Raw genomic sequence first — 144,179 nt, 5'->3', positions numbered from 1 at the left:
TTATGAATATAGTAAAGTTATTGTTGCACAGTATAAACAAACAATCTAGACGTATGATTAAAACAAACTAAATTGCTTTAAAATTCTTTCTCAAAAACGATAATCTCAAAAATTCTGAAAACATTTTAAGAGTGGTAGATACAAGAGTACTACATATCATAAATAACGCCACTTTGTCTCTAGATTTTGTAATCAAGTTTTGAAAATATGCATGGAATATGTTACAAATGTGCAAAAAATGTTCAAAGTCATCTTCTGTACTAAAAACAAAGCAAAAGCATCTCACCAACATTCAGTCAAAATATTGAGATTTTGCGAGGATAGATCTGTTATTCTGCTAGGTCTACCATTGGTAGAATGATGAAATATAAATTTTTACAGGTATGACCTATTACAACAATGAGACAGACGTTTCACAATTGTAAGTGATGACACAGGACAGGATTGTTCTTACTGGCTGCAGGTGTGTTAACTAACGTTAACGTTGTTTTATAATTCTCTGAAATATTAAAAACTTTTATTGCAGTTTAGAAACATACAAAACTTTTGTACATGCTTGTACTGGAACTAAAAAAAATAATTTCAAGAAATATAAAAAGCAATTATTTTAAAAAGAAATAGGAACTAGCAGATGGTAAACAACCTCGAAATACTCCATATAAGATGTATGACGTGCTAGTTTGTTTTTAAATTGTATGTCAGTGAAAGTGTTTAGAACTCATATAAATACTTTCCAGAAATGGCAGACAGGATTCAGAAAAGTCAGAACTTAGAACAATAGGAAAAGGACGAAACGAAACAAGACGTCAACTCACAATCTTCGAGAAATGAGAATTTTCGCTGACAAACTTTTCATGTAAGTTAACCTTTTATTATAATTGAATTTGTCTTGTGTAAGAGAATGCATTTTTAATACTTCTCAAGAAGGTCTCTGTACAGACCTATCTGTAATCAGTACACTAAAATATTTGTTATTTTATAAAGTACATTTCCAATAGTCAATTTAATATGTTTGAAATAGCACACTAAGAGAGTGCACTTAATTCATATTCATTTAGAATATGTCTGCCGTAATTGTAAGCTTTTCTTTCGTCAGGGATGATTTATTGCTCCAACAAATGTATATCAACTTGAAATTAATTCTTTTACAAATAACCTTGTTTCATGATACGATATTTCCACTATACCAGCACTGATGTCAAATCTAGAGGTTAATATTAATATTCAATATATGGTCATTTAGAGAATCTCTCAAATAATATATGAATCATTACATAACTCTCTAACAATATTTAGCAAATCGAAACATAACTCCTATCTATATTTAGAGAGACAACACACTAACACTTCAGAAGACCAAAGAAAACCTTAGTAACCTCAGGCTCTTTCTTTCTAGGATATGTAGTATACTTTCATATACGACTTCAAAAATATTTTCAGAATTTTCTAGATTGATATATCCCCCCCCCCAAAAAAAAGCGTTTTAATTGCTGTACAAAGGTAGGTTTTGAACAAAGGTGTAGAGTTACTTGTTTACGTTATGTAGAAATGAATATATTTAATGCAGAAAGATTTGAGCTGAAAGATTTTATGATATTTATCATTTTTTTGACTTCAGCGTCTACAGCTTTTACCTATCATATCTCGGAAAAAATAATTAAAACTAAGTGATTTTCTCAGGTTCTCTAATAGTTTTACTTATTCAAATTTCAAGAAAGTGAGAGACGATTATTTCTCTCTATTTTTTTATTCTTACTTATATTTCCAGTCTGGTGATGGATTCAGCCTTAAGTACTACATAGTACAAGAGAGCAAATTAGTATGTTTTAGCATATACTTCAAAGAACTGAACACTCGTCGAAAATCCCATGGGGGCAAGTGGCCTCTTTAATCTTCGCTGCGGGTGGCCATGGTTGTAATCGCGACTTCGACCCATGCATTGATCGCGTTATAAAAGTTCGTTTCTCGCCGGATTTAATCCTGGGAATTAAAGTTACACCAGTCCAATAGTTGTGTAAAGTTCTGATAAACAAAACTATTTTGGAGAGTTCATTATATTCATTAATCATGAAACCATTTATTTATTTATTATAAAATCAAACAGAAGCTAAGATATTGTATACTATAATATATAGGTTAAAACATTATTTAAACAAACGGTTTTATTGGAGAGATAAATATGTTGAATATAAAAGCTTCCTTGTTAAGAATAGAGAAAGCTATGTACGTATCGCGAATTGTTTGTGTATGAATTCAAGATAGAATGAACCTAACGAATTGAAGATATTCGTTCACTTGAAATTAATGAGAATTCATAAAGCATTGAAAGTGAAACCTCTTTGAAATCAATAACGACAGAAATAATTGTTTCTTTATGATTTTCATTCTTCTAATTACGATGGTATGCAAACCATTTGCGCAGAGGAGAGTTAACCACATTGAAACGAAACTTACTGAAACCTGTAATGGAACAATACGTTCCAAAGCAGTATTCATCGCTGCAGGAGAAAGCTTGTGGTTACACACTACAAACCATTAACTGTTAAATGGTAGCAGAAAGAGTTTCGTTCTAAAAATAGTGTTTTATTATGGTCACTCTCTCATTTTGACCATCTTTCTACAGGATAAAAACATGCAATTGTTATAATATTTTTTTATTTATAAACTAAATTTTATCTTGTTTTCTGAACGAGCTTGTCAAAACAGTACGAACTTTGTTTTAAATCATGTATATTTTCTAACAGAGGAAAATCATATTTACGAAGAATTTAAATGTCGACTAAAATCACTGAATTCGTGTTATTATTCAGTTCAAAATCTCTTGTCGTCGCGAATTCTGTCAAGGAATTTGAAGCTTAAAACATAAAAAGATAATCATGTCTGTTGTCCTGTATGGTTACGAAACATGGTCGCTTACTCTGAGAAAAGAACATAGACTGAAATTATTGAGAACAAGATCCTGAGATGAATATTCGGACCCAAGAGGAACGGGAATGGGGAATGACGGAAACATCATAAATACGAACTGCATAATTTATACGTTTTACCAAATTTTGTTAGGGTCGTCAAGTCTAGGAGGCTTAGGTGGATAGATCATGTAGCTAGGATGGAAGAAAATAGAAACACTTCCAAAGTCTTGACTGGAAGATCAATCGGAAAACTACCATTAGGAAGACCTGGGTGCAGATGGGAGGACAATATTAAGATGGATCTCGCAGAGATAGGGATACAAAGTAGAAACTGGGTCCAATTGGCTAAGGATAGAAATCAGTTGAGAGCTTTCGTGAACGCGGCACTGAACTTCCGGGTTCCATAAGCCATAAAGTTACTTAGTTAGTTATATTTTCATATTTTTTATTTCTTTTTTTAAACAAATCAGTATCAGAATCGTATATATATCGCACGCAATGGTAAAAATTTCAACCGATCTTGACCAAAATTGAAATGGTGATAGAATTACAATATCTTAATACACATGTAAAATAGTTTTGTACCCAATTATTTGTTTTCTTAGTTATTGGTAACCAAATGTGGAGTTCGATTTAGTAAATTATTATTATATGCTTTACGGTATTTACTATACTAACCGAATCTAGACCAGGCTCGATACGTTAGTAGACCCGCCGCTTAGTATGCATGAGTAATATTGTGGTATACAGATAATAGATCTTAGAGTGTTTGACTACGTAAATAGGTATTTACACTGTGAAATGAATAAATTATACTAAATCACGATTGACAAAATCTATCAAACTGGTATGATCAAACTTGTAAGGATATAAAAGTTGATGAGCGTTGTACATATTTAAGCACAATCTAAAATATTATGTTGTATATATCTGTAATGTCCAAATTGTTATCGAAGCTGAGTTTGGACTCAGTGGAATCAAGAATTTTAAGTAAAAGCTTGAGAAGAAAATATCGGATTGAAGTCTGGTTAAGGAGAATTCATAAATGCACAATTATAAGTGATGAGGGGCGGCGCAAGGATGATCAAAAAGAGACTCAAAATTTTCTGGAGTATTTTATTATAAGTTGAGTGTGGAAACTAAACAATAAAATACAATATTTCAAAGGACAAAAATCTTAGTATATTATTCAAGTTACAAAGACATTGTTAAAATTTGAAGAAGGTGTTGTACACATGTTTGATTGATTAATTTTGTCTCAGTACCAAATATACTCTCGAATGAAGAATTATCCCTATCATGGAAATACCCTTTGAATATATGAGTTATAGTTTACAATATATGTTAAAATATTTAAGATGTCTCGGAGTTTTACTGCTTTAGAATATATAATTATTATCCAACTAACAGAGAACTTGCAAACCGCTTGCTGTAAGCTTGCATTGAAAGTCGGAAAGCTTGCATCCGGATTGATTAGAAAGCGTGCAAGCATGTCGCAAGCTGGATTCCAGTAACCAAGTAGCATGGGGCAACCTTGCATTCAGTGTTTCCAGTCAAAGCTTTACGCCAGCGTTTTACGCTGGTAACAAGTCAACAACCAATGAATAGCGAGGGAATCTATGGCGCTGCACGAGGGATCTAAATTATCACTTACATGTACAACAAAGTTCAGATTGTACGAAAGCACGCGTTAAAAGGGAAAGCGTAGATAACCAAAAGCAAAGCACGCACCAACTGGCCGAATGCTTTGTTGCTACTTGGCGAAGAATGTCTTCTACTTTATGAACAATCCACCACTTGAATTTATTTCTTCTCATTCTCTTTTTTTTTAAAAAAAATGAAGAATCTATCATTGGTATGTTTACATTTCTGAATTAATGCAACACTAAACTTTCTATTATACCTTCTTTATACCTTTTTCATTACATGTTATTTTACTTTTTCCTTTCTTACTATTGAAGTTCCACTAGTTGAAGTATCATAGACACGTTTCTTTAACTGTTCCCTTCTACTCCTTTTACCTAATAAGTTTGAGACGCACTGAACTATGAAATTCTTTAGAATCAGTGCCAACACCAAAGAGGGGAGCAGGGTGAGCACTTGCTCCCGGTGACGGTGGCTGGCCTCCAACCGTTATTGTAATGTAAATCAAGTATTTCGAAACTACTCTTTTCGGTATACAAACATTTGCTGTCCCAATTTTTTCTTCTCTCCGCTAGTACTTCACCCCTCCTCCATAAGAAAATAGAGTTGGTGTTGTCACTATTAAGAATTTTAGTAAGTTGCAGTATCAATGCCTTTCAAATTTAAAATAATGTTCGCAACATGTTAAAAAAAATACTTAAAATTTTCTACAGGATAAAAAGTAGTTATTGTGACCTGATTATCAGCCTATACAACGTAGATCATTATTCTTAACTACGTACGTCTTGTAGAATTTCTCCTAAAACATCCGCTAAACGTTGCACACTGTAAAGGAAAATACCTTACACGATTAACTATAATGATATATTAATATCTAGACCGTATCAGATATGATTTGTAAGTATCTGTATTATTTGTCAACACAGACTCCTGCTATTGTTTTGTAACATCTGAACAAGATTCATAAATTCGACATCAAAATCCCTTGTCCCTTAACCATTAGAAAACTATCTGAATTATTTCGCTATCCATAATACGAATAACACTGCTTAAGGCTCATAAATCGAATTATACGGTATTAATGTAATTTACATTTTATTACAATTAGCGCAGAACAGTAATTCCTAGTCTTTTGAACGCTACTACCACTTTTGCTAGCTTTTTTTGTTCTTCACAAATAACAACAAAATAACAAAATTATTTTTAGAAAAGTCTTAACGCCGACCAATCGACAATCTCTTCGAGAACCCTGATGGAAAGCGATCCACTAGTTGAGAATAATGGATCTAGAGAAACGTTCTTATTCTTCTTGTATGAAGAACAGAACTCTACGATGTCCACATTTTTTAAGGCCACTACTTTTTGCATATTGATTTATTACACAGAGTTTACTCGGCTGGTCCGAGTAGGAATTATAGTTCTATCTTTAAAGTGATGGCTCAGTGATAGAGTGTTTACTTCCGGTGCGAAAGAATTTCTCGTTCCATCTCAGACTATAAAAATATGTGGTGAATAACATTGTATCCGTGAGTTTTGCCCTGTTTTCTTGTACACTATCATTCCAAGAATAACTTAGTAATAATTAGATGTCATTTATCATGCGTGTCCATTAGCCTAGAGTTCGTAACCGTGAATGATAAATATGTCGATTCATTTGAACTCTTTTCCCAAAAAAGGATTGTGTACTGGAAAAAAGTGCATCTCTCCTTCTATTTAATTTTAACAGTTTTTTTATTAACTTTAACGATGCACTATGATTTCTTTGGTTAAAATATTGCATTTTATTGTTGTTATTATTATTTATTGCTTTCCTCATTCAACGTTTGATAAAATATCCCAGGAGCTCACGAGCTTGGTGGAGGGATCACTCTTGCACCGCCTCTGCATCACATTTAATTATGCAATTATGGCACCAACGACTTTCCTTCAACTTGAGTTGAGTTGGACATTTCGTTCACCAGAAATGTCTGTTTATACATATTTTCCGAAAAACTGTGGGCTGGTAATAGAGCCGAAAGGAGAAATTTCTACATTCATGTTGGTCTGTAATTCCTGTCTTATCTTCGTGTCAACAATCACCTTCTAAACGCTGTCAGCATTGCTTTGAAACCCTTGTATATATTTGTAGATCATCCATTTAGAATGTTTACTTAAGTTGTAATATTTTGGTTTAATTTTGGTATAAATGAATGTAAAAATTATCAACAGGTATTCCATATGTGTATCTCGTAAAACAAATATATGCTTTTATTTCTACGAAGTCATTTACTTTGAATCTACTGTATGTACATATTTAAATAATACAAAGTTCATTGCCATATTGGAAATGTTTAATAAGGTATTGGAAATTAGATTTCTACCTAGCGTGTAGCCTACCGACGGACGGAGTTAGTGTTAAAACTAAGATAGTGAACTTGAAGAGCACATCATCCAATACTGAGGTTTTTACTTAATATTATTAAATCCAATGTTAGATTATCTGAAGAGAATTATCTGTTCTGTGGTTATTTAGTATTTCTGTTAGAGATAATATAAATAAGCAAGCAAGAAAACTAAATACAGGTAATTGGAATCTAAACAAATTTTGACACCTTACCTGGTATTTGGGTACCTTAAAATTTTGACTAATTATCTGCTGAAATAAATACTCATGTATTTTAGATCACTATATAGTTCTGTATCTTGCAATATGTCGTATGGTAAAAATCTGGATATTTTTAGTTTACGCCAGCATTGGACCTGGCGGCACATACCTTGCAAAGTATCGTATGCATTCGGCTAATAATAGCAAAATTATAAAACAGAATGCAGAAAAATGTATGTCATCCTATTTCAAAACTGAAAGTTTTACCGCTCTCCTGAAAAATTGTGATTTTCAACATACGACCTATTGCGAGACACAGATCGATATAAATCTTGGACTTAATGCAGTGATATAAATTTAAAGGAGAAAGAAGTTATGCATGTTATGTAATTATTAATTTTTATTCATATGTTAACGTTATAAAGTACTATATTCTGAAACATATTTACAAAAGCTTCGTATCCTCAATTGTCGCTTGTCGAATAGATTGTGGTATAGCGTCCATTTCAGTATAGATGATATATCATATACACAAATCTACAGTTTAACGTAGTATCTAAACAACACACTCTCCCGCCAGGAAAGGAACCGAGGTCTCCCGCAACAAAAGTGCGTACTCTAACTATAGAGGCACAAGGGAACTAACAAGTAGACCTCACCACTTCGCCGTTGCGTTAGCAAAAGGAAACAACTACTGTCCTAGAATAGGGTTGAATATAAGATATTGACAAAAATTTTAGCTGCTAATGAGCACTAGAAATATGGGAAAACGAAATAGAAACATGAATGTGGGAAAACCATCTATAATATACTTTGATAGTTGCAAGACCGATATTTTTTTGAAATAGATGGAGGAACAATAGTTATCACTTCAATTATGTAAATCGAGTTAGGAGGGATGTTTTTATGGCATTCCAGATCATGGCCGCCATATTGAAATCCGCCATATTGGATCGACGTCATTTTTTTCAAACGAAAGCAGGGCCATGTGAGGTATCAAACAACAATGATTTTTTCCACCCAATCTCATTCCATATCTAGAACGGTTTACAACTTACAGCTCTTTCAATGTTGAAAAGTTCGTTGTTTGTAGCAGGTAACAGATAACTACAGTGGCAATGAACATAGCTCCAGAGACAACATTCTTACAGAACAAAATGACGGCAATGCAAGAAATGAAAGTCCTCAGCATTCATAAAGTGGTTCTGACCTCGCCACTTCGTGTGTGAGTTTGTAAATTCAAACTGAAACTATAAGCAGTTGGAACAGCACGATCAAGATAATAGCAATATTGGTTGCCAATGACATTTCTGGTCGTAGCAGCTACGGTATAAGGTAGAAGCTTACGTGCATCGTGTACCATTCTACAGCGATAAACTCTTTGTAAAGAGACAAGTGCAGAAAATATATTATTCTCACTGTGAGTTCTACCCGTGAAGTTGGAAGTGTTTGAGAAATAGTTATTTCGTTTATTGTATTAAGCCTGTAATTCTGTGAGGTGCGTGCGTGTGTGTGTTAGGGAGACTGTGTGCAGGCAACAATTCTAGACTAAAAAACGACACACTATGGTGTTAAATAAGGCAAACATTGCTATGTACCTCCTGCAGCAGTGACATTACGGTTCAAGCACGATGCAACAAATATATCAGAAAAGGAAAAAGTAATCGCAGATAACATAATTAGATTCCTAGCGGATGAAGAATTGGAATTCGAAATGGAATACACTGTGGATATTCTAGAGGAGGCACATCATGAGAAAACAATCAAGAAGCTAGTGTGGAAGCGGAATTATATGTGAATTGCTATTGGTCGAATACAGGGAGCAGGAATTCACTTATGCACGCTTTCAAAATTTCCGGCATTAACTTTTGTGATATTTGTGACGCTTCATTTTTATTAGGTGCTTATGGTACTCTGCAAAATTCTGTTTTGACCATTTTATGAATGCCGAGAGCTTGCATTTCATGAATTGCCGTAATTTTGTCAAGTAAGAATGCTATCTCTGGAGCTATATTCATTGTCACTATAGTTATCTGTTATCTGCTACAAACAACGATTTTTTCAACATTGAAAGAACTTTAAGTTGTAAACCGTTCTAGATATGGACAAACTAATTTGTGTATGAGATTGGGTGGAAAAAATCATTGTTGTTTGATACCTCACATGGCCCTGCTTCCATTTGAAAAAATTGACGTCAATCAAATATGGCGGATTTCAATATGGCGGCCATGATCTGGAATGCCATAAAAACATCCCTCCTAACTCGATTTACATAATTGAAGTCATAACTATTGTTCCTCCATCTATTTCGAAAAAATATCGGTCTTGCAACTCTGAAATTATATTGTAGATGGCTTTCCCACATTCATGTTTCTATTTCGTTTTCCCATATTTCTAGTGCTCATTAGCAGCTGAAATTTTTGTCAATATCTTATATTCAACCCTACTCTAGGACAGTAGTTGTTTCCTTTAGCTAACGCAACGGCGAAGTGGTGAGGTCTACTTGTAAGTATTGTTCTTTGGAATAGTAAGGATTAACAATAAGCAATAATTGTGTACACGAGCTTCACAAAATATTGTGTTTTCTGCTAAAGAATTGTTAAACATATCAACTCTTTTATTTTCCTTCACATTAGACGGTTTTAAGGGGACACATACCCACTACGTCGAGACAACAAATCCTTTAGACAATCTTTTCGAGGAAAGAAACTTTATATATATATATATATATATATATATATATATATATATATATATATATATATCACAAAGATGCTTCTGTGTTCAGTTAACTCAATGAGTACCCAGAGGAACAGCTGTAGGCACAAAACAAGTAAATTTTCTAACGGACGAAACCAAAGGACATGATGATAATATAAGGACACGTTGTGCAAGCAAAGAATGGACTAAGGGTGATACGTTACGAAAAGTATCGCAGTTGGTTAATACAAATGTTTGTTTGTAGGATATTTAGTATGTATAATGAGATCAATTGAACGTATGAAATAGAATAAGTTACCACGGGCTTGCGTCACATGTTACCTATGCTGTACCTTATTTTAAAACTTAAGAATTTGAAAATAAAATGTTTGTTTCACATTCATATTATTTTCTAAGCTATTGTAGGTTTATGTGAAAAATTAATTTAGAACAAGATAAGGACGTGAAAAGGGCACACGCAACTGTTGACATAGTCAAATTAAAAGAAAATGACAAAATAGATAAAAGGGATAGATTTTAAATATCATTCATTTTTGCATTCAGCTAAGTGCATCTTAAATAAAAGTAAAATTTGCTGAAACAAAACATTTATTAGGCCCATTACTAATCTGCACCTGGGAGGTTTGGCAACATATTACTGTTCTAATCAGATTAGATGTTTGATAAAGGTAATGTTATATTGATGAAACTATAACACAGATCAATAAGTGTTTGTTTTGATCTTATTTGTTTTTATTGAAGAGGTAAAAATTTCAAAATAAACAAAATATTGTAACTAAAAATGGCAAAGTAAATATTTTAAAACAAAACAAGATTCAATTTTGGTTATGATGAGACAAGAAATATGAACATAAAACTATATTTTATATTACTATTAATCACTTTATCACTTTATTTTATATGTTAAGGTAAAGTTTTGTAGTTTAATAATATTATCATTTTAATCACTATATAACAATGCGTGAAACACAATACAACTTTTTGTTGCACATTTGGTAAATGATGATGAATATATAGTAATATTGCCCTCGTATATTGTAGTTATTGAATTTGCACATTTTTACGTCATTTAACAAATAAAATAAAATGAAATGAAAAATAAAAGTAAATTAGAGGAAGCAAAGAATATGTAGTATATAATATGAGAATACGAAATGTATTATTAAGCTCGGGATTTTTTTTTTTGTAATAATTCCAGGACTAAAGGAAAAATATGTATATATCGATGCATAAACGAGCTTCACGAAAAATAACAACTCATCTTTTTCTCTCCCTCCGGCTTTTCTCTTTCTCTCTACAACTCTCTCCCTCTCTCTGCTTTGTCCTTGTTCCCGGAATCCCTGCCTTAATTCCCACAGGGGACGGGGATTTAGGCTAATTCATACGATGTTTTAAACCCCCCACCGTATATATACCTGAAACTTTATCCTCTCCTAGTTTAACGAAAAAATACTCACGTGAAAATAAAAATTCAAATATTAACGTCCCATTGCTCCAAAGTCACTTTTAATTTACCTAATTGCTATCACAGGGTTTCAAATAATGTCCCTGTCAACGCAAATATATAACATCATTTATTTTTATTCTATTCCATGGTACCTGTAAAGTTGTTGCGCGTGTCGTAGAATTCACTTCGTTTATGTGTTTTGCACGTTCGATGTTTGTATTTCTCTTATGGCATTGATTGGTGATTGCATAGATTGATATTTCTGTACTGTATATAGGTTAATATAGGGTTTGCGAATGCTGTACACTATATATAACCCATGGAAATAAATTGGATTCTATATTAATGCTTCCACATATTGTTCGGAATTATATTGAAGATTCTTCGTCCTTCTCTATCAAATTATTAATCATGTCTCCAAGACAAATATTTTGAAACCTTAAACGTAATTTTTAGCTCAAAAAGTTTTTGCAAACTGTCGGTAACAGCAGAGATGGTCATCTGCTGTTATAAAATTCAGAAGTTTGTACGTTTATATAGTTATTCTGTGAAGCTTGGGTGTCAGCTGAGAATTGAACCCTTGATTGTAGATTCTCAGTCTATCTAAATCTTAGATTGATTCTTTACAGAATATTGTGAAGGATAGAGATAAACATGAATTGAAAATAATAGGAAACTGATAATTGAGAGATAAAGATATTTCAACTTTATTCTCTGTACTCGTAACGTGCACAAAAGCTTTGCTTGAGATACGGAGCAAGGAATCTGAAACTTTCAGAAAAGGTTAATAAATAAAGGAACTTACTTTGTGTACCTAGTAGTAGTTGTAGTAAACCCCGAAGATTCCGTTTCTTCTTGACTTATGTAACATATAGACGAATGGCAAATCTAGAGCTGAAGTGTGTTGACTGAACGTAGATGATAATTTTATATAAAACTACGAAATGCAATCCGCATGTCTTTCATATGTCCTTGTGTGCAAGTTCCATGTGTATGTCTGACAGAATAAAAACAAGCTTTAACCCAATTTCAGCAATAAATTGTATTAGATTTTGAAAAAAAAAATAACCTTGAATTGTTTACAGAAATTTTACAAAAATTTAATATTTTTAATACTTTCGTTTTTTTTAATGATGTACTACATTCTCCTACTTTAATTTGTTTTCCTGTTTAAACAAAACAAACAAAATGCATTAGCTGCACTAATCAGCAGTCAACTATTCATATAATAGTTCATTACAATAAATATAAATAAATTCAGCAACTATAAATGAATTATACTATATAAGAAATAATAATTTTGCACTTTTAAAATATTTACAGCGCTCATGAAATAAACATTTCACTATTCCACTGTACTATTATAACTGAGCATTGACGCTCAAAGCATTGTTACACTTAAATTTTTGTTGTTTGTTATTAGAATACTCTGGCATCATAACACACTTAAATTCAAGATATTCACTTTTTCTTTATATATGTTGATATTTCCTTGGTAAAGTGAAAAAGCAAAATACCTCCACAATTGTTTTACTTTTCTAGGTATCCCAGGTTTCAAATAAAGATCATTTTTTCCAATATTTGTTGTAATATTCTAAACAAAGTGAATGTATTTTCTCAATTAACGAAAAGTTCACATGATGTGTTGTCTAATCGTGCCTTTCCGAGGTAGATACTGGTATAAAGGATTTGATATGGAAGATGTTTCTCATATTCTCAAACCACAATCTTATTAAATCATAATATTCTGGTAATCAGAAAAATAATGGTGTCTTGAAAATTCGATGGCATAAATAGTTCAATACGTGGTGAAGTTGTTAAAACGAACGATCGAGATCATAATCTCTGAGGTCGGTAAGCTTATTAGTGGCATTCACGATAATGCCCAAGATTTTATACAAGAATAAGAATGTCATTTGGACTAGGTTGACTTGCCGAAATACACTATGCCTCCATTGCGTAATAACAATATTGCAAACCCTCTAATGACTAGAACGTGGAGCAAAGATGGCAAAACTTTCTCTCGATGACAACTACTGATCACTGTTTGTTACAGTAATGGTATTCACTCATTCCAATGCAAGACATGGCAGGAAGTTGTCATTAACCTTGGGGACACAGACATTCCCCTGGGAATTTCATACCTTGGTTTGTGGCTAGTCCGATGGCTTGAAGATACCGTATTCCAACGAAAGTTCCTTTAAGAAAATATCTAATTCAGACACTCCAAAAGTTCAAACGTGGCTAGAGGTTTTACAACCCATTCTCAAATATTGCTGTTGACTTGAGCGGTTCCGTCTCCAAATTCGAGGTATCAGTAAGTGAATGTTCCGATTTGAGTATAATAACCTCAAACACACCACCACTTTCACGCCAATTGACAGAGGGAGAGTATTTCTAATTCGGATTTTTCTGTCAAAGCTCCATTTCAAGAAACTGTCAGTGTAACTACAATTACATTATATCATCTGACAGAAGTTCATGAATAAAGAGATAAAGATCATTTTAAGTGACTGGATTTCATAATAAGAATATATTCAATTCGAAAATTCTTCTGTTTATATTGAGGCCCTAATTTATTTTCATTTGCAAAAACTGACTACTGGGAACTCACTGGGAACTCACTGGGAACTCAATCATTGACTGCGATATAAATGCTAAGGATAGCAAGCTACAGGCGACCTCCTCAGTCAACCTTGATGTTTTACATTCGCGTGCGTCAACTTCACATGGTTACCTTTTCTTACACGGACTTGATTAAAACGTTTATGGGGTAATTAACTGTAATATCATTCTCCATCCACATTGTGAGGATGGAGTGGAAGGAATTAGTACTAAGTCACTTGGACAAAAGAACAAATAAAATAGGTATTATAAGGGAAAAATGTGAATGGTTTTCAATATTTCCTGAGAAATTGTTAAGCAAGTTATATATGACAACAGATTCCTGTGTTAAACTTCATTTTCGATAACAGTAAAACACCATTACAAAATTGCAATAATGACTACTGTGTTTTTGTGGTATCATACTGTCAAGTAATATATCGAAACCTGCCTGGTATCAAAAATGCATTCATGACTTCAGACATCCTTGAACTGAATAATTTCGCAGTATCTCGCTGAAGAGATTGATTTGTATCGAACAACGTTATATATATATATATATCGGCCATCACACTATCCAGGGAAGGGAAGAAGGAAGAAAGCGATTTGGACTTGTGTGTTAGATACTGTCTGGTTATTTGTCTGAGGAAAACTCAGCGAAAATCTCAATCGGTATAACTTGCGAAGAAAGTCTGTGAAAATTTTTCGAGCAAGAGTCCCCGTCGGGAATCAAAATCGAGACCACAGGCAACCAAGGTTAACGCGCTAGCAGCTATACTATACATGTCACGGTTATAAGCGGAACTGACGATGATTTTCGTCATGAAAATGCAGTCGAATCTCAAACGAAGGAACACCATCTGGTCATTTGTCCCTAGATTGTAGTTTAACAATAGGATCTTTCCAGAATGTCCCAGCACTAATATGTTTATAAAAGACAGTTAATTTGACTAGGGTATGAAAATGAAATGAAATCTTTGAGTTTTATGTCCCACGCTATGCCGGTTAGGCTAAAGGAGACGGTGATTATGAGAAATGAATGAAATAGTGAAATGAAGAAAGTGGTAGGAAACGGGAGAACCCCGAGGAAACCCACGCACACGGTGTTTGTCCACCACAAAGTTCGCTTGGCGGGGGCTGGGATCGAAACCTGACTAGGATATAATGTGCCTCAATGTGACTAGGATATACTAGAAAGGAACACCTAACTCAAGTTTGGCGTTTGTGTGAAAAATAATTCAAACCATATCAAATTAAGATCAATGACCTGAATATATTGAGTGTAATCCATACACTTAACACTTCATTAGACAATTACCTAGGTACACTTATGTCCAAAATTATTGTCGCATCTCTATAAATATGTTGTAGGAGGAATATAATTTGATAACGAATTCACCGGTATTTCTTATAATGTTAGTATGTGTGTAATCGGCAAAGACATGTATGTGGAAAATTTCATGTCAAAAGAGCAGTAAATATGAACAATAAAACGAAAATAAAACTTTTTGTCCAAGTAACAACATTTTGTTTGACTCATTCTAATTTTCGTATTTATAATTCTTTTCCTATGAAATTTACCACAAATATACATTTCCCAATTATACACATAATATCAGTATTAAAAGTACCCTGCAAAATCATTATCAAATTATATTCATACAAGAAGACAGTTATAGATATGGGACAATCATTTTGGACATGAGTGTACATTAATAAAAGAAGTCTTGACTGAATAAGTGAATAACTGATCGACGTCCAGTCCAAACTGCTGAACCAAGAAATTTGAAATTTGTATAACTAACTGAATTCTTGATCCAAGGTACTACTAAGAAAGAAGGTTTAGAAATTTAAAGTAGAAGAGGAAAAGAAGGTTGCAATTATTATAAGAAGGTAGTCATATATGGGAATTCCTTAAGACTCCAGATACGACATTTGTAATTGTGCATTTCAATTAAAATGGATAAAAATTTGTTTCAGTGTATCTAGATATTTCACTGAGAATGTAAGGAGAAAGGAAGTGATGTGTTCACTAAGATGCCCACACAAGTTGTTCGAATTTTGTACAAGACTTAAAAATCAAAGGAATTCTAAATATATCAACTTTCAAAATAAAGAACGCAAAATATTGCCCCAGGAGGATGCACTGGCATTTGATATTAGAGAATAACCATGTCTTGTTATATTTATTGTACCATCGTATGTTTTCATTGAAGCAAGAAGAAAGCAAGAGAAAACAAAATACGTATACCAAACTACTGATATTGAGTAACATGAAAAAGAGAGCGAATAAAATTAGTTTCTGCTATCTTCCGGAACAAAAGTAAGAATTTGCATTCTCCTACTTTCTATAGGCTTTGATTTGATTCCGTTTGCAGCACAAAACACGGCGGCGTGACCAATCAAAATCTGGTGTGCGTAATGACGGAAAAAAGAAGTTTTTGAAGAAAATAGTTTAGGGTTATGTATAATGTATTAAGCGCAAGAGTTGTCTCGTAATGCTGAGAAAATTATCTTGGAAGAATGACCCTAGAGGTATTTTAACCGTGAATTTTTCTAAATTAATGCGTTAATTCCTTACCAACAGTACATCTATCCGAGATACCAAATCAAGAATATGATCTATTACTAGGCTTAACATACGGGTAAGGCAAAACGGACAAAATTAACACCTTTCATATGACCTAATATATTTTAATGGAGTTGTTTGCAACATGCGAAGTGGTGGCCTTTGGATGAAGCCTAAAATAACATGGAACAATAGAACATCAGAAATAACACTGACGAGAAATGACAGCGAACTCTAATGTGCAGCCGGCCGGTCGCACTCAAGCAAACAGACCGTAACGCATCTGAAAGAGGGTGTCATCTTCGAGTTCTTTTCAGCTAAAAGTGCTAGTGTCAGATAAAAATGTATTTCTAACTTGATCTCAGGGACAAATATATCCTAGATCTTGTCGTATTCTGCGTTTCGTTCCGTCCTCGTTTTGTCTCTCTTTTCTACGATCATCGGATGTAACACGAATAAGTAGAAACAAGGTTATATGGAATTGATTTTTTTCAAAGAACTTTATTTTAAAAAGTACTTAGATGAGTATCACATCCAGGAACGTACATGGTTTTCAATAAAGACCATAATGCAGTTTGCAACAATCTGATAGCTCCAATTCTTCCTGAGGTAATGAAAACATAGATATGATGTATTTGTATTAACTTTACAATACGATTTTTTGCTTTCTGTCACTTCTATAGCATCATAACAATAAGTTTTTGGTAGGTTTCGGAATTACATTATTTTAAGCGTTGTTGGAAATCTTAACAGTGTCTACAAGCTTTGAGATATCAAATTGCTGTAAACGGCATGATTATTACGTATTTTGAAAATCATCAATATGATTGATATAGCAAAGGAAATAGTTGTTAAAAACTGACACTTTTACAGTTTCAAACTACGCTCGAAATTTGGAAGCCTTAAAAAACCATTGTGTCCATTCGTCGATTGACAGATATCAAATCAAACACGATAGGATACAGCAAGATGTGACGTCTTGAAATCAAATCAACGTTCCAAGAATAGGTATATTTTCTCTACTGATCCTCTACTTACAGAGGAAGTGGCAGAAATAACCAATTTCCAGTTTCAACGTGGATATAGGATTTGAAAAATGTTTTTGTTTTTATAAGTATTTAGGAACCCAAAAGTAATTTCTTGTCGGCTCTTATTCTTCAAATGATACTAGAGAAGTAAAAACTTGAATAATTTTCAGTTTTGATATTGACTTCTGTATAGATATGATTGTAATTGATAATTGAAACTGTTTAGAGTAGGAGTTAAATGTCCGATGAAAATGTTACATCTCCGACTTTATAGAGTTACCAACCGTCTGGTATTTTACCGAGAAGTTCGGTTTTGGGTCTTCTCCGACTTGAAACTGGACAACTGATACAGTAAGACCGGTCCAGTCCGGTAATATACTGTTAAATGTCCGGGAATTTTTCCTCTAACTAGTCCTCTTCTCTGTTCTATTCAGATTACTTTGGACTGACGAAAGGTATTGTTTTTCGATGAACATGGTTAAAGCAGAGCTTATAATTCTCTTTGATATCGACCTGTCGTGTGCGGAATTTGCTAAAGAGTTGATGGTAGGAAAATTTATTGAACTTATCGGAACTGCTAATGGTCAACAAAAGTAGCTACATTTTCAAGACCGCAGATAGCATTGCTTAATCCTTAGCTACATCTTTCAATTAAATAATGTATGCAGATCAAGTAAAAGTTTATAGGCATTATGAGACGTTATCAGCCCAGCGAAGCTCGTTAAGACTTATTTTTCAAGTCTATTTTGTACATGCCATAATTATATTGTGAATGATATTTGCTTTTCTGCTTTAAATACAATGTGTTAATCATGGTAGACTACAAAAATTACATGTGCCTACTCAACCAAAACTGGCATAGAGAAGTTTAATAAATGCTTAAAAAGTAACTAAAATTATTAACTTCGAACTCCAAATCGCTCAATTTTATGTGAAGTAGCCATTTTCAGATTGTTTACATTTTTGATGGGTGATGATGTCACAATCTTAAAGAGTATACGAATGCTCCAGAAGAGTGTCGAGTATTTTTTTTCAAAAGTTGGTAACAATAAGACCTTATCACTTTATTCCACTCAAGATCAAGTAAAAGTTTATAGGCATTATGAGACGTTATCAGCCCAGCGAAGCTCGTTAAGACTTATTTTTCAAGTCTATTTTGTACATGCCATAATTATATTGTGAATTATATTTGCTTTTCTGCTTTAAATACAATGTGTTAATCATGGTAGACTACAAAAATTACATGTGCCTACTCAACCAAAACTGGCATAGAGAAGTTTAATAAATGCTTGAAAAGTAACTAAAATTATTAACTTCGAACTCCAAATCGCTCAATTTTATGTGAAGTAGCCATTTTCAGATTGTTTACATTTTTATGAGTGATAATGTCACAATCTTAAAGAGTATACGCGTGCTCTAGAAGAATGTCTGGTATTATTTTTTTTTAAAAGTTGGTAACAATAAGACTTTATCATTCTATTCCACTCTGGGGTCCGCAGTGGCTCAGGGGTAGAGCGTTCACCTCTGAAGCTTGGGGTCCCGGGTTCGATCCCAGCCCCGGCCAAGTGAACTTTCTGATGGACAAACTCTGTATGTGTGGGTTTTCTCGGGATTCTCCCGTTTCCTCCCACTTCCTTCATTCCATCATTTCCTTCATCACTCATCATTACCGTCTCGTTTAGCCTAACCTGCATAACAATGGGAAGTAAAACTCCAAGATTTCATTTCATTTTTTCTGCCCATTCTGAAAGTACGAGTATATTTTTTCTTTCTGATTCCATTATTCAAGTTGCATAGGTCTGAAGGCTTCTTTAATTTCACAATTTGAAACTAAATTCATTTGCTTTTCTTTTGGAACCAATATAACACTGAAACATTATGTTCAGTTTCCCTTATCGTTATTCCTAAGCGCTCCATTGAAGAAAAAAAAATATCAATACAATTTATTTAGTAATGTAATAACTTTGGTAATACTTTGGTATTATATTATTATAACTGATTTCATGTATTTAACACTCAGAAAAAATATTAACAGATTACATTACTTCTAAATTCCATATACGCATTCGAACACAAAAAGCAATATTTTTCTTGTATAAATTATTGCTTTAATGCTTTCGTGACTATAAAACAAGGAACTAATGCTTTAATTAAAGACATTTTTTCTCCAGGAAAAATTTAATTAATTCGATCATACAAATGAACAATTTGTGCTATTTGAGAATATTCAAATATCTACCATGTTTCAAAATGTACGTGTATCGCTCGCCTCATTTTGGAATTCCATAGTCTCTCTCCTCTTCTGTAATGTATCATGGGAAAGAAATGAGGAAATATCAATTTTAAAAAAGATAGAATGGAATTGGTATTTTAAAAATATTTCTTTTTTATATTTTCATTGACATCAGTAAAAAAAAAAAGAAAAGAAAAGAAAAGAACTGCGTAAGTTAAACATGTGCATACTACTGTTTAAAATTAAATATGGATTTTTTCTAACTGTTGATCTAGTGCAGTGATTTCCAACTGTGTTTACCTGGCACCCCTGTGTGAGCCCTGTACACTCACCAATTCAAATCAATTTCCAACACTACTGCATATTATTGTTCTCGTAGTGCAATTATATTTTCTCTACCAGCTTTGTTCTTAATGTAACTACAGTTCACAATCTACAGCAGTGATGCCAACCATAGGAAGAATCCCATTTCTATTGACTTTTTAACATTAATTTTTCGGAAAGAAGTAACGCGAGTTATCGTCATTATTGCCAACATATACAGGATTTTTCATATATAGAAAATCAACTCCAACAAAATTCTCTAGGGGAAAAATAGACGTAATGATTGGTGAATAGGCACGAAATCAGTGTTAATTGTCCAATTTTAACCAGTGATGTTTTAAAGTGAGAAATGTACATGTTACTGTCGAAGGGATCTGTGGAGGGAATGGTAACAAAATTATTCAGAAATTAACAGCCAAGGAACGAAAATTGTACTCTCGTATTTTAAGATAGAAGAAAAATAAATGATGAACCAATGAAAGACAGTAAAATATCAAATGAGAGATAATAAGTGGATGGAGAACAAAGTTTGTCTAGCATCATTAGACTCAGTGAAAGTTGATGGTACAAAAGTGTGATGAAGACATTCCTATTCTGACCAAAAAATATACTTGTTTTCTACTAAGGAAATGCTTATTCACAAATTTTATGTGTTGCTTCGATATTTTCATTTTCATATTATTATTATTATTATTATTATTATTATTATTATTATTATTATTATTATTATTATTATTATTATTATTATTATTATCAATCTTCCAATCTTGTAATTAGTATAACGTTGGAAATCCAATACTACAATGGGACTTTTTGACCCTTGACATGGATTTTATAACTTTTCAGGTTGGTATCTCTGCTCTATAGTTACTTTGCGTTTGTAAGATATTAAATCGCAAGTAGGCCTATGCATAGTGATGTATGCAACACTCTAACGTTATTTTTTCATCGGTTTGTAATGACTGCACTCTAAAATCTTTCTCAAATACAACTTTATTATATTTAAGTTATGTATAAGATAATAACATAGATATATATAAAACTACATGGTGGAGTTAGTTCAGGCTTTGCATAAAGTAGATAGAAGTGCAAAAACAATGCCTAAATTACCAAATTGTGAGCACTCAAAATGAAGTTTCAATATTATAATGAAATTCTAAATACACAATCGTGTAGTACATAACCTGGATTATTAAAAGAGTTATATGCTATTGTTAAGATGCTTAATATATTGACGTATCATGACCAAAAGTTGGGTTTCATTGAAGCTTTGCTCTCTCTTATTTCACAAAGTTTCTTACTATTACTCCATCGTATTATATCAATAGTTTTCGTTCTCTTTAACTTAGTGGTTTCCACCCTCATTTACACTATATAATAATAACAATAATTCAATAATTGATATTTATTTCCATCAAGATTTATGTATACCTGAATTATTTTGAATCAGCTTTGTTCGTAATATTAAAAAAATTACTGTTCATATTCATTGTCTTGTATTTGCACTGTACTTAACATTTTTTTTTTTTTTTTAACAATATTCCTAAATTTGAAGAAAGAGTTCAATCAATCCTTGCGACATGATTCAAATAAGTTTTGTCGTGTTATCAACCGGATGAAAATGTTCTACTCCAGATGCGTTTGAAACATCGGAAGTCACTTTTTTCACGTGGCTATTGGGCCGAGAAATCTTATTTGAATTCGTAATATATTTTTATAAGGAGTTTTATTAATTTCTGTCCGTTGCTTGCGTTTTTCTTGCTTGTCCTTTAGGCTAGCCTATATTGGTAATTACTGGCCTATAGGATGTATACCACTCATGGAACAGTTCGCAAAATTTCTAATCCGTTACTTATGAAATGAAACACCCATAGGCAGTCATATCCATGACCAAGCAAACCCTATGGCCGAGACACACTCATGAACCGGAGTGAGCTAAGCACACCCTTGACCCGGAATGAACCGAAGTAGATTGTTCTGACCCAGAGACAACGATACATCGTCAACCGTCAAACACATTGGGATCATGTGCGAGGGTGCTATTGCAGTTCTAACAAACACGTTTCTCTCTTTTTGCTCTGCTTTTTCACTAAATCAATGTTGTTTTTATTTCTCGTTTCTTGTTTGTGTCAGTTTGGTACCTACTACTGCACTGAAAGATAACTACAGCTTTTATGAAAGTATAAAAGCATGAGAGTCGTAGAAATGATAAGCTTCGTATCTTTTTCTTTCCTGTGAGGGTAATTAAAGTTTAATCGAGCAAACCTCTAAATCGTGCCAGTTAGAATATAAAAGACGCTGCTGAGCGCAAACAGTGCCTCGTTAAATTTTCTTGTGTAGCATATGTTAAAAAATGTATTATTTTCTAGTGTAGAAAAACGAAAAAACAAGAAATTAGATTTGAAATATTTAGAACATGGTATCTTGATTTAGAAATATCACACAGGAAATTAGACAAATTAGTTTCGAGCTCGATAAGAGAACATCAGTAATTAACTATAACATTATGCAGCAATGCTGGAAAGTTCATGTATTGGGTACTTTCAGGTTGACAGGCCTGTTTGGGTCACCCAATCTGTACGCGTCTATCCAGATCAAACCGGTTCTGAGAAGCGAGATCCATTCCCGAATAACCCAGACAAAAGCCATGACCTAAGTGACCCATTCTATCACCCATTCCATCACTGGTATAATGCTTGAGATTGTAAATCAATGTTCTTCAGATTTGTTAAACAAGAACTGTGAGTTCCCTGCTTGAATAGTGGACATACAATTATTCTCAACCCCAGTCCGAGAGACACTAAATCAATCCACGACAAATCATAACTTATTGCGAATAATTGTATGTCCTTCTCGACTGCCTTTATTCTTTTGATGGCACCTATTATCTTCAAAAGACCTGGAACGGTTTCAGAAGACAGATAACAGATTTTGAATGCTAGTGGAAAACTAATTACAAACTGTTCAAATTCTATGTAATATATAGCCTACTCACATGTAAGAAATTAAAATAACGATGCTTGTGTGTCATTACTGATTTTGTTTAGTATCTTTTACTAGTAGATGTTCCGCTGAAGCTTTCGGCTCGCTGCACACTATACGTTAAATCTTGATACATTGTAAGCTCTCTTTGTGTACTTCTAGCATCATTTTTTTCTAGTTTGCCCACGAACCACCACAAAACCTATACTTATTTATGCAATTAGTCAAAAACTTCGGCGACATCTATTATAATAGTACACAGACTGAAAGGGTTTCCCTTTATTTGTAATATTTTTGTTATTTTGCTTACGTTTTCGCCAGTTTCTAAGCAAAGATTTAGACGCGTTTTCTGTTGTTCGAATGTAAAGAGATGACGAAAATGAAATGAAATGAAAACTTTGAGTTTACCTCTCACGGTTAGACCGTGTAGGCTAAACGAGATAGTGACGATGAGAAATGAATGAAATGGTGGAATAAAGAAGATGGACGAGAACCAGAGACCACCGAGGAAACCCACACACATAGTATTTAGCAACCACAAAGTTCAATTGATTAAAGCTGAAATCGAACCAAGGACATCACGCACCAGAAAGCTCTACCACTGAGCCACCGCGGCCCCCTAAAAAGACAAAGATTAAGAGGAAGTCATGGTTCATTACTAAGTTTTGCTGCCAGTGTTCGCTATTATTCTTTTGTAGTGAATATTTCAGACCAAAATTATATGTATATGTCTTCAATCTATGAAAATAGCTTTTGTCTCAGGAGTTTACCTCATTAGAATCTTTCTATAGAATTCCGTGAATTAGTATCATACAAAGTATAAATTCTACGGCGAGAGCGGGAAAATGTTGCTGGAATGGGGAGATGAGGCGGGGAGGAAAAGAAAGCTATGGAATACGACTGTGGTGTCTTGAGCGGAAGATAGGGATGTAAGAATGGGTGTTGGCGTGGCAGAGGGTTGAGTTGAAGTAGAAAGAATTTAAAGCGAGGGTGGTGGTGGTGGCATTCGATTTCCCGACATCGTCGCTATCAGAATTTCCATCTCGTAGTAAGAACCACATTAAAATTCCATTACGTTGTCCCTGTTGGAATCGACGGGCGGAGGCTTCGTCAATAATTCCTCGAACAACCCAATCTTCACAACCCAAGGAATCGAGATGGCAAATTCTTAACTTCGTGTACCGTGTTTTCTCCTTTGGGTTTCCCCTCTCTCGATAGCTTGTTTGTTCTTGTTTAGTCCTTGTTTGCGTTTTCGTTGTTCCTGTTACAAAAGGGAAGGAATTTCTTAGCCAAAAATGTACAAATAACTCAAGTGTCAAAATCGTAAATTAGTTGGAGACATCTTCCATTTAAACTTGAGGGAGCATTTCTACCACTGTTAAAAAAAAAAAAAAAAAAAAAAAAACTAGACGTAATCATATTTTGTTAGTTATATCGCGATACTTGGGTAACATTTTTAAAAATAGTGTTTGCAATGCGTAAAATATATATATATATATATATATATATATATATATATATATATATATATATATATATATATATATAACAAAATAACTAAGGTAATAATATTATGACTCCCAATTATTGTGAGTTCTGCATCAATTTTCTAATCTACATAACAATGATTTCCAATAAAGGAAGACATCACGCAATAAGTGAAATCTAAATAGAAACAATGTTTCAGTTTCAAATTCTTGTATGTTCTACACCATTATTCTAACACACACACGAACCGTACCTATAAAGGTACGCAATCAAACTCATTCAAATTGTATAAATCTAGATTTTTAAAAATTTCTGCGTCTAATCTCTATCATAAAATCATCAAGGGTTTGGATGGTATGAATGCAATCAGAATCTCTTTAATGGAAAATACGTGGAGAGACACTAGGAAAATCGTGTTGTTTATTGTGCACTTATCCTCAGTTGGATTTACTGTTCTGTCAAATTCACATATTTGCTGATAGTGTTGTTAATTTTAAAATAATAATAATAGGTCTAATAAAAAAACAGAATTTTCGTGGAAAAACATATATTGACTGCATATAACATATTTGCCGGAACATGTTGCACTGAGTGCTAGTCGACTCGGAAGAAACCTTAAAAATGTGTATACAAAAGAAGACTTCACAAAATTTTAATTCTACTAACCTCAAGGATTGCAGTGGGACACTTAAATTTTCTTCAGATTCTCTTTTATGAAACTTCGTCTGTTATCTATCAGCAGCACGTTGTAGCATGAAAATGTACGTTCTACGTAACACGACGTCACTCGAGCAAACCTAGAATATGCTTCATCTGCAGGTGTTCAGGATTGTTATTCCTGAACAATTTCCAAAGTTGATCTTCCTCACCGCTCAAGACACTAGTGATTGTGGTTAGAGTGTCATATCATTGCTGGATTATTGTTGAAGGTGGCGCTGAATTTGTCTCTAACCAACTCTGCTCCTTGTTTCCCCGCTATTAGGAATATGTGTTAAAATTTCTTTTAGTGTTCAGCGTCTTGATGGGCGTCTTCAAGAAGATTTTTGCATGTTAGACACAAACCGATCAACGTTTGGATACCCTGATCGAAATTCTTAACATAGTCTATGAAATCCATGTGCTAGGGAAATTATGTATACTATTTCTGGATATAGTGTAGAACGACTAAGCTTTCATGGCTTTCAACATATACCTATCTGCCTGCATCTCTTATAAGTAAGTGGGGCTTATCACTCGGAAAATCTTCTGGGAATAGCATCTGCATTTAGTTTTAAACACAACTAGCGATTATTGAATGGTTTAATTTCTTCAACTATTTAACATGCACAAATAATATTTATCTCGCCTGTTCCGTTTCTAGAATACCCAGCACAAAATTAGCTAGGTAACGCCCACAAGAGTCTGACGTTTCGTTCACTGTTAGCCACCAGTTTTGTTTTCCTTTTGTCCTGAATAGTACACAGTGTTTCACTGTATATATTTTCCACGCAGTCCTTCCTACGTGTGAATTCGTGAAGAATTTCCCTGACACAGTACTTTGGAAGAAACTAGTTAAGATCTGGTTTCTCCAACTTCCACAGGGGAATACCAGACGCAATAAATGCTTTGCACAGGGCATTGGAGAATGAAGACAAACGATTTCCCTAAACTCGTACTGCATGTTGAAGCAATGCCTGAACTGCATTCGTTTTCTTTCTTTGTAAAATTAACTCGTGCTTCGCTGTGTCTAGGAGCTGAATACTTCATAGCAAAACAAAATGTTGCTGCTATCTGTGGATAAAATATTAGTATCAAATTTCCTAACATAACCTCTTAACGTACACAAATATGATTCCTTTACACAAGGCATCGCAATCAACTTGATCTATTGTGCATCTTAGTTGACCACTGATTCCGAATTTTCTCTGGCTAATATAATTACGGTTGCCTCATCAGATCGTATTTACTTGATACAAAAGGGATGACACTGCATTATCCAACCTTCCTTCCAAGTATTGTTACTTCTTATCGACAAACACAATAATTCTCCAAGTTCTTTCACCGGCGCCGCGTTGACATCTTAGTATCATTTTTGCTAAAATCAATGTCTACCGACTATCTACGAGTTTGAGCCAACTAATTTTACTTTGACTAACAAAACAGATTGATGTAAGTTTTCTTTCATTGTTGTAAAATGATAAAAAAAAACGGCAGATAAAATTGGTTTCATTCCTCACAGGCTATTACCGGTATCGTGTGTGCCTATACAAAAGAAAGATAAAGTTTGTCATGTCAGTGTACACAATTACATAGAGAGCATTAACATTTTCAATTTTGAGTCTTGCAAAATACGTGTATAATAGAGATAAGGAAAGACTACTTTTTAAAATCATTGTATGAGGCAAACTACAAAACTAAAGATAAATATGCCATCTTGATTCAAAAAGAGTTTCTTAAAAGATCGTAAAATATGTAAAAATGTGTACTATCAAATTGGTTTATTACAGCTCACTTTTATCAGTTAAAGCAAAATATCACTCTATACTTTTAACCCATGGGAAAGAAAAAATATAACAAAGTCCCAGGCGTTAATAATAATAATAAACAAAAAGAGAAAAGAGGATATTTTAAGTTTAAAATATAAAGTAATTTCCAGTTACAGTGAATGAACAATGGTTATTAGACAGAATGCCTAATAACATTTTAACCTAAAAATATTCTAGTTGTGACTGTTAGTTTGAATTTGTTTGACATTTAACAGTTTGTGAAATCCTTTTTTAATAATCTGTTGAAAATCACAGTGGTTTAGTTGAAATATACCTGTTGCAGCTTAGAGCAAAATTCTGGCATAACCATGTGGTTGATTTATGTCGATTGACAGACAAACACTTAAATAATGGCGCGAAATGGCAAGGATGAACAAAATGGGTTCGCATGCAGGACCATGGATGCATACATTTATAACACATATAGATATGAAAATTACATTGGCGTTGAATGTGAGTAATTGTGTGCAAACATCACAATAGTTACTTTTATAATGGCTGATGAACTGCATGATAGATCATGTTCAGCAAATACTCGCACACGCATGGAGGACGCACATTCATTTCCTAACACGCAGTTTTTGTGTTGTATGTGTGTTTTATTACAACAATGAAGCAAGCTTAATATGCATGTGTATCACTCTGTGGATGGGTAGTTTTAGCATTGCCAAATGTAATAAGTTAGGAAAAAGCAATGTCATCTACGTTTTTAATTTTCATCATTTTCTCCATGTCAAATATAGCAATGACAAGTGTCATTTCTGGCAATTATTAGATACCAATGTTTGCTATCTTGAAATTGACAAAGTTTATAATTTCAGTGTTATCCAACAATATTATAGAGCGAAATAATTTACATCGACTATACTGTTTACTTTTTTTCACAAATACAATGTTCTGATAACACATATTTGTAAGACCGTCAAGCTCTCTTTGTATGCATTCAGATATACAGGATTTTCCATTAAGTTTTAACATTATATCAGACATCTCCAGTTTGATGGTTATTTCCACATGTTTTCTGAGGTTTCGAGTCCAATTTCAACAGCGATAAATGAACAAGACGTGGATATACAGTTTAAAGTGCACCCCGTTAAAACGTGAACTAAGTGCGCTTGCTAGAAGCTATACTATCAGGAAGAGATTAACGCTCAAGAAATGGACGTCTTCTTAACTATAATTTTGAAAGTGTGACGTAAAGCATCTTCTCCGATAGCATTGTCGTGCTGTAAGAAATAGCAACGTTTAGTAAGAAGATTTGCTTTAAATTTGATGCACAATATTCGAATATATTGGACCCCGGATTTGTGACACAATTATTAAAGATTTAAAAATCATTGAACTCATTAACTTCTAATTATAAAATTACATAATAGAGTATCCTTTTATGTGAAATACTGTCTGTTTATGTCATTATTTACCTGTGACCATTCAGATTTGTATAACGCAAATTTAATATTATCCCCTAATTTAAGAAAATTGAGCTTCTTATAGTCTTTCCTATGAGGTTTGGTCAAAAACGTAAGTAATTTACAGGAATTTTAGTAAACACAAATATAGCGATTTCAACAGAAAGATACAGTATTCCTATATTTTTTAAAAAATTGATTCATATGGTTACCACTTGGCAATTTTCAATATTTGTTTCTTTCTCTCCAACCTAGTGTGATTATCCCAACTTTCGCCTATGTGCTGATATTCAGAAATCGCAGTAGTTTTGTATACCTTCTAGAAACCAATGTCAAAAATTATAGTCAAACAGAGCGAAAAGTTGAGTTTCAAAGGCACTGCTGCCTCGTAGAGCCTTACATGGTTATACAGCATTTTCTGTAACTTATTCGCAGTTCTTTGGTGGGCTGATGCGTCTGCTCTACATACCACCACCACATTATATTGATGGTGTCTGCACGGTATGGTGCCTGAGTTACAAAATAAAAGGAATATTATATATGCACTCTCGAGTATATTGCGAAGTACATGTTTATGGCATTTTGAGGGAAATTTCAGAAAACACTTTATCTACTATCCTTTGTAAGTAGCAATTTACAAATATACAGAATGTCCGGAATAGGACTGAACATTTTTAAAAGTGTATGGTTTTAATGTGGTAAAACTACAGAAAAAGAAAAAAAAATCATTTTGATTGAAAACACACAAAAAATCTTTTTCAGCAGATTTTCATACTTGTACGACTACTGGTGAAGATGGTTGCCTAAACGAAAACTGATATCTACCCTCATAAAGGCAAAACAAACTTGGTGGTTTGCAGAGATAAAAGTGTTGTTCAAATGCAATGAAACTTACGCCATGTTTCCAAGAATCCTCAATCACACATCAGTATGAGAAAATTAAAGGAACCAGGTTTAACGATAGTAAGATTGGTGAAGCCTCACGGTAGTGGTAAATCGAGTGTGTCGGACGAACAGGTGAAGAAAATAAGAGGGTGTTCCACAGTAAGTAGAGAAAATAAATTCCAAAGTCAACTGTGCACGATGTGGTATATACACCATTAGTTTGAACCCTTATATGATGCAGTTGTAAGCCCAGCGACAAGCCAGAAGGACTTTTATATTTCCCACTGAATTTCTGCACAAGGCCAATAATAAGCATAATTATCAGCCGAAAGCTGTTTCCTCAGATGAAGAAAGTTTTCACATGTCTAACTGTGTTGACAGACACAATGTTACGATAAGGGAACATGCAAATCCTTACCTGTATGCGGAACATTCCCAAGACAGTCCCAAATTGAGTGTTCAATACACTTTAACATAATGAAGTTACAGATTCCATCTTTTTATGGAACAAACCATAACACAAAAATTATTCTATAAATGTGCTTGAAAATTTTGAATACTAAGAATGAGAGAGCATGTTGATACAGAGTTTGCTGAACGTTGAATAGACCGTGGTTGGTCAAGCCCCTTGCCAACCCGCTCAACTGATTCATACTCTCTGAAATTCTTCCTGTGGAAATACTGGGAAGGCATTCTGTATCCAGACGAAAAGGTTCATACTCGGAATATGTTGAATAGCATTCGGAATATTTGCTTCTGTCGCATCTCAGATGTTACAGAATGCATGAAAAGGGGTTGAAATCAGGCTGGATATTGGCCGAGAAACAAATGGAGCTCATGTGGACTCGTCTGTGTTACAAAGTTGTAGAGAAAATCTTTTTTTTTTCTTTCTTTCTTTTACTTTTTCTTTAAAATCACGTTTGCTTTCCTCTATCTCTTCCTATATTAAGTCTACGCACGCCAGTATCAAAGCATACACCCTGTATACATTATCAGCTTGAGTTTCTTAAAATAATAAATATGAGGGTCATCCAGAAAATAGAGACCGTTTTGCTATACAGAATGAAAAACACAATGTTTGTTGAAAAAAAAAAAACAATTGTGTTACATACCTGAAGCTTCTCTCACTTCCCTACAAGATTACCACCTTCATTTAAACATTTGTCGTATATGTTCCAGAGCTTCAGAATTCCCATGATGTATGTTATGAGTGTATAAAGTTTGGGAAATCGTTCCAGGCGTTCCAGATTTATATCAGCGACCCCAAGCCCATTTATCGCATTTAAGCAAAATAGAAAAAACAACGTTAATTTTGAACTTAGATGACCAAGCCTCGTACATGAAAGAAAAGTCTCGAAGCCTCTTCTCATCGGTTTGGAATGTTTTTGTATATGTGATAGTGTACTTGTCTCCAACCCTACGGTCATATATGGTTAAACGGCAGAGGAATTGATCACGTGAGTGCTACATTTCTGGTAGCTGTCTCTTTATATTTGATTTTCGGGACTCTCACTTGTCGCCTACGCACTGTTGTAGTTAAGAGTTGATTGGACAATGATTCGGGTCCCAATGTTACGAGTAGAAATGGGGATTTTCCCGGCTGACCATATACAAGCTATAGTTAACTAGAAGAATCCTCAGTGCTGTGCACGATCTCTTGGGTGCGAAACCCATTGCATCGTTTGGAAAAACACCCACAAAGTTACGTAGGGTGCATCGTTCTAAATTGGGCATACGTTATTTCTCTATATGCGCTCCCCTGTACTGATTGAGCTTCGCAAGTTAATTTGCTATTTTGTATATGTGAGAACCAGCTTTTCAGTTGAGCATCAGTGATTTGTGATACTTATAAATGTTTTAGTGTTATTTTGTATCGTTATATTTTGAGCAACTGTGTGCACACGAAATCCCTTCAAACCAGATTTGAATTGCTGAATGGGAGAGTAGCAACACTTCAGTACGGAGACATTTGAATTATCATTTACTGAATCTGAAAACATATTTTTGGGACTTCGAAGCTGCGGCACAGGAAACTTTCGGTGGACCCCCTGCGTGTAATTAGGACTCGACATCAGTACCACGACTCCTTCGAATAGATTGAGCGGTCGAAGATCACAGTGAATATGATAATGCGCTTTAATAATGCCAACGAGCCACCAAAGGTCAGGAAAGAGTAATCGTAAACGTTATAATTAAGGATCTGTTTGTTTGTATGTTTAATGTCAATTTGTATGTATCATAATCCGCATTAAGTGACATTACACGTAATATAACTCATAAATTGAATGTTTCTGTAGTTGCTCATAGGATTGGTTTTGAACTTGTTGTTTACGTTTGATTTAAGCTCACGTATATATTTGAATATCAGTCGTTTTACATTATTACGGTACTTATCTTTTATTCCCCCGCTTCCCAGCTCCGGGTGCGATAAAATATAAGTACTGGATAAACCGAGTTTTGTTGTGGTATAGCTGAGAAGACAAAAAAAAAAAAAAAAAAAAAAAAAAAAAAAAAGCAAGAAAAGTGATTATTTGTTTGTATTCGGAGGAAATTCTAAGTATACGAAAACATAGATTACAGTTTCGTTAGAACATACACGGATACAGTCATCAATTTATATATTATTAGGCACTATAGATATAAAATACCCTTTGTTCTTTCTTAAAACAAATGTTATGAAAACCCTACGATATATTTCTATTTACTTTTAATGAAGAATTTATATACAGAGTCAATGCTTCTAGCATGACGGGATATGCTGAGATACTAAATGTTTTATCGCATAAATTAGGTATATGACAAGCTTAGAATGTGCACTTTTTTGAGTAAACATGATACAATCTCAGTTTGAATTAAGTGATAACTATATCAAAAACATATTCCAATCGGTTCAGCCATTTTTCCATGATTTGATGAAAAACAAGATTAGGTTCATTTTTATATAACACTAGGATATAAATTTGAACTTTGCGTTATTTGCGTTATTAAAATCTTTCCTTATTACTTTCCTTCGTGGGGAGCTGCCTTCAAATTTGCTTTCAGTTTCTTTCTATCGGGCTCAGTTTCTGAGTAACACGCACTTCAGTCTTCAACGTAAAGGACCTATTGCATTGTATATAGCGTATTATATTGTAAAACTTCGTCTCATATAGGTGTAGGTAGAGCGTTAACAAAAAGAGTGTCCGGAACCGACTGCCACTACCGGCTTTTATTATAATATTTCCACTATAAAAAGTATTTTTACATAATACTGCATAGATAATCTCTCCAACTTTTGCAAGGTTAGTTACAGGTAACTCTTGACGGTAAGGTCGTAGACAGGATCTCTACAGAGCCCCATAGCATTCTAAGCAGAGTGGAGTTAGGGACCCAATGCTCCGTGGCAAACAGAGGAATAGTTAGTAGCTAACAAAGCCCCGTAGCAGGCTAAGCAGCTGTGGTTAGGATTCCTAGACAGAGCCCCGTAGTAGGCTATGCCAGGAGATAGGATAGTCGTAGTCCCGTAGCAGACTAGAGACCTTGGGCTAGGTTACTTAAAATGTTCCGTGGCAAACAGTAGGAGGGACATCAGAAGACTGGTAGAGCATTGCCGTCGTCTAGCAATTTATAGAGGTCCTTGGGCGGCGGTGTCGCTACTGCTTCGTCGTTATGGTCTGCTCCATGGGAGGGGCCAGAAGCCCGTCGTCTACAGGTGATAGTAGATCCATTTCGTGTGTGACATCCTCTTGTTAAACCATGTGGTGGTGTTTGTAAACACTGGCGCGAAGAGTTGTTTACACACAACATCACGTGGGACATTACAATATATTATATAGCCTCACCTTAAATATATCATTTGTTGAACTTCTGTTTTATTTTCTGTTAGGAAGGTGCCTTTTTATGTTAATGCAATAACTAATTTACCTTGTTTGCCTGTGTGTGTCCACCTGTCCGGGAGACAAAAGAAAACTTAACAACTACTTAATGGATTACCATCAAGGTTGACCAAAATGAACACATTCAAAATTAGGAATTGTATTCATTTTTGGAGGAAATATTGAAACCAGAAACATTAGAACTTAACAATTTGCGATTTTAACGTTGATCACTATAGAATTAAAAAAAAAAAAAAAAACAGAAAGAGATACTGAGAAGATCTTTCCTGCAATCGCTTATCCTGCAAAACTTAAGAATACAATTTATATCCATTCTTAAGTACCTACTAAAACTGTGAGTGGTAGAAAATCATTACAACTTTTAGATTCAATATTAATCTGTGTAGTGTATAAATAATGACAGGTAATGAGCAGCAGCTTTCAGATTGATGTCAGCTAAGAAAAATGACTTATTAAAACAAAAATTAGTAGAAATCAACCATTTCTAGTTTTAACATTGATAGCTATAAAGTAGCAACGTTCACATATAGCAACAAGCAGCTTTCTGCAATCAATTTACCGTCCCAAAAATATATTCCATTCCTACTCTAATCTCTCTACTAAAGCCGAAATTAATAGAAATCTACTATAACTTTCGGTTAAATTATAAATTGAGAAAATATCATGCCATTAAAAGTAAACTCTTTCACTTGGTACGCACATGACACTGTTATCTCTGTTTGTGCAAATCATTCAAAGAACTTTTTAAAGTGTTTCCATACGTTATATAAAACATCTATAATATATGAAGTGGATTCAGAATTATAGTTGGCCACGAAACGAGACAGAATTTTCGTGACTAAATACAAGATGTGACAGAATTTTAATGACTAAATACAAGACGTGACAGAATTTTAAGGACTAGATACAAAACGTGACAGAATTTTCGTGACTAGATATAAAAAGTGACAAAATTTTCGTGACTAGATACAAAGCGCGACGGAAGTTTTCGTGACTAGATACAAGACGAGACAGAGTTATAGTGACTAGATACAAAACGTGACAGAAGGTTTCGTGACTAGATACAAAACGTGACACACTTTTTGTGACTAGATACAAGGCAGGACAGATTTTTTGACTAGATACAGGACGCGAAGAGCTTCAACTGAAGCAGATTTACATTCCGAGACGAGACTTTACTTTCATGACAACTTTACGAGACGAGCAGCCTGAACTTTTGTTTCATTGTCAATTTTATACAGTAATGATGGCCAAATGAATCATATCGTCCGCTATCAGCAGAGAGGTAATAACACTTCTCCATACATGCGTCAATCTATAAACGTCACCTATCTGCAGGATCGTATTCTGTTGACCTAAAAATACGAGGGTAAACAAAACGTTATCCGCAATTTTGACATAACTCTTCTTTACATTGTTCATACTAAGCCATGTTCTCGTTTATTTTATTGTTTTGTTGTGGTCATGTTGTGAAAGTTTGATCCTAATTCCTCCATTCGTCTTCCGTTTGTTGTACATAGATCATGACCGCACCATTAGAAGTTTGTACCAAAGAAGAACAACGAGCAGTGGTCCGGTTTTTGTTGTCGGAAGATTTCTAAGGAAACATGACTAATTTCCAGATGATGTGCCACTCAGTGGCGGCGGTTGGACGTTAAAAGTGAGGGGGCAAGACATGATCTGAATATTTGTATATCAATCTTAGTTTCCCTGGTTATTTCTAACATTTTGTTTGACGATAGGTTGTATAACTAATAGGATACTATGTTTTCAGTTAAAATACCGTATATCGTATATAATAGTTTATTAAGTAAATTGAGAAGAACAACGCAAGTAGATACTAGCCCTTTGTACTCTTAAACAACGAAAGTGTAAGAAGAGATTTGATTCCTTGCTCATGAACATCTTAAAATTCTGTCTGGAAAATTGTGTGATCAGATTATTTAATAAATTTGCAAAACAAATAAATAGAAAGGATAATATTAATCATAGTAATGAATAATGATGCTTGTTTTTCAAAAGTTATATTGAAACTGAGGATTAATGAAAAACTTAATATTTAATTCCACACATGCTATTAAATGTATGTTATAACTCTTAGAAAATGAAAGGCAGTAAATATTACAAGCATATGCTACGACATTTAAAGAAATATTTGCTTTTGCAACTTCTTGAAATATGTTCGTTGCCATTAGGTGCAGATTTCACTTTCTTGGAACACATCAAAACACAACAATACTTACAATCCACACTTCAGTTATACAAAATAAACTTAAAACCTAGAATTATGTTCAATTTACTAAATTTTATTGTATATACACTCGTACATCCTTAAACACAACACTTCACTCGTATATTACACTACAAAACAATGGAAAAGGTAGAAGTTGTTTCTTATCACGCTCTTTTTAATCGATATTCCTTACTTTAGAAAGAAGAAAAGACATTTTAGGAACTGTCAATTTTTGTGCAATTAAAGAATAACTTGTGAAATAGGCCCTACTTTTTTGCATAATGTTCTTTCGATTAGCTTCAAAGCGGCTCACTAACATATCGAGCCCTTGTAAGAAAAAATGAAAGTATGCTGAAATTGTGCTCCAATAGGTTAGTTTTTGGGGTTATTTTCTGTGGCGATTAAAACGCAATTACTGTAGCTTTATTTACTCCACGGGAAGACAACCAATACGTATTCACGCAACAGCAAATATTATATGGCAGCATTTTTTCCTATTAATCAGTAACACATACAAAATCGTTACATTTCCAAATGAAACTATATACATTAATTGGTTACTTCAAAAAAGTGCGGGGGCAACTGCCCCCCTTTGCCCCCCCTAATCGCCGCCCATGGTGCCACTTGATCAATAATCAATTGTCTGTTTAACAAAATCATGTCACGTGCACACTCAATGTGTCATCATTTGTGGCCTCAAATGGTTGTCCGGTTTGTAGACACGCCGTTGCGGCAAGACAACGTTCGCATATTATGCTGAAAGTCTTTGATGGATTGCGGCCCCTGATATACCTTCCGACCATAAAAACTGGATCACTACTCATTGCTAATCTTACGAGCATACTTCTAGTGGAGCGGCTATGATCTACCTGCAACAAAAGGAAGACAAATGGTGGAATTAGGATCAAATTTTCAGAGCATGACCACAACAGCATAACAATAAAAACAACGAGGTCAGGTGTCAGTTTGAACAATGTAAGAAGAGTTATGACGAAATTATGTATAATTTTTGACTTACCCTGGAAAGAATGTTTAAAGTACTACGTATATATTCACGGTATGTTGAAAAATATTAATATTTCATTTATTATTTTCTGCACAAAATTAGACACAAACTAATCTAGCAATTAACTGTTTATTTTCTATTTTAAAAAATATAAATACTTCCACTGAAATAGAATAAAAATAATGTGGCTTATTTATTTGTTAATATTGGTTTGTATAGAACATCAAACAAAAAACAAACATTTGCCATTTGCATTTGCGAACATATACAAACAAGAAAATATTATCTCTTCATCATATTCATGTACATGAATAAATCAACATTTGTTGACATAGAGTAATGAAAAGTTAATATTTAAACCATGTCCTTATTTTCATATTTTACATATAAGATTAGTTTAGTGATCCAAATGTTACTGACTTCAGCAAAATACAATGGTAAACAGCTTCCATGCAATTAACAGAGCATGAGTGTTCTGAGAAGGGATGCATATGGCGATCTTCTAGGTAAGCATAAAAATATGTTGTTTTATTTGCACTCTCTTATCAAAGTGCTGGTGGTTTTTTATGTGCAATATTTCTTTTCTTTAAGTTTTCTTTCTTTCTTTGTTCTTATTTGTTATTTTCCTTTTCTTATGTTCTTTCCTCTTTTTTGTAGAATGTGTTCATTCTTCTTGAACTTTATTAGCATAAAACTCGTTCTTCGCACGGGAAGAATACGTTTCACTTTGGATATAAAGGTCTGAATTTAGATTTAAACTGCACTTTTCGTCTCACCGACTTCGAGGACTATGGATTCGACACTAATATCGGCCATTTTTGATCATATATATATATATATATATATATATATATATATATATATCCCATCCTCTTAGAGGGCGCGGTGGCTCAGTAGTAGAGCGTTCACCTCCGGTGCTTGGAGTCTCTAGTTCGATCCCACCTCGCGCCGTGTGGACTTCGTGGTGGACAAACACCGTGCTCGTGGGTTTTCTCGGGGTTCTCCCGTTTCCTCCCACTTTCTTCATTCCACCATTTCATTCATTTCTCATAATCAGCGTCTCCTTTAGTCTAACCGGCATAACCGTGGGACGTAAAACTTAAAGATTTCATTTCATTTTCCCATTCCCTCCTCTAAGTTGCACTGTCAAAGAGAAATGATAAAAACCATCCCAGGTCCAAGCCTCGTCAATCTGGCAAGTTTGATTGAGATCGGTAGAGTGGTTCAAGAGTTATTAAGTCACAAACTTAGTCACTTTTATTTAAATGTATTTCCATGTATCTCCCTCCTCCTCCTCCGCTAAATTGTACTGTCAAAGTAAAATGATGAGAACCATCCCAGGCCTGAGCTTCATCAATTTGATCGAGATTGTTCTCGTAGTTCAAAAGTTATTAAGTTTTATTAAGTTTTTAGTTTTTTCCGTACGTTGTGCCGTCAAGATGAATTGACAAAAACTATCCCAGGCTCAAACCTCATCTATATTGAAAATGTAATCGACGTCTAATTCAAGAGATACGAAGTCACGAACATTGTGACTTTCATTTCATATATACAGATACAATGTGTAAACTCTATGATCTGTGGTTAGTTTGAGATCCAAGTTAATATGGTAGTGTGAACTTTCCATAACTTTGTATCTTGTACAGGGATTTTCGAATCAAACGGAATGACATTTTTGATTTTACGTCCCACAATTATCCTTCTTAGTCTAAAAAAGACAGTTGATGGAATGAAATAAATGTTCAAATAAGAACATGGGAGAAAAAAAGAGGAGAATTCAGAGAAGAGCGTAGAAAACAATGTTATTTACCACACTCATAGTGCATTGGGTCCCGGGTTCAAACCCTGCTTCCGCCAATTGAACTTTGTGGTGGACAAACACCGTGTGCGTAGGTTTTCTCGGGGTTCTCCCGTTTCCTCCCACTTTCTTCATTCCACCATTTCATTCATTTCTCATAATCACCGTCTCCTTTAGCCTAACCGGCATAACCGTGTGACGTAAAACTCAAAGATTTCATTTTTTTCATTTGATGTGAGTACAAAATCACAGATCTATAGAACCAAAGATGTAGCCTCTACTACTAAGGCTATCGTGCCTCTATTACAATTTATGTACAAGGCCTAATAGTGTCTTGAGTTCTACGTTTAGTGGTAGAACTTTCAAAGAATGTGTAGTACAGCAGAATTTAATGTGAAAAGATACTACGTCTAATTCTAATGTAAGTCCCTGGTTCAAGTGTTATCACACAGTTGAGAAATATTTATATCAAGTCATCATTTTCACTAACCAGCAACAGCAATTTTTCCACTACTAGGAGATCATTTGAGAAAAATTTAGTCTCTCTCTCTCTCTCTCTCTCTCTCTATATATATATATATATATATATATATATATATATATATATATATATATATATATATATATATATATATATATCTATATCTATATCTATATCTATCTATCTATCTATCTATCTATCTATCTATCTATCTATCTATATTCCCCCCTACCCTCCCGGTAGTACTAATAAATGATTGTATCTCCCAGTGGATATCGTGCGGCGGACAGGATCTACCTGATTTTGATAAGAGAAGTTTTCAAACTTCATGGGACGCTCCTCTTATAGACTCCAGATTATCTTCTATTCTTCAGTCCTCCACCAATCCTGAAGATAAGGCACGTCTTCTTGCTACTTCTTCCCCTGAAGCAGGTGCCTGGTTACAAGCTATCCCATCTTCATCCCTAGGGCTGCATCTTCCCGACGAAAGTTTTCGAGTCGCTTGTGCGTTACGTTTGGGAGCAGATGTCTGTGAACAACACCAGTGCCCTGCTTGCGGAAGTTTAGTGGATAAGAAAGGTATACATGGCCTATCATGTGTTCACAGTGCTGGCAGATACTCTCGACACTCCACTGTTAACGATCTCATTATGAGAGCCCTCATCTCCTCTGGAACGCCTTCCGTGAGAGAGCCAATAGGATGTAGTCGCTCTGATGGCAAGAGACCTGACGGAATGTCTTTGGTGCCTTGGAAACGAGGGAAGGCTTTAATATGGGATTTCACTTGTACTGATACCCTAGCCCCTTCTAATCTTCCTTCATCTTCCACAAAAGCTGGGGCGGTTGCAACTCGCAGAGAATATGAAAAGAGACGAAAATATAACAACCTCTTGGACAAATACCACTTCGTCACCATAGCCATTGAAACTTGTGGGTCCTGGGGTCAGGAAGGTCTAAACTTCATTAAGGAAGTTGGACACCGCATAACTATTAACACAGAAGACACCCGAGCCTCATCCTATCTTATTCAAAGAATAAGTATGGCTGTGCAAAGAGGGAACGTAGCCGCGATACTAGGAACTCTCCCTCCGGGAAAAGCTTTGGATGAAATTTTCCTTTTGTAATCAATCTCCTCTCACCAAACTCTTTGTGGCATTCACTTCGAAAGTTTTCGATTTTGGACAGAATATTTTATGTTACAGAAATAGCTACATTCCTCATCAAATAATAAGTATATTTGATTGTTAAATTTTAAATGTAAAATAACTAGGCAAAAATCGCTTTATTTGTGATTAACAATTTATAATATATGGAGCATGTGCAATTAAAATTGAAAGTTAATGAGATAAAAAAATTATGTATCTTGAAATAATCATTTAATTTGGAGTGATATTGTAAATCAAGCAATTTATGTAACATTAAATAAATATATATATATATATATATATATATATATGTGTGTGTGTGTGTGTGTGTGTGTGTGTGTAGTGTTCAATACCTACGATGAATTCTGATTTCTTCTCTCTCTTTATCCTTCTATCACATCTTCAAGGAGGATATTTTCAAATATTCTGGTGTCATACTGAAATACTGGTTCACTGGTGATAAGCCGTACATTTCAAATTTTGTTATCTATGGAACGGAGAATGTATAAGTTTAAACTATGTACCTGGATCAGTTCGTTGAAGGCAGTTATTTGAACAATTTACTGTGCAACGAGTTTGCATCCAGAATATCAGTGGTTCAGTCAAGACATCTGCACTGAAAGACTGTGGCTCCAAGGAGATCCCAAGTTCAGCTTACTGTCCAGATTTTTCACTGAAATTCCGCGAAAATGAACCGTGCCGAGTACTATGGTGCAGTATGCAAGCTCAAAGCACAGTGACTTGACTCAACTGCCTCCTCTGAATTGACACAGCTAGACAGTTAAAATTGATTTTTATTTCTTTCATACGTAACACTATGGATGCCATGAACAGCTCATTAGCAATGACGCAATACTTCGGAGTTTCAAGTTGGAAACTTACGGAAATATTCTCGTATATATATATATATATATATATATATATATATCCCCAATTTATTTCTTCTCTAATGATTTTTCCTTTCTTTCTTTAGGATCTTTAGCATTGTATTGTACTTCTCTCAATTTTTTTTTTCATTTTATTTAGCTAATATCTGCACTTTCTTTCATACATGAGCTTCAAACGTTTTCGATCCCCTTTCACTGTTATACAGTGCTTTATTCGAGTTATTTCCAACAGTTCGAGCTCCTTCGTGGCTAAGCGGTTAGCGTTCGTGCCTTAGGCGTAGAAGTCCCGGGCTCGATTCCTGACGGGAGCTCATGTGGTTCGGATTCACGTTAATCATTAGGTCCGCGTCTCATATAGCCTCGCTGCTGAATGGTACGTTAAACTCAAAACCAACTTAACTCATTTCCAACTGTTGGATGTATGACGTAGGAGAGCATATTTCAAGTGTTGACAGTATACCCCTAATAAGGTTTACAAGTAGTATACCTGCGACTATGTTATCAATGTTCTTCCTTACTCACCATCACTATTATCTTCCATCTCCGTGTGTGTGTGTGTGTGTGTGTGTGAAACAGAAGGGAAGTAAAGGGGGTTAACAAGGAAAAAGGTGAGAATGACAATTATCATAAAATGTTCATATCTGTGATCTCTTAAAGTTAGAGACGTGAAATTAGGCGTCTGTACTTCATTTAAAATAATTAGATACGTGTTTCACCATGATTTATTTTGGATATTTGTCCTAAAAGAGAAAAAAAGTTGTGAAGTTACAGTTGTTATAATTAGATAGCCATATCTTCAGATTTGTTGAGGTTGGAGATATGACATTTTGGTATTTAGATCTTTTATTTTTAAAAAAATGGACTTGTTTTAGCTTGTTTTAGTTATATTTTCACTAGAAGGAAACAAATGCGGGTAAAAGAAAGAGTGTGTCTTGGAATTGTTAAAGTAACATTCCTGTACATATCTCGAAATCGCTTCGCCATATCTCGAAATCGCTTCAAGTTAGAGGCATGAAAATTGATATTTAGGCTTTAAATTTGTAATAATAAAATATATGTTTCAGCATTTTTTGCTGTTTCCCTTAGAAATGAAAAAAGACGGGAAGAAAAAAATAGATGTTCTAGTTATCAAAATAACATTGTTATATTTCCAAATCCCTTAAGGGTAGAGAGACGCAAATCAAAGACATGCTTCAGTGATTTTTAATGTTTCCAGAAGAGGAAAGGAAAGGCGGGAAGAGAAAAGAGTAATAGCTGGTATCGTCATTACAGGATGGTCATATTTAGAAGTCCCGTAAGATTAAAACCATATTAGGGATATACGAGGTTGTAGGCCGTGTAAATGAAGGGGTCCGGGAGGGGGACGAAGTCTTCAGCTATCGGAAGACTGCTATGTATATTATAAGCGTATAATATAACTACTATACATAGCTAGATTACACACTCATATATATAAATATATAAAATATATAACATCTTTACAATAAAAGGTGGTAATGTAGGTCACTGGGATTAAGCCTGCACCTGAAGATATATATATATATATATATATATATATATATATATATATATATATATATATATATATATATATATATATATATATATATATATTGAGGTTCAGAAATAGAAAAAATAAAATAAAATAAAGCTTTGCTTGAATAATTGTGTTAGAATTTTCACGCAGTGTCAGAATAGCTCAAAGAAATCAAACGTATACATTTATAAACATTTTAGTGTGCATCCAACTAATTGTCTAGAGAGGTTATATAATCATAATTTCGATAAATAATTCTCTAATATTCTTTATACTACTACCATATATACTATAAGAGTTCTATTTTAGTCGCTACTTATTAAACACTACCACATTTTCCTGATAAAATATATCGCAAGCCCTTTTGTTTCAAACTTAATGAAGCGTTACTTCGTGATGATAACGCTGGTAATACATTCTAGGAACAATGCAAACACTCTATGTAACAACTAAAAGGCTTGTTGATTTTAAATTACTACTTTGTTTGCCGGTATATGTAAAACAGTACTCCACGCCTTTGTCAATTGATTGAGCAACATGGGGAGAAAAACACAAAGAACGCTGTTGTACATTTATACTCCATTTAAACAACTAATCAATGCATGAAATACGCAAGGAAAACATGAGATACGTACAAATAAAGTGTTATTTATTTCAAAGTGATGTGTTTATAATTAAACGAAATTAAATGAAATTTCATGTATTTACACATACTTCTATAAAAAGATCTCAATTTCAACGTAATATCAAAATTATTCTTGCATGTCTATAAATATGTTGTTGTAGGAATATAATTTGCTAACGAATTCACCCGGTATTTCTTACAATGTTAGTATGTGTATAATCGGCAAAGACATGTATGTGGCAAATTTCATGTCAAAAGAACAGTAAATAAGAACAATAAAACGAAAATAAAACTTTCTTGTCCATTTAGTAACATTTTGTTTTACTCATTCTAATTTTCGCATTTATAATTTTTTTCCTATAAAATTTGCCGCAAATGTACATTTCCCGATTATACACATACTACCAGTATTAAAAATACCATGCAAAATCATTATCAAAATATATTCTTACAAGAAGACAGTTATGCGACAATCATTTTGGACATGAGTGTATATAAGCATATGTGTTCTCTTCATGAACATTTAATGTCAATTAATGCAATGTATTCACTATTAACATTACTTCTAAAACCATTATATCTAACATCTTATACATTTTTCAAAATACTAATAAAAAATTCAGGCATCCTTGTGAGTTTGAATGTTCTTAGAATATAGTGGTGCCTCAGAATTTTAAAAATATTTCTCAGTATTAAATGATGCAAATAGTAAATAAAACTAAGGATAACATCTACAACGGAAAAGATTTAGCTAGCATACGGAAAATGTAGGTTACATCCGTAAATCTTGTAGTTTTAGGATTTAACGTACAACTCTATGTGACCTACTGCAGCAAACGTATAACTGAAAATGTATGTTTTATACATACTTTTCGTATAAGTGTTTCTAATAAACGTACTTTCCGCACGAAAGGAAGCACTATATATAAGCGAACAGGATCTCACATATATATACTATAGACGTATATAGCATACAGCTGACGTATGTAATATATGTATATATACGTATGTAATATACGGAAGACTGTTAGACGTCAGACATCCTGCAGCGGGCATAATATAACATCTAAGCGCGATAACGGCAGTAACTTACATACTCAGCATATGGATAACGTATGCTCTGTGCAGAGTTCCGTAGTAAACATAAGGATTTCGTATATTTGCACAACTGCCGTGTCGTGACAAAACGCTGTAACTTTAGCGGAGCAGTTTTGCAAAAAAGAACCGTAAAGTTTTCATCAGAAAATGTGATCTGTACCGTGTAGAACCAGTGTATCTTGACTTTGAAACACGTGGTTACATGTAATGTTACGTAAATGCATGTTGTGTGATTAAATTTGGTGAAAATTGATTGGTTGACCATTATTGTCTAGTTACACTGGTTCTACACGATACAGATCACATTTTCGGATGAAAACTTTACGGCTCATTTTCGCAAAACTTCTCCGCCAAAGTTAAAGCGTTTTGTCACGACACGGCAGACAATATATCAGTTCTCAGATATCGAATATCTTACAGAGTAAGATTTATAGAACGTAAGAAAAGTCAAATTTCTTTAATACTTCCAGAAATCTTTAATACTTCCAGAACTAAGAGATCTCAGTAAAAAAAATATAATAAAGGAATAAAAAAAATAGAATAAAAACAAGCGCAAGGCAATTTTGTAGCACGTGAATAAAAGAAAATTATTGTTTACAATTTCTTTTGTGATGTTTGGTTTTACTTTAGAACACTAAATGATAAACACCTACGTATAGAGTATTTGTGACTGACAATTCGGTTGGTAACTTTACAATGCAGGGCATACAAGGTAAATAATGACTTTAAAAATATATAAATGAAACGGCAATAAAGTAAATAAACGTCGGATGAAAAGAATGAACGTTTCTATAACATTCTTAAACAAAATAACAAAATATAAAAAAAAATCTGTACAAAATAATCGTGACGTTACATGAAATTCGTAGGTGCGTAACATACAGAACATAGAACATGAAGAACATAGATATATACGAGGGTCATTTAAATCGAAGTGGCAATATAGTTGTGAAATGGAATGTAGTGAATCACTGACCTCAAGAAACTTACAGTCCTTCGATGTAGTCTCCGCCAGCCTGTTGAAACCTTCGCCAGATGTCTGGTAACCGTTGAATACCTGTCGAAGCCACACTTTATGAGAGGATGTTGACAGTGCGCTCTAAGACATGAATAATGCTTGGAAAGTCTCTGAAACGTTTGTCCCTGAGAGGGTCTTTCACTTTTGGGAAAAGACCAAAATCGCATGGGCTCATATCCAGGGAGTCTGGCGGGTGCTCCAGTACCTCCTAATTCCATCGTCGTAACAGAGTCTCTACTGAATTGGCTGTATGGCATCTGACATTGACGTGTAGGAGAATTGTTCCAGACTCCAGGTGGTGTGGACGTTTACTCCGCAATGCTGGTTGCAAGTGGTCATGGAGCATTGACCTTAACGCCCGTTAGAACTTGATTTGACAGGATAAGCCTTCTTGGTCGTATGACATTATTATCATCACCTTGACGTTTGCTGGCTCTTATCTAAGCTTCTTCGGTCGTAGAGATTCTGGATGGCGCCATTCACTCGACTGACCTTTTAATCCATGCTCGTATGATCTTCCCCGCGTTTCGTCATTCCCAATAATGCGGTGCAAAAGGTCATCATCTTCCTCAGTGTAAGGTTGAAAGTGTAGGCCCACACATTCCCACCTATACCACTTTTGAACCTCCGTCAGAGCATGAGGTACCAAATTGGCTGCAATTTTCCTCATGCAAAGATCTTGTGTTAGCATGCAGAACACTGATCCGGAAGAAATATTCAGTTCCTGCGCTAATTCACTACGAGTCTAGCGGCGATCACCGTCAAGCAGTGTCCGTAGTGTTGCAGGATGAATTTCGTCCGTAGCCGTTCGCATATGCGTGCATTTAGTCTGTTAACTGTCGTCCCGCCTGAAATGCTGCAGCCCATCTCGCCACTGTCCGATACGGTAGAGCAGCTTCACGACAGGCCTCTCCTAATCCTCTGTGAATCGTCCTAGCATTTCGCTCTCGTGCCACCTGGAATTTCATAAACACACGCGTGAACATTGCATTAGGTCTGTATTTCACACAACTATCACTTTAACAATGTCTGCTCGCCACACACACCGTAATATGCAACTACACAAGCGTTGAACTGACTCGTACACATCCACGAAACACACTACGCTCGTCATTTGTATCCTGCCCACAAGAGACTCCAATCGTAACAGGATTGCCAGTTCGAGTTAAGTGACCCGTACATTGACTCATCAGAATCATAATGCAATATGCATTTGTATGAATGATATTTTCAATGGAATTGACACGTTATTTTTGTACTGTTTAGAGTTTACAAACATATAGAATGAAAGACGACTTTATCTCATTAAACTGATTAGAAAAACTAACATCCCGCCACGTCTGACAACATGCTCTTCAATACTTTTCTTTTAGGTTGCAGAGTATTCATAATGCCACAAAATCCTTTATTTTCAATCAAAAATGTACAGTTCATTCTTGCTTGCTTTTGAGAATTTAGTAAAACATCTAAAATCAAGAAAATGTAATGTAAATATAAATTATTAGAAACTTTTATCATCCCATCATGTCAGGGAATTGAGTACAACATCTAAAACAAAGAACGTTTAATGTAAATATAAATTATTAGAAAATTTTCATCCCATCCTGTAAGGGAATTGAGAAAAACATCTAAAATCAAGAGAATTTAATGTAAATATAAATTATTAGAAAATTTTCATCCCAACCTGTCATGGAATTGAGTAAAACATCTAAAATCAAGTAAATCTAATGTAAATATAAATTATTAGAAAATTTATCATCCCATCATGTCAGGGAATTGGGTAAAACATCTAAAATCAAGAAAATTTAATGTAAATATAAATTATTAGAAAATTTATCATCCCATCATGTCAGGGAATTGGGTAAAACATCTAAAATCAAGAAAATTTAATGTAAATATAAATTATTAGAAAATTTATCATCCCATAATGTCAGGGAATTGGGTAAAACATCTAAAATCAAGAAAATTTAATGTAAATATAAATTATTAGAAAATTTATCATCCCATCATGTCAGGGAATTGGGTAAAACATCTAAAATCAAGAAAATTTAATGTAAATATAAATTATTAGAAAATTTATCATCCCATCATGTCAGGGAATTGGGTAAAACATCTAAAATCAAGAAAATTTAATGTAAATATAAATTATTAGAAAATTTATCATCCCATCATGTCAGGGAATTGGGTAAAACATCTAAAATCAAGAAAATTTAATGTAAATATAAATTATTAGAAAATTTATCATCCCATCATGTCAGGGAATTGGGTAAAACATCTAAAATCAAGAAAATCTAATGTAAATATAAATTATTAGAAAATTTATCATCCCATCATGTCAGGGAATTGGGTGAAACATCTAAAAGCAAGAAAATTTAATGTAAATATAAATTATTAGAAAATTTATCATCCCATCATGTCAGGGAATTGGGTAAAACATCTAAAATCAAGAAAATTTAATGTAAATATAAATTATTAGAAAATTTATCATCCCATCATGTCAGAGAAACACGGTGGCTCAATGGTAGAGTGATTAGCTCTGATTCGATCCCTGGCCAAGCAAATTTGTGGTAGACAACATCATGTCCGTGAGTTTTCTCGGAGTATTCTCCTTTCCTCCTTGACTCTTACTCCACCAGTTCTTCGATCATCATTCACTTGCCTTAATCTTCGGTCTCCGTTAGCCTAAGTACAAATGGCTTATTAATGTGTCTATCTGTCACAGCTCTGACCCTACTATTTTCAGGGTTGTTGCAATTGTACAATCCGCAGCAAAAAACCTGCAACATGAAAATAAAAGTTTATTTTGAAACTACGCCTAACAGGGCAGGGAATTAACATGATGTCTAAGTGGCACGAATCGCGCCAGGAGAAACCTCGGCATCCTCCCCTGCACATTTATTTTGGAACAAAAGACTTCGTTGTTTCGCAATAAACTTACATGCTCATATTGCAGGTTTTTTCCTGCGGACTGTATAAAGGTGAGCGTCCACTAAGAAGTTCACACTTAGATTTCGTTTTTTGCTTCTTCTAAAAAGAAAACAATTTTAAGACAACCATCCTTAATGAACTAAGTTACGAATATTCATGTTGCATTTAAGACGATTCGTTGTGCTCAGTAATCATTTCTTGTATTTGATTGATCAATTTTTTGAGTTCCATATCCTTCACCAAGTTGAATTGTGCACCAATGAATTGTATTCAATGTCAGCCATATTTCATGTGTTTATTAATTTTCTCTATCTTTCCTCAGTCTCAAGTGTTGTATAACATTTGAATTCTCTTTCTATTTTATTATCATCTTCGTAATTATTTTACTATCGTCTATTTCTCTTGTTACGCTTCTACTGTCATCTTCATTCCTTAAATATTTACCTTTTTACCTTCTTTTACTGCTATGCTTCATCATCTAATTACATTTCGCGTTTCACTTTTACACTTTACTGCCTAATTTTCTTTCTCGTTGCACTCTTACTATTCTACATCATCACCTAATTATATATAACGTTATACTTACACTGCTATACTTTATTACCAAAATATTCCTCTCATTAAACTTTCACAGGTTTACTTCATCGCCTAAATATTTCTCTCCTTACACCTCAACTGCTATACTTCATTACCTAAACATTTCTTTCATTACACTTCCATTGCTATACTTTATCACCTAATCATACCTATGTTCCATTTCCCTTTCACTATATACTTCATCAGCTAATTATATCTCTCTTTTCATTTGTACTACTATAGTTCAATACATCAATATTTCTCTCGATATACTTTTACTCCCGTAAATATTTCTCCTCATACAATTTTACTGCCATACTTTATCGACTAATTCTTTCTCTTATAACAAATTTTACTACCATGATTTATCATCTAAATATTTCTCTCTTCGTGTTTTCATTTCCATACTTTATAACTTAAATATTTCCGTTAGACAGTCAGTAACTTATTTAACACTACTAATTCGTGATTTCTGATTGGTTAAAAATGTAAATAATAACCAACATTTTGGTGAAGACAGCAGTTAGCATTTCCCAGCTTAAGTGACTCGTTCAGAGTACTGAGAAAAGAATTAATTTTCTATACTTAGATAATCCATACTTTATCACTTAACTATTTCCGTTAGACAGTCAGTAACTTATTTAACACTCTAATAATTCGTGATTTCTGATTGGTTAAAAATGTGAATAATAACCAACTTTGTTGATCAAGACAGCAGTTTGCATTTCCCAGCTTAAGTGACTCTTTCAAAGTAGTGAGAGAAGAATTAGTTTTCTATACTTCGATTGCAAACCAAGATCAGAGTCATACAAACCATTTGATAAAAGACAAAATTGTAGTTTAGTTTCCTGTTCTTATACCTATGACGTTGAATGAAATTGATATTTAATTAAAATCAATATTCACGGAAAAATGATTAAATGAGGATCTGAGCGAGCTTCGACTAATTGTTTATATGATTAATCGAAGTCATTTTTTAGAAAAGAGGCTGTATAAGACAGGACTTACTATCCAAGGTGAATCACTACTTGAGCTCATATTTATTTACGATGTTCTACCTGACACCTTAAGGAACATTCATATATAAATATTTCATCTTTGTTGGTTACGTACGCAGAGGAGAAAAAGTATTTGACTTATGTAAAAATGTAGGTAATCCTGACTTATGTATAAATCCTGTAATTTTTGGAGTAAAGTACAACTGTATATAAAATCCTACAGTAAACGTATAACTAAAAAAGAATGCTTTATAATACGGTCCGTATAAGTGTTCCATCTGTACATACTTTCCGTATGACTTTATATAGGCACTAAGGATCTCAGATACAGATGGATATATCACATATTGCTGGTATATGTAATATACAGAAGATTGTTCAATGGCAGCAATCCTGCAGCTGCATGATGCAACATCTAAGCAAGACAAATGCAGTACATATTTAACATACAGATATCCGTACTAAACACATAGATTCCGTATATTTGTACAAAATACTGTTGTCTGTTTTACTCAATGTAAGAGATCAAAATTAATAATTATTTATTCTTCACAAAACTAATATGCATTCTTGATTTTTTACTATAGTATTTTATCAATAAATCGTAACTCTTTTCTTCCTTTATGTTTCAAATAACACAAGTTGAACATTTTCAACTCTAAGAAGTACCACTGGAAGAGTTAAACCAGCGATGACTTACATAGAAAGCATATTTGTTACTCATTATGTTACAGAGAGACACATGAGGAAAAGCGCCATAAGATACACGAACACAACGCCATCTATCACGCACTTGGGGTCGAAATAGGGATATCTAGCATCAGATGTGAATACCTTACCACTGAGTCACCTTACCTCTAAGTAAGATTCTAGAGTGAAGCACGATAACTTAAAAAAAAATCTTTTCAAACTTATGATGGTTCAAACCTGAATTGTGATAGTGATAATAATTTAAATAAAGATTTTTTTTATTGGATAGATGTTGTGACCGAAATATCCATTTGGAAACGATGCAGTCTTTAAATTTCCCGTGCGCAGTCGTCCGCAACAGCTTTAGTCGCACGAAACGAAAAATCGTGACGTACGTTTCGTTGCTCTTCCAGCTCGTTTGGCTCATGGTTTACGACCATGATGTTCCGCAGAAAAACAAACTGGGGTCAGGTGAGGTGAGAGACCAGGACCAGAAAATGGGGATGTTAAAAAGAGGAACAGAGTCACGACCCTATGTCACGTTCACAGTGAGATGGAAACTAATTACCAAATGCTCCACTGCGAAGAATTGTTCTCTCCAACGGCTTTGGAACACTTAGCTTTACCATTTCCACCCTCGCACCACTCCTCTCCTGTTTCCATCCCGGAAACGTGTTGGAGACATTCAATTCTATCTCTAACCCCCACCTCCCACTTAGCCAATTCTTTTTTTGGTTTGGTTGTTCTGTACGTTTCACACACACAAAATAAGCCGTAACTTACAGAGTGTCAAATAGAAAAAAAAAAAAAAGAATTAATAAAACATTTCATTCTACTGCATGTTATTATTACAAAAAAATTCTCTTTCTGTAATTTATTCCTATTATTTTCTGCATGAATTCACAAACTAGTTCGCTGGTGTGAAATTATTTCACAAAAGATTGTGAAAACAGATGGGGAGAAAAGTACGTTAAGCTGATATTGATCTATGTAAGAATTTCATGTAAAATCACTTCAAACCACGGACAAATAGAGTGGCTCGAAAAAGTATTCGTACAGTCCCAGGTTTCGTATAATTTCAGTGGTAATATTCATTTCAAGGATCTAAAGTAGATGATAATATTACATGTAATAGTATATACATCTGTGAATATATTAACGAAGTGATTATCAAATAAAAGCTATTTTTTTCTCTGTAACAAAAAATATAAACAAAATAATTCTAAAATTGTACTTGGGAAATGTATTCTTACAGCTGACATATTCAAGAAAATAACAAAAATAATAACATCACTTTTCAATTGATTAATAGTTTGTAGGGTTCCTCTTAGAAACTATAATTGCTTGAAGTCTTATAGAAATAGGAACAACTTAGTTCGCCCTATTTTTAGGTAAAATATTGTCACATTCTACCAATAGAGCATTTTTGAAAATCGCTTTGTTATAAATAAGCCTGAATCTTATTTTTGGGTCAAAAACTTCCTATAAATACTCTTAGGGATTGATGTCTGATCACTACGTATAGTGTGAACTTATTTGGGTACATTAATAATACCCACATCCTAGTATTATGTGTGGTATGTTTTGGATCCTTAACGTGCAAAAATACGAAATCATTATTGGGATCCATTTTTGAAGTTCTTTGCGGAAGATTGTTATGTAAAATAACGATATAGCTCCTTTGGTTCATCGTTTCTCTACAAAACACAAATTCTCGACACCAAGAGCACTCATTGATCAACAAACAAGCATTGATTCTCCAGCATGTTTCACTATGTGAGTACGATTTTGGGGATTGATCTCTGTTCTCTTCATTCTTCGCATAGTTGTTCGCCCATTTGACCCAAGGAAAAGTTGCACTTAACTTTCGTCGACGAAAATAACTTTGTTTCAAATGTCAAAGGGCTTATTTCCGTCCTTGAGAGCGAATTCCGGGCGCTTCTTGTGATTACTCTTAATCCTCCAAGTTTTGTTTCTTGAGATGCGGCAATTATACCATGCTGTTTTCAACACGTTCTTCACTGTAGCCATGGTACATTTACTCGTTGTCTCTGCAGCTCATTTATAAGATGAGGAACACATTTCTTTGGATTAATTTTGATAGTATGCACTATTATGTTCTTGCATCTATTTGATAGTCCTTCTTGGTGACTACTCCTACGTTCGTTTTTAATTGAATTCGTAAAGCTGTATCTATCTAATATCAAGTGCACCACTGAGGGAAATTGTTCCATAATTTTCAATATTGTAAACATCGATTTAGTCTAATTCTGAACCCTGATAATAATTTTTCTTTCATCCCCCGTTGTTTCTTTCCCTTTGATTCCCATCTTACCTTTTTCTAAATATGTGTGGTGCGCGGAGACCGAGAAAGAGGTTAATACTTCTGTCAGCAACCTTCTCAAGCACCAATGCGAAAGTAAACACACTAACAGTCTTTGGCAGGTATGTTTACTGCGAACAAAACCACGGTGTACGAATAGATTTGGACGTGAATAGGACGTGAAACCAGCAAACTACTGAATAAGTGGCACAAATCGTGAACTAACGGTGCAAGATAGCGTAGAAGTAAATGCATAGGGTTTCTATGACATATGTTATCTCAACTTAATTAACTCGTTAAAACAATCGTAAACAGGTGTTTATTCTTAAAAAATAGTACCTGTAAGAATACTTTTTTGAGTCACTGTATTTCACGGGTGACCCCTCGTAGCGTAGTCGCTAGCGCTCTCCTCTTTGGTGCGAGTGGTTACAGGTTCGATTCCCAATAGAGGCACTGGGTCGAAAAAGCGAAAAAAATCTTTTTCAGGCAAGCCATTCTGAATGAGATTTTCCTGGATTTTCCTCATTCACACCAGGCAAATGCTGGGATGATACCTCACATATAGGGCTCAGGCTGCTTCCTAACTTCCCCAATAGTTTCTTCCTTCCCTTTCCCCGATAGTGTGCTCATTGAGCGACATCATCCCTCGAACGTGACGAGCTAATATGACCATCGATCCGGACAGACCAGAAATATAAAATCCTAAATATTTCATGGCATCTTAAAATTAGAAGCCAGTGTGACTCAAGGAATAAAGTTTATGTCAAGGGCGCCGATCCTAGGGGGCCAAAGGGGCCCGGCCCTCCCCCAAAGCTGATGTGGGTCGCCTTATTTTATTTAAGAATATGCAATATTTGGCATAATTTGAATGCAATTTGTCTTAAAATCCTCATATATGCCTTCTGCATCTGAATGGACTTCCTCGAATTTACAGAGAAAACGGCGCCCTTGGTTTATGTTAAAATTAAATCTTTCCGTTTAACGTCCCACGATTATACCCCTTAAGATAAGGGAGACGATTGGTTAAAGCAAGTTAATGATGATGGAATAATTGGTGGAATGAGAATATCAGAGGAAACGAGAGTACCTCGACGAAACTAACGGACACGATTTTCTTCACCGAAACTTCACTTAGCCAGGATCGAACTAGAAACCGCACGCACGAACTACTGAGCCACCATACTCCCTAAGATTTGTGTTAAAATTTACAGTCAATCAGTAAATAATAATAATAATAATAATAATAATAATAATAATAATAATAATAATAAGGGACTATTTAATCTTATATTTTGAGTTCTTTAGTTTTATAAATTTTTTGTTTAGTGTAATTGAATCAGTAGTTTTAAAATGTCATGATTCAAAAAATAGCAAGTTCGCATTGAGTATATTTTTTGTTGGTACCAATTGCTCTAAACAAGTTGTTCATTTCATACAATGACAGGAAAGCTTTACTGTTTCAAAGATCGATCATTTCATGTCTAACAGGATTTTCAAAAATTAAAGTGTTTTTTTTTTTTTCGATTTTCTCTACTTTTCCGACTCATGACCTTTTCAGAACTACTGATTCGATTAGTATTAGTATTATTCAATTTAACAAGTTACAACAGCACATGTAAACATGCCTTAAGTTTCTTATAATTTATATCAACAGTACATGAATAGTATATCTAAGTCATAAATCTTAGTGTAGTATTTTAAATTGAAGAATCCTCCTTCTTCATGAGCTCTCGTGGATATATATATAGTGTATACGTTTTAGCGCGGAATACTCGAGTTTGATTATTCATTGAAGCTCTTGTGGTTCGGATCACATGATAAGCTGTAGGTACACGACTCATATTGTCTCTGTGCTGAAATTGAACTAAACTTTAACCAATCAAACGTCTTTCTTCCTTATTATCTCGTATTTACATTTTCCTTTAATTTTGTCCCAGAAAGTTGAAATAACATCGTAGATGCAAAGGTGGGTTGAGGATGTTATAAGACTGCCTGCAAAAAGAAATAAAGTTCCTTCCAAGAAATCCAACCTACCCACTGGATTTGAAACTTCATACTGTTGTAATTTCTTGCGCTAGGATATATTTCAAAAGGGTTTGCAAATCTTCAGTTCCGTGTATGCAATAAAATTGGTATATTTGCTAAACATCTCGAAAGGGAAGAGCAAGCAAGAAATGACCTTCACGTCATTAATACTTCTTCAATACTTTTGTAACTCAAGATATTCCGAGAAAGTCAATTCTCGTGTAGGAGACGAAATTATAAGAAAACTAACTTCAGATATTAAAATATCCTGACTAACATTGTTACATATAAATGTTTATTTCAATGCATTGAAATTCAATGCTGCATAAACAAAGAGCTTTTTTCTTCTTTGGAAAGATTATTATTAAACAAATTAATTACCAACTTACTTATAAGAAACAAGATTAATTCACAGATTAACGTTAGTTGACCTGCCGAAAAGATCACAATTTTAATAAGAGATAGACATTTTTTTGCATATTTATAAACTAAAAATCGGATCCTAAAATATGACCTCAGTAAGCTAGACCAGCCTAGTATCAGCTCAAGCATAGATTCCAGGTGAGTCACTAATATACATTTAATCACATTTAAAACGACTGGGAAATTAGGCGTGTAGACTTCAAATCTGAAGTTAATTTATTTCTTCACAAAATACAGTCCAATTGCTCCCATATGTTGCTTACGCTACTACTGATGAAGAGACAATAGTGTGGAAAACTTGCAAGTAAATTGAAAGTGCTAATTCCGAATGAGAAGACTCGTATCTCTTCAATTAATTGAATTGTTCACAAATATTCCTTAAAGTCAGAAAACATTATTCAAACATTCAATATATAGCTTCTGACCTCTTGCTTTATTTACGTTTTTAACTTCCTGGAAATAACACAATACGACATTCCCAAGAGTCAACACAGTAGTCAGACTGAAGTACAACTTTATATAAGATCAACGAAGTCGAGCAGTAACAAGTTTGGTCATGAAGAAAGATGAGTGATAACTCTTACTCACCAGACATTGTTACTATTGGGGTGTCCACCCAGCATCATGACGATAGCTACATGAAAGAAAAAGTAGGGAGCGAACTACAGTATAGCGAATCCATTAAGAGTAAGCAAAGGTACGATTATCATATATCACACCAAAGGCACGAGTGTCGCAAGTCCGCTGGTGGACTCTGCCCTTCTAAGAGCTGTTGCACTACGAGTTTCCTTTCACATAGTCCTAAAATGTCATTTATTTTCTTCTCAGTTTTATATCAAACTGGCTTAATACAACTGTACTAGCTTGTCAGAGAATTTATTCTCATGAATCCTGATATAATAGCTGTCATGACATCAATGAACATAAATGTTCTATATAATGTAAAATAGAGTAAGCAATACTAGCAGCACGTTACGACAGCAACGATCAAAGTTTGAGGGTCACACAATATTAAAAGTTATATTTTGCCGATAGGATCAGTTAGCACTTTTTCTATCACAATCACACCAGAAATTAGAAAAGGTATGAGCTAATGAATAATGAAGAAAAGATCGCGTTATTTAACATATTGGTGTTAAAATTAAAAACTCAACTTGCAGCCAATTTAAATATCTGGCAGATTAGGTGAACTCTTACTTTAGATACTGTATGTTCAGCGTTGTGCTACCTATAAGAGCTTACTTTGAGTTGGTTCCTTCCTGTTTTGCCTAATTCCTGTTCTGCCTAATGAAACTCAAGCACTTTGAAACACAATGATTAATCTTATCTTTAGGCAGAACAGGAATTACTGTTCTGCCTAATTCCTGTTCTGTCTAGTTCTCGCAAAAGGGATATTTAAATTTGAGGGAAATTTATTAGTGCCTATTTTCTCTTGAGTTTCAAATGCCGTTCCAGGACCCTTTAATTTAAATTTTCTAAAATGGGAATATACATACTGTAATTCATTAGGAGAAAACAAGTCATCCAGTCATGTTCAAAAACTTTACTTCCCATAAGCTCTATCTTTAACATAAACCTCCCGTGGAAGAACACCCTCAAAACTGTTCATTGTAACATACGTTTTGCAGTAATAAGTTGTATAGTATGATGCAGTACCTATAGTGTGCTATGAGTGTAAGATAAAAATCTAGACTTTGCGTTATTTTAAATGCTACTATATTATCGTATACCAACTCATATTCAGTAAGATTTTTCTCATGGCTTATGTCTCTCATTTTATTCATTTTGCGACCATTAAGTAGAAAACTATAGCATAACAAAGCTTTTTCTTATATATGACTATCAACAAAAAGGTAAATTCTATTTGAAATGCAACTAAATTGGCATGTATTTTATTATGGAAAGCCACTTAAAAAGTAATGCGCCTACTATTTATACAAGAGCTCCGATTAAATAATATATTATAGATAATTGAATTTTCGTAGTTTTTGGCAGCTAGTACAACTGCAACTGAAGCCTATAATGCCTCCTTATTTGAAATAAGCAACTTAGGTTTCAATATGGAAAAATGATTGGCCAACTACGATCGATTTAGTTTCGGCCAATCAGAAGCAAGTATTGTTGCTGTTTAGATCTACTTCGGCGAGTAAACTGAATGCGAACGAATTCTTGCATGTAATAGGCCAGATATTTTTCCACACTTTAAATTAGAACTGTTCTATAAATTACGTAGTACTCTCTAATGGCTTTCCGCTATGACATGTACACTCATGTCCAAAATTATTGTCGCATGTCTATAAATATGTTGTTGTAGGAATATAATTTGATAACGAATTCGTCCGGTATTTCTTATAATGTTAGTATGTGTATAATCAGCAAAGACATGTATGTGGCAAATTTCATGTCAAAAGAGCAAGAAATAACAACAATAAAACGAAATGAAAATTTTCTTGTCCATTTAGCAACGTTTTGTTTTACTCATTCTAATTTTCGTATTTATAATTCTTTTCCTATGAAATTTACCACAAATATACATTTCCCGATTATACACATAGTAACAGTATTAAAAGTGTCCTGGAAAATCACTATCAAATTATATTCTTACAAGAAGAGAATTGTAGATATGCGACAATCATTTTGGACATGAGTGTACACCATATTTACTCTGAATTTCAAACCTAATTTACTGTCTTTGGTGTTAGTAATGTAAGGGAAATATTTATAGCCCATTATAAGTACTGCATCATAGTGTACGACTCCTTAGAATTGCTTTTACTTGGAAGCTAACGTTACAACTAATAGTTTAGCTAGTGGTTTTCCTCGAAATAAATGCATTTCTTCAAGTTCAATATTTTAATACTCCTTGAAAAATAATCTTCCACAAAAATACCATTTTTATTACAAGAAAGTATATTCAACTTGTGTAATTCAGGATTAATCGAATGGAATCGAATCGAAACTAACAGTTTCACACGGCCGCAAATAACGTGTCTATCTAAAGAACGTTTGGACACAACTATCAACAGCCGCATCTGAAGCCTTGAACATTTTTTGGGGGGCGCAAATCACGCTCAACCGTACACTAAGAAAGGCGCATCAGGAGTAAACGAAAAAAATGGCAAACTGAAAAAATTAGCAAAGAAAAAAAAGAGGCTGATTGCCAAAATAGACATTGAATAAATTTCTAATACTGGAATAGAATCTGAAGAAAGTATGTCATCCATCACGTAATCATGTCAATCATACTCAATAATTTTGAGTGGGATACAGCTGTTTCAGTGTATGGCGTTTCGATGTAGGACATTTCGATATAAGGACGTTTAGGTGTGGAGCTGGTTTGGTGTAAAGTTTCGGTGTATTCCAGTATAAAATCGCAAAATTCAAAATACTATATTTTTTTTAAATATCAAGGTTTATTTTATATTTTCTATGTGAACTAATTCTCCCTTTTTCTCATTACGAGTATATAATTAATGCTCTCTAGTATCTTTTATACTGGAACATGCCTTACAACCAAACGTCCTCACACCAAAACGTTCTAGATTCCATTTGGAGTATATTGTAATAAAATAAATATGCATAAGAAAAGAAAAAAGAAGAAATCCAACATACATTGCTAGACTACTAATGTAACAAACAACACATTACGTATGCAAAGACCAACACATATTTATTCAGAGATGTAGCCAGCAAGTTGTTCTATAGGGGGACATGACTCAGTATGTTACTAACGAAGAAAGAAGAAAAATGAAATGACATTTTTTAGTTTTACATCCCACGATTATGCCGGCTAGGCTAAATGAGACGGTGATGATGATATATGAAAGAAATGGTAGAATGAAGAAAGTGGGAGGAAAGGGGAGAACCCTGATAAAACCCATGCACAGGATGTTTGTCCACCACAAAGTTCACTTGGCGGGAGCTGGAATCGAACACGAAGAAAGAAGAATGTTATATTTCAACTCTGAGTAACTTAATTAGTTATTGGAAAACTGTTAAGAAAACAAACTTACATCAAAGAAAACAAAAGATACAAATATGTCTACAAATTTCATTTCAATATCGTGAACAGACATTCCACCAATCACAGATAAGGATTTGTTTACATTTTCAAATTCTGTACAATCACAAACAAGCTTGAGTTTACATCTTTCAAATTGAGATTCTTTTACTGTTGAGAAGTATGTTTTTTTTCTCGATGATAAAATATTACATATTATAACACTTAAATTCCACATAACTGAAGAGTTTTTGTATATAGCACCTTACTGTGCTTATATTAATAATTGTTATTTAGACTACGGACAGAGATCCGTAAATTAACCATACAATAAAAGAATGGTTGTCCGTAATTGCTTATAAGTTATAATATGCAACCTAATCTGTTAGGTTCTATTGTTCCAATTTATATATATATTACTATTATTCTTAATATTTCAACTTCAGTACGGGGAAATGTTGATTGAATTACTTTAATATCAAAAGTCACTTTTTAAAATATAAATTTTCTTATTATTAGTTTTAAGAATTTTCCTTCATGAGAAAGTATCAATCCAGGTTTTCGTAAGGGTAGTTATAAGAGAACCTTTAACGATGTTACTGCTCAGTTAGTTGCAGTTAGGTTACGCGACATCCTTGCAACCAGAAGGATAAGATCTCCACGGTAAAGTTGTAGACAGCCAACAGATATCGCGTAGATATACTCGTAGTAAAATAATGGTGGCCTATGATTGCTAATTTAATTTCAGGGAAGCTGAAGCGATATAAGAAAATCAAGAGGTCTTGAAAGCAACTGGACTTGTAGGGAAAATAATTAGAATTAAATTTCCTGTAAATATAAATATACCTTTTTTCGTTAATTAGGCAGAACAGGAATTAGACAGAACAGGAATTCATGTTATGCCTAAAGATAAGCTTATATCAAAAATGCGTTACAAAGTGCTGGAGGGTCATTAGGCAGAACAGGATTAGGCATAACAGGAAGACACCTTTGAGTTGGTACACATGAATTCTTTACCTTTTCACTGATATATCACGCATAGTCCTTTGAGAACTCTTCTTAGTTAATTAAACTTTATACCTTCACTAAGATTAATACTTGCAAAACGGGAGCATACAATTTTTCTTACTAGGTACATACTATAAACAAAAATAAATACAAAAGGTCATTACTTAATTAAATACATGTCAAGATAATACGTTCCTATTTCCAATGATAAGCGTCTTTTTCTTCATAATCACGTACTAAACAAATAAAAGAATAGAAAAAAATGTTTGTCCAACAAATTCGTTCTTATAAGAAAACCCCACGCATGTTTCGGTGAGTGTCTTATTTCCACCAGAATGATTCCTCGAGAATACTTTCACGGACTCTTGATTTCAGTAAGGTAAAGAGCTGATGTTTCTTAACATTTTTTTACTTCAAATACTCCGCTTAAATCTTCAAGAGTCTCTTATTCTCGTCAACAGTTCTTGAGGCAAATTTAATCATAATAATTGTTACTTATAGTTTTCACAACAATTTCATAATTAGCTCTTGATTCTTCATCCTGAATATTAACAAAAGATTTCTTCTTTAGTTCAAAAGTCGATTTCTCTTTATACTTGAATATTCGTTCTTTCTTGAACAATAACTAATAAAAGGAACTGGCTACGGTCCTTAACTGTTTTGACTTTAAGTACATCCTGGCAAAACATATTGAAGAAAAATATTTAACCTAATATATTTGGAAAACATATCTTGCAATGCGAATAGTTTATGTACAGTGTTCCTTAAAAAAGTCTTTGGAATTGTACGTTGCAAATTTACTACTACAGAATGAAAGTATTCAATAATATTGGCATTTAAGGGAAACGAAACACATATCTTGAGAAGAAACTCGATAAATTTGATAGCTGTTAGGCTCGAAAGAATAGTATGAAGCCATTCTCATGTCTCTCTGTCCATAAGCCTTGCGCATGATTTTGGAGGAAATGGAGCCAAAGAATTTCTTTGTAATCTTAAAAGTTGATTATATACAAGGATAATTCCACTTCCTGAGGCGAAACTCATTTTGATATATATTTTCATTTAACTCTCCATTATGTCACAAATAGTATGACACTAAACAATGTGGTTAACGATATAAACACTAACTCTAAATATCAATACATAATAATAATTAATTCTTGAATGTCAATAAAATATGAACTAAAATATTGTCCAAATATAAGACATATATTGGTCGATATATGAGATAAAACTGAAGAAACTGGCATTCTTTAGTTTTTGAGATAATTGTAAACTGCAATCTTTTGTGACGCTGAAAAATATGCGTTCTGGGTAATACTGATTGATAGCTTTTATGTTTTTTGCAGATATTATTACGTATGCACTGGACATTGTATGTAGTGAAGTGCTCTGTTAACTAGTAGAATGTAACTATGATTTTGCTACCAATATAAAATGTAGTTTGTTTCCACCATAAAATATTTATTCATATACTTTATATATGCAAGATCTTTGTGAATGAATGGCAGAGTACATACTTAAAAATAGTCTTTTATACTGACATTACTAGATAACTTACTGGGCTCTGTCAATAATGTAACTAACTGTCAAGATATTCAAATAGAATGCAATGAATGCTCTGTACAGTACAAATGCGTGTCAGTGTGTTTAATAACTACATGTGCCTTGTTTTTAGTTTCTGTGACAAAACGAGAAAAGTCTTTACGAGACATAATATAAAACAGAGGTTTTCCAATAGAAACATATACCTTTTGCGAACAGATACATTACTGTTTACCTTCTGGAAACAAGACGGTCACGACTCTTGTCTTAACGCAACCTTAGATGTGATGTGGTATTTCTCATCAGAGGATTGAAGTTCGCCCACTCAATTCGTGGATAAACCAAGTAATATTATTATTACTGAACTATGAGAAAGTCTACCACAGTGTCTCAGTGACAGAGCGTTCACCTCTGGTGCACTGAGAAAAATGTAGGTGGCGTACCTAAAAGAGTAGGTTTCATGCGTAATTCCTGTAGTTTTTGGACTTAACGCACAGCAGACTTATAACTGAAAACATATGTTTTGTAATACTTTCTGAGCAAGTGTTCCATATGTACGTACTTTCCGTACGAAACAGTAAAGGCGGTCAAAATTTTACATACAAATGGACGTATGTAATATATAGCTGACGAAAGAAACATACATGTATGCAATATAAGGGATACTGTTAAATATCAGATATCCTGCAACGGCATGATGTAACATCTAAGAGTAGTGCCTATGTAGCATACGTATAACGTATGCTCAATACTGTTTTTTATAGTAAGCAAGAGGATTCCGTGTATTTGTGCAATATTTCGCTGTCCGGAGAACGGATTTTTAACAGTGTGCGTGCGAATCGTGGTGCAATCCCAGCCCTCGCAAGTGGAATTTCTGGCGGGCAAGCACAGTGTACGTTCTTTTTCGGGGTTCCCTGTTTCCTCCTGCTTTATTCATTCCAGCATTGCATTCATCTCCCATCATCACTGTCTCCTTTAGTCTAGCCAGTATAACCATGGGACGTAAAACTAAAAATCTCTCATTTCATTTTACATGAGAAGGCCATAATCAACTCATTTTTCTTTGGAAGAGGAGGTGTTGAAGGAAACAGACTTTCCTTCCATTGTCCATGGGAAAACACCATCTACGATTTTATGACTGCCTCCATTTATCAACGGAACTTAATGCAAAATCAAAATGTTTACTTCAAATACAATCTTCTCCATATACTGGAAACTGGAAACAAGAAAGTTGGAGCAAAGAAATAAATGGCTATTTGGGTAAGGAATGTCACATACATGACGAAGTATTAAATAATTATGAATTCATTTTACTAGCCGTGAGTCATATCTTCCAGAGAAGTACTACTTACTATTCTTATTTTTTTTAGTTGATTATGATGTCAGACTCCCTCATGAAGGATAAGACTGAACAAATATTAATTAATTGTACAAGTAATTTTTTTTAAAAAAATAACGGAAATTCGTTACTATCTTTATGTTGCAGTAAGCTTCAAGTTCCACATCTCTTCCGATTTTTAAATTTATTATTTTGAATTAAACATCTTGTAATCAGGTAACTATATAGATAAGAGGAAAGTGTTCAAAAGACTGGCAGACATCTTGGTGAACTACAGTTTTTAACACTGAGAAATGTGGCAGGTAATAGCACCTGCAGTTTGCCTTTGAAACACACACTTACGCACTCATATATACATATAGGCTTATATATTTATGCAGGCTAACATTAAAGCTCCTGTAAAAATTCATAGACAACAGTTTTCAAATTTCAGATTTAAAAACGTTCAAAAGAATTGATCAACCTCTGAAGAGAATAGAAATCTTTTGTTTTTATTCTTCTCCTTCCTAATACACTACTTAAAATAGTTCAGCGCACGTGCTTGCCGTTCTTATTATCTCAGATTCGCTCTTGGCACTAGTAGCTGCCTTGCGCTTCAAACTACAAATAACTAGAAAATGTCATGTTCTGGTATCAGACATACATAGCATATTCAATTTCATACAGATTTTATGATTTAAGTATAGTATGTAAATCACAATTTTTTCATCTATATGAGTGGTACTCAAATTCATGGTTTTTATGTTAAAAAGTTATAACGTAATTAATTATGCCATCGAAAAAGAGGGTTTTTCACGTTTTGAGTTGACTGGGATTTACAATTAGAACTAATAATTATTACAATTATAATTGTAAGTCTGGTAAATATTTGTCTTTATTTCCATCTTTCTTCTCCGTTGTCAGTGAAATTGCACTTGGCTTTTATATATGTGATTTTGGAATATTTAAAGAGATTTTCGTTTAACAGGCGTAACATGATATACATGTGTAAATACCAACAAAAAAATCTTATAATAATAATACGGGAACCCAGATAGGTACCGGGGGCTGCGGTGGTTCAATGGTAGAGCGTTCACCTCTGGTGCTTGGGGTCCCGGGTTCGATCCCAGCCCCCGCCAAGCGAACTTTGTGGTGGACAAACACCGTATGCGTGGGTTTCATGGGGGTTCTCCCGTTTTATTCCACTTTCTTCATTCCACCATTTCATTCATTATTCATCATCACCGTCTCCTTTAGCCTCACCGGCATAACCGTGGGACGTAAACCTCAAAGATTTCATTTCCAGATAGGTACCGAAATCAGAATCTAGATTCTACATCCGGCTTGTGATATAAACTGAGATTTGGATTTCGGATCGAGATCCAGATACACTTACTCGCATCCAAAGAACCTGAATATATCTGGTACCTTACAATCACCTTTAGAATGTAGCACATTTTTGAGTGGTCTACAACAGTATCGGATCTAAAACTGAGATTAATAGAGAAGTTGTTAGAGGAGACGTGAATTATAACTTCTAACACGCTTCAGTTTGAACTTCAGTCCATGCTTAGTATGATAAGCATGATATTTTCTAGAGAAAGAAATATATAGTGGATAGACGATGAATTGGAATACTATCATGGATAGAGACAAAATTTTACGAATTTATTTCTTTCAATTATTCGAGATTTCATATTTCAAGTTTATTTTATTTCACGTTCAATAAACATTATTTTCTTTCTTCTCGTATCCAATATGTAAGGCTATAATACATCAGTTTAATTAGAACGAGTTATGGCACTGACTGAACAATACATTGGACAAAAAAAGATTCATCTTAAATGGTTGAAATTTTTCGTGCATCAACTGCACACCAAAAGCCTGTTTCAGTGCTCGACAGGTTTACGAACTGTGGTCGGATACTGGAAACGTTAAGCGTAAGTTGGGTTGCATCTATCTAGGCCTTTTATTACCAGCAAGAGTGCTGTACCAAGCTAATGAATTTATAACAGTATTTTTTGCTTAGTGTATGTACCAGCACAGTTACTTGTTGATTGCATGATGCAAATTGGATTCCTAATACCAATAACTCTTATTTAAATTATATTTTTAAACAAAATGTATGTTACGTATCTAATATAATCCTAGTGTTAGAGGTTTTTTTAGTATCTAATACTGTTTACTTTTTTCAATAATGATTACACAGTGCTGCAAATTGAAAAAAAGTTCATGTTGTTTTTTGATTAATAGGTTAACTTAATTCTTTGTTCCTAGCTGATAACGAATAATGAATTCGTTTTTCCCTATCACGTAAGGTTTTCTTACAAATCAATGTCAAAATTTGGGCCTTCTTCCGTATTCAATACTGCTTTATTATACATTATTTCTTATCTTCTATCAGACTAAAGAGCTTATTATGCTAAATATCTGAACATGTTTTGTTTAATGTGAATGCAGACAGACAAAGAAAAGAATAGGCCTATAAGATTCTCTACACATGCAGATTACTACATATATACATATAATATGGAAATATATACATAAATATATACGTGGTAAAATGGAAATCAGCACAGTCGTATAACATACTTATTTTTCACATCTTTTTAGCACGCTTTCTCTTATAAGCTTTCCTAGTTTTGTTGTGATTTTCTTCTGAAGTTTATCTGTGTAATGTGCAACACTAGTGAGCCATGATGCTAACACTCCAAAGTCCTGATACCGTTTCTCCATATCCCTCATGTCTTAGTGGAACCGTTCGCCTTGTTCCTCACTTAATTCTCCGAGATTTGATGGAAAGTAATCAAGATGAGAATGCAAAAAAATCAACTTGAATTTCATGCTGCAACCCAGTTCTTAAAATTTAACTAACATATTCTCAACAACTTCTTTGTAATCAGCACTTTTGTGGTTCCCCAGGAAGTTCACCACCACGCTTTTAAATGCTATCCAAGCATCCCTTTCAGCATTAGTCATTGTTTCCTCTAAGTTTTTATCCTTCATTAACTTCCTAATGTCTGGGCCAATGAAGACACCTTCTTTCACTTTGACACATGGAAGTGAAGGAAATTTGTTGCATATGAAGTTGAAACATTCGCCTTCCTTGTCGAGTGCCTTAACAAATTGTTTCATCAATCCTAATTTTGTGTGAAGGGGAGGAAGTATAATTTTCTCAGGACTGACTAAATTTTGTTGAATGATGTTTTTTGATCCTGCGTTCAGTGTTTTCCGTAATGGCCACTGTTTCCTTCCCCAGTGGTCATTTCGTGCCCTACTATCCCACTCGCAGATGTACCTTAGTATTTTTGTATACCAACCTTGTAGCCCAAGTACAATGCTCAAAATCTTCAAACCTCCACACACCACCCAACCATGTACGTCGTATTTAATTTTATTAAGAATAAATTGCACATTGTCATATGTTTCTTTCAGTGATACAGAATGAGCAATAGGAACTGATGGGAACTTATTTCCATTATATAACAGAACAAATTTTAAACTTGTTTTATTATAGTCAATGAATAATCTCCAATCACTAGAAAGGCAAGGGAAATTTAACTTGATCAACAAACCTGACACATCACAACAAAACACGACAGAACCTTCTTTTGAGAAATACTGCACAAATTCTTTTTCCCGATATCTGTACCAGGAAAATGTTCCACGGGCCAGCAAGTTATTTTCATTAAGTCTGGAACCAAGAAGTTCAGCAGATTGTTTAGACAGATTTATGTCTCTAACTAGATCATTGAGCTGACATTGAGTGAGTGGTATAGTGTCACGAGATCCGCTACGGGGGTTGTAAACTTCATCTTCTATTTCACTATTTTCCACTGATTCATTGTACGAACTAGGATCACATACAAACTAAGGACTTGATGGAGGTGTCGGAACAGGCAAGTCGGAACGGCCTACGTGCAGCACAGGTCTCATTGCAGAGGGAATATTGGGATACACTATATTTGTCTTGTTTCGAGAATTATGTCCTACAATTTCACAGGAACAGGAGTAGCAATCGTCGCTGTGGTTTTTGGGTTCTCTCCACACCATAGGTACTGCGAATGGCATAGATGACCGCTTTCCAGTGCTCCAGTTCCGTAACGATTCCACACAAGATCTACACAGATTATGTGGAGTCCACGATTTCTCTTGATCTCCAAGTTCCATACGGAAGTATGCGAAATATGCCGTTCTTACAAAATCTGTAATTTTCTGTCTCTGTTTGTGTGGAACAAATTCACCACAGATGTAACAAAATAAATCTGGTCTATTCTTACAACCACGAGATGTCATGGCAACACAGTATTCAACGACCTACAAAAGAGAACTAGCCTAAGATATTAACATTTCATACTATTGAAGCACATCTAAGATTTGCGATGATTAAATATGAAATTTATTTGAAATGAGAGAACAAGGTTTGATATAGAAATATTTTAAATATTCATGCAGGCAAAATTTTAGGTAATTTAATTAAATTAAACTTCCTTACATTTAAAACATATTCATTTTTATTACCGCCTGGATAATTTCACCACGTACTTTTGACATCTAGCGTCAATCAGCTGAATTACGCTTAAACATGCATACCGCAATCAACATATATAAATCGTGAATTGTTAGAAATTCTTACGTGATATGAGAAAACTAGTGCCAGTTTCGGTTTCAGCATGTTCAAATACATATAAAACACCCAAAATTATAAAAACAACAGAACCTATGCGGCCCTGTGTTATTATTCCTATATTTAAACTTGTATTCGATTTTATTATTCTTGTACGATCTTTTAGTGTTTGCTAGAAATTTTGCAGTTTTCTAGGACTAAACTTTGTAATTTATTCATGATTAATTAATTGTTTGGTAGGATTGGATTAAGGAGGATTTTGCCCTTATAAGCTCGGACAAGTATGCGTTATACATGTTCAGTTCAAAAGTAAAACATAATTATCCTTAAATAATATAAAATAGATTTTATCTTTCCGCTTCAAATTCCTCATCCAAGGTAATCTTTTCCATGATACTTACTCTTTCTTCAAATTGTAATAAGAATTATTGGCAATAACATTTGTTATTGGTTTATCTCTAGCACATACTTTTATCTATTAAAATCACTCAATCAAAATTGAGTTGAATAATTCATTAGTTGGCCTGTTTTCTTTTCTTTTTTCCGATTCTTATAAGGGGTAGAATGCAGTTCCGTTCCGTTCGCCTTTTACAGTGTATGATTTCTGAATGCAGATTAAAAAAATTGTCACCTTTCTTAATTCTGCATGAAAGGTTTTCCTTCGTCATTGATATGAAAAAAAAATGTAGCTGCACAATATTAAATTACCGTATACACAATACGAATTTAGCATGTAACAAACACAAAACACAAAGAAGGTCTTAACAAACACTTCTAGTGTCCATCTTATTTAACCCTTTAACTGGTTATGAGGTAGTACTAAGTCATAATATATGTGCAGTGGAAATGGCTACAACGTAGTATTACGTCTTGAATAAAAAGTCACTAATGTTCAGTTGCAATGATGAGGGTCTTTCTTGAAAATTTATCTTCTTATATTTAAATCGGAAACAAATCAATAGAGGGCTCTGAATGCCCATAATGTGCAAAAGACATTGGCTTTAGTAGTAATAGATGGCACATTCTTGCTCTTAGGAAGGACATTGCAACTGCTGTAATAAAAGAAACATAAACTACATTTTAAAATAGTAGTTTGGTGAGGCATTGACGTCTTTGTAACGTTTTGTGTTTATTGTTGTGTCTTATTGTTGTTTGTGTCAAACATTGGTCATTCTATCGTAATTCTACGATTCCTGCAGCTACGACGTAGTACTACGTCTGCCACCTGAGGGTACACATTTTCAGGAAACTGTGCTAGTTAAAGGGTTAAGTAAACTAATTTAACATACAAGTCTAACCGTGAGGGACTAAAATCAAAGATCCATTTCAAATTTTAGAAATAACTTACTATAAATTATAACTACATGTCGTGCTTGAAATTGTTATTATAGTATGCAGTAAATTGTTAAAGTACGCTTTTTTTATGCATAATCATAAAATATAGAGATTATATAAATTTATAATTACCAATGAGGTATTTATAAGAAATTAAGTTAAAATCTGAATTTAGTACCCCACGGTTTTCTGTGTTATCTGTGCAAAACCAGAAATAGTTGAGCAGTTTGTGCAGAATCATGCTTGGTTATCTATTGCAAACATTTCTTTTTCTCCGTATCAATAATATAATGTTATAAATAACTTACATATCTGGTGATAATTCTATTAGATACAAATCGTAGCGGAAACTCCATGTGTATGTAGGAGAATGTTTATTGATCGTCTTTATAATATATGCTTACATACATGTGAATTGGTAAATGAAAAAATTACATTCAACTGTGTTTTCCTAATCCTTACACCTATTTTCATGTACTTTCACTGGTTTTTCTCTGTTATCTTGTATTTATTACCTTCATTAGTCATGAACCTTCGACATTCTTGTTCTACAACACTTCAAATACAATGTTAATGCGCACGTAATAACAAAATTACAAGGAGATGTGAATAATGTCTTGTCCGAAATCTTTATACAATTGTATTTTTAATTCAATCCTACACTTCTTTTCTATTCTTTTAATACGTTACTAACTCTTCTGAGGATTACAAACAAAGTGTTGTACTATTATTTTTCCAACAAATGGTCCTAAATTGATACATAATTGAATTGGTTGGAATAATATTCTGGCTGTGCAGAAATAACTTTGTGATATAAATCCAGTATTAAATTCAACTATTTGAATTCACACAACAAATAAATTCAACTATGTCCACGAGCTTCCACGTCGAAAATGGCCTGAAATAAGGAGATGAGTTGTCGCCATTATTATTTAACTTTGTGCTGGAATACGCTATAAGGAAAATCAAAGATAGCAACCAGGGCCTAGAGTTGAACGGCATTCACCAGGTTATGGCATATGCTGATGATGTAAATTTAATAGGGGATGATAGGAGAACAGTAGAAATAAATGCAGAGATCTTATTAAACGCTGGCAGGGACATGGGTTTAGAAGTAAATGCAGAGAAAACTAAATACATGGAAGTGCGTCGGGACGGTAATACGGCAAATTGTGGAGGTGTTAAAATATTAAATAATACTTTTGATAAAGTGGATACTTTCAAATATTTAGGATCAATATTAATAGACGAAAATCATATTCACGAAGAAATTAAATGTCGACTAAAAGCAGGGAATTCGTGTTACTATTCGGTTCAAAATCTCTTGTCGTCGCGAATTTTGTCGAGGAATTTGAAGCTTAAAATATATAAAACGATAATCATGGCTGTTGTTCTCTATGGTTGTGAATCATGGTCGCTTACTCTGAGGGAAGAACATAGACTGAAAGCATTTGAGAACAGGATCCTGAGAAGAATATTCGGACCCAAGAGGAACGAGAATGGGGAATGGCGGAAGCTTCATAACGAGGAACTACATAGTTTATACGGTTTACCCAACATTGTTAGGGTCGTCAAGTCTAGGAGGCTTAGGTGGGCAGGTCATGTAGCTAGAATGGAAGAAAGTAGAAACGCTTTCAAAGTCTTGACTGATAGACCCATAGGAAATCGACCATTAGGAAGACCTAGGCGCAGATGGGAGGACAATATTAAGATGGATCTCGCAGAGATAGGAATACAAAGTAGAAACTGGATGCAATTAGCTAAGGATAGAAGTCAGTGGAGAGCTTTTGTGAACGCGGCACTGAACCTCTAGGTTCCATAGGCCATAGAGTTAGTTAGTTAGTTATTAAATTCAACTATAATATTAAATTACTACCTTAGGTATATATCAAGCTTCTTTCAGTGTTCTTATAGACCTATGATCAATTGCTCCTTTTTGTCATAGTTATTGCTTAAAACAACGTAACTTCAATTCTTTTTGGATGGATGTTTTAAACTGAACTTAACTCATGATGACTTTTATACTTGATATGAGTAACTTGCTGATACTATAAGCCAGTGGTAAGCTAAATCTAAATTTGAAGTTCAAGTCGAGAAATCTGTAAAGTGAAATTAAATTTTCTATCATTTCCTGAGTAACATTTCATTATCATTTTTTGAGCATATTTTTGAACTATTATTTTATAACTAGGTAGTATTTTACTGACATTTGATTGGCTTGTTGGATAATTGGTTAGAAGTAAGCATCTTTTTTCACTACTGATACTATATGAAATATAAACCACCTTATCATAATCAAACCGGGTCTCACACGTCGATGTAGTAAAGCTTATGATTTAGTCATGTAGAAATATGTCACTCTACAAACATAAACTATTCCAAGTAAAAGTGATAATTTTCGCATATCTGAAATTTTCAAGAAGACGATAAAAGCTTTGCGGATCCTAACACAGGTGAATCTGTTAGTTATGCTATGTATGGATGGGTTGTATCTGTCATAATACATAATCAAATTCGAAAGTTTAGTACAACAAATGAAAATTCATCATATTAAACTTTTCTTTTAAAAAAATTAAAATCCATCCTGTTTTATAATATACATATATTACAAGATTTAAATATTAAGATGAAATAGTAATTATTGTTGATACATGTACACGATCAGTAGAGTAGGATGGCAATTTGACCGAAGTCGATCTGTTATAATCAATTCAACAAACTTCTCACATCTTCTAATGGAAGTATTAAGAATTTGTTATAATTGCGTATATGTTTAATGTAACATCCTCCGTTAAGAGTTGTTTAAAATGTACCATTATCTAAAAATAATAGTAGCGCCATGAATGGAGGAATAAATGTTGATTAATTACACTTAATGCAGCTATACTTAGACATTTACATTATTGAAGTGTATATTCATGTTAAATAATGTAATAATTGCAATGGACAGAACCACATGTAAATTCTTGAGAACTGACTCACTTCAGCATAACATTATTTCATTATAACAAATTAGAAGACCTCCTTATACACTAATGTAAATAATTTCCAAATTACGGATATTCCTTTTTAACATACAATTTAGAATCATGCACAGGAAGCTTCGGAAAGAAATAGAAATCTTAATATTTGAAGCTTTATTTAAATACTAACTATTTCACAATCAGAATGTAATTTTAGAAATCAAGACAAACTTGGAAAGGACTTGAAAAGTAGAATTTAGACAATTAATCCATCTGGCGCTACAAAGTACTTTTACAAAATCAGGAATGAAGAAAAAATATGAAAAGGAGACCGTTGTTTCTTAAATAGAAGTTAACAAACGTAAACTTATTAGAATTAACAAGCAGGTCATTTCCTTCATATTTATGATTCCTTCATATATATTGTATATAGTGTATATTGTATATGAAACACCTTGATACCTCGAAATGCTCTAAAGAGAATCTTGGTAGAAACAATAAAGAAGTAAAGAGGAAATTGTTACCAAACACTTCAAATATAACTTTGTCGTTCAGTGAAGAACGTCGAGAACGATTAACGATTTTCTTTCACGGTGCAGTGAGTAATTTTAACCAGGAAGCAGCAAATATAACACTGATGTAAGTTATCCCATTTCCTGGAAGTGTTCTACTTATATGTTTACTGCTTATATGATGTGAAGCTTCATTACGAATCATTAATCTTGCAATTCTGTTCATGATTTTTCTTCGAAATACCATACACAAGAAACAAAAACATGTTTACAGACAGCCTTGCTTTCACGTCTTACACGATGGTTTGACAAGTTTGACATGGATTATATATCTTTCCAGCAAGTTATATTTTAAATTCAAACGAAACTTTTGAAGTTACAAGGTTACCACAAATAAAAAAGTTTTAACTAAAGTCAAATTAAGAATTCCTTCTAATTTTAAGCAAAACTAGTTAGAACAATGAAAACTGAACTGTCCATAATAATATGCCTAAATATGTCCAAAATATGTACATCTTGTTATAAGGATTAAACTAGCTCTAGGACCTCGGAATCTGAAGGTTCAATCCCAGATAAACGAAAGTTTTCCTTTGGCTTCTGTCCTTAACCAAATTGATTCAGTTTCAAATTTGTGTACAATTTTCTGTGATATAAATCTTAACCCTAAGAATAGAAAGAGCGGAGGGGGCTTATCAAACACACAATGTAGTTTTGTTAAGAAATTCCTACAAATTTATAGTGCATTCCAAGCAAAATATATCAATTTTGAAAGGAAAATGTAGTTTTACCGTCTTCAAGTAGGCTCATACTTTGGTATGTTATGAGGTATGAAGAAAGGTGAAGAAATGCAAAATGGTAGATGCTCATGGTTCACTGTTTCCAAGATAGAGGGCACTAAACATGTGGAAAATGCTCCAAATATGCATATATTAAAATATTAGTAGTTACAGTTCGGTGAATTTGAGGAACACGAAACTTTGTCACACTACACATAGCAATACAGGGAACATACAAGGAAGAAAGAAATGAATATCTCCAAGTTTGCCACCACAGTGGCGGGTCAAACATAAAGGCCATTCACGCAAAAGCCACTCCAATTTGGTGATCTTTGTGGAGTAGAAGCGGAAAGAACCACTAATCTTTATTTTCTGACTGCCAAACTTGAACCTTCCTCAGAACATCGGTGTATATTTCAGCTGGTGGTATGTTGCCCCTTCCTATGTTTGAATGTTATTGTAACTCAATGTTGTCAATATAGACAATATTTGGGAGGCCATGCTGGAAAAGAACCTGGAGAAAAATTGTTCAGAATGTGGGAAAATAACCTGGTGTATCTCCGTGCACAACAAATATGATTTGGTGGTTCACAGTATTGTCGGAGTCATCAAAAGTGCAATATGACTTTGTTCAGATAATGAAGAACATAGTCGAATAGTACATGTAATATAGATGGCTATGATTACAACTCATATGTTCAGCTTAAAATACATATTATCATAACAATGGGTAGTTGACATGCCAAATTGATGTTTACATAAAAGGAAAACATAAAAGTACGCGTGTCATCAACAATTCTTTGGAACACACTACGAGTGCTGTGTACACATTCCAGAAGAACCTATAGCTTTTAAAACAGCGTCCACCAGACATACAGAAAGTTGTATACTTCATGGGAAGGGGCCATGCGATGGGTCGGTGGGAGTGTGAAGAGACATGTAGCTAAGGCATCTGTGGTTAAGGCATCATTGCAACGAGTGGATAATCCATTCCGATAGCTAAGGAAATGTTGAAATTTTGTGTGGAGAACATCCGTTTAATACAGTATATTTATGTGTCTCGAATAGACGAACAAGTTGTGCAGCTTCACAACAGTTATGCATCCTCTATGGCTGTGAAGAACACTAGACAACACCATTATTTCTTTCCGACAGATGGTAACCAGTTACGGTTAAGGAGTGTTTCCAACAGCAAAGAAATCAAAGCTGTCCAAGTGTCCAAACATTCCTCCTCGACTGGTGTAATGACTACAGAACATCTGGAGGTTGGTGATATGCAACCTGTATTTACGATAGCAGATAGTAGCTGGGTGTCATTCAGAAGCATTCAAAGGAACATTCAGGTTATCGTATCAGTCTTTCCATCCCTTCGATCCAGGAACCACATCTTCTCTATCTAATACTGTTTCTGGGTTCCTCAATCCCATATCCTCACAGTTCTATCACCAGTGCAAGAGACAGAGATCACAATATCAGTACTGACCTATGCAGTGCACTCACACAACAACTACACGATCACAGTCGCAATTTGGCAACGACTGTGCGTTGCATCGAAATTACATAAACACAGACATATTGCACATTTGATGACTCGGATAATACTCTGAACCACGAAATCAAATTTTTGTGCAAGGAGACATACAAAAGGTTATTTTCACACACGCCAATCATGTTTTACAGGCCATTTAGCAATACGACCGCCCAAATATAGCCGATATTGACAACATTGAGTTACAATAACATCCATACACAAAAAGGGGCAAAACACAACAACTGAAATATACACCGATGGTCTGAGGAAGGTTCAAGGTTCTTTCAAAATAAGGATTAGTGGTTCTTTCCCCTTCTACTCCACAAAGATGACCAACTTCGGGTCACTTTTGAGTAAATGACCTTTACCTTTGACCTGCCATTGTGATGGAAACATTGGAGATTTTGGTTTCGTATTGTTTTGTTTGTTTCCTTGTAGTGCTATATGTACTGTGACAAAGTTTCATATTTTTCACAATCACCAAATTGTAACTAAAAGTACTTTAATATATGCATATTTGAAGCACTTTTCACGTGTTCAGTGCCCTCTATCTTGGAAACGGCGAAACATAAAATCCTGCCACTTTGCATTTCAACACCTCTTTTGATACCTCAAAACACACCAAAACACGAGCAAAATCGAAGACGGTGCAACTACACCCATGTGCGGAATTCACCTTATATTAGTAAACTTTTCCGTTTTTAGTAATTTGTTTAGACAATTTGCCATATTGATATAAGGAAATTAATTCATCAATAACTTATAAAATAGGACAATGAGTCCAATGAACTCCTTGTAACTCTTTTCTCTTTGGGACTACGTGGAATCATTACATTTGGACATCCTAAGAAATTTAATATAAGTACAAGATTATTAGTTAGCCTGATTGCCAAATGTAATTACAGTATATCTTCTATGTTTTTGAATTAAACAAAGTGTTTATTTCACTACATTGTGCAACCAGGACAGCTTCATAATATTCGACAAAGTATATTTTTCACTTTCTAATCAGCTCAGCATCAGCAAAGAATACTTCACCTTTCAACAGAGATACGAAGCAATCTTATGTGAGAAACAAATCTACAAAAGTAACAAAATTTACTATAACTCCTATACTTATATGAAAATACTGAATGGTTTCTGGGAGCCCCTACCCTTTGAGATGACCTTTAGTCTAAAATATCCTAGGATTTCTAGGGTTAATATTATTTTTCCTTCTCCTAGTATTACTAGTATGATAAATAACAAAAGTATGTAGAAATTTCGAATCTCTATAAAGTAAATCATCGCGTTCGACGCGATCGTTTCATACCGCGTTCGACAGAAATATGCCATTTCATTAGCTCACGGGAGCTCATGGTTTCACATTCTCTGTCTCTGTATATGTATGGGTGCAAAGGTGCACGTGCATCCCCTTTCGCTGTAAATATACACTATTTAAAATGAGAAGCTAGAGGTGAAAATAGCAACACATTCCAAAATTTTTTTGCCATAATGTGTCTGTTTGGGGCTTAATAGAAAGCAAAGCTTTGCAAAAGCAATAGTTCAAGTTTATTTTCTGAATGTTGAAGCAATGGAATTCACCAAGCAATACAATATAACATTTTTAAAATAGGAAAGAAAACAGAAGACAGGGGAAGAGGAGAACGTTGTTTTCCTCCATTTTACTTGCGACCCTCTTTAAATTACTTTCCTCCGTTCTATGATATGATTGGCTATTTTGGTAGTTGTTGGCCCACTCCTCTAAGACATTCCTGGATTAGCAAATATCAAATTGTCTAGGGAATAACGGTCACCCAACCGAGCTCATCCGGGAGTCGGCTCGCCTTGCGGTGCTTTATTTCTTGGTAGCTACTGATCGGATCTAAGCGAAATTTTATGTATATACAAGAAGACTATTGTCTAAAGAATAAATATCAATATATATTTGGTGGTCGGCTTGGACAGGCTTGGCTCGCCTTTACAACATAGAAACCGGAAACTTCTGAATTCGTTTCTCCACCTGTTCCTCTTGTTATTATATAAGGAAAGTTTTATCGATTCCAGACGTAGAAAGTCTTAAAGTGCCAACATCTATAGAAAACTAATCAATTACGAGGGAAAATAGAAAAGTTTTTGTGCTTATTGATATATTATAAGATTACAAACCATTAAAGAAAACAAGATGTAAACAATATTTTAGACACTTTATTTTATGTTTCCACATAATCAATTTGTTGATTCGACTTATCCAACATATAAATTTCTAGATGCTTGCTGTGTAGATAACTGGTTGTGGTTTCAGGTGAAACCGTTTTTCAAAACTCTTATTTTGAGTAAAATTTTCCTACAGGGGAAGGGAGATCGCGCTCATGGATAGGTGAGATAGAGCACAAGTCATACTACATGAACAATCTAGTATGATCAAGAAAACATAAACTATGTTTTAGAAATCTGACACAACGTACAGAGAACATTCATTTGCTACTATATGATGCATTACTTAGTATCAGTACTATCAAAACATAATTATAAACTGTATTACCAAAATAGCAAACATCTTTGAAATAGGGAACTACTTTAATGGGTAAGAATGCATTGTACCCATTACCCAGGACTGTAGCTAGAGTACTAAAAGTGTCAAGAGATACGAAGGTAGTCTCAGGGGGGACATGGAAAGGACTCAGTCCCCTATCCAACCGTAGCTTCCACCCATGTACACTCATGGGTGATGTACACTCATGCCCAACCTGATTGTCGCTTATCTATAACTGTCTTCTTTTTAAAAATATAATTTGATAGTGATTTTACAGAGTACTTTTAATATTGATACCATGTGTATAATCGGGAAATGTATATTTGTGGGAAATTTCATAGGAAAAGTATTATAAACACGAAAATTAGAGTGAGTAAAACAAAATGGGGTGCTAAATGGACAAAAAAGTTTAATTTTCCTTTTGTTGTTCTTATTTATATCTTTTGACATGTAATTTAGCACATGCATGTCTACCTATTATACACGTACTAACATTATGAGAAATACCTGGCAAATTCATTATCAAATTATATTCCTACAACAACATATTTATAGACATGCGACAATGATTTTGGACATGAGTGTATATATAGCAAACCATAGTTAATTGATATTTTATTACCCTTTCTATTTTGACATTCAAGTATTAGTATGAATAGCACAAAATGTTACTTATCCCGCATGTGCGATCTCTCCTATTATTACGTTCAGCGAATATCTGTACTATCTCTTCTTTTTCATGATTTCGCAATCTTCTCTATTTGTGTAGGGATAACAAACCCACATACCTGGGTTGAAATTCTTCGGACTTGTGGTAAACTACCTAAACGGTAGTTTCTTCTATGAACTAACTCAAATATGCAACATTTTCTGATTATTTGACATAGTGCCCCTTGAATATATACACAAACGTGTGGGCAAATGTATACATACACTTTATACCTTTCACATAAAACATATTTGTCAACGAACAGCTTCTACCGACACATTAATTAACTGAAGACGCCTTTCAATAGTTTCAATTTTTCGTTCATTGAATTTTTTACATTTTGTTTTCCTATTTGCTTCCTCCCCGCAAGAAATATCCTACGCGCTGTTACATTATATCTACCTACAGCGCTGTTACCTTATATCTTATATCTACCCCTTCCCGTTTGAACAGGAGATAATGGTAAACATAAAATTTATAGAAGGTTAAGTACATATCAAAAGCGTTTGTTACTATATATAACCAGTTTTTGCTTTATGGGATGAATATTAAAACCGGAAGTAGTTATGTACCATTTCCAGTTTCAATTGATGAATTAGGATAAGTGGACCCCATTCATGTGACTGTACCAATATTAATTTTAAAAGAAAAAAACTCACTATTTCTTACTTATGTTTCATCTTTGAAGAGCAACATTGTAACCGAAGTTACTATCAAATTCAAATAAACGCGAGTGGATAATATAAATCGACGAGCACAGAAACTGTGATGTTAGTCGTTTTCATTCAAAACGTTGCCTCTTGCGATAGTTTTCATATTAGGTGATATGTGGGAACTGCATTGCAACACAATACAAGTGCATGCTTGTGTACTGGCAGAAGGATTGTCCCGTGGACAATTTGGTAGTTTCCTTCAATAGTAATAATAGTCAGAGTGGCAAAATGGTTTTCTTAATATCATAAGCGTCCTAAAAATAATGGAGTAAAATTAAGATGTACCGGATATGGCTGCGTTCCCGGAGAGGAGCATACAGTTCTTGAATGTGTTGCATGACATATTGAAAAAATACAACCGCGAGAACACTTGAGAATACCTGTAAGAGACATTGCAGCGGTGAATGGATTGTTAAGAACAGGACAATCTCGCACACGACACTGCCTTGTGGAAGAGTACATAGCATGTATTTCATCAACATGAGGAACATGACACTTAATAGAAAGTGACTATGAACAATCACCACCGGGAAAGTGTAGGCCTTGCATTATCTATAGCTGCTGGTTGCAATAGAGTAGTAAGATCAAAGAAAGAACCTATTCTTCACACCTTGAATCCATATTTAAAAAGCCACAAGGCCATCTTACTATGATTTACTGTTTTTGTTCTATGTCGATAAATGCTGAAACTATAAATCGTTAACTTGAAACATTTCCGGTTTGAATACAGGGATAAGGGAGAAGATTAAACCCATTCTTGGGAAACTCAATCGTTTGCAAAAATCCTCTTCTTTACTTTCTCTTTTCTATGGAAATCAGTGTTTATACCCTGATATACAGTAGTAGTAAATTTCAACAACTTCTGGTTTCGATATGGTGTTGTGGGTTATGTTGATATTTCTTTTGAGACCTTGAATCGATTCCAAAGAAAGATTGTCGTTATATATTATATAGCGAAAAATGTTGAAACCGTTTCGAAACATTTCGATTTGAATTTAGAGTTAACTGAGAAACCAGAACCTATTCTTGAGAGGCTGAATTCATTGTAACAAACCGAATCTTGATATCTATCACTATTTCTTCTCTATAAAAGTCACTACTGGAACCGGGAGATCTAAATTTCAAGCACTTTCAAATTGCAGGACGTTGCGGGTTGTGATTACACGTTTTCTTCGGACTCTGAATCGATTGTGGAAATCTGTTTATCGGTATCTATTACAGTATTTTCTATGGCGGTAAATGTTGAAACCAAATATGGTTAATTTGAACAATTTCCGGTTTGAATAGAGGGTTACTGAAGGAGATAGGGACTTTAAATTTATTACAGAAACCTCATCTCTTTTCCCTCCTTTTCTCTATGGAACTCAGGATTGAAACCAAAAGTAGCACAAAACTTGAACTATTTATTGTTTTGGTAGAATATTAGGGTTATGATATGGTTCTGAATCTATTTCAGAAAACCATGTCTTTTCAACTATTACAATTTTTGGTCACTTGGCATCGATGGTAATACAAAAAAGTAGTTAATTTGACCAACTCCCGGTTGTATAGATGATTATGGGAAAGATAGAATTGATACTTAGGACACTAAATAGATTGTAGAAAACCACATCTCCATATCTTTTACCTTTTTTCCTCTAGGGTATTGAAAGCTGAAAGGGTTGTGATGACATGTTTTCTTGATACTCATAATTGATTGTAGAAAAGCGGATATCATTGTGTGTTCTATAATGATAAATGTTAGTGTTGAAATCGGAAATAATTGTAAATTTAGACAACTTTAAATTTTGGTAGTGTCGCGCATAGTCATGGTATGTTACCCTAAAATTTCGAATCGTTGCAAAAACAGCTTATCTCTGTCTTTTAACGTTTTTGTTGTTTGGCGATAAACTTTGTTCTTGACTATAAGCTTTGAAACCGGAAGCAGCTAATTCAAATGACTTCCGGTTTGGATAGAGTATTAAGGAAGAGAAGTAATACATTCTTGGCCACGTTTATATCGATTGCAAATACTCATATCTCGATATCTCTTACCGGTTTTTCCCAGATACTTTTCGTCAGACGGACTGACGAATGGACGGACAAAGCTGCTCTATCAGACTCCTTACACTTATGCATAGCAGAGTCTGGAAGTCTAAAAAGTGTCAAGAAGGTTTCAAGTACAACGGTCACTACGCAATGATAAAATAGTATGCAATGTCACTTCGAAGAGCCAAGAAAATATGGTTCATCCATTGACAAGGAAATATGGCTTAACTGTAGAAATGTTGAACACCGAAATGTGTCGAAACTTGTCGGATTTTACAAATACAAATGTTCCATTTGGTTCATCAGAAAACTTAAGGTTGAATACACGTTGCTGTCCTACAAACTACATTTTTTGTCACACATACGTTTGTAACAGATGATCAGATTATTCTTTAGAATGCATGAGGGTTCGTTGAAGACATAAACAGATATATTACACATTATACTTTGGTTTAAGACAATATAGAAAACAGAGATCAAAAGGCTGTGTATTTTATTATCAGGTGTTTGCATATTCCATAGTATCTCACAGAGAAGAAACAAACATTTGATGTATTAAGTAAGGTTCATCGATAGTCCCACCCATAATTTTACATATGGCTACATCTATAGAATGTACATTAGTTAAAAAGTTATACATACGTTTTCGAATACATATAGAAAACCGATATCAAAATATATTTTATTATCAGGTATTTACATCGTCCACAGTATCTCACAGAGAAGAAACAAACATTTGATGTACTAAAATTCATCTGTAGCCCAACCCATAATTTTACATATGGCTACATCTATAGAATGTACGTTAGTCAAAAAGTTATACGAACGTTTTCAGAGAAACGAAAGTTCGCTCCACATATGTAGCCAAGGAACTTGAAGAAACATGTATTCGCAATATTTACGTGGACTCAAATAAAAGTAGCAAAATACGAAAGAAAATATGAAACATTTTCTAACTGGGACAGTTTTAAACACATCAGTGATGATAAGTGTTTGTTATTCCTGTTCGGAACATCGTCTCCTGTTATAGTACCCCTGTTACATGACTTTTCCTCAATCAAACACGTTATGTTGAAGAGAATAGCACCTAAGGGAACAAAATATTGCAATCTCTTGATGATTGGTTCGTTCACTAATACTTACTCGAATTTTCAGTTGTAGTTAATTTCGTTCGACTTTAATGTGATGATTCTCGGGTGAATTTAAACGTTTGAAGCTGCTCTCTGCGATGATAATCAACTTTCAGCACAGAACTGCGAGCATGTGTTGTATTATGCTTGGTCTTTAATATAATGATTTTTATTCTAGATACCTCTTTGTTATAAGCAATATTCATACATTAAAATGGGTCCTGTTGCCAGATTCAGTGATTTCGATGGGAGTGAATAAAAGCGTTTATGTGCCCATCGATTTATATTATTCATTATCGTACTCCCGTTCAAGTCTACCTACGTTGTATTCCATTTCCTATCTCAATACAAAGATAAGGGTGAGGATAAAACCTATTTTACGAATTTTTCCAGCCTCGTTTTCCGGACTTAATTCCCCGAGATTTTTATTTTGCTGTTACCGAAAGAAGTAATGTTTATCAAAGAAACCTCGACTGCTGTAGGAACTTCAAATACCTACTTGTGATTTTATCAAGAATATTCCACTGTAACAATAGTAGGAATCGACCTCTATTGTGCCTATATGGTTACCGTACTCTTCTTCGATGCGGGAGACCTTAGATTGATTTCCAATAGCAGTTTTTATGCTGCCGATCCCATGTCTTATATAACCTCAATACTAAGAAAGGGAAAATGCACCACAAACCATCATCCCACTAGTGAGAGTCTTTGAAATCAATAAGATACGCGTATAGAAGTGTCCTAATGTTCATAATATTAATCTGCAACAACTAGTGTAAGGATAATTCTATGTTGCATATTGTTATAATAGAACGGTTCATGAGAGAAGTGTAGTAATTTTCAAACACATTGTCTATTTTAGAGCCAAAGAGCTTACTAGAAAGGGAGTTGAAGAGATTCAGAGATTGTATGAAGTCTGGCTTAGAGGTGAATTGTTGTTGTACTTGTTGACAGCTGAACGGACCGTGGTACGCTTTGGTTTTTCACGCTTCTACGTACTATGGCTATGAAGTCTAAAAACATCTAACGATACATTATAGAAACCAAATGTAATAATATTAAAACTTCTGAAGTTCTATAAAAGTTATTTTAAGATTACTGTACGTTCTTAATATTTTAATTGAAATACATTAGGTTTTGGTACTCTAATTACTGAAACATTATAGCTAATTTTTGAAGAACTCAGGTTGGCATTATAGATGACAAAACAACAAGATTCTATAATGTGAGAACAATTCACCTTAGAGACAGAAGTCACTTTGCAGTTTCCCTACATATCTCTCTAGCTCTCCTTCCAGTGTGTGTGTCCTTACTACTCCTGCACACAAAAGCTCAAAAGGCGAAGACAGGAATTCCAAAGACACGGATGCAGAAACTGCCGGAGGAATTATTAGGTAGCTCCAAGATTAATAATCAACTTTTGTACCTCCATTCAGACAGACGCCAGAACCCCAACTAAAGACAGGACAACCTTATAAATGAGACTGTCGTTCCTTTTGCGCGCCCAAAACTTCTATTGTAAATCTTGCCAGATTAATTAGTACCCCATCTCATCCTCCTGTGCGATTTAATTTTCGACACTAGCTGCTGCTGCTCCTAGGCAAGGTTTGCGTTTATACTCACTAATTACCCATAAGACAATTGGGGGACAGATTCCTCTGACTGCATTACAATTCAGGTCCTCTAGCTTCAACCGTTTGCTCTCTGCTTGGATAATATTTGACATCGAAGTAGTAGTGTGCGATATTACCTACAGCGGATCTAGCGGAAATAACATTTCCAGGTTATTCGCACTAAATACTAGAATGCTTTATGTTTTCTGATCTTGCACTCGTGTAATTTGCTTAGAATCTAGTAACTTCACACGGAGACTTATATAAAACTTTCTCTATAAATTTTCTATGAAAAGGTATTCAATTTTGTTGTAATTTTGATGTATTTTGACAAATTATATTAAAATTATTTTTCGTTTTCAGTTAACAACTAACAGCATATTTTGAAAATAAAATATAAAGTGAAAATGTCAGTTCAACATCTCCTTAGAGCGAAAACGACTGCCTATAGGAGGAAATTAATAGTGATAGATGGATTACTGGAATGATAGTTAATAGAAGAACTACGAGGAACCCAAAGAACAGTACAGTAAATCTTTCTCCACAAGCTTACATACCCTGAAATCTAAACACGAATTCTTCCGAATGGAAGTGAATGTCTTGTCTTACCACTGAGCACCATTGCTTCAAATAAAGTGCATCATGTAATCGTCAGATTCTTTTTCTTAATTACGATTTAGCAATTAGCATATAAATTGATTCGTAATTAATAGATATTATTTTGGCAGGTTTTGGTACTAATTCTTCTCAACGAACGTAAGCTACTTATAAAATTCATTTTAAAATCGTCCCTAATACTTTTGAGACATCAGAAGCAAGAGTGGTCTATGTTACATTTTTGACGTTTTTGATATATTGGTACCCACAAGTCAGAACAATGTAGAATTATTTGTTGGAAAAATGGGATATGTATCTCAACTGACTGAGAAGTTATACACAAAGATGTTCTAACAGCAGATATTCTAATCATGAGAGATATAACACTTTGAGGCATTTTCTTCAAATAATGCTTTTGTAACATAGACTACTCTTGCTTTAAACGCCTTAATTATGAAATAGGTGTTGGTCGGGTAATATTCTTGCTGCTTAATCCTTGCCTTATCAATACAGTATCTATAAAATAGCATACAAATTGAGAACTTATTAAACCAACAAATAAACGTACTTTCTAAGAAGCAATTTGAACAATTAAGGAATATTAATTAAAGGAAATAAGTTCACCGATTGTTCTTATTTGTTCCCAAGGCTATTCAGAAAGTTAGTAAAACCGAAATTTTCAATACTGGGAAAATGACAAAGTTACAGTATATCTACATGCCTTGTAACCAAGCAAACTTAAACACAATTTTCTCATGTAACGTTTTGAATACTATCTTGTGTGTAGACATGCTTGTTATGATTCAATTCGTAGAAATGGTTTGAAAAGGAAGAGTAAAAGTAAATGTATTTTCATTCCTGCTTTTCCTTCTACTTGTTATGTTCTTTTTTTCCTTTCTCTCTTTCGAAAGAGAGAGTCATCAGATGCACATTAACTAAATAAAGGCCAAATCTTTTATTCGATTAAACATATTCCCATACCTACAAAGTTTTCTACCAATATTATAGCAATATTAATTGCAAACCTATAGTTTTCCGTCTAACCTTTCAACATTTCTCTAGTTAACATATTTTGCTTCATCCTGATTGTTTTCTTTTCTTTAAAAGTCGTAGTTTCTATATAATTCTTTTAAACAATGGAAATAAATATTTTGAATTCGAGTTTAGAAAAAAAGTAATATTTACAATTCTACGTAATTCTGATCATACACAGCATAACTACTTGTTGAGAATAATAAGATAATACTCCTTGAATTCATTCTGAATTGCTGTGTATTTCTGAAATAAAAATGAATTAATCTAAACATGGTAAATGTAATATATATCTACACTTTGTTGGTGTAGCAGATGCTTAAATTAAATAGTAACTTTGCACACAACAACAACAAAAGAAAGTTTGTCGATCTTTTGAAAAATAGAATAGAAGTAATGTTTTTCAGTTCTTTCAACTGAAATGAAAAGATGAACAAAAATAGAAAATACATAACCTATTATGAAGCTTGCATTTACCTATTTATCTAAGTCTGTCAGTATTAATATTAAATCTCCATAGGTAGAAATTCTATTGTACTAGTTTCAAAATGTACAACAAAATCATTGTTTCTTTATTTGTATGGTATGGACATGTATATTTAAAATGTTTCCAAAAATTGTCTACTGGTATCTTGGTTACAAAAACTATATATTGTTTTATTTCTTAATTTTAATTTTGGCGAATGTTTCTTTAACAGGAAGTTGAACTATAAAATAGTACAAAATAATATTACGTAGTGCTTTAAAAGTGTGTACTTTGTTGACTTTTTAAAAACTTTTAATAACAAAAGATCCTATTAAAAAAATAATGTTCAATGATTCGGCTATGGGAGTGGAAGAAAACGGCGAATCTAGAGAAAACTCACGAACTTGGTTTTTTCGACAGAGGCTACTTGATGAGAGTTTTGATCGAAACAGAAAACCTACACTCAGAGGGTACTTAGCCGCTTGTGCTGGGAGATGAATGAGTTCTAGCTCTAAACTTTAAATTAAAAAAAGTAATGAAGCGATTTAACATGAAAATAGTACGTTAAATTGTTTAAAATGTACTATCGTTGCATACTCATTATATATTAATATCAAAGCCCTTACTCCTCTATCTCCATTATTCTCTTCTTTAGGGATGGTTCTATGGATGCTAATATAGTTTGGATAAAATTACATGAAATTTTTATTCAGAAAGTATATTAACAACTAAACCTCAAGTGTTTCTAAACCTGTATTTTAATCTTGCCAACCTTTGTTTTGGTTCTGTTAAAGTGACTTTAGAAACTTTATTATCGGGAGTCGTTACGAAAGGAGTTATAATCATGTACTACTACTGTGAAATCATAAATTTAAAAAATCTTGACAATTTTAAGAGAAATTTCAATATTGATATTTGTAGTTGACTTTTAGTACGAGTCAATCGTATTTATTTTGTAATATTTTAGAGTTTCAGTAACTAGTTACAAAACTATTAACTTGTATGAAATGAATCCTAGGTATTGTAATGATATAATAAATACATAGTATTCTTAACAGTAATCATAGGGCATTATGGTTCAGTAATAAGGTACTCATCACTGGTGCAGGATCTCTGGATTGATCTCAGCATACTGAGTTTGTGAGTTCAATATATGATATCGGTGGGTTTTCTCGAGGCTCTCCCGTTTACTTCCATGTTACCATTCTACCAATTTATTAATAATCACTTACTTATCTTAATCGTTCGCCTCCTTCAAATTAAAGAGCATTACCGCGGGAGGTTAGAAGTCGACTGGCGCCTCTTCAAGTAAATCACATAAATGAATATAATTTATTATCTTTAAGCTAAGAGAACGAGTTAAGAAGGTCGGTCAGAAGTGAATTGTGGGAAACAGAGACATAAGAATTCTCCACTACAGAAAATAATAAAAATGATTTACCTTAGATTGAAAGTACAGATCAATCCTCGTAGATATGTTTGCGAACACTCGAAGTAAATATTAGTAATCGATAAATAATATACACTCATGTTCAAAATTATTGTCGCATGTCTATAAATATGTTGTTGTAGGAACATAATTTGATAACGAATTCGCCTGGTATTTCTTACAATGTTAGTATGTGTATAATCGGCAGACATACTTGTGGTAAATTTCATGTCAAAAGAACAGTAAATGAGAACAATAAATCGAAAATAAAATTTTCTTCTCCATTTAGTAACATGCTGTTTTACTCGTTATAATTTTTGTATTATAATACTTTTCCTATAAAATTTTCCACACATATACATTTCCCGATTATACAGCTAGTACCAGTATTAAAAGTACCCTACAAAGTCATTATCATACTATATTCTTACAAGAAGACAGTTATAGATATGCGACAATCGTTTTGAACATGAATGTACATAACTTATATGTGATAATGCTCCCAGAACTTTAATAATTTTAAGTTGATTCTGATGGTGTACAACGAATACTGTTGAACCAGTTTTCAATAAATTCTATTTGATATGTTCTCTATGCTTGTCACCAAGATGGAACACATCTTCAACGAAGAGATCATATATTATTCCATTGATAGCGTTGTAGCATACATATCCCTGGATCCTTCGATACTCAAAAAAAAATTCTGATTTTTGAATACAACACCAGGTTACAACTTAAGAAGTAACATCTTTATTTTGTCTCTATGCCTCTATGCCTCCATCGAGTTCAAAGTTTTAGCTATATTCCTGCCTATGTTGTCAATATCATAACGTACATACACAAGGAAAAAGTAATGTTTCAATATTTTTCTAACAACAAGAAAAATCTACATATATATTGCAGAGTGACGTTTTAAGGGCACTGTATTAAAAATAGTGTCGTTAAGTAATTTTTCTTCATTTATTTTGAAACGATAAAAGTTAAGATTTTATAGATATGACTTTCCTCAAGAACTGTCATTGCTCACAATTAGAAACTTCACTTCACTTTATTTAATAGAATTGAGTTGTATGACGATCACTTCTAAGATTCTAAGATCTTTTCTGTACACAAAAATAAATTAATCAAGGTATTCAAATTAACGTGGCTTTAGAAAATGAACTGGTTATTCGTAGTAACGCTATTATCCACAGTATAATATATAATACAAGGGAACATTCAAACCATCATAACATCTTAGTACTCTTGTATATATATTTTTTAAGCCTTGATGTATTGAATGTATTGAGCGAGTATCCAGAATAATAATTAGGTTCGTTTTCTCTTTCTTGTTCAGTGGAAACGACGTGACCCGAAACGTTGTAAGCTTGGCAACAGCGAAACCACTTTGGTTGGTTGTCCTCCTCGGAGGCAGCGTTTGGTTCCAGTAGTTCAGTGGTCTGGTGGCTACGTAGAAGGTTCGCACGATGTGGTTAATGGCATGTGATTGCACGGGAATTCAGTGGAAAATCTCCAGAATAAGGCTCAAAGTTCAATTTTATTGTCAGAGTGGTGTGAAAATCGGCTTTGCTATTAGGAAAAGACAAATAGTATTTCCCTTTTCTCTTAGCATTTTGTATGTTCGTAAAAATGAAGATTATCTTCGGAAATTAAAAGTAGAACATTTACTCGTTGTGTAAATGAAGTTTAACCCAATAGTATTTCATACGAAACTTTTCCATTCTATTAACTTTTCCCAAAATTAAATTTTCAAAATGTAAACGAAGTGAGGTTTAATCATCTTGAGTAGATAAATACGCCTACATTAGTTGTGTGTGATCCCAGGTTAGATCCCCTGTGGAACTCACCATCTCCAGTATTGAAAATGTAATGAAATGAAATCTTACGTCCAGTAGTTATGCCGACTGGCTAGGCTAAAAGAGACGGTGATGATGAGAAGTAAGTGAAATGGTGGAATGAAGAAAGTGGGAGGAAACGGGGGAATCTCGAGAAAACTAACGCACACGACTTTTGTCTACCACAAAGTTCACTTGGCGCGAGCTGCGATCAAACCACGGACTACACGCACTACCTCTGAGCTCTTTTCCGGTATTGAGTCATAAATACCAGCAAAAGAAAAGCCAGTTGTATAAAGATAGAAATTATAGTCTAGGAAAGAAAACAAGGTTAAGATCACAGTGTATAGTGAGTTGTCTTAAATGATAAAAGTAAAAATAACACATACTTGAATCAATATTCACTTCATAATTAGCTTAGACAACTCAAACTGATATCAAAATGTTGTATTATTTTCAATAACTTGAAAATATCCACAGTTGCTGGATAAAGTTCAAAGTTATAGGTGTTAGTAGATGAACGGAAATTTTATATCTTTTAATTCTACGGGTATAACGTTCCATCAAGGTGAGTAAATTCTTAAGTCATAGATTAGCTACCCATACTTTCACTGTGATGTTAAGAGCTAGTAGTTTTCGAAATCTAGGAGAAAGCAGTGGTTGGGGGTGTTAAATATCGATCGACACGGTGTATTCGAACGTGCCAAAATCTGTTACAATAATCCGACATATTTTTTTTTAAAATTTTCAAATGACAAATTAAAATAGTATTTGCAAGTGTTATGGGTCAAAACAAGGAAGCAAATACAACACTTTAAATACCACTAACACATTTTAGTAGCATGAATTATACAAATGATAGTATCAGTAATATTTAATTGTCGTGTGAATGGGATGCGTAACACCTTCAAACGTAATGATTAACGAATTAGTAACTTGGACAGATGTGCATCGTAATGATATGTGTTATAACTCAAGTTTATAATTCTAATGCTGATTGTGAATAATCTTCTCTTGATACGTTTTACATGAGATGTTGATATTTGAACTTCTCTCTAAGAAAATTTAAATGTACAAAAATAAACGTGGAAATAGAATGTAACGACCAATGGCGCAAGGGGCAATGTCTCCAACCTTCGGCGAGAACCTAAGTGTCCGCCAAGCTATCGAGAACGTCTATGCTAATGCAAAAGTTTGGTTCTAGTTTTAGCCGTCGTACTGATGTAAATCTGCTATGAAATGCCATGCCAACGGAAGAAATGAAAGGAAAAAAATACTACAGACTATTATTATTATTATTATTATTATTATTATTATTATTATTATTAGTAGTAGTAGTAGTAGTAGTAGTAGTAGTAGTAGTGATAGTTGTGGTGATAGTAATAGTAATAATAATAATAATAATAATAATAATAATAATAGTAATAATAATAGTATTGTCAATGTTCAATTATTTACATTTATTACAGTGAAATTATCTTAGATCTCCTTCATGTTGTGCAGATTTACTTGTGTCACATTGTGGAGGTGGGATGTGACACATACGTACGCATACGTACTGGGACGTGCATTTCATGTAGAACCATCTCAGCATTATTTCGGCAGAAATGAAAGAATACCTGAAAATATGAATACGATCGAGCTTTGTTCTTATGATGTGAAGCAAATTATGTACCACTTATACATAACGACGGTATTTGAGTACCAGTGCCTACACTTTGCATTATGACGGTTGCATGGTGAAACCTTGTGGCCGGCCGTCCTGCCAGCGATTTTCTTGCTTTTCCTTTAGTCCCACCAAGTTCATACTAGAATAGTAAATTGGAATTAATTCCTAACTTTCTCTGCTCTTTTTCTCCCCCTCTTGGGCTGGCCTGGCCTTTGCCTTTGCCTTTGACACTGAAACGAAGAAAGTACGTTACGTTTACTTCTATTGCCTAAAGATCGAAATACGTACAACGAATAAACGTATCTGTGTGTGAATTCGTGTTAGACCTAAAGCTACCTTTCCTTTATGTTTTCTCTTGAGCACACAGACACCAATCTCTGGCCAAGAAACCAAACATTAACCAGTCAGCCTAATACAATATTCCTTCTTTAGCCAGAAGCAACCGAGCAACACTGAAGAAGAAAAAAATAAAGTTTAACGTCCCACATTTATATTATTTAAGGTAGATAGATGATTAAGGAAAGTGAATGATGATGAAAGAATCAATAGAATGAGAATGTGGAAGAAAACAGAAGTACAAGCCTGATGTTATCCGCCAAAATCCAGGGATCGAACCAGGGAACCACACATTAGAGGTAAAACTTGCACAGAGCCACCATGCCGTCAGCCAAAGTATAGATTAGTTATGGCTGGTCTGGTGACTGGTGATTAGTATGACATGAAATATCATACATATTTTAACGAACTGGCGAAAATACTCATTCCCATACATCACGAACCGGCGAATGTGGAAAATTTAACATTTTGAGTTTGTGTCGCTGTTGTTATTGGGACAACTTATTCGAAGTTTTAACTAAGTGTGTAGCTTTCACTAAGTACAGTTTAGAACATAAAGAAATAAAACATTTTGAGGAATACGGAAGCTAGTATTGTGTTAATTTCATGAACCGACGAAATGGAGTAAGTCACTTTGTTAAGAAAAACAAAATATGATTCAACAATACATTCAAGATGTGTCAGTTTGACTACCCGCTTTCCAGCAACAGATGTGGAAAAGTCTCATTTCTGTATTTGTTTCCTCAAAGATATATAACACACAGAAATGGAAGTTATTAGTGAATATTATGATTTATTAAATGTTTCCCTAGAACGAAATGGACAAATTTACAGTTTTAAATACTTCTGTAAGGTTGACAAAGTGAGAAGAAAATCAAAAAGATGAAGAACATAACTCTCTAATATTTGTTTTCTTTTACGAGGTTACGATCATGTAAAGCAAAGAGTATGCCGTAAAATATCTTACGAACTTTACGTTATCGATAAATTATAAAAGACAATACTAAAGAAATTAAAGGGAAAATATATGATAAAAGAAGAAAGGTGAGATAAATGTCAGAGAACTTTAAGGGAAAGTGAAGAAAATGGGTACAGATAAGAAGAAGCACATAGAAGCATCCCCAGAATGGAATCTCATTTTTGTCACAGAAGTTCCACCCAATAATACTTCCCATCCTAGATAATTTTCTCAAATATGAATACATTTTTAAACAAGAATTTTCATATAGATAGGCATGTTATTTGTTATATTGGTACATTTTTAAATCTATCAAGTTAAAATTTCGTTCCACAAAGGAAGAGAAAAAAAAGTCTTCGTATTTTGTATGAGATGTACCGCACATTAGCCTCTGTTAATAATTCTGACTTTATTGAAAAATATAACAGACTTACAGGAAAAACAAGAAGTGAGGGAAATTAAAGGTGCAGTGAAATATTGAACTGTGAATAGGCCACAGGATATCGTATCTGCTTGCTTTGACATGGAAAAACTCATATATCTATCGCATAGTAAATAAACTAAACTATTTTATAAGACACAATTATCACTCTACAACTTTACAACTTATGAATCAGCAAGTAAAGTGGTCCTACATTTAGCAAGAATGATTAGCGAAAAAGGTACGAATGAAGCTGATACGAACTTAAAATTTCTGTTTATAAAAGAGGAACAAGATGGGAAACAGGTAACATTCTTCGCAGATGGTCGTGCATCTCAAAACAAAATCAATATCCTGCCATCTATGCTTCATTATTTTTAAACGTTAACGCCATACATGAATTCTTTGTTGCTAAGGCTTACTTCCTACCTACTTTGGACCCTCCTTGAAATCAGGGTATATCTGAAAACACTATTGAGAAAATATCTGAGAATTACACCCTGTAGGGAATACCCTCTACACCTTACTGACAGTTGATTAAATATGCACCTGGATATTATATAATATAATATCTGGATTGTGTATGCGTGGCTCAAAGAACCACTACCCACAGTTTCTGGAATTCGAAATAGGGCCTGTTAACATTAGGCTTTTTCTCGATCTTGGACAGCCCTAGCTCTGAAAGTGTGCACTTTTCGCCATAGGTCCATATGAACATTTCCTCTTATTTTGATGTGAGGAATCGCCTCTTACATTTTGTCGGTATAGTTCATTAACACCCTGTATCTATCTATCTATCTATCTATATCTATCTATCTATCTATCTATATATATATATATATATATATATATATATATATATATATATATATATATATATATATATATATATATATTGTTACGTGTGATGAGATCACATTATAAAAAAAAGTTATAATGTCAATGATATCCTAGAAGGTTATGCTTTCAGTACCTACACTTCAGGGTACTAGAGCGCCTCTAGCGGAAATCTCTGAAAACACATATGTTCAAATGAGCTGTAGGTAGTTTGAACAGCCATTAGAAACGATATGTCGAACTGGGCAATGTTTATCTCTGCTTATTGTGAATCTATAACGGTTATCTTGGAAGTGGTTTAGTCGAAATATTATCGTGATATAAATTTCAAGAATTATGTGAAATTGTTAATAGTTATCTAAAAATCAACCTATTAATTTGAGAGAGTTCTATATTCGATACCGAAATATCTATAATTGGTGTGATAATTTGAAAAGCGTGTTAACAGAGGTTATTCGAAACAGTCCTCCTGAAGGTGTTAGATGGTTGTTCAAAACATATTTAATTGGGTGAGTGTTAAATCTTGATTATTTAATATTCTCAATATATATTAAATTTTTCCTGCAGATCTAATATTGAATTCATATTGGAATTATAAGGATTACGAGGTATTATATTTATTAAATTTATTGGATTCATTATCGAAAGTTGTATACTTGTTCAAAAGAAAGCATAGTACCAGTCAACTCAGATATATATTTTTGGATTTTCAATTTTGCTTAAAAATTGTTGTTATTTCATTAAAGATTTTTCTGTATTGCATATTTAATTTTTCATGAATTTTGTTATAAAATTTATCAAGCTAGAAAATCAGTTACTTTTACTCAACCATATTACCTTAGTATTTCACATTTTTTAAAATTTATGAAGATAATAGCAGTTTACTGGTAATATTTAAGTTAGTTCTAGTCTGAAATTCACTCTAAATATAGAATACCTCCCGATAATTCTGCATGGAAATTTTTAAATGCTTACTTGCAAAATATAGCCATTATATATAGAAATTACGAATCCCGCATACTAATAATTGTCCTGGTTATTAAAACCAGCGGCCCAGGACGGAGCACATAGTGGCACGTTACAAACATATCGTTTCGAATCTTAAACTTCATAAAAACGAAGTAAAATACATGTTAAGATTGTGGGGTTTTGTTTGGCAAAATCTGATTAAGGTGGAAAAGTTGTTAAGTAATCTATTAAATATATGGACATTTTTCAGGATCAATCTGTATATATCTATCTATTTTGAATTATGTTAAGGAGGATATTAAAATTAGTTCAGTTAGGATTGATTAAATGTCAGTATTTTCAGAGTACGTAAAGTATATAGCCTACAGCAATAAAACTGTCAATGATTGTTAAAGGGTTGTCGCTTACCGTAAGGTATTGTAATTATTTTCGATATTTAAATTGCATTAGAATAGCTCTTTTTGTTTGCTTGGTAATTAATATGGAATTTAAGGAAGAAAGAAATCAACCACGTTTATTTTTAAATGGATTTGAAAATGGAGATACTGGAATTGTTGTACCACAGACTGAAGGTCAACGATGGGATTTATCGTATTTAGATTCCGGAAGGGAGTCAAGGTTATTAGATATTTCTGCGGTAGATAAACCCAGCGAAATGGATGAGTCATTGTCTACAGCAAGCAACACCACTGCGAGTTTAGCAGAAGGTGGAATGTTGCATAACGAGTTCCAACAGTTTTTGTCTATAGGTAGTGAAAGTGGTGTTATCTCAGACACAAATCCGTTTATTGACCTAAGGCAAACAGCTGACGGAAAAGAAAAAGAAGAAAAGCGTAGTACAAATCCTTTTGTAGATAAAGACTCGATAGTGGCAAAAGAAATGAATGCAGGTAACGAACCTTTGGTTAATAGTTTTATGCCATTCCAAATACGGCTTGATAAATTAAATGGAAGTGTTTGTAGTAATTTATTTAATGAGAAAATACAATATATCCCAAGAACTGATGGAACAGACGATATACAGTTATTTCAATTTTTAGTGGCAGTTCTTAGAATAATTAAGTTAAAAATATTCCCGGTTGAGTCTGTTTTGATAGCAGCTTTGAGTAAAGCTGAAGGTCGTTTAAATCAGGAGCTAGTAGTATTGTATGAAATGACTAATAATTGGTTGCAAATATCAGGATATTTGTTTAGTAGATTAATAACTCCTTTAGGTAGGCGAGAACTCATAAATCGTCATGTAAAAGTGATACAAAAACCTAAAGAAAATTTGCTTGAGTATGTTAATAATATTTGTGATGCTTATGAAATATGTTACGGACCTATTAAAGATAGTAGATCTAGTGAATTGTTGGATATTATAAAGGAGGGGATGCAACCTCAAATTAAATTTGAAATTTATAGATATAGCTATCCAATGTCATTAGATGATCTTACGGGTAATATAATGGAATACGAAAAATATCAACGTAATTTAGAAATGTATACCGCACTGGTGAGGAATTCGGAAAAAAGTGAAAATCCGAGAAATAAGATTAAGTGTTATTTTTGTGGTGGACAACATCGCATTGCAAACTGTGCTTCTAACAAACAGTACCTTTTAAATAAACAGTTAGTTAAATTGAATATGGATGTGAACTCGGAAAGACGCTCTGCAGCTATTAGTGACCGGTTAAGTGCTCCGACTCAGATTATAGGAACCGGAGTTCAAACTAATGGTTTACGTAGTAGTGTGGGTGATAATAACAAACAGTTAAGATATAATAATGGCAATGATAAAAGACGCTTTGCAGGGAATAGTCGACGGTCACGGTTAAATACTAAAAGTGAGAGGTCCGAAGTTCCAGAAAGGGAAGAAACAGTTTTAGAAAGAACTTTGTTAGAAGGTGGAAACAATAATAGTAGTGTGGGTTACAACACACGTACGAAATATGATGAACAGATAAAGACTCCTATGGAGGGGATCCGGACTCGATCCCGAGGGGTACATAATAGTGAACAGTGGGGAGAAAAGAATATGGTGTTCAATGTGAATCCTGTGAATGTGGGGGAATGTGGAAAAGGAATGCGTGAGCAAAATTACGGAAACTTTACATGCAATGGCGGCTCTAGAGGGAACAGAAGTAAGAATAGCAAACCATTATATAGAGAGGATTTGCATTTTCTTAGTAATTATAAACAAATAGAAGATAATAATAAAAGCGAACATACTATTGAAGGGATTAAAATTAGTGCTGATGGAAATAAAAGTGAAAATAGAAAAACTTTCTCATTGGGAACATTGACTGCGGCTTTTGTCGATGCTTTTGTCTTAGGTAAAAGTATTAGAGGAGGCTTAGATACTTGTTCTACAGCATCGTTAATTAATAGACAAAGCTTTATTCAATGGAATCGGCAGTTGAACTACCCAGTGAAGATAATAAATGAGAAGTTCATTGGTGTAGGTGTTGATAAACAAAAGTTAACACTGGATCATTGCGTGGTTATACCCATTAAGTTGAAAAATCGTGTTTACAGACTAAAGTTTTTCTTAGTTGAAAATTTAGAACCAGTATTTATACTGGGAATAAATGAACTAAAATTCTTGAAAGCGAACATTGATTTAGTGAATAATAAATTATTTCTCCCTTTGGAAGGAGTGGACATACAGTTACATTATACACTAAATATCCACCCCCCTTGTTTAAATCGAGATACTCGTTCGTGTGATCTATTTTACAGTGAACCAGACCATAAGACTTCTAAATTATTTATGCGTGACTCAGACCTGGTGGAAAGGTCCACAGTACAGACTGTTGATACGGATGGAGGTAGACATCCGGGAGATCCAGCACAGGGATTTTGCAGTGTTGCCACATCTATTAGTCCATCTTTGGATAGCAGTCCCAACATCCAGTCGGACCAGATGGATAGCCCATTGAGGGTGAATCCTGTTGTATTAGAAGCTAATCCTGAATTACAAGGGTACGTTAACAAGATATTTAGTAAATATCCTTCTGTTTTTTCATCACATGTTGGTAAAATTAAAGACTTTGAATATAAAATCCAGTTAAATAACTACACTCCTATTCGTAAGAAGGCTTACCCGTTATCACGGAGTTCTCAAAGAGAGATGAATAAAATTCTTGATGAGATGTTAAAGGCTGATTTAGTACAACCAAGTAACAGTGATTATGCTTTCCATTGTTTTTTAGTAAATAATAATGACGGAACAAAGAGATTAATAGTTAATTATTCTGATAACCCCAACCCAAAATTAAAAATAATGTAGGAATTAATGACCCCTCAAAAAAAAAATAAATAAAACATAAATAATCTAGAAGAAGAAAATCTCAAATAAAGTAATACAAGTAATAATAAAACTAAACTAATAATGCGCCTGTTTTTAAATATAAAGGTAAAACAACACAATTAACAGTAGGAAAAATCAATCAACTGATTTGAATCGTCATCTTTATTTAAATACTCAGTTCACACCAAGGATAGAAGACATATTGTCTGAATTATCTGATGGTAAAATCTTTAGCCATCTTGATATACGGAAAGCTTATTTAACCATACCTTTAACAAAGGAAAGCCGTCATCTAACAGGATTTCTTACGCATAGGGGTTTATATGAATATAAAGTCTTGCCTTTTGGTTTGGCAGCAGGAAGTCATGTATTATCTAAAATATTAACTGAATTATTGTATCCCTTGAAAGATGAAGGGATTCAATGGTATATGGACGACCTAATTTGCAAAAGTTCAGATATAGAAAGCCATAAGCAATTATTGGAAAAAGTTTTAAGATTATTGGAAGAAAAAGGTTTAACTTCATCCACAAAGAAATGTCCTTTTTTTCAAATAAGATATCATATTTAGGCTTTATTATCGAAAATGGGAAAATGTACATGGACCCTTCAAGGTTAGAAGTAATTAGAAAGTTACCTGCTCCAAAGACAAAAAAAGGATTAATTTATTTATCATGTTTTTTACAATACTATGCAAAGTTCGTCCCGCAGTTCCATGAGGTTATGGAACCCATTGAACGTTTAAGGGCGGCTTCTGCTGAATTTGTTTGGGAACCGGAACAACAAGAAGCATTGGAAGATATTAAGGAATTATTTGCCAATCATGTAATTTTAAAATTACTCGATTTAAATAAGAAGTTTATTGTCAATACGGATAGCAGTCTCAAAAGCTTAGGGGGAGTCCTACAACAATATGATGATAAAAATAACTTGGTACCTGTAGCATTCTATAGTAGACGTCTAAAGAAACATGACTTTAATAAGCCGATTTACTTGCTAGAAATGTTAGCAGCTATAGAAACTATGGAACGTTTTAGTACTTACTTGCATAAACCTTTTGAATTAAGAATGGATCATTCTGGACTTGTGTATGCCTTGAGGAATATGAAAAGGGTTAAACGTTATGGATCATTGTTATGCAGACTATTTGCATTTACGTTTGAGGTAAAATCTATATCCTCTAATATGAATATAACAGCTGATTTTATTTCAAGGTTACATGATCAGAATAATTTTGAGGAAATGGAAACTGAACTTTCTCACTCTGAACAGGTAAATAATTATTGTCTAATTAACCTTTGGAATATGCCTTTTGCCAATATATCAATTAAAGAACATCAATTAAAGGACCCTGAATTAGGTAATATTATTAAGGGAATTAAGAGCAAAAAGGGAAGTAGAAGGATATAAATTAATCCAAGGCATATTATGTAAGAAAACAAGAGCTATAAGAAATCCATACAAAGTATGTTTGCCCAAGGAATTAGTTCCTAGTATAATAGAATTCTTTCATTCAAATATTTTGCCAGGTTCTCATGCTAGTATAAATATAACTATAGCTAAAATCTGTGCTCGTTTTACATGGAATGGGATATTGAAGGAAATAAAAGATTATGTATCCACTTGTTCAGATTGTCAACTAAATAAGAGCCATAATAGGAAACCTACTGGAAAGCTAGTATCTCAGTATGAGAATGTAGTTAATGGACTCTGGGCAGTAGATTTACTAGGACCACTAGTTGAAAGTAAGTCAGGACGTTACTGTTTGATAGTTGTCGATTCCTTTTCTAAAAGAGTATTTCTCGAACCAATTAAGGTTTTGTCTTCACAAAGTGTGATTAATAAGTTATATAAATTAATGTGTAGAAATGGATTTATTTTTAGCATATGTCATGATAATCATTCAATATTTACATCGGCTAAATTCAAACATTTTCTTTATGCAAATGATATTAAGGATATTAGTATATCCCCTTATCACTCGGCTTCAAATCCTAGTGAAAAATACGTCTCAACTATAAAAAAATCATTAAGAATATATTTTGGAAAGAAACAAAGCTCATGGGATAAAGGATTGTGGGAAATTGAATTTTCTGTCAATAATGCCATCCATGAGGATAGGAAATGCAGTCCTATGGATTTAGTATTTAATTATAATATTTGTAATCCACTGGATATTAAGTGGAAAATAAGTATGTTGGACTTGAATCCTACGGATCCCGAGTTATGAAATCGAGCTTTAGATAACATGGAAAGAGCATGGCAACGTAAAAAGAAAATATTCAATCAACGCCGGCTAGATAATGATTATAATGTGGGTGACAAGGTATTAATTAAATCACAGGTACTATCATCAATGAAAGATAAAAGAACAAAATCTTTGTGTGCGAAATGGTGTGGACCATTCGAAATCGAATGTTTTCTAGGTAGGAATACCATAAGAGTTGTTAATGTAGATAATCCCAGAGGTATCCGTAAGAGTCATGTTAGTTTGACAAAAAAGTATAGAAAAAGAAGAGGAAATGCATCATAAATATTAAATGTATTAAGCATAATTCTGAACGTAATTCCAACTGAAGTATTATAAAAAAAGGTAGAAATAATTAATCTAGTCAGAATTATAAAAAAAAATCTTACAAACCATCTAGTCAGATAAACATTATATAAGTAGAGATAATATATTAAATTGTTTTTAAAATATTTTAATGTGTTTCTAATATATGTTTTTGTTAGTGTTCCAGATCTGGATGTCTTGTATCTATGTCCCAAAATGTTTGTAAAAAATTGTATTAGTCCAAATTCCGCTGTGGAAAATTTTATGGAATGTATGTAACGAAGCTCAACCAGATGTAACGAAGCGCAAGATTGATTGGAAACATGATGGTGCTATGTTTGAAGAGTATTATGAATATTGTTATTATTACTGAAATTAATTTCAAAAGAAAGAGTATGATTACCTCCTGAGTATATATATATATATATATATATATATATATATATATATATATATATATATATATATATATATATATATATAAACATATTAAGAATGAATTTTTGTAAAACTTTATGAATAGATAGGGACTATTAGTAATATCTAATACTTATTAACTAACTAGAGTAGTTGGGATTAAAAGAATATTAGGTGGTGTGATTGAATTTATGGGGGAATTTTTTTCTTTAGTTCAGTTATTTTTTTCGTTTGGTATGTAGTGAATAGAGTGAGAGTGATGGTTAGTTAGAATCAGTAGTTGATTAATTAGCTGGTAGAAGTTAATAGCAATAGATACCTAGAAAGATTAACAGAATCTATCTATTTATAATTAAATTTGGAATAAGAATACTTTAAAATTATGGTTTAAAATATTAATAAAAAGTTGTGCCAACTTTTTATAGCCGGGAGGGCGATATTTGTTACGTGTGATGAGATCACATTATAAAAAAAGAAGTTGAAATGTCAATGATATCCTAGAAGCTTATGCTTTCAGTACCTACACTTCAGGGTACTAGAGCGCCTCTAGCGGAAATCTCTGAAAACACATACGTTCGAATGAGCTGTAGGTAGTTTGAACAGCCATTCGAAACGATATGTCGAACTGGGCAAGGTTTATCTCTGCTTATTGTGAATCTATAACGGTTATCTTGGAAGTGGTTTAGTCGAAATATTATCGTGATATAAATTTCAAGAATTATGTGAAATTGTTAATAGTTATCTAAAAATCAACCTATTAATTTGAGAGAGTTCTTATTCGATACCGAAATATCTATAATTGGTGTGATAATTTGAAAAGCGTGTTAACAGAGGTTATTCGAAACAGTCCTCCTGAAGGTGTTAGATGGTTGTTCAAAACGTATTTAATTGGGTGAGTGTTAAATCTTGATTATTTAATATTCTCAATATATATTAAATTTTTCCTGCAGATCTAATATTGAATTCATATTGGAATTATAAGGATTACGAGGTATTATATTTATTAAATTTATTGGATTCATTATCGAAAGTTGTATACTTGTTCAAAAGAAAGCATAGTACCAGTCAACTCAGGTATATATTTTTGGATTTTCAATTTTGCTTAAAAATTGTTGTTATTTCATTAAAGATTTTTCTGTATTGCATATTTAATTTTTCATGAATTTTGTTATAAAATTTATCAAGCTAGAAAATCAGTTACATTTACTCAACCATATTACCTTAGTATTTTTTTTTTTTTAATTTATGAAGATAATAGCAGTTTACTGGTAATATTTAAGTTAGTTCTAGTCTGAAATTCACTCTAAATATAGAATACCTTCCGATAATTCTGCATGGAAATTTTTAAATGCTTACTTGCAAAATATAGTCATTATCTATAGAAATTACGAATCCCGCATACTAATAATTGTCCTGGTTATTACAACCAGCGGCCCAGGACGGAGCACATAGTGGCACGTTACATATTGGCACGTTATATATATTAGAGCTAGTGGTCTACTACTGCCACGCTTGCGCAAGTTGAGGTCGGACGTGCTGCGGCCGCTGGGCCTGCTTGATGGATCGGTACCACTAAATAAAGGACCCGAAAAGTAATTCATCTTTCTAGGATCTTTATCGTTGTGCACCAAGTACGCCGTCAAGATTTGTCCCCTAACCTTAACGCCTAAGAGTGTAACCCCCATTCCCTGAGGAAGTGTGATACGCCCAATGTGCGGACAGACCGAAGTCCTGAGTGCCTATTAGTTACCTAATGGTGGAGTCAGACTTCTTGCGAGTCAGTCCTACCATACTCCACAGGTATGGTGCCCGAGCGTTTCAAGGCAAGCTAACCTCCCCCATACGCTCACCGTTACCCAGATTCCTGGGGTTGGCTCGCGAATGGTACCGAATCCTACGGTATGACCACAGCCCGGCAGAGTCCATCGCAGTTTCGGAAGCCCCAGGCATGATCAAGGGGGCTTGTTCAATAAACAAATATATATAGTTTTCATACCAGTTTTCATGAATTGGCGAATAGATATAATGATCGCCTTTTACTTTAATAAATTGATTCAGTGGTATCCTTTCTCCTACGAGCTGCCTTTTCAGACAGCACTAAAAGGTATCTCAAAATATGGTTTTCATCGTATAATTGTTTCAATGATTTGCAAATAACACACAATTTGGTAATTTCAATTCCTTTTTACTGGAAATGAAGATTTTGCTCATACGCTGGTTCGTGGTTCCTGAGAATAGATACTATTCTAGAGTTCGTGAGCACATCGGCCATACATGAGACAAATACAAGATGAAATTCATGATATGCCAGATGTACCCTGGAAGGTCATTCTTCTTGATTACTTATCTCCAGAACCTTTACTTTTCATACCTTATTTTCTGACAAGGACTGTGTTAATAATGACTTAATTAGTGAGACTGGTCGATGAATTTACGAATTTACGTCTCTACGTTCAATTCAAGATTATGAATGATTTTAGTTTAGCTGTCTCATACGTGCTTTTCAAATCCTTTAATTTATTTGTTCAACCAAAGTTAGAAACACAAGTCAAACTAAACTGTCTGTCAGTTTCATTTCGTATTTGTGTAAAAGATTATTTCTTGGTAGTTCGAATTACGCTATGTTCTTACACTTTTAGTATTTGAATATAGCATAGGTGGCCTCTCTCTAGTAATGAGATAATATTATCGAATTTAGCTTTAATATAATCTTTCCCATGTAACAATTTGTCCATGTTTTCGTGGATGACAATGTTTAGTCATGTGTGTGACTTACCTAGGAAATCATTTGAGAGAAAATGATTTCCTAGATAAGCTACAAATGAATTTACAGACAATTCAATTGAATGTGTAAGAGGATAGAATATACCTTTATACCCATTGTGTATTGTATTATACGTACAGCCAGGGCCGGATACAGGATTTTCTGACGAGGGGTGCACTAATAACTACCAAAACAACCAATCACGCTTAAACTCTTCAAAGTGACATGTGACAATTCTCTATCCTTCACAACGGTGATGCATAGAATGGACGGGAATATTTTAAAGAGAGTCATAAGTGACATGCAAGAAAACAGTTCTCTCCTTCTGGCTTCTGTTTTATTCCCTACTTTGAGAAATATTATATTCTTTTGTTTGGTGAATCTTTTTCCTTCAATCTTCAGAAAATCGACTTAAACTATGGCTTTTGAAACGCTTCGCTTTCTTTTAAGGTCCAAACAGAAACATGTCGGTAGAAAGTTTCGGAAAGTGTTATTTTTCACTTCTAGCTTCTCATTTTAGATAGTGTACATTTACAATGAAGGGTGATGCATGTGCATCGATGTACCATCCCTAAATCCGTCCTAGCAGAGAGTATAGAGCTATTAGTGAGATTCATCAACTATTTAATACAATGATTCAATATTTTTAATATTATTACAATGTTGACGGTTTTAACCATTTATTTAGTTGGTTATGACATTCGGTTGGCACTTCTTTCAAAGCTGAAGCTATATTAAACGTGTACCTACATATTAAAGATGAAGTTAAACAACATGAGCTCTCACTGAGAATCGACCTTGCGTGTCCTACGTCAAAGGCACATGTGTTAGACATATCGCTACGAGGGTCGTCAAGCTATTTTATCAGAACTTCACTAGGAATTTTATGAAAAATTGAACATTATTTGTTGTTAGATTTATTCGTTCTGCTGCATCTCCTACAGTAAACAATAAGAGGAACGTATGGAATGGAAGTAAGTGAGGGAAGAGTGGAAAGGGAGAGAATAATATGAACTAAAGGAACAGCAAAGATAAATCTTTTAAAATATTAAATCATCTTGCATGAAAGTTCATTATTCCACGCTTTGAGCCCTGGAGATATGCAGAGATTGGTGATGTCAAATACTCTTTTATTTTCTGCTGTATCAAACCAAGTCAGGAGGAAGAGGTTTCGCCTGTTTTCTCTCTTTTTCTTTCAACCCGTAGACGTATCTGTTCTCTTTGTCTTCAGGTAATTTGTGCAAGTGCTGTCTCCATGCGACAAGAACAAGAAAATTAAGTTTTCCAGCAGACATATTTTCTCTTTGTCCCTTCATAAATTTTCATTTGTCCTCCGGTTATGTTGACAAAACTATGAATGACATATCTTGTTTTTAATATGTTTCCCCTAATCTGAGGTATTTTCACACAAAAGATATGTAATTTACTTGATTTACAAGAGGGGTTAACTAAATTTGTAAAGGGTAAAATCCTTTGATAACATCGTCTATTATTTAACTTAGGTAAAGGTCAGTGTGTTACAGTTAGCCATTTTGCTATGCAACGACGAAATTGTATTATTGTTCCTGACATAATTGCTATATAATGAAACTTGGAAATAGAAATATATATATTACTGGAACACACAGATTTGTTCATTTTGTAAGGTAATTGAAATAAATAGTAAATATTAGCATTGGCATGGTTTTATCCATTTTCTGTAACTCGAATGTTATTGTAAACATCGAAACTGAAAAGATCGTTACCTATTATTGATGTTAGGATCCTATTAAATAGTATTGATGAAACTAGTTTCTGATTAATTAAAAAGTTGTGATAGTAATTTTTTTACTAATAGCCTCTGTGTTTTGTTTGCCATCCTTCATCATGATAATAATCACAATCTCTCTGAGAGGGCACTACGCTTCCTTTTATATATATTAATGGAACCTATTTGTGAGATGGGAAATCATTGCAAATGTGTTATTAGCTATGAATTATCGTCTTTGTTCTGTGACGATCAACTTAAAGACCGAAAATGATTGATTTGTAAAAATTCCAGTTTCAATAGAAGGTTAAAAGTGAAGATGGAATCTATTTTTGAGAAATTGAATCCGTAGACGTTTCTTGCTATCTCTTTGCTCCATATGAAAGACATTTCTCGCTATCTCTTGACTCCATACGAAAGACGTTTCTTGCTATCTTCTTAGTCGATATAAAGGCATTCCTCGCTATCTCTTTGCACCATATGAAAGAAGTTTCTCGCTATCTATTTGCTCCGCATGAAAGACGCTTCTCCATATCTCTTTGTTTCATATGAAAGACGCTTCTTGTTGTCTCTTTGTTCCATACAAAAGACATTTCTTGCTATCTCGTTGGTCCATATAAAGACGTTTCTCACCATCTACTTGCTCCATATGAAAGATGTTTCTCGCCATTTCCTTGCCCCATATGAAAGACATTTCTCGCTATCTATTTGTTCCCTATGAAAGATGTTTTGGCTCAAGTGCATGTATATGGACGAGCGGACACAGCATTCAACACTTACGAACTGTATATTTTGAAAGCCTAATAAGAAATAAAACAAGGCTGGAAGGTGTACTAACTCTGATAAGATTGGTTAGACAAGGATTGTATCTGATGATATTTGTTTCTCTTTCTGCAACGTCGAACGATTGTATCTGTAAGCCGTAGCGTAGCTAGTTAAATCCATTCTGTAGAGTTCCCAGAAAAATATATTTATCATAGTTATGCACCATAATACATTTATATCATCATCTGTTCTTCTTTTAAGAGATTACAAATGGTGAAATTCACTGAAGTTGTTATATGTTATATGCCTCGTGTGTGGTGACAGGATTATCTTTACTTTTTCAATGGATAATGTCATTTCAAATAATAATCACATATGGACTGTTTCCGTGAAAAGTAGATATTGAATTTAATACACACGTCATCACAGAAGCTCAGTTAAGTAGAAAATATGAGATAAAACCATAACATCTAGGAAACTCGTGCTTCTATTGATTACTCATTCATTGTATTTCAAACGGGACTGAAGTATAATGATGTAGTTAGATAACAAAGAGATACGATTAAGCTATTTCGCTTTGGGGTTGAAGTCTTGTGGCTAAGTGATTAGCGTACGCACGTTTGCATTGGGAGACCCGGGTTCGATTCGCAGGTGAAGCTCATATGATTCGGATCCCAAGTTAAGATAAGATCCATGTCTAATATAGACTACCTACTGACACTGACGCTAAACTGATAATCACATCAAATTAAAACATTCGAGTTATGTTTACTAACAATATAAACAATGGGATTTATTAAAGATAATATTAGGTTGTAAATGTGTCAGATGATAAGTACAAATTGCGCAGTTCTGCTGTATTGCATCTATGTACTCTAAATTTATCATTTAGTTACGTTGATTTTGCTGCCCACAAAATTGTGTTTAGGAAGACAAAGGAAGCTGCAAAGAATTTAGGAGTTACATAAACGCCCCCCCCCCCAAAAAAAAGAAACTAAATGAATGTTGATTGAAATGAAGCAGTTGGTATGAAATATAGTAGAGTAAAACTTTCCTTTAGCGGAATCCAACGAGACTCGCAAAAATGTCAGTTAAAGTCAGGTTTCCGCTTAATAAAGGTAGACCTTTCCTTACAAAAATGCAATTCAATTAAATGTCCTTCGATTATGGAAGGTAGTCTAGCAATCCGTTCATTAAATGTTTCACTATTTACATTACATGATCCATCATAAAATTGTTTAAAAAAAGAAAAAGAAGAGAAAGAAATAAAGAAAACTACCTGATGTCTTTAGCGGAAACTTTCTGACCATCCATTGGATACTTTGAATTCAGTTTTCTCAGTTTTTCAGCTACTGTTTTAGGTTATTCCTGTAATATAGGGCCCGAAATGCAGCGATTTTATGGTTTGACACTAACAAACCACTCCCACACTATGTCATTAATGTCTTGGTTTTCAGTTTCCTGAAATTCTTTCTTTACTTTTGTATTACTGTAGTTTTATTTTTCTATTACTGCAGTTTTCTCACCGCTCCAAAGTTTTCATTTTTTTCTTTAGAAACTCGCACACCTGAGTTTTACCGACGTTGAACTTCTTCATGATTTGCTTTACATTCAATTATCTCGTGCACTAGCATGAATGCTTTAACACTAGTGTTAGAATCAAACACAACCTTTCTTTTACAAGCCATAATTACTGCTTCAAAACTAATGCAAAAATGTAAGTTTAGAGGTGTATTGGTAAAAGTTGGATTGCAAGGTGATTGCCAAGGGGTAGAACCATGATTGTTGAGAGTAAGGGAGAGAGGGTATCAAAAAGCGTAAGTGAGAAACAATGACATAATTCTCTCAAAGGTCGCGCACATGAGTTTTTGCTTTCGTTCAAAACGTCGCGTGATATACTTCAGGATGGAGAAGTTTTCTCTGGAATTCAAATAGTCTTCTGAACCCTTCACTCCTCATCTTTATGACACGTGATAGGGATTATTACTTCTGCTTTGTTGCCCCAATTCCATTTTTCCCGGAACCTTGTTTTGTCAGTTTTCTCCCAGAACAGAAGTACGCCTACAAAGAAGACTGACAGCTGACATGATCCGTAGGACTAGCCGAAAATTGTGGAGGGTGAAAATGAGTAGTGGTTGGGGAAAGTCAACACTGTCCAGAAAGATTTAATAAAAAATGACCAATTTATTGCAGATCAGTGTAACGTATATATTTGGCCTCTCACAGGTTATCTAAAAAATTCTAAACGCCGAAACTCAGACTTTTAAGTTAAAGGTTATTTTGCTTTGCGTTGTCCTCATAATACAGTTTCCGATTAATGAAGGGACTTTTAAGTGTTTTCTACTCCAAAATTCATGGGACCATGAAATATTTCCGTTTAGGACAGTTTTCCGTTTAATAAAGGGCCCGTTGAAGGCAGGTTTAACTATAGTAGTAGTAACAGTAGATAGTTAAAAAATGATTAGTTAACGATATCTGGGTAATTGTATTAATGAAGATAGAACGTGCAAATGTGAGATAAGAGCAAGGATAGGAATAGTGAGGGTGTCACGTAGACGGCGAACATTCTATTTTTTACATCTTTGAATAAAAAGCTAAGATAAAGACTCACAAAATTATTATTATTATTGTGGAAGAAATTGAGTTTACTTATATTTGACAAAAACATAAACATTGTCCAAAACAGACAAATAGAGCTTTCAAAGTTTGGGTGTAGCAATAATTAACTTTAAGTTTAATTTAAATTTAGCGTCCCTTTTAGCAGCTAGACTGTAAGAGACGTGGACTTCCAGTTTAATGTAGGATTCGAACCAATTGGGCTTCTAATGAGTTGAATCCATGTCGCCTTCGATACAGGCGCGCACGTTGTCGATATAACCAGGAGCGAGCTGTGGAGATGAATGAGTAAATTTAACTGGACCCATTTAACTGGGAGCATACTAAGTGGACTCACAATGATTGAAATGCGTAACATGGATCGATGAGTGATATTTTATCTTATTTCAAACTACTGGTTGTAATTATGGGTCGCGAGCGTTCAGAGAAATTTATGCTCCGAACTTTCTCTCCAATACTGTAAAAGATGACGAAGACTATGTGATCCTATCGATCACGATTTCCTTGTACTCCTTAGGGCATATGATTATCCTCACATCACACACTACTGTCAGTATCAATGTTGCCACACTTGGTACAGTTTTACCAAATTCCGCTCATTGGTACCACGCTGGCATCTTCAGCCCCATTTGTGAAAAAGTTGGTACAACTTTATCCAATTTAGCATCATTTAACAAATACACGTCGCAGTTTTAAAAGTGTTACTAAGACTTTTTCTACATCTCACGTCACTCATACTGTGGACTTAAAAAATGCTGTTGAACTTTCGTTCTGTGACATTACACCCCATAACGCTACGAACTTTTTGTGGAAAATTCGTAATTCTAACTATGCCGGGAAACAAATATCGCTAGATGGGCGTAACCACTCCTGCCCTGAAGGAGACGAGAAAGAAGCAGTGGGGTGCAAATTTTAGCTTAAGATCTTAAAAACAAAAAGAAGCACAATATTCTTGTTACAATCTATCACCCTCTTTCGTTAATGAAATACTCTAGAATAAGATGCAATAATTTATATTTTAATATTTTACTATAACGTCTGTTTACACACGAACTCGGAGATGATCGATTTGTTCCTCGTTATATATATATATATATATATATATATATATATATATATATATATATATATGGCCATAACACCGTCTTGGTTTATTGTTCATTTGAAACAGAGGCGTGATTGGTTTCCCTATAATGCATACCGAAGATGATAACTGTTTTCCCTTTTGAGGCCTCTGTTATACTTTCTACGGAAGAGAAAAGTTTCATCTTTCCACGGTTGTTCGAGGTCCTACTATTTGGATGTTTTAGAACGTAATTTTTGATTTGGTCTCCTGGAAGAGAGGAGGGGAGTGTTCTAAAACTTTACCTCTTTTAGTTTCGTGTAATAGAGCCATGTATTACACTGGTATAAAATAATGAATCCAGCCCTTTTTGTTTCAATTTGATGTTACTTTTAGCCCACACCAGAGCTAAGACTGTGGCAACACTGATCAGTATTATAAGGTGGCCACATATATTCTAAGGTCTACATGTTGTTTACGGCCAATGATGCAATTTTTGAAGATGACAATAAGCAAATTCGAACTTCTGGAGCCGTTGAGCTATAGTTATAGGTATGTCGAGATAAACTACCGCAAGGATCTTAGCACTATATCTCAACATCATTGAATGCTCTTTGTCAGTTTCGGAGGTTATTCCGAATCAAATCTTCATTCTCTATTACGAAAGTGAGTACTATACTGCAAAAGGAATAGTATGATACTGTTCTGAAAACCATTGATGGAAACCATTTATGGACGAATCAAAGTTGCTCTGCACGGTTATGGTGATCCCATGTTTTATTAGATTAGTAAGCTACTAACGTCAGTTTACATTCATTATTTTGATAAACATCTGTACATAACAAATATATAAAGTTGGCCGAAGACAATTTTTCGTTTCATCCTAAATTAAATTATCTGCATAAAGTGTTGAATATTTTTCTTTATATTTTAATACGAAAATTTTCAATAGTTTTTTTTTAAATAAGGAAACCAAAATGACAGTCGTAAATAACGTAAAAGACGAGGAAGAACTAGTTTTGCTTCTCTTGAAAAATTAGCAGTTCTGCGCATAATGGACTTTTGAGGTGCAGCGGCGATATGTTTTAATGTCAATTTCGTATACACCATACACTAATATCTTAGAATCCTGCAATGAAAATACAGCACACAATAAAGGGTGTAATAATTGTCACGACTGAACATCGGGATAAAAAGTAAACCAGCAGGACACTCCTAATAAAAACCTTTTAACCGCTACTGTTTCGGTCAAAACGAAGTGTATGGATACCCTAGAACTTTAAGGAAGAAGGAAGTTTAGAACTTTATGATGTTACACATATAGTCGGAATTCACACAATGTCGGAAAGAGTGAATTACGTTAGTTTTAGGGATTCATTACATTCATCTTCACATTGATCAATAACCATTTCATGTTACTCTTTTAACAATTATAACTTTTAAAAAAACTTATGATAAATCCGTACACGGGAACAATAGAACATATACATTCTCACAGAGATGTATCTCACAACATACTCATCAGATAATAAAGGTTGCTCAATCAGAATATATTCTTATGTAATTCAAACGCCTCGAGCTTCAACAGCATACCATACGTCTGTAACGAGCATCTAAGTTTCTGTTGGCGTTCACTATATATTTTCCGTTTAGTACCGCACTCTTTATTTCAATAAAAATAGTCTCTTATTGATAACAGGAGAAGACAACCATTCTGAGGCAGAGGGAGAAAAGAGGTGGGTTGATAGATAGCCATTGGACGTATGACTGAATTACAATAGGTCTTTGTTAGATAGGTTAGATAGGTGAAGGTTAGATATATCTTTGTGTAACAATTTCTCGGGTGAGCACGGTGAGGTGCTTTTCTCTGTTGTTCACAATCTCCGAATTGTGTTCTTCCTTGACTTCGCTGTCCTGTCCTGTGTCAATATGCAGTTAACCTAACCCTTCTCTTCACCATAATTCATTGGAATTGACAAATGTCTTTCTTGTGTTCAAGGAAATACACATACCACTGAAACCTATATATATTTCTTATTTATCATAGAATTTCATAGTAAGACACAATTTACAATGTTACGGACAATAAAGAAAGTGTGAGTAAATTTATGTGGTGATGAAATATGATTGTAACAATTACTTGTGGTTAGATTCAGGATGCAGAAAGTTGTGTAGCGCATAATTCTCTTTTCTTGAAAAACTATTTGCACTTTTAAAAGTTATTATATTATGTTGCTTCGCTCAAAAACAGAGCTTTTTTAATCTTGAGGGATTTTGAACAATACGAAGAATAGCTTTGAAGAAAAATCTCAGAAAGATCTACAGAATTCTATAGTAAATTAGTTGAAAACATTAGAAAAATGCATAAATGAAATCAAGCCGAAGCATTGAAAGTTCTATGCGTATACGAATCTAGGTGTTAAGCTATAAAGTAATGCTTCCAAATATCAAAATTTATTATTTGGAGTGTTTTCTTACGACTGTAACTGTAAAGAACTAGTCTTTGTTCCAGGAAATCAAGAAAACTATTGCCTTCCACGCGCCATTGTCAAACGTTTGGCCGCAACTGAATATACAACCTCCTACGCTAACTACGAAGAGTTCCTGAATACTCAATCAACATCTTAAAACATAAAGTGACGGCTCAAGTGGCATACACCACAAGCAATCTAAGCACAAACAAATAAGCAATCATTAACTTGGATTTTTCCTCAGTTCGTCGACTATGGATATTTGAAGCTTATATCAGGTTAATTTTTTGTATCATTTGATATATTAAGATTCTTTTATGCGCGAAAACAGTTTATTTAATTCCAAATGTAAAATAGTTATTATTATTATTATTATTATTATTATTAAATATTATTATTATTGCTATTATTAAAAGGTAATATTAGCTCAATCAAATAACATTGTTGACGTAATTAAGCTTTACGTCATATTCACTTAGAGCGTGAGATTATTTACCACTTCCTCCACGGTTACTAAGATACAGGATCGATATATTATGTTTCTATTTATCTTGTCACCGGAAAATCTCTCTTCTTACGTCAAGGGTGTGACTATAATCCAAGCACTCTCTCTCGAGGAAACAAATCTGTTTAGCTACGTCATTTGATCTAGAAATGCACGGAACATCAAAGTTTTGCTGATACACTAATTTATATATATATATATTCTTTATTTCCTTTTTTTTAATGTGAACATGGATAAATGACACTCTTTTTCACCTTATCTGTGCTAACAAAGTAAACTGAAATATGTTTACTTCAATCATAATGTAAAAACAGTTGTTACATTTCATGCAGTTAACGAGTATGCAATTTATCTATTCCTGTTTCGAATATCTAGTACAAACGTCGCATTTTGTACTATCTAGAAATCTCAAAAAAATTCTTTTTCTGGTTATCGTATTATAAATGCTTTTCACTTAAGTAGAATAAATTACACTGGTCGGCTAAATGAAATCTTTTTTTCGCTCCCACCAACGAAAGTAGGTGATTCCTATAGGTTTCGAGCTTCTGAGTTCGAATCCATAACCCGTTTTCTTCCAAGATGTACCAGTTTTCAGGGAGGACGGGGTTATTTCCATATCCGCCCAGTGATGCTATTCTTCACCCATAATAATTTGCACGTTATCATTTAAATATCAATATAAATTATGCAGATACAATTGCATAAAAAGTTAAAGTTTAACATTTACGTGTCACTTGGTTTTCCTACTCCTCTTGTAATTAATACATGGTGTCTCGCGTGTCACATTCCAACAGAAGTCTGCTAACATATTCACACTCCATTTACCACTGTAGCACCTCTCCATAGTAGCGATTTGCCCGTGTTCGTCAGAGACCTCCCCCAAGCTGTACATTTCAGGGAAGAAGTCCAGGTGGCAATGCAGGAAGTGTAACTTTATGGACATATTACATCTTATGTTACAAAATGAAGTAATTAACCTGCACATAATGTCTTTGTAATCCGGTGACTTATGGTTCCCTAGAAAGTTACTGCACACATCTCGGAAGGCCTCCCATGCCTCACTTTCCACTTCATTAAGCTTAGAAGAAAATGTAGTGTCCTTAAAAACGTCTCTGATTTGAGCCCTGTAAAAACACCTTCTTTCATCTTGGCCTTGCTGAGTCTTGAATAGTTTTCTGAGATGATTAAATGCTTCACCATCCCCCTTCATGGCCTTGACGAAGACCTTCATGAGCCCTAACTTGATATGAAGGGGTGGTTAGAATGTTTTCTCCGAATCCACAAGATGTTCATTAGCCACGTTCATCTTCCCTGGGACCAGTTGCTTCCTTGGCGGTCATTTTGTGATGGTGTACTGATCTTTGGCTCGACTATCCCAATGACACAAGAAGCAGCAGTGCTTTGTGTAACCTCCTTGGAAAACCGGTGAGGACAGCAATAACCTTAAGGTCAGCGCATACAGACCACTGGAAGTGTTCGTACTTTATTTTCTGCAATAGGTTTATTTCATGTTCTTGTATGTTTATTTCATATGTACAGCATGAGCAATAGGGATGGCTAGTTTTCATTGCCATTGTGTAGTAACACTGCCTTGAGACTTATCCTAGACGAATCTACGAATAGCCTCTAATCTTCAGTGTTGTAGTTCAACTCCAGTTGTCCCGTAAGCGATGGAATGTCACTGCAATACACCAAATCACCATCCTTTGTAAAATTAGGAACTAGGCTCACCTCTCTTTTCCTATATATCACATATATATTCACATCTTGGTTTACTAGATTCCATTGTTGAAGTCGTGATGTAAGGAACAAGGCCTTAGACTTTGGAAGGTTTAAGTCTCTGATCATATCATTCAGCTCTTCCTGATTCATCACATGTGGTTCATTATTGTCAGTCACTGGAGCGTAATTGGGATCTGACTGTGTACTCGAAGATTGTGCAACATCCTCACAAGCAGCAGGTTCTTCATCGGATGGAACACTGAACAGGGTGTGTGAGTCTGGTGGTACGGGTACAGGTAGACAAACATCATGTTTCACAGGTCTCCTCGCGGAAGTTAGGATACTATATTTTATGATTCATGTTTTTGAGAAATCTTTTATATTAGTCAGGCAGAAGTAATGATCAAGGGGCTCGCGCCAAACCATAGGTACGGCGAACGGCATCGATTTATGTGTACCTTTCAACCATCCTGTGAGAGTACGCGCACACGAGTTACAACTTTGTTTCGGAGCCCAAACGTGATCCTGACCGCCGATTTTACACACGAAGTACAGATGGTAGGCTGTCTTCAGGAACGGTGACAATGGCCTACTTTGTCCCTTGAAAATCACTTCCCCACATATGTAGCAGAATGAATCTGTCGATTTGTTGCAAGTTCTCGGCATATTCTTTTAACACAAACGTCAATATTTCACGCAGAAGTATTTTTCACCTACGGTACACATAGACACAGCGTAACACTACCTTCAAACACGAAGATCAACTCGAAACTGAAATATTTGTTTCACGCGACAACGTGGTGTATGTCTTGGCGCCTTTATTCAACAATCTGTCTGTCGTTTAGACAAAAGGGAGCCAACGAATGATCGCAAGTTGATTACGAAATCTTTCTTCGTCAATAACGCCTAGGATTTAGTGTATGCAGTGTGGAATGACAATAAATCTTTGCAACCCAAGGGGAGGGGGTTACGTTTCCGGAGGGTCGTGAGCTAGAGAAAAGAATGTTCCTGGGATATAGCCTAGTAAGAGTTCTTGGATTAAGATAAAAATTCAGAATTATGCAATCCAAACACGGAAAACACATATTAAACACGAAAAATACGATTTTTCTGTCAATTATGGAAACAGCACCCCGCCAAAATAATAATAATAATAATAATAATAATAATAATAATAATAATAATAAACTTACGTGCTGGAACTTTCTCGATTAGATATTCGTAATCAGCTTCTCGAAATCTATCCGGTACACCCTTTCACTTCCGTAAAAATTCAGAATTATGCACTAAAGAAACGGAAAACACGTATTAAATACGAAAAATACGATTATTCTGTCAATTATGGAAACAGCACTCCGCCAAAAAAGGAAGCTTACGTGCTGGAACTTTCTCGATGAGATATGCGTAATCAGTGTCTCGAAATCTATCCGGTACACACTTTCACCCTAATGGGAGGATTTTCATGCCGGCCAGTGTTATTTCATTCTACTGGAATTTTAAATCATTATAGTGGTAAGTGGTGTAGGTATTGGTAATTTATAATACAGTGTTTTCCAAGATGTTTGAGCTAGCATGTAGGTATAGTCTAACTTTTCTTGTCATAGCAAAAATACAATACAGAGAACTGTATGTAGAGTTTTAAATAAAATTCTGCATCAGAACCTTAGGCTATATAGTAAGTCGGACGTCGCCCTATCTCTTATTCTTTGTAAAAAGAAAATAAGCTTTAACAATACTACAACGTCATTTTTATCATTTTATATAGTATTTTTCACTATGAGAATGCTGTATCTCTTTCTTTTTAAAACTCAAGGGACGTTCTAATATTCGAGCTAACATTCGCAGAGCTAGAACTTACAATTGAGTAAAAGGTATAGAATCGAGTTTCTATCAGTATACTGTAGAGAATAAAAGATTTGGAAATGAAAAAAATAGGCTAAAAAGTGAAAAGGAGGAAAATGAGAAGTTCTGGATAAGGGGGAATTATGGAGGTTTTAAAGTACATCATATTTGCATTGTAACTTGACTTTCTGCTTCTATCCTAATGAAGTATCACAATAGTCGTTGTGCCGTAATGGCTCTGCACGCTCTGTCTGGGCACATAGCTCATTCAGATAAGCTGATGGTACAGGTTTCGAAGCTCAACTCTTCGGCTAATCTATTTGACGTAGCTATTCAAGACCTTCGACTGATTCCTCCAACACTGACTTCAGCTGGGTCTTTGAATCGTGACTTGTCAGACCTGATTCTTCAAGACTCTCACATCGACGGTCTCGGTTCCTCCATTACGAACGTCACGGCTTTCTGTGTAACGACACTACTGGTCACTTATCAGCTCAGCCTCCAATTCTGCGTTCTGATCCAAATCCAACTTTGTTAAAAGTTTCTAACTGACCAGGAAACCAAACAACACGCTTGTGAAAATTGGTTACTAAACCAGGGAAATGTAAGAGGTTCGCGCTTGAAAACATCAGGAAGGTAAGACTGTCTGCTGTTTATTCGAAAATTGTTACATAAAATGTTACGTAAGTGTTAACGAATTTATTGCATTCGTCAGTGCCTAGACTAGTGATATACAATTTGAAGGCTATTATACCCTGGAGGCGTGATGTGGGACAGAAATACACTGTGAAATTATGAATAAAGCTTCACTTATAATGAATATTTACTATTTAGCTTTAGCGAATTTCGGAAATATTACATGTTTTCTGACATTTTGTCTCTGCTATTCGTATAAAAGATTTGTAATTTATTAAAAACTAAACAATTATTCAAAATTAAAATTACTTGCAAAATGTTAAAACTGAATACAAAATAAAGTTTCACTGTGCAACACAAATTTCAAAAGCTTATTATATGAAGTAAGAACATTATTATTATTATTATTATTATTATTATTATTATTATTATTATTAATGATAGTAGCAATATTAATATTTCACAATATGCTATGCACAAGTATTAGAATTGTTACAGAACGGCTATGTCTTCCAACGTTCCATCATCTATCCGTTTGTCAACAGGTATCAGAGCGAACACGGTAAGAGACACCGAAAGACTGATTTATTTTCTTTCTTTCTTACTTACTATATTCTATCCCAAGAGCATATATTTTAATTACACTGCTTAAGGTAAGTATTTGCACAGATTGAATTTGTATAGTTTTGTCATTTCCAACTCAAGTTCGTAAAGTTACAATTTATTTTCTCCCATACTCACTAAATCACTTGAGCATACACAAGGAGAAATACTTTCTATAAATGAACAATAACATAAAATCAAAGCCATATATCATCATTATCATCATCATCATCATCATCATAGATATTCTGCCATTATTGTCAGGTAACTTGCCGCAATTGAGAAGTCTTCATGATCCACGGTTTTTCGCTAACATCTTCCACTTTATGTATGATTTTTCTGTTTTGATATTGTCTATCAATAGTAGTCTCATTCATTCCTTTCTCTCCTTCCTATCATTATACCCTCGAGCACGTCCTTCATAATACAGAACCTTCTTAGCCACTCACCCAACCAGCTTCTCTTCCTGTTCTTAATAATATCTAAAATTGTTATTTTCTCTCCCCACCATGTCTAAAACCGTCATTTCAATTTTTGTTCAACCCAGCTTATTCTCACCATTCTTTTCCATACCTACATTTTGAAAGCTTCTGGTTGTTTTGCATCATCTTTGAGTAATGTGCATATTTCTGACCTAGACAGTACAATTTTCTACACGAAATATTTTATGAGTCTTTCTTTTTCAACTTTTTATTCAAGGTCTACAAAATGGACTTTTCTTCCTCCTGCAGGCTTCTTTCGCCATTCCTATCCTTTCTTTTGTTTTACTGTCGCACTTCATAACATCACTAATAATCACCTGTTCTATTTTCTCCCCTCCTACTTATATATTTGACATGAACCATTTCATTCCAATCACCATGGATTATGTATATCTACATTTATTTTCATCGCATATTCTTTGCAGCCCTCCCTCAAATTTTCTAGCATCTTACTGATTTTCATTTTAGATTCTTCAACAAGCGCCATATCATCTGCAAACCATGCACCTAATCATTCTACCTTCTACCGAAATATCGCCTTCAGTATGTAGGTTCTTTTTCGCTATCTCTTCTAAATATATATAAATATTGTTGGCGAGATAGAGCGTTACTGTCGAACTCCTTTCCCATTGCAATCTTCTCTGTCATTTCCTCCCCTGTTCTAACACTTACTTGTTGATATGCGTCTTATATATTGTAGTCGAAAGTTTTATTGCTATATTGCTCCTGAACCCACTGCTTATATTTCTTTTAAGCATCCCTAGTAACTGAAATTTGCTTAGGAGCACTCTTCGAGACTTTTTTTTTAAAAAAAAAGACAATATGATAATAACTGACTTCTTTTAGATTCCAATAGTGTTACTTGGTCAAAATTAAATTACAATTGTATGAGCATGAATAAATTTGGTTCAATCTTGACTTAAAGCATACACATTGTTTTTCGTTTTGAGATTATGTGAATACATATCTGTCAAATATTAAAATGTGAAACAATATTAATTTTTAGGGTTTTATATAGTGTAGCTTAAAACTAATCAAATAGTCAGAAAATCGCTATGAAACAACAATAGTTTATATACACTGCGAAAATGTGGCCTGTAGGTCTGTGAACAAAATTTTTGTTACTGGTCCTACAAAATTAGTCTGACAATGATAGAAGTTCGTCAGCGTCTCACGAGCAGAAATTCTCAGTATTCATGGAAACATGACTTCTAACGGAATATTATATTTAGAGTTTACAGCACCTGAGGATATAATATCGAAAATTAATCTTTTTATCTATAAATGTACAACCCTATTAAAAATAGCTGGCTACTCATCGTATCTTGTAAACGTCTGTTCTCTTATGTAGAATGATGTGTTCCAAAGGCTTATTTTCTTTATACATTTTAGACAAGAAGTTGCGTAAGTTTTCATTACCAAGAATTTAAGTTTTAGTCAATTAAATAGGTACTGGTATATAATTATTCTGTCCGAAAGTATTACATTGCAAGAACAGAGTATTTATCTGAATATTTGTAAACAAATATAGAGGTGTTACATACATATCTTTCTACAGATTTGTTGTTTCACGTAGGAATCGATGTAGTTTAAACACTACATATTTCTTGTGTCCTTGAATTTCGTATAAGAACACGAACCATATGCTATCTTAAATCTCTAGTCAGTGTGGTTTAATTTGAAAAATAGAAGGAAGGAACTATACGGATTTATTATGAAGAATCATTGTGTTTTTATGGAAAAGTTAAGTTTAATATTGTCGTTGTCACAAATAGTAACTGATTTGTATTTTAATATGCTTTTCGAGGGAAGGATGGATTTAACAATTATTTACATAGGATTTAAACAAAATAAGCTCCTGTCGTGAATTGAGCTCTGTTCTCCCGCGCAGAAAGCTTATATGATAACTATATATGCATTATGGAAGGGGAAAAGTTATAAAGGGAATAATACTATTTACACATAAGTTGAATAAATTTGAACATCAGTTTCGTCATTTAAGACACTACATAATAATTCATTCCTACCTTGATACGAGTATGTGTAATTTTGAAACAAAATTTTATTCATTATTGTGAGTTATGCACAAGTATTTTAAAACATTTGTTTCGGCCTACAGAAAAGAGAAGCAAAGCTTGAAGCTTAAAAAATGGATTCAACAGCAACATCATTTTATACTTTGGTAACTTGGATTTAATTCAACAAGTCTCGTTGTCCCTACTTAGGTTAAAATATTCGTGAGAAGGAGGTACGGCTCTAGCCATTTCCCCTACTTCGTACTTTTAGTTTCTCTCTGTAGTTGTTCCAAGACTCATAAGAAACTTATATACGAACCAACAAGTAAGCGTTAGAATAGGATATCAAGTTTTGTGGGACGTTGAATAAAGAGTTGAGAAAAAGACTCATAAAATGCTTCGTGTGGAGTGTTGTATTGTATGGGGCAGAAACGTGGATATTAAGTAAAAGTGATGAAAAACGACTGAAACCCTTCGAAATGTGAGTGTGGAGAAGAATGAAAAGAATTAGTTTTGTCGAGTGGAAAACGAATGAGAGAGTGTTAGAAATGGTGTTGGAAAATAACACTTTTAGATAATGTTAAGAAGAGGAAGAGAAACTGGTTGGGACATTGCCTAAGAAGAAATTGTAACATGAGGGACGTCCTACAAGTTACATGGACGGGAAAGAGAGGGAGGGGGCGAAGGAGGGTACAATTAAAAAATAATATAAAAGCAAAAAGATTATACGTGAAGACGAAAAGGTTATCGGAGGACCATGGAGCATGGAAGCTTCTCAGTAGCTGCAAGTGAGCTGAAAGTAAGGGCAAAACACCTATGATGATGATGATGATGATGATAGTTGTTCCGAGAATAACATTACGTATTAACATCATGACTTGCCAACTTGGAAGTTTCTCAGTTAGTGCGTTATCAGGACAAGGACATATTGCATTTCACAATAATGTGCCTTTTTTATTGATTAATCTTCTAACAGTCTTTTCATTCTTGTTTGATCGGTAGGATAGTCCAAACATCTCACTTTGTTGTACCCTAAATAATCAATCTACTGTTTGTATTAGTGTTTGCACCTTATTTCATAATTGTCTTCATGTAGACTATGTTTATAACTGTACCACGCTCCAGAACATAATGTACAATAATAATATTGATAGTTTGTACTCATGAATATAATATTAGCTGATTGTAATATTCTTGGCATGCAAATTAGTTACCTATTAGACCTATTTGTATGCAATACAAAATTTGGTTTGTTCAAAAATACATTGTGTTAAGTCTGAAATGCTTATTACAAACAGCAAAATTTGTTTCGATTTATCTATTCAGTCTAAAGCGAGTTAGAGGTTCAGTTCGTAATTTACTATTAACAACATATTTGGACAAACATCTTCTCATGAGCATGGAAAGCATATGCGTATATTACGTATGTTTACACTAACAAAATTCATGCATTATATATCAGAATTGAATCATAATGTATGTTGTTTCCCAAATGTCTCTGTTCAAATGAATTATTGTATACTTGTTATGGTAGTTGTATCTTTCCTGTCTTTTTAAAACACAAGAGATAGAGTGGTTTTGAAAATTCTCAATGGAGTCATTTCATACATTATATGCTGTCTCCTTGCGGATATTACGAATTAGTCGCTACAAATGTGAATTTTGAGTTATCGATCTGCGTTTCCGATGCATCTGACTGTTATTAAACGATGGCTCATTTGATGGTAGATAGCCTCCTCTGGGGCACTCAGCATTCACTACCATTCCACCCCCAACAATGTTCTTGTTTACGTGAAATTTTGCTTTGTCTTGTTTTTGTTCTCATCACGTTTTGCAGTATTCAAAGTAAAATTACAAATTTCAAATGAGAAGCATTTATTTTTTCTCTTTTTTTCCACCATATGGCACACAATTAAAAGTATTGCATTTAAAGGTCCGCAGAAACGTTTTCTGTATATATTTGAAAGAGAGAACGATCAATGTTTCATTGTGCTTTCAAATTAACATAAGTACGTGCAAGTGAACACTCATATGTATGTGTGTGTGTTTCCTAAAAGCATATAGTAAATGTATGGTATATATGGTACAGTTACACATGGATACGGCACACACACACAAGGATTATATGGTACACAAGGATTATACAGAAAGTGCTCGTAATATTGTGATATATGTAATACCGTAATAGTTATGATATATCAGCAGCAGCAACTATATCACCGTATGTAGAATTCAAGTTTCTTATTTTCTGCAGTGAATAATTAGGCCACAAAAGTTTACGCGACCCGATGACAGAGTGTTGGAAAAGACAAAAAGAAAAACCCTATGTATAACAAATATGAAACAGTACAAAAGAAAATCTCCGTGAGAAGAATTCATGGACAAAAATATTCGTAATACGGTATATAATCTTAAAAATATGTGAATGTATGTTGATACATACTATTGTCAACTTGTGTAATGTAGCTTCTTGATTCTCTGTCTTTTTGTTACCAGTCGAAGCTTTACATTGAAGTAGAGAAGGGGAACTGACGATGTTACAATACACAATAACTAAAAAGGCAATTAAAATGGTGTTTGCAGGACAACTAAGTTACATACAAAGCTGCAAAAAACACATAGTGTACCATAGAGCACTCTAAAGAATGGTTTTAGTCGAATACTTAAGTGTAAAGGTGTAGAAGACAAAATGACGTTAACAAACATTCCTGTACCCTTTCGGCATTAGTTGTTGACAATAAAGTAGAGAATAAGCTAGTGTTGTGTATGGTTTGGGTGTAAGAACTGAGCTGTGGACTAACTATTGCACAAGTGAAACAAATATATTCAGGTTTGAAAGGCGACATTTCAAAAACGGAATGGTGCGTAATGGAGAGCATGTTTGCTCAGTAGCAGTTGGATCCATCTATGTTGGTAATTTAACGGATTGTCGGCAATTTAATGATGATGGGTAAGCGAAAGCCGATGATGATTGTTCTCAAATAAGATGACTGTTTGGAACATGTAATAGTAATATAATTTTCATACATAACGTTGTAGGTAACAATGTTAGTGCCATACATTGTTTCCATATGGAGCACATACAATACCTTCAGACGTTTGTGTCCATTTACGAATGGAAGTACTGCTTCTTTTGCACTTTTTACGGTACACAGGAAATTAAAGCTACACTACACAAATTTCTCAATGTTTAAAGATAAAAATGTATCTCTCTTACAAAAATTTTAAGATTTGGTCTTACTCATGTATTATATTTTACTCTGTAATACTTATTCTTTGTGGATGAAGAAGTATTTTTGTTAAAATTGCCAAGATAATACCAATCTTTGTATATTACTACAAGAACTAAAAGGGTCATCTGTGCTACAGAGTTCCCCGCTTAAGTTAAAAAAGTGTAATCTTCAAAACACCATTCAGTACTGAAAATTATGTAACAAATATCAACAATTATCGTTGTCATGACCAAAATTGTTCTGTGAACTTCATGGAAGACAATAAATTCCACTGATAGAACACTTTACAAATTCGAAATACTTGACAACGAATTATAGATAAAAAGAACCAATTTGATAATAAAAAAAATGTATAACCTAATTGTTCATTGTTTTTTAAATTTACCGACACCATTATTATCTGGTAATATAGAAGAATTTTACTTCAATATATGCTCTTTCATGCTCAACACCTGTATCACTAATTCTCGTTTCTGTGTTTAATAGAAAGATTGTTCTCCTTTTTCCTAATTTTCTTTCTATCCAAAGAAAAATGAATTTTTTATATCCCACGTCCATTAGTTTCTGCTAAACAAAACGGATCATTAATGAAAGTGAAATTGTTATGAAATTTTTGCTGAAATAATGTTGTAGGAAAAACAAGAGAACCTATCTAGAAAACTCAAGGAGTTGGTGTGTTCTCTACAAACTCATATGGCTTAGGATCATTAAATGGACCCTTCGTACCGGAGTTGAGATCTCTACCGCTTAAATACTATAGTCTCTCTATCCAAAAGAGATTACAATTCAATTTAATCAATGTTGTAATTTGTACACATATTAACATCTTTGAAATGGTGAATCCTTCGTAAGTTTACACGAAATATCATACTCAGATATTTATGTTAGAACTTTTCAAAAAATAGATATTCTTATATTATCGTTTCCTAACTGCTTACAGCTAAGGATCTAATATTCGTATTATTTGAAATCATTATTATGATGTCATAAATTGTGAAACTTTGCATGAGTGTTTTCTCATATTTCATATTTGTACACTTACTTTAATTGGAATTTTTAAATACATCATATACTACAAATTTCTGAATCTTAATGGGGCTGTAGCAATTTTCATTTGCAACAACTAGCAAAGATTGGATTGTAGGTTATACAGTGAAATGTAGGTCTAAAATGTAAAATAATCCTGTCTACACTGATTACGCAGTATTGCTGGAAAATGTGTCACACATCATAAAATAAATGTCTTGTACAATATTTATACAGTATATAAAATCTAGCCTTTGAAAATGTCTAAAAACAATCAAAGACGCTTGATGAGAGTATATGTTTAAGAAGAGTGTCTTACTATCTGTTCATCGTAAACGTGGAAAATTGGGTGTGATATGAGATCAGATTAAAAGTATTTTTATTTTATAGTACTTTCTTTGAAGTATGATATTATAAGAGTTAGCAAGATGCCACACAATAAAGACTGATTGAAATTGGCTTACATTTGTATCATTCAGCCCTTCTTCATACATCAAAGAAACGGAACTGAAAAGAAGATTGGTGGATGACCGTTAGACTGAAAGCTGACCGAACTTCACTTAAACTGGCATTGAAGTGAAATCTTTTTGGACGACAGCTGACAAACGACAAGTTTTACGGCTATATTTTCAATTTTTCTTTTCTTGAACGAGAGTGAGATCATTTGTCGCTATATGGTTAGGGTACTCATCTTTCCAAAGGGAAGTGCTTGTTTAATTCTCGACGGAAGTCCATCTGATTCGGGCCCTGCATTAAGCTGTGATGTCAACGTCTCACATACTCCCTTTCTGAAAGAGACGTTAAATTCCAACCCAACAAAAAAATCAACGAGTGGTTGATTACTTGATTTTTTAAGTTAATTGTCAACAGAGAGGACATATATAAAACCTACAATTAAGAGCAGAGATTTCCAAACGGTGGATCGTGCAGCTCCATAGGATGATTCGTGAAATTGTAGAATTTAAAAGTCATAAAACGTAAAACAATTAGTTAAAAATCGACTTTGAAAGAGACTGCACCAGTCAACAATATCAGCGACAGTAACAATGCTCAGTACTGCATGGAATCATTATTTTGTAGAAACACAGTCTTGCCCTATTATCAAATGCAAAATGAAATCTGTACGTCCCATGGTTATGCCGGCTATTCTAAAGGAGAAAGTGATGATGAGAAATGAATGAAATTGTAGAGTGAAGGAAGTGGAAGAAAACGGGAGAACCTCAAGAAAAGTCACACATACGGTGTTTCTTTGCCACAAAGGAGAATATTATAGTTTGTATGAACAATAATAGAAACAAACAAATCTGCCGTAACGTAGTGGGTGTCCAGAAAGGCTTTTCATCAATAAAAAAGTTGGGAAACAACTGGTTTCAAATGAAACGAAATCTTTTAGTTTAACGTCCCACGATTATGTACTTTACGGTATGGGAGACAATGATTAATTCAAGTGAATGACGATGGAATAATTGGTGGAATGAGAAAGTGGGAGGAAACGACAGTACCTTAAGAGAACCCACGGAAATGAAATTGTCCACCACAAACTTTCTTGGCCGGAGTTCGAATCAGGGATCCAACGACCAGAGGTAAGCACTCAACTACTAAGCCACCAGGCCCCCATACCACTGATTTTAAGTTGATTTTGAGTTTAACTACTTTCAGTGTCGAGGCTATATGAGACGGGACCTACTGATTGATTAACGTAGAATCCAAACCATATGAGCTCCCACCAAGAAACGATGTTTTGAGTAAGATCTGAACCACTGTAATCTGTTCAGTTCTTTGTCGCCAGGAATCAAACCTAGGACCTGGTGTACCAAATGAACAAACACTAGCCACTAGACCAAGGAAATGGGTTCTTCGGATCCCATTGAACTGTATATTCACTCTTTACATGAGCTCGATATTCAAAAGACATGTTGAAATTATATTGAATGTATATTGCGGCAATGTACACTCATGTCCAAAATGATTGTCGCATATCTATAACTGTCTTCTTGCAAGAATGTAATTTGATAATGAATTTGCAGTGTTCTTTTAATACTGATATTATGTGTATAATCGGGAGATGTATATTTCTGGTAAATTTCATAGAAAAAGAATTATAATACATAATAAATAAAAAATATAATTATAAATACGAAAATTAGAATGAATAAAGCAAAATGTTGCTAAATGGACAAGAAAGTGTTATTTTCGTTTTATTGTTCTTATTTACTGCTCTTTTGACATGAAATTTGCCACATATATGTCTGTGCCGGTTGTACACTCACTAACATTATAAGAAATACTGGGCAAATTCGTTATCAAATTATATTTCTACAACAACATATTTATAGGCATGCGAGAACAGCTTTTTGACTGGAATTTAATAATAATAATTGTACGTTTTGACTGGAATTTAATACTGTATTCAACTAGATTATATATTACTACTTGCTTCCTCCTTCAATATATCATTATCCCACAATAAATTATCCCAACTGAACTATAAAATAGTTGAAACTTTGGCAGTTAATGTTGTTTTGAACACTCAAAATCAGAAACTCAACTAACACACAACGTAATGACTTTAACATTAAATTTCCCTTTTTGGTAAATCAACTTAAAATTTTATTTTCTTCTTTTGTAATTAACTTCAACATTTAAGAACACAATAAGATAATAGCGAGCTACGAGTAAAGCACATTATAATTTATATCAGGCTAAAAGTTAGTGCCGTCAATAAGAAGACAGTTCTCAATTAAACCCTCAGAATTTACACATTAGTTCTAAAGTTATTCCGTTCAGTTTCTCCAAATCTATATGAATCTCCAACTACCAAACTTTAGAGAAAACATAAAAAGTAGCCTAATCATAAAATATTGGCATCTTTTAATATCCAATCCAGCATTAACTAGAAAATTTCCATCTAAAGTTTGTAATCTTCCTTTTAAATATTATATTAAATTGTATCTTCAATTATTTTTCTGTCTCTCAATTTTAATTCTGCAACACTTTATCTAAAGAACTATTAGAAATCCTGAAACCATTCCCTTTACCAAGCACTTTTATATATATTAAATCGAAGCGTATAAGTATCATATGAAAATATACTTACATTATTTCGACAAATTTGCATAGTGTTTAGGTTTGCAAATTTTATTTTACAGAATGTGTATAAACAGATAGATTGTCAAATTCCTACAAAAATGACCCTTTATTTTGCTGACAGATGTTTAGTCACGAAATTAAAGCATGTACACATACTGTTACTCTTCTTTATTTTTTATAATTTTGTTTTACTTCTAAAGTTTATTTTACATTTCTTCTGTAGAAACAATTAAAAAGAAGCTTCCATGTTATGCAGTGGAATAATTTGCTTTAGGGTATTGTTCCTTTCTTTATGTACATTTTGAAAAACGGGATATCATTCACAACCATAAACACTGTATGCAGTTTGTTGAACTGACTTTACAACATTCATGCCATGCCACACATAAATTGCAAGAAAAATACCTTACCATATCTCACAAATGAATATATTCGAAATTTCTGTATATACCATATCGTTCTGTCTTTTTCTTTTATATGCGTGCATTTCAAATAGATACATTTTAACTATTTAGCTTCATTAATATCATCTTTTTTCTTGAAACTAAACTCAATTTTGTTTATTCATGGTAAGATCATTCATTTTTTTAAATATTATCTCGTTTTTACCGATGTGAGACATAGTCTGTTTCATATGGAATTGAAGTCACAGAATTCCCAACGGAAATCAAATCTAAATCTCCTGAACCAAGAAGACAATGCTAACCTGCTTCACTCTGTCTGATTATTGGACTCACAACTTAACTTGAGTTCACTTTAAAATTAACATTTATTTGTCTATTTGAGGTGTAAACTCGGACTGAATGTGTGATACAGACAACATGAACTCCAATCGATTGTCGGTTCTGGATTTTCTATGCCAGAGATATTAACAATTTGAAGCGCTCAAGGGCAGTCATACTTTATCACATAGTTACGTAGCATAAGAAACAAAACGTTTAAATAGGATGTTTTTTTGTTAATTTATCATGTACGTTGAGGTTTATTGATATATACTAAAACTTTACCTTTCTAATATCCGATGCACTGATGTATTCAAAGAGGAAAGGCGAAAAATTTCCCTTCTTAAAACAATATACCAATCATTATCATTTGTAATTTCAAATGATCTAAAGACAGTATGGATTAAAATAAAACTCAAAAACATACGTGATCTGCTGTCATACATCCATCCCTGTATCTAACAGTTTACAGGTAGAGAGTACCGGGTTCCTTTTTGGATCTCTTGCCTCCTATATGAGCTGTGAAATCATGTGAATTGGACGCATATGACTTGATATGTCGAAGGACGACTGTCACACCTTCATTGACGAATCGATCCATTGTATATTTAGGTGGGGAGTTTGAGTATTTATACGAAGAATAAGTGACACTATTGATGATTGGTTCCTGAGGTAGTCAATGGGTATTGTCTGAAGTGGCCCTCATAAGGGTGATAGTCTTGGATGTAATTATAAGATGTCCTTAAGGCGTAGTTTTTGTAATGTCTGCATAATTTCACAAAGTATCGACAATTTGGTTAAAACCTGTTGTTTTTGGAGACGAGGAAGTCTGCTTAGAAAAGCTTGAAGAAGTTGGAAGAGCTGTGGATCCAAAAGGATGGTAAGAAGTTCTGGTAAGCTTGTGTTTGTTAATCTAGGTTCTGTAGCAGGCAGAGGGTCGTCTTTGGAAGTGAGACTAGTTGGTTTCTTAGGGAGAGAAGTCGCCCGATTGGCAAAAGTATCAGCACGATCCAGTATAAGCCCGGGGGGCGCAGGAGGTGAGTCAGATCTTAAAGCGGGAAAATCAGCGTCAGATGGTAATTTCCGTTGAGTAGTACATCTTGACAATAGTTTGTGGAGAACTGGGCATCGTTTGTAGTTTCCTGGGTGACCTCCCCCACAATTTGGACATTTAGCAGGAACATTGGATGGTTTGTTAGGGCATTCATAAGTAACATGTGGTCCAATACATTTAAGACATCTGGGAGTAGCTCAACAAGATAATTGGATGTGTCCGAAGCGTTGAAGTCAAATAGCTCTTAAAATGAACACAAATTGTGTTTATAAGAAATGAAATAATATCTTTAACGTTCCACAATTACGTCTCTTAGGCTAAGGGAGACGGATAATTCAAGCAAGTTATGATAATGGAATAATTGGAGAAATGAAATGTGGAGGGAAACGAGAGTAACCCGAGGAAATCCTCGGACATGATGTTGTCCACTAGAAATATACTTAGCCAGAGATCGAACCAGGAGCCTAAGAAACCAGAGTTAAGCGCCCTATCACTGAGCCACCTTGCCATCCATGTTTGTAAGAAGAGACATTGTGTCCGGAAATATTATTTTATAAATATTATATCAAGAAAAAAAAATGTTTCCAGTTTAACTTCCCACGATTATGCCACTTAGACTAAGGGAGATGGATGACTAACGCAAGTGAATAATGGTGGAATTGGTGGAATGAGAATGTGAAAATAAATGGAAGGACCCTAAGAAAACCCACGGCCAAGATGTTGTCCACCCACAAACTAATTTGACCGGGGACCGAAGCCACAACCAGAGCTAAGCACTTTACAACTGAATCAATGTGCCACCAATATTGAATATTGATAAGGAAAATATATTTAAATACTTAGGCATATCAGGCCTTTTGAAAATTCAGTCTTTTCGAAAAGAGTCTAGGAGTTTTTAGAAATACCGGTTGTTTGTAAAACGACGATCGCAATTTTCAATTGGTGTACTCCGCGTCAACCTCGTTGTAGTAAAACTGATAGATGTTTGCCTATTTATAAGGATGCACCATGTTTTACAATGGACTGACGAGATGACTAAACCTTTTGTAATCCAACTGAATGAATACGCCTGATTAGAAATTGGCTTCAAGTTATTGATTATTATTTGTTTATTATAGGACAGAAGACAACATACGTTCAGAGAGAAACTAAACACACAGAGGAGTAAAAAGAGCAGCAAAGAAAATGGTATCAACTACATAGAGACTGTTGAATGATATTGATATTGGTAGTTTTGTAACTCTTGCTAGACCAAAGGTCGGCCATGGGAGTCTATTAAGGAAAGAATTGTAGATTTTAGAAACTGAATTTAGGGGTTGGTTCATTGTAGAAACAATTTCAAGCTAGTTTATTCGAAACAAACTGCAATTATGTAACTCTGCTATTTCCAGTTCTATGCCCTAAAGAAGCATTTGGCTGAGAGAAGCAGTTTTCGAACTCTCATCATTCGGAAATCAAGGTTTTTAAAATATGTTCTTGCAAACGTGCAAAATCTCAGTGCCTAACAAATAGATGTGCCTATTATAAAAACAGAAGTCAATGTCACTCAAAATGGCATTCATGCTTATCTTGTTCAAAAAAATGATCTCACAGTGTTTGTTATTTTGTACATTTTAAAAAGTAGCAAAAACTAGAAAACTCTCAGTATCATCATGAAATACTAAATAAAATAAGTAGGTTAACATAGCGGAGATACGGAACATTAACAAAACTATACATACTAGTTCCCTCAGGATTAATGAAAGAAATATATGTATTAATGATATTGTGTCTATGAAAAATGAACGCTAAAGCTATTTCAGTTGTGTAGTACGTAAATGTTACTTTAATAAATAATAAGAAATATTGAAATAATTTTAATAATAAACAGTGAACAAATATAAAACAATAATTTGATGGCAATTTGTAATCAGGTGTATTCTTTCAGGCAGTTTACAAATGGCCTGGTAATTTCGTCAGTCCTTTTGTGAAACGTATTGCATGCCTACAAAGGGGCTAATATCTATCAGTTTTATTAGAAATATGCTGACGCGGACTAGGCTGATTGAGAATTATGTTCGTTATTTAACAAGCATCCGGCGTTATGTAAAGCTTCTAAGCTTTTATCTTCGAGGAACATTGAGATCAAAAGCGGCTCTTGAACGTAGTCTTATGTATACACGACTCCAAAAGTGCATTACCACCTGCAATTCGCGTTTTCCTGCAATAGGAGGCAACCCAAAAAGCTCGGCGGTTGGGTTGGTTCCGAATTCGAAAGGCGCTGGACCAAACCTCAATTTTGTAATAAATATATCAGTGTGGCAGACTGCAAATGAGGGAATAAAACAAATTGTTAAAAATGACAATAATATTATCATGACGGAGATGGATGACATCAAAAGTTACAAAATGATCTTACTTAAGCAGTTCAAAAAAGATGAATGGCAAAAGACACATATCAGAGGAAAACATTTCTCTCCTCACCTCCCAAAAAAAGAATCTCATAAAAAAGAAAAAGTTACATAAAGTTACGTAAGTTTTAATATAAAAGCCCCACTCTATATTGTGAAAGTTGACACCCCAAAGGCAAGAACAACTGAACCAAAGTCAATAAAATTGTGCACAGATATTGTAGACGTAAAAGGAGGGAATAGGAGTTTCGTATTTTCCTGGAAAAAACGGTTGGGTGGGGCACGGACCCCTCCAAACCTTTTATCACGAAATATCAAAACTGCTAGTAACAGTATGTCAGAAGTGTGTAAAAGACATGAATAATTGCAACGGAACATTTTGTATTGAAAATACGCAAAAACTAAAGGAATACGGCCTTTTTAAATTTTCTGCGGAAAAACGGATTTAGGGGCAAAAGCTCCCACCCAAAATCTTGAAACTTGATGTCCGAAAGGCAAGAAGTGAACGAAATTAAGCGCAGATATTGCAAACGTAACATGAGTATACGAGTTTCGTATTTTCCTCGAAAAAACGGTTAGGTGGGGCACGGAACGTGGCACGGAAAATCAAATGTGCTGGTAACAGCATGTCAGATGTGTGTCAAGGACATGTAGAATTTAATCAAACTGCGTCTATGGACAACACGCAAAAAATAAAGGAAAACATTTATTTAAATTTTCTGTGAAAAAATCAGTTTTAAGGGAAAAAAGCTCAAACCCAAAATTTTGAAAGTTGATGCCCGAAAGGCAAAAGGAAGTGAACCGAAGTGAATGAAATTGTGCACAAATATTGTAGATATGAAATGGGGGAATACGGTTTTAGTATTTTTCTGGAAGTAACGGTTCGGTGGGGCACTAACCCCTCCAAACCTTTGATCACGAAATATCAAAAGTGCTAGTAACCGTATCTGAGATGTGTGTAAAGGACATGAAGAATTGCAACGAAACTTTATATGTGGACAAAAAAATAAATGAATATTGTTTTTTTATTTTCCGCGGAAAAACGGTTTTAGAGGGAAAAATTACCACACAAAATTTTGTAAGTTGACGCACGAAAGGCAGAAGAAAAAATGAAATCTTTCAGTTTTACGTCTCACGGTTATGCCGGTTAGGCTAAAGGAGACAGACGTTGATGATGAGTAATGAATGAAATGGTGGAATGAAGAAAGTGGGAGGAAACGGAGAACCCCTAGAAAACCCACGCACACGGTGTTTGTCCACCACAAAGTTCACTTGGCGGGGGCAGGGATCGAACCCAGGACCCCAAGCACCAGAGGTGAATGTTCTACCACTGAGCCACGGCGGCCCCTGAAAAGCAGAAGTAAACCGAAGTGAATAAAAATTTTCACAGATATTGAATACGTAAAATGAGGATACGAATGTCGTATTTCCCTGGAAAAAACGGCCGCGTGGGGCACGGACCCCTCCAAACATTAGACCACGAAAAATAAAAGTTCTTGTAACAATATGTCAAATGTGTGTATAGAACATGAAGAATTGCAACGAAACTTTGTGTATGAACAATAGGCAAAAAATGAAAGAATACGTTTTCTTAATGTTCTGCAGGAAAACGGTTTTAGGGGGGCAAATGAACCCACCCCAAAAGTTTGAAATTTGACGCCGAAAAAGCAAGAAGAAGTGAACCGAAGTGAATGAAATTTTTCACACATATTGTGAAAATAAAATGTGGGAATTCTAGTTCCGTATTTCCTGAAAGAACTGTTAGGTGGGGCACGGACCACTCCAAACATTTGCTCAGGAAATATCAAAAGTGCTAGTAACAGTATATCAGATTTGTGTAAAGGACATGAAGAATTCCAATGAAACTTTATGTACGGGCAATACGCAAAAAAAAAATGGAGAAGGGTTTTTCTGCGGAAAAACGGTTTTAGGGGCAAAAGCTCTCACACAAAATTATGAAAGTTGACGCCGTGAAGGCAAAAAGAAGTGAACCAAAGTGAATCAAATTGTGCACGGACATTGTAGACATAAAATGAGGGAATATGGGTTTGCTATTTTCCTGGAAAAAAGGAGTGGGTGCGGCACGGACCCTCCCTAACGTTTGATCACAAAATATCAAAAGTGCTAGTATGTCAGATGTGTGTCAAGGACATGAAAAATTGCAACATAACTTTGTGTATGGATAATACGCAAAAAGTAAACGATTACGGGTTTTTCTAAGTTCTGCGGGAAAACGGTTTTAGGGGGCAAAAGCTCCCACACTAAATTTTGAAAGTTGAACTCGAAAGGCAAACAGAAGTGAATCGAAAAAAAAATGAAATGAAATCTTTAAGTTTTACGTCCCACGGTTATGCCGGTTAGGCTAAAGGAGACGGTGATGATGAGTAATGAATGAAATGGTGGAATGAAGAAACTGGGAGGAAACGGGACAACCCCGAGAAAACCCACGCACACGGTGTTTGTCCACCACAAAGTTCACTTGGCGGGGGCTGGGATCGAACCCGGGACACCAAGCACCAGAGGTGAAATTTGACGCCGAAAAAGCAAGAAGAAGTGAATCGCCACTGAGCCACCGCGGCCCCAAGAAGTGAATCGAAGTGAGTGCAAATGTGAACATATATTGTAGACATAAAATAAGGATACGGGTTTCATATTTTCCTGGAGAAAATAGCCGTGTGGGGCACGGACCCCTCCAAACCTTTGATCACAAAAAATTAAAATGCTAATAACAGTATGTAGAAAGTGTATAAGGGGCATGAAGAATTGCAATGAAACTTTTTGTATGGATAATACGCCAGAAATAAAGCAATTCGGGTTCTTTTATGTTCTGTTGAAAAATGGTATTAGGGGGCAAAAGCTCCCACACAAAATTTTGAAAATTGACGCCCGAAAGGCAAAAAGAAGTGAACCGAAGTGAATGAATTTCTACACAGATATTGTAGACGTAAAATGAGGGAATACGGTTTTCTATTTTCCTGGAAAACAGGGTTGGGTGCTGCATGGACCCCTCCAAACCTGTGATCACGAAATATTAAAAGTGCTACCAACAGTATGTCAGATGTGTGCAAACAACTTGAAGAATTCCAACATAACTTTGTGTATTAACAATACGCAGAAAAATGAATACTTTTTTTTTGTTCTGCGGAAAAACGGTTTCAGGAGCAAAAGCCACCACCCGAAATTTTGAAAGTTGACGTCCGAAAGGCAAGAAGAAGTGAGCCGAAGTGAATGAAATTGTGCACAGATATTGCAGACGTGTAATGAGGGTACGAGTTTCGTACTTTCCTGGGAAAAACAGTAGGGTGGTGCACAGACCCCTCCAAACCTTTGATCCCGAAAAATCAAAAGTAAAAATAACAGTATGTCAGATGTGTGTAAAGGAAATAAAGAATTGCAACATAACTTTGTGTATGGACAATACGCAGAAAGTAAATGAATACGGGTTTTGTTATGTTCTGCGGGAAAACGGTTTTTGGGGGGCAAAACCTCCCAAACAAAATTTTGAATGTTGACTCCCGAAAGGCAAAAAGAAGTGAACCGAAGGGAGTGAATTTGTGCACAGATATTGTAGACATAAAACGAGTGAATACGGGTTTCGTATTTTCCTTTAGAAATCGGTTGGGTGGGGCACCGACCCCTCCAAAGCTTTGATCACAAAAAATGAAAAATGCTTGTAACAATATGTTAGATGTGTGTAAAAGACATGAAGAATTGCAACAAAACTTTCTGTGTGGACAAAAAATAAAGAATATGTTTTTCTTTTTTGCGGAAAGACGGTTTTAGGGGCAAAAGAACCCAAAACCAAAATTTTGAAAGTTGACGCGCGAAAGGTAAGAAGTGAACTGAAGTGAATGAAATTTGGACAGATATTGTAGACACAAAATTAGGGAATAAGTTTCCTTATTTTCCTGGAAAAAACGGCCAGGTGGAGCATGGATCCCTCCAAACCCTTCATCACGAAATATCAAAATATCTAGTAACAGTATATCAGATGCGTGTAACGGACATGAAGAATTGCATCAAACTGCGTGTATGGGTTGAGTTGAGTTGATTTTAGTTTAGCGTCCCTTTCAGCAGCGAGGCTATATGAGACGTGGACCTACTGATTAACGTGGAATCCGAACCACATGAGCTCCCGCCGGGGATCGAACCCGGGTCTCCCACGCCAAAGGCGCGTACGCTAACCGCTTAGCCACGGAGGAGCTCTGCGAGTATGGGCAATACGCAAAAAATAAACGAATACATTTTTTAATTTTGGTTAAAAACGGTTTTGGTTGGCAAAAGCCCCCGTCTACAATTTTGGAATTTGACCCCGAAAGACAAGAAGAAGTGGACCGAAGTGAATGAAATGTCCACTAATATTGTAGAGGTGTTTCGTATTTTCCTGAAAGAAAAAAAAATTGAACCGAGGCGTTGAGTCGCGGGAGAAGTGGACCGAAGCGAAAGCAATTGTATGTAGATATTGGATATGTAAAATATGGCCTCTCGTGTTTCACAAGTGTCGTGTCTCCATCCGATTTCTTCAAATTTGGCAGATGAAGTAACAGCAAACACAAACAGTATAGCGCATTTTATAGTATTTCAGAAGGCACCTTTAACCCTTGCAATGTTTTTTCAGCATAAAGAAAAACACGTGTCGATTTATTTCCAGTTTGCTATTGGTATGCCAAATTTGAAGCAAAACGGATAGGAACACTTGAGAAACACGAGAGCCCTTATTTTACATATAATGTCTACACACAATTTGATTTGCTTGGGTCCACTCCTTTCTGAGCTATTACGGTAATATTTCCTTTTTTTTTTTTGGGATGGGACCTAGGCCCCAACACTGTTTTTCCGCAAAAATTAAAACACGTTTCATATACTGTTTTGCAAATAGTCCCTTTACGAAGTTTCGTTCCAATTCTCCATATTCTTTAGGAACTTTTGCGTATGCTTATTTGCACTTTTGATATTCCGTAATCAACGGTTTAGAAGGTCCGTGCCTCACTCAACCGCTTTTCCCAGGAAAATACGAAACCCAATTATCTCGTTTTTCGTCTACAATATCTGCGCACAATTTCATTTAATTCGGTGCACTTCTTCTTGCATTTTGGGCCTCAAATTTCAAAACTTGGGATGGGGGCTTTTGCCCCCTAAAACAGTTTTTCCGCAGAAAATAAAAGAAAAACCGTATTCGTTTATTTCTGCGTATTGTCCCTACACAATGTGTCGTTCCAATTCGTCATGTCCTTCAAACACTTCTGTTATTAGCAGTTTTGATATTTCATGATCAAAGTTCTGGAGGTGTGTGTGTCCCACCTAAACGGTTTTCTTTTTTTTTCTCAGGAAAATGAGAAAAACGTATTTCCTCATTTTATGTCGACAATATCTGTGCACAATTTCATTCAGTTCGGTTCACTTCCTCTGGCCTTCCGGGCCTTAACTTTCAAAATTTTGGGTGATAGCTTTTGCCCCCTGAAATCGTTTCTCAGCACAAAATAAAAAAAAAACGTGTGCCTTAATTTTTTGGTATGTTGTTCATACACAAAGTTTCGTTGCAATTCTTTGTGTCCTTTACACACATTTGTCATATTGCTATTATCACTTTCGATATTTCGTGATGAAAGTTTTGGAGGGATCCGGTCCCCACCTAACCGTTTTTTCCAGGAAAATACGAAACACGTGTTCCCTCATTTTATATCTGCAATATGTGTGTGAAATTTCGTTTACTTCGGTTTCCTTGGTTTTTGCCTTTGGGGCGTCAACTTTCAAAATTGTGGGTGGGGTCTCTTGCCCCTTAAAACCCTTTTCTCCGCAGAAAATAAGAAAAACGTATTCGTTTATTTCATGTATAGTATCTACCTTCCAAATTTTATGAAGATCGGAGTGTTACACTTCAGAAGTGTTGCTTGTTAATAATAATATTTCTATAAAATTTTATGAACAAATAGAGGGAATTAAAGCGAAAAATTGGGATCAATTGGAACTTCGGCTCCTACCAACATTGAAAGAAATGACAGCACAGTATTTAGATGCAGGCTAGACATAAAATTTAGAACTGAGATTTAACTATATTTCTGTCATGATTTTAATGCACACTGCGAAGTTCTTAAATGCTAATTAAGTTAGGATTTCACATCCAAATTAAGTTGCAACATAATAATTCTTGTTAGAAAACCCGAATCGGCAATGCGAATTTAAGATTAGCCGATACCTTAGATAGCATGGGAAAAAGGTGAAGAGTGTAACCTAAGTGTGCTGCCAAGTGAGTTGCGAGGCGGTTTAATAAATTGGATGTCTTCTACTCGGCAGAGTCCACTTCAACCGTTTAATTTTGTTTTAAAACAAAACATTTTTGTCATGAGTTACATTTAGGGATGCGCACGAGACGAATCGAGACAGGATTTTCCTGACAAAATTCGAGTCGAGACATGGCACTTCCAATAGAGAAATATACATTTTTCGAGTCGAGACATCACTTTTACAGCACATTTTCGAGACGAGACAGCCACAAATCTTGTCTCGTGCGCATCCCTAGTTATATTAGCACACACTACATGAGTGACAATTTATATTATGATGGAATATACTATGAGCTTTAATAGAAAAAGTGTAGACACTTGATAATTATTTTATGTAGTAAGATTTCAATAGATTCAGTGCTTGATCGTGCCGTGTATGAAGTTATGAAATATGAATTAGTTTCAACAGGCGCGGATCCAAGAGGAATTTTATAGGGGATAGGGATACAGCCCGCCTCCCCCCCCCCATGACGCTCAGGTGTACACTGGATAGAGTGAGTTTCAATCCTACTTTATTTACACTGGGTAAAGTTGGAAACTATGGTTTAGTCCAGCGTTTCCCAACCTTTTTCAACTTGCGGCACACCAGGGTAACTTGAATTCTCGCGGCACACATATTATTATTATTATTATTATTATTATTATTATTATTATTATTATTATTATTATTATTATTATTATTTGAAAATATAAAATACTGTAGTATTTTTTTCTGATTACTGACATCCTTCTCACAGAGAAGAAAGCTAGACCACTGTTTTTTCCCCGTGGTAAATCATTATGCTTATTTTTCATTTTAATTTAAAAATAGAAAACAATTACAATCAGATATAGGGCTCAAGTTGTTAAAAATACATTTTTTTTTCGAAAACTGTATCCAACCTTTCATTAAGAAGGAGGATCACTAAATAACGAACGAACAAACGAACCTCTTTTACTTTTAAAACACAAATATAGGTAATTCGTATGCATGTTTACTTTGCCGGAAGGATTGAATAATATTTTAAAATTTCAAGTTATGAAATAGTCTGCAACAATAAAGAAGCAATAATGGTCATAACAATGATAACACTTTTTTTCAAAATTAGAAATGTACAGAAAAATGTTCTACAGAAAAGTAACACAGTATGAAACTTTAAATTTTAGATTCATAGTAGGCCTAGTAATTTGAAATACAAATATACTTTTTCTGTATGTCTTGCAATTTGATTGCTATAGAATTAATAATTTTGTTCCGATTTCCTCGCGGCACACCAGCGACCCATTCGCGGCACACCACTGTGCCGCGGCACACCGGTTGGGAAACGCTGGTTTAGTCCATCCCTTGATCATATTCTGGTTCTGCGGTGTTAATATCTGGTCAGAACTTGCTGTTCTAGAAGCCTTAAGTTCATACGCGATAAAATAGTATTTCCGCATTATGCACCTTTTTAAACTATTTTCAATATTTGTATGTATCTTCAGATAAACCCTCCGTGAAAAGTTTTATTTATTGGATACTGTATTTCTGACGATGCTTCCATTATCAAATAGTGTATGTAGTTTTATTTAACATAGAATTGCATACGACAAAACAATAGAAAACATTCTCATTGTTTTAACTTTTCTTGAGTTGATTTTGAACTTAACGTCCCTTTCAGCAGCGAAGCTATATAAAACGTGGACCTACTAATTAACGTCGAATCCGAATCACATGAACTCCCACCGGGAATCGAGCCTGGGTCTTCATTGCGTTAACTTTACTTGAATTTGGACTCGAACGCTCTGCAGCAGATTTAAAACGGTGGACTTGCCACCGCTGAGTTTTTCAATGAATGTATTTCTTAGTAATTATTTTAATTTTACTTTTGAAAAGGTGTAAGCATTTTGCTTTAAAAAAATTCTTGAATTATACGTAGTCAGTGTTGAATACAGGTTTCATTTTTGTACGTGGCAATAGTAACTTCCATGGTCCCCTCTCTTCTACCTCTAGACACAGAAATTGTGTTTTTAATAACGCTAAATTACGATTTTTATCAATAAAGAGTGGCTGTCCTACTAACACTTGTATCGATTTCCTGCTAAGCAAAGATAAAGTGAATCTGAAAAGGTAGGGGAACGGTAGGTAGCGGCATGACATCACGCCGTCCCCCATGCCTATCTTTGCCCATTGTAGCTTCTTAGGAACTGGGGAGACGCCGTACACATTTTTTGGAGGTGGGGGACGGCGTCCCCTGCATTCCCAAGCAATTTTACCTCTGTTGCTAAGTATTAATTGCTGTAAGGACTAACGAAAAATATTATGTGGTAATTCAACTACTACTACTACTACTACTACTACTACTACTACTACTACTACTAATAATAATAATAATAATAATAATAATAATAATAATAATAATAAATGATCTGAATGATAAAGATATTTTTTTAACTTTCTAATACAATCTCTGTGGGCTTTCGCGAATCTGGATATATTGTTTTTATGAGGAATAAAGAGGCTTCAAACAACGACGATTTGTATAAAAGTCTTATCAGGTATCTGACAGCTGACCTTGTGTTTTTTTTTAACACAATGTTACAAGGCACAGAAGCGTGCGGGCATTTTGCTTTTTTTTTTGCCTGAGTGTAGTTTGAGTACTAAACTCAAGACTTTCGTTCTGTCGTTGGCACGTGTCGAAGCAGCTTGTTTGCTGTGCGATGTTTTGCCTTTAGGCGATCGACTAGATCGAAGAGTCAAGAAAGAAAGAAATAAACAAAACGATATGCTTGTTTCATGGAGATATGCTTGCTTCTTGGCATTAGTGTTTGAAAACCAAAACTGTTCTGAGTATCCATTTTATTATGTCCATAATAAGTATAAAGGGAAATGTTAATTCTCATATATAGTAAGGGTAAAACTGAGGGGGAACGCGAGGGTAACGTTATATATATTAGGGATGGCCGGATCCGGATCTGGTCGGATTCGAAGATCCGGATCTGGGTCCGGATCTCGGATCTGGATTCGAAATTCGGATCTGGGTTCGAAATTCGGATCTCAGATCTTGATTCTTATCCAAACCCACATCCCACCCAAATTGTGATAAACTTGAATATCAAAAATTCGCCGAAAGAAATTTCACGAAGTCCTGACAGTGAAGAAGAAAACAGAAAATTAAGAAGAATACTGGCAAGTCTATTTGTCTCCTTCAATCTACACTAACGATTAAATGCTTGCCTAACTAAAAAATAATCTGATTTGATCCGGATGAGAGTTCGAATGTCGAATCTAAGTCCACCCGGTTGCAGGACCGAGATGAAATACATACATATTTATATTTGAAACCGGAATACAAAACACGAATATTTAAAATTCCTCAATACACCTATTTCATTGACAGTTAAGAAAACATAAACAGTTAAGATAAGTATTGACTAGTTTTTACGGATATTTATCTTGCTCAGTCTGCTCAAAATATCAAATGTATAACTTACAATTAGATTTAATAATTATTTAATAAATCACAATATGAGCACCGAGAATAAACTATGAATTTTGGTGCCCCTTACCTAGATTTGAAATTTCGGATTCATACATAGAATCAGGCTGAAAGATAAATATTTGAGATCTGGAAACCGAAACAAGTGCTAGTACCATGATCGTAGCCATTTGTACCTAGGTAGTGCGAGCGGAAGGCACTTGCACTAAGTCCGGGTGTACTTTGGGGAACACGAGAAACTAAAAACGGATATATATTCTTTTTCAGGGGCAAGTCGCGCTTTAACATGACTTTTCATGAGTGTTGTGTTTAAATACGAAAACTGTAATGGCGACTTGTTTGAAATAAATGCCATTTTTTTAGCAATAAAGTTAGGTACTTTCACATTGAATAAAAATTACCAAAGCACATTTCACTGATGAGAGTGCTGGTTCTTATGGAAGCTTTCACACTGAACCGAAGATTTCCTCATGTGGGTATCGGATTGCCACAATTCACCTTTCTGAAAGACGTGGTTTATCAGGAGGTCGGCCAAGATTATTTTGGACTTAGCGTGTAGACTGCTTCTGGTCTCAATTATTCAAATATAGTAAGACTAACCGTATATAAAGTTGGTTCGAAATGATTTAAAATGAAGGGTGCGGTGGCTCCGTGGTAGAGCGTTCACCTCCGGTGATTGGGGTTCCTGGTTCGATCACAGCACGCGCCGTGTGGACTTTGTGGTGGACAAACATCGTGCTCGTGGGTATTCTCGGGGTTCTCCCGTTTCCTCCCACTTCCTTCATTCCACCATTTCACTCATTTCATTATCACCGTCTCCTTTAGCCTAACCGGCATAACCGCGGGACGTTAAACTTAAAGATTTCATTTCATTTCATGATTTAAAATATCACTAATTGACCTTAAGGGTATAATTGTGATTTAAATATTCGTAAATTAGAAGAGATGTAAAAATTAAGCGTTAAAATAAATCCGATAATTCCTAATGCAACCTAAAAATAGCAATAAAACTCCTGATGTAACATTTTCAAAGCTAAGATTAACAGTTATGTCCTTGAAGAGGGTTTATGGCAACATAGATTATAAATCCAATTATCATAAGCAGTATCTCTGACAGCCCCGCATTTCACATCACCATCGCCCTTCATCCTGACAATTCCGGACATCCGGGCAATTCACTTACCTACAATGACTTTTCAGGCGTTCCAGTGACATCAATATCTCAGTTTGGGTTTGGGTTCATGCTTCGGTGAACCTTGACTATCACCATCAGCAGCTATTAGAGAATCAGAACTTATTTCTGTATTAGATAATGTGTGTAACTATAGCTTTTCGTCTATAGAAGACTGAAAGCCTGCCTTCGGTGCCCGTGGTTATGGGTTCAATTTCCGGAGAGGCACTCAACAATTTCGATGTTGACCCAGCATCGTGGGGGAGTTATCTTAAGTAAGAGGTAGCGGACTCCAGTCTAGAAAGCCGGCATAAGGACTTCGGGTGTCGATGCGTTGACTACACATCCCCACTTTGAACGTAAGGCCGCTGGTAGGAACCAAAGGACTGTCGTGCCAAGAATTTAGTTTGTTTTCATTATCACAAATGCCTTCTTTATTATTAAATTTTATCCAATATTTTCTTTTCAACTAGTTTGCGAAACTCGGAGCTAGCTACTTGTTTTCTTTTTAATTCATGTTCATAGTTAGAAGAACTAATCACTAAGGAAAAACAATCTTTTCAATAAAATTCGTCTCGCGTCTTTCGTAACTCTAAGTTTAGTTATTTTTAGTTTGTTTTTTTTTAAGTTGAAGGGCGGTTTATCATTTCTCCTCGCTTTCCCTATTTTTTTTCTAGTTTTACCTATATTTCTTTGCACGGACATTGCACCTATACCCACGTGCTTAGTGTGTTCGTTTAAAAAAGCGGGCCATTTTCCTGCCACTATAGAAAGTAAGAGTGCACTGTATCAGAGAAATATTAATTGACGTATGTAAGTGAATATATCTGTGACGAAGTCATAATTACTCAGTTTTTGCATCGTACATAGTTTCCTCATCCTCATTAATCTCTTTACCCCCGCTTCCTGAATTCCAGTTCTAGTATTCTTTCTTGATAGCGGACTGATGTCTCATGTAGACGTATTAACTATAACATCAGCAATAAATAAAGTACGGTTTAATTTGCACTAATTTTAAAACATTACATTAATTAAATAATAATAATAATAATACGGAGCGAGCTCAGGCTACTTGTTATGATTCTTGCTTTGCAATTGGATAATACCAGATTCGAATTCGGAGACCAGCCATCCTGACTGAGGATTTTCCAGGGTTGTTTCTCAGTTATACTGGGCAAATGCTAGGTTAGTACCTTGATCTAAGGCTCTGGAGACCTTCCTTCCATTCCTTTTCCAATGTTTTCATCTGTTGATTACTACAGTGTAAAGTAGCCTCTGAGGATGTATCTGATAGCTTATAGTGAAAAAACAATAACGATGTTATATATCTTCACGAAACGTGTGGGTTAATTTAACTACAGCCTTACAGTCCCAATATATAGCTAAAGTTTTAATATCAATTTCTTGACTTTTAAATACTATTTTCATATTGTTTCAGCTTTCAATTTTCTCATGTATGTTCCCACCGAGAATTGAACCTGAGATCACATGAACAAATGCAAATATGTTAAATATTTTTGAACACTTTAATATACAAAACACAAAACGCTTCAATGATACGACGCATGGATATTTTTTGGTTACCTCTTGCAATGTATGTTTAAAGAAACATGGAGGGTGAAGAAAAAATAATAGAAATCTCTTTTATATTTACTCCTTCAACAAACGACCGACCTCAGAAGGGCAAGCCATAAGTTAGGTAATAAAGTCATACAACGAACACAACCATATCGCTCTCCTGAAATTCTCACGCCAACCATTCTATATTTTTTGTTGTATATACCTTCGAAGTGAAAGACATTCATTATTACATTTGTTGATGGTTGGACTCTAGTGAGTCAGAAACTACTATTAATAAAGAGTTTGTTTTGTCTAGTATTCCTGCGATTAAAAGGGCCTTATCTAAAAGATATTTCATTTGTATCTGAGAAAAGGAGAAAGTTTATTTTCTGAGAATAAAATAAATATTATCAATGTGAAGCTAACATTAAGTTTCGAAGAGGAGCTAAACAGAAGAATTTGTTACCATTTACATCAGTTTTCAGACAGTTCATTATACTCTGAAATGGGAAGAAATCAAACTTGGAAACATTTTACTAAAGCGACTTCGACAGAAAGTGCAACATGTAAATATTGCAAGGTTAAAATAAAATAAAGAACAAAGGTAGCACAAACGTGTTACGGAAACATTTAAAAGCACAGCAACCTACTATATCAGTGAATCCGAAAAAAGTTTTAACGAATTTTAGATATTCAATTTTATAAGATCACAATTTCAGATGTAGGTTTGGATACGAATCAAGATCTGAGATTCGAATTTCGGATCCAGATCCGAGATCCGGACCCAGATCCGAGATCCGGATCTGA

This window comes from Thermobia domestica, chromosome 11, assembly GCF_964235325.1.
Source record: "Thermobia domestica chromosome 11, izTheDome1.hap1.1, whole genome shotgun sequence".
Classification (NCBI taxonomy): Eukaryota; Metazoa; Arthropoda; class Insecta; order Zygentoma; family Lepismatidae; genus Thermobia; species Thermobia domestica.
Note: the sequence above shows the minus strand (reverse complement) of the source record.